This window comes from Aythya fuligula, chromosome 2 (assembly GCF_009819795.1).
Source record: "Aythya fuligula isolate bAytFul2 chromosome 2, bAytFul2.pri, whole genome shotgun sequence".
Taxonomy (NCBI): Eukaryota; Metazoa; Chordata; class Aves; order Anseriformes; family Anatidae; genus Aythya; species Aythya fuligula.
Window position 1 is genome coordinate 31,555,340 of NC_045560.1, and position 144,179 is coordinate 31,699,518.

Here is a 144,179-nt window from a genome sequence, read left to right on the forward strand (position 1 = left end):
AGTGTAAATTCTTGCAAGTAAGAATTTCTGAAGTGAAAGTTTTTTTATGGGGTGTTATTTAGTGACTTTCATGTCAATACTGAAACCTGATGGGCTGAACAGCAGCCTTCAATGGAAAGCAGTTGTGGAGTTCTTTTTTTTCTAGAGTTTTCTAAAAGATTTCACTTCAGAAAAGGACCCCAAACAAAATAAAATAAAATAAATTGTTGAGACAGCCATTAGCTTGATGTCTCCAGTGATGAAGGCCCAATCTTCAAAAAAAATTTCAAAACTGAGATAACACTTTGATGCATTCTCAGCATGCAGATTGACCTTCTTGCTCTAGTTAGCACTCTATTTGGCTTTCATAGGGACATAGCCTTCTATTTGTTACCTGTGGCCAGGCTCTGACCTACTGATGCATCACTGGTGATGCTCCCCAAAGAAAAATCTTCTCTGGACTCCTATCACTAGTGAGTACCTACAGAAGAAGCAGACTCTGGGAAATTTCATGTCCAGCCATTTCTACAGGAGCAATCAATGGCAACTATTTGACCTACTGTGGCTGGACTTTCTTGTCTAAACATGCATTGTTATTCAATACTGCTGATTTCTGTGACAAAATAAGATGTCGTCTTCCTGATGTATGTAGCCAATTAACATAATACAATTCAAGAGCAAAGGTAAATAATATTGTTTTAGTTCTTTCTAATTATGCTTTCCAAATGATGCCAAGAGAAGTTTATGTAGGGGCTTATGCTACTGCAAAGGAGATCCCATACAAAACTCTCCATGCTACTTGTGATGTAGGAAAGCCATTCATAACAGAATGCATCACTTTAAAGCTTTACCCAGGCCTTGGTAATAGAGATTTCACATGCCATTGGCTCAGTTATTTCATTCAGCATAAGCTGCATGTATTATATAAAACTATGTAGAAACTATATAGATTTCTTTTTTTTATGAATATTATTTTAATCCAAAGGCATCAAGTTGTCAGAATAGAAACTGGCTGTGATTCCTCAGTCCTGGAATGATGAAACTGTAGTGCTCCAAGAAGAGGACAAGAATCTAGCAAATGACATGTCAGAAATAAAGGAAGGATTAAAAAAAAAAAAAAGAAGAAGTTTAGAATGTGGAAATAATTTTGTTAATCTTGCAATTTCCAAATACTTAAATTTTAACATTTAAGTGATTTAAGTGCAAGTAATGTCTCAGTTTTTGTAAAGTCAATGATGCATAGTTTGAAATGAGACTAAGATAAACTAGAACTATCTACAAAAAAAAAAAAAAAAAAAAAAAAAAAAAAGAATAATTACTGGTTTAAAGCCCTTTTACTCAGAGAAGGAATAATTTAATCACAGGTAAACTATAAAGTTTAATTTGTTCATAGAACAAACAAGATTTCCTGTGCAAATTCTCAAGAATTATAGTTATCATGTTAGACTGCTATCTTTGTTCTATATTTGTTATTTCGTAGTGTGTAACATATTAAAACCTTGGTTTCCATGCTACTGCAGTGTGATTCATATCTTGTGGTTAAAAAAAATGGCTTTTGTTTCCAAAATTTCAGCTCTGAGAAAACATCTGCTGAAATGTAGATAGTTTGTGGTGTGTGGATTAAATATGTATATTATAGCCTCCTCTAGTATGAGTAGACACTTCACAAAGCATGTGACAACATTTTTCACAATTAGCACTTGAGTAAACACATCACCCACTAATGTAAGATCTATTTTTTTTTTTCTACTTAGAAAGAAAGCTTTCATGGGATATTTGCACGTGTATGATTTGCATCATTTCCAGGTTGTACATGTATGCGTTGCTTTTTTTGCAGGATGAACTATACCTGTCATTTAAAATGATATAATCACAACTATTATTCCATAAAATATAATTGTTTCTATTACACACACAAAAAAGGCTCTTTACTATAGCAAGAAGCACTTGTTCAGCTGGAAGTCCAGGTTCAAGTCCTAAGAGCAGAGGGTTTTTCTTATTGAAATGCAGTTTATTGGGCTGAAAAAGGAACTGCATAATGTTACAACAGGAGCACTCATTGGCAGAAGTTTCCAAATATCATTCACATAGCTAGGCCAGAAATCTACCTTTTTGTTTCCCTATGCTTCTCTACACCCTTTCTCAAATGAGGATGAATTCTATAAAGAGCAGAAGATTTCCATCTTTTCTGCTAGATGCTCTTTGATGTCCACAAAATATTCACCTTATCCTCCCCAATCCTTGATAGCTTGGAGAATTCAGTTAGATAAGAAATGGAACTTTTTTCTTACCTCACCTCATATTTCTAACTTCAAAGCAGCCCAGACCTGCACTGGTGTCCTGAGTGACAGGTACAGGACCACCAGCAAGCTGCCTAGAAATTCACCTGCACTATGTGGAGAGGAGATGGAAACAGCTGTTTCTCACTCCGTACACATGGAAAATTTGTTTTGTTCACTACTAGCAGAACACCAATATTCCTGGAGAAATGGTATTATTGTTTGCGCTACATAGTGGTGGATTCAGATGGGCTTCCTGGAATCAATCTGGGGCTAAGACAATGTTGTAAATTTGTTTTGTGACATGGAAGGAAACATCCACAAAGTTTTGGTGTGAGAATTTTCACATGACACAGGTAAACCTTTCACTTGTGATGATTTTGAAAATCAGACTGCCTTATTTGGATCGCTATATGCTCTTATCTTCCCAGCAACTTCAACATGTTTGTATTTAATGCAAAAAAAAAAAAAAATAAAAAAAAAAAAGGTTCTAAAGGTATTAATACAATGTTTTCTAGGATTTTTAGTATTCATAAAAGAAAAATATTTAAAGAAAGCTTTTTTTTGGCTTTGTTTTCTTTTCACGGTAGGCATCATCATCTCCCCAAATAGCTGCTGTTACTTGCTCAGTTAAGGGCTTTCCACGTTTTTGGATGAATAAGAAATACCGTCAAAATGTTTTTATATTCTTCTTCAGTCTTGATTTTGAGTTACCAGAACATTTTTGCCTGACAATTGCTATCACATAAGAAATTGGTTATATTTCAGTCCTGTTTCCAGTGCATAAACAGCATAGTACATCACTGACAGAACTAAGAGAAAACAATCCCTCCAAGGTCTTTTAGCTGTCATTTCAGCCAGCAAATGTAGAAGAACAGGGAAGAATGAGCTAAACTTTCACCTACCAAACTAGAAGCAGATCACCATGTAGGAGCTTGTATTGCTGCTTGCTGTGTAACACCTGTTTTGCAGAAAAAGAGAAGCCCCCAAGTTCACCATTGTAAAGACTCCAGTGTTGGCTCATTCTCCCACCTGTCAGAAAGCCTGTTTGCAGTCATGCTGAAGACAATTCTTAATCTGGGCAGAGAGAAAACTAGAAACCCCTTATAAAATACTTAATACCAAAGATTTCTTCTTCTATGTACGCATATAGTTTTTTGGGCATGTACATTGTTTCCTCCAAATTACTTGATACTTTATTTAAATGGCACAGATATAAACCAGTTGCCTGACTGTCACCTGAAAGGGTAGAAAGCATAATGAATTGCTTTAAGATTATCATTTGTTCCAGTGAAACCTGAGTGTTGTGGTTGCAATGATAAGTTTAACTGCTTTAGGGAAAGCATTGGGCACCCAGACTGATAATGAAGGGAGGGAGAGGTATGCTTCACTGCAGTGATTACAGCCAGCAAAAACCTGAAAATATTTTCTCGTATCATATACCTCTATTTGTTGTAGCTATTTAAACTGTATTAGCTAGTTCATTTACTTAATTAATCAAAACGCTTATAATGAATGGGAAATTTGCTTCTTGCATAGTGAAAGTGAAAAGAAATGGAGAGGAACAGTGAAAATTTGTATTTACAGACCATTATCTTCCTGCCACAAATTTTTCATTAGGAAATGAGCTGGGAGATGTTTACCATTTCCTAAGCATCTCTAAAGGTAACATCTCTGCACCTTGAAAAAAAAACAACAGCAAGATGAGCTATTTACTCAGAGACTGTGATAGTTCCAGTCAGTAATAGTAAGCACTGTAGGAATAAAGCCTTCTTCAATATCTATACATTTTCTAAGTCTAAACAACACAAAGGCAAATCTCCATAAAATACATCTTTTAAGTGGCTCCTTTCAAATTCTTCACATGCTCTATCCTGAGTGAATTCTCAGAAGAAAATAGTGTGTTAGCTCCTAGCACAGTTACAAATTTCACTGTTTATAAGCATTCCTCAGTAGTTATTATGGCTAGCATTCTGTTTTGTTAGGTATACCAAGCAATTGCACTGAAACTATCTAGGAGGGACAGATAATGCTGCAATGTTTGCAGCAGACTTCACTCTAGGTAACTGGGTATTCATCCTATCAATGTACACACATATGTAGCTGTCTCTGTTTCTGTTTCTTCAGCCTTACTCACTTAACACCAATGTCACAGCTCCTCCTCCTATCAAACAACAACAAAACAACAAACAAACAAAAACAGTCATATGCACATGCTGTCCTTGCTCTACGTACCATACAAAATACAGTTGAAAAGAAAATTTGCGCCCAAATCTTTTTTTTTTTTTTTTTTTTTTTCAATACAGGAAAAAGTTATACCTCTTTCACAAGAAAAGAGAAAGAAAAAATGTGGTTGAAAGTGGCACTTTATTCATATTTAAATAACATTTTTAAAATTAGTGTTATACGTATAGGTAACATATGGTATGACAGCTTGTCCACAGGAAATCTCAACTTTGTTTCTTAATTATAAAATTTAAATGCAAACTACATTCTAGATTTTAGAGAATATGAGACTGAGACATAATATATAAGCTCACATATCCTAGTGTTTTTGTTTTGTTTTGTTTTGCTTTTTTTTTTTTTTTTTTTTTTGTCTACTTCCTACTACTGAACTACTGAAAAGAGAAATGTGGATTCTGTTTGGTAAGCAGCTTGCTGGTCAGACTGATGTATTTAGCTATGATCCTAAGAGACTATTTCATCATAGGTTACAACTTTCCCCAGCATTGTGTCATGATTTTCTCTAGCTATTTTTCTTTGACTACTTCTTTATAGTTTGGAATGGAGTACACTTTCATGGAGTTTGTAGGACGTTTTCACGTCCTACACGTTTTCTTGGTATTAGCCAGCAGTACTAGAACACTTTTGAATTGAGATGCTCGAAGAAAGCAGCTGTGGAGTAAAATGGGTGTTTCCCCATTCTCGGATATTTCAGTAGGCTGAACCTACAATCATATATGCCTGTTACCTCAGTGGGACTGCTCTTGTATGGAAGTGATCAGATATTCTTAACAGGGAACCTCCCTTGGAAAGGGAACTGGTGGTCTGATCAGCATAACACATGCTGTCTTTAAATGCAAGTGTGACCTCATCTGAAGCCTTTTATGGAACTTACGCCATTGGTGGCATTTTTAGAAGTCATATTTCCTTGGTTGTTTCTCTTAATTTATATGCACATGACTGCTAACAGTCTTTGGTTATTCAATTTTAAAAGATTAAAAAAATAAATAAATCTTGGTAGACATGGGGGAAGTCGTGGAGGAAAATGATTCATTCAGTTGCTTTGTGTGGGTGTGTGAGCCTATGGATTTAAAAAGCCACAAGAGCACAGAAAGATATAGTGGGAGGAGAAATTGCACTAAAGATTTTGTCAGCTTCTGAAGCAATGGGTTTAGTTTCACATCTATATTTCTCTATTTGGCTGTATCAGTGAGAACTCAGTATTAGAACGCAAACACAATTTTTCAGTCGTGGTTGGATTTCCGTCATTTTATCTGATTAACAAATATAGTAACGTCTTGTCTATCAAGTGGTTGAACATCTCTGTGGTATAAATGTCAAGAAATGGAAGAATTTTCAGTTTTTACTTCAAAGCTGATATGCCTTAGTGTTTGCACTGCCAGAAACAGTACATTAGATGTTTAAGTTAGACAAATGAATGGATCAAGAGAGTAAGCCTTAAAACAGTACTAGGCTGCTTTGGTCTGAAATACATCCAGGCGAGTGCACACTGTGCAATGACAGTGATTTTTTTAAAAATGGAAGGGTGTGGAGGGAGTTATCAGCCACCTTTTTAGAGATAACCTTTCCTTTCTCAAAGAAAAGGCTTTTAAATCATCAGACATTTAAATCATCAGCACACAGCTGGAGAATGAGAGGCATGAACTGCCAGTCTAATAGCATCTTCCAACCTGGATAAGAAATAAAGGCTATTGGACTGTTATTCAGGGGACTCATCGAGCAGCAGTGAATAGTTAAACTAATTAGCTTGCTTTCTTATTGGTGGAAAGGTGTCAAGAAGGGCAAGGCTATTAACCTGGCACTGCAGGCATCTGAGCAGTATCCTTGTGCTTTTTTACTATCATTGGGCCCAGCTGGACACCCAGAAAAAAAACCAAACAGCTGGCATATAAAAGCCTAAGCTGACGGTTCCACTATCTTTAGTGAGAATGGTAATGGCTAGTTTGTAAAGCTGTAGCCTGCCAGGAGAGGATAGACACTCAAGAAAGGCTCTGCCTTTATCAGTGTCAGTAGATTTTGGTATTCTCAATGGGCTTATGAGGAAGCTGGCTCTTTATTAAGCCACAGGTGAGATTTTTATTTTATTTTGTTCTAAAGAGTCTCTAGAAAATGCCAAATTGAAATGCTAACACCAAAACAAATATGTTTTGCTGAAATATAGCAGACCTCCATGTTAGTGTGGTGGTGCTGACTATAAATCTTCCTTAAAAGACTAATTTCTTCAGCTCACTATACATCTACTGAAATATACATCTTAAATAAACAATAACTAGTCCAAGAACACTAGCAGAATGTTTGTGTGCGTGTGCTTTTTGTTTTTCTTTTTCCCTTTTTTCTTTAATATAGCTGTAAAGAAGGAAATATTATAAGCAAATGCTTCTCTTTCTAAGTCTGGCTATACTGCGAGCAATAGGAGTTATTCCTGATCCCTGATTCTGTCGAGAGATGAGCAAGGAATTCCCTCTATGTTGAAGGAGGGCTCTGGTTTACAAAACAAGGCCTGCATTTCTCCCTCATGAAGCACATCAAGTCCCCAGCAGAGGGAGCTTGCCTGAGTGTTCAGGAAGGTAAACCAGGCATGTGTGCTAGGAAGGTTTGGCTGCAAGAAACATCCTGCAAGTATTAGCTGAGGATAGTTTCTCTCTGTTAGGCACAAATAGCCTCTTAATACCAGCAACCATAGTGGTGCAAGCTAACCTTGACAATTATAAAATAATGAATGGCCTTGCTCCTGGCTCTTATACTCAGATATCCTAAAGTAAAAAAACAAACAAAAAAACCTATTTTTTAGCTATCAGTGAATTACAATTTTGATTCACTTACTATTTTAGGAGTAGCTTGAGGGCTTCAGATGTGGATTTGGAGATCAGCTGAAGAAGGCTGTCTCCACATACTTGCCTATTGTTTTGATTTTTTGGTCCTTGTGTATGGGAAGCTGCTGACTGCATATAGTCTGACAGGATAGAAATACTGCCCTCTCTTTTTGCTCAGCAGGGTTGACATCTGAGGAAAAATAGCCTTTTAACACCTATTCAATACAAACAATTAGGGGAATGTTCTGTGCCTGCTGATGGAGGTGGTAGATGTTTCCATGAAAAGCTCACCAGACAAAACATGATCCCTTATTTGTTTAAGAGGCAACTACATTAGAGGCTGAGCTGAGGAACAGACTGGAGTGCAAGAAGGTAGGGAACTTGCTCTTGCTAAAGGCCAAAGGAGCCTTGTAGGCTTATTTGTAGGGTTATAGTTCTGTGTATTTCCATGTACAGTGGAGGAAATAAATGAATAATAATTAAAAAAAAAAGAAAGTGGCCAGAGCTGTTGCAAAAGGAAATTGACATGGGGCACTAGAATAGGCCTGCAAAGATTCTATAACAGATTTAGGAGCACAAAATTATTAGTGGGTCAGGCTCTCTAAATTTTCAGTGCCTGCAATTAAGGAAAACATAAGGTCATGTTTTCAATTTACAATTTGTTCCTTGCTGTTTGGCATTGCTGATGATACTTAAGTAATGGTTCTTAGAATAATTTACTCATCATGTTCAGATTTGGCTCAAGACTTCTTTTATATTTGTATACATTTAGAGTCGCCCATGTCTAGAGTTTGTTAATTAGAGCTTTTGAATCTGTCTTCATCAGCATTGCAAAGATAGTTTTATTTAAAATAACAGTAGGAACATAATAAACAAAGAGGAAAATAATCAAACACAACTGTCTTTAAACCATTGCACATCATGTTATATTGGATACCCCATCACATACTTAGAAAAGAGTGATTCTTTTATGGCAGTGAAAACCAAATGCATTCAACTCCTTATTGGAAAGATTAATCAAATTGTATCATGTTGCTGCCTTAATCCCATTAGGATTTAAAGAACATTGGTTTATTCACAGCCTTCTTTCATCTAACGCAAAACAAAACGCTGTATTAAAGTGTTATTCAGAGTCTCTTTAATATTGTAGATCCCAACTCCATGTTTCTCACTCACGCTGAAAATAACTCTTTTTTAAAATATATTTCTAGAAAAATAAAAATAACTTTTTTCTACTTGTCATATAAATAATACTGCATTAACAATCTCAGTTTTTGTCTTCGCTAAGATGGATATATTTTCCGTTTATCTGCACACTAAGGTTTTGGAAAATGATACTTAATTTTGTTCAGTCATATTTCTAGCGATGCCTCTCTTGTGGTTCCCCCTTTTCCCAGGAGCCTCATATTTTAGCTTTTCCATATTGTTATCAACACAGAATCTTTCTCAGTCCCCAGAAGGCTTGGTTTTAAGCCACTTGTTTCCAGTGTGTTTCAAATCTTTGCCCACAATATCATTCCATGCCATACAGAGCAGCTATTCACCAGATGCCAGATGCATTAAGTGCTCTTCAGTTGGCTTCTTTCCTCAGGATTACTAATTTCTATGCCAAACTAATTTCTAATTTTTGGACACATAGCTGCTGATTGTGCTGTTTCCTCAGGGCAGTTGTTACTGGAAACAATCCCAGATGTCAGTGAGTACTATCACAAAACTTTTGAAAAAGTTTGTATCCTGTGATAATCCTGTGAAAAAGTGATGTATCCTTTCTCATCTATCCCGGAATTTTTAAGGGTGAACAACTAAACCTCAGTGCAAATAGGTAACAGTAGAACCCAGAAATTGATGCAGAACTGAAGTGTCATTTTCAGAATCTACTACAGCTATGTTTCAACAACTGGTTTTACATCCTAAATAATATTCATTTAGTATTGTTTTTCTAGACTTTAGGTATATATGACTACGTAGGCATATTCTGAGGATTGATCTTGCTTGTCTACTTTGATTAGGCTTCTTGGCATGCTTTCTCAGGAGGAGATGAAAACAGACCTAAAGCTGTATCACTGTTGTGAGGTTGCTCTGTAGCTGAAGTGTCCACAGCTGACAGAGTGAGGGCTATAGTACATTTTGGGAGGTATAGGAGTGCAATGTGTAGATAGGCCTGCTTAGTGTAAAATGCTATATGATATCTCATAAAGAGGAGCTGTCTCATGCAGGGAGAGATACCAGTAGCATTAGCCTCCATTGGTATGTATATACTACAATGCTGCATTTAATTACATGATCACATGCTGTCTTACTCCATAGCACTCTGTCTTCACTCCTAGCTCTTAATAATTACAGCAGGAGGACTTAAGGTTTCTCAGACTACTGTATGTCCCAGAATTGAGTTTCTTGTTTAAAGTAAGCTAAACTTTGTTTTTGCACATAGTGATAATGATAGATGACAAAATTATCTTTGGTAAATTACAAAAGTACATTCAAGTAGCATACTAATGCCAACAATGTATTTTCTAGGATTCTTCTTTCCTGTTCTTCTCTAGGCTGATCAAAAGCCTCTTACTAACTGCCTCATATCCTACAGCAGATGTTTTGCTGATCCTTTTCTCAGAGAAAACAGAACATAAAAGCAAGTCCTCCCCAGGAGCACGATCTGATCCCTTTAAAAGCTTACTATAAGCTTCCCTTCTGAAGGATTTCATGGGAAGCCACCTGAGAGGAGAGTGTACCTCTGATGTGCAGGGAGCTTTCTCTGGAGGAGTGCTGGTCACAGTGTGGTGCTGGGGAGTCTGCTGTCTCTCTTGCTGCTTCAGTCAGGAATCACATGGAAGCACGAGGTAAAGGCCAGAACGTCATATTTGACAATGTTCACATAGCAAAGAGAGCATACGAAAGCCCCACTGGTGATTTACATGCACACCTGTGTTGGGTAAATCATTGAATAATTCCTAATACAAGGATCAAAGTACAGGTTGCCAAATGCAAACATTGTTCACTTTCACTTCTGTCTGCATTTTAAGTCATATTGCAGGAGATATTCTTCCCATATTAAATATATTTTAGGCTATCTTACATATTATTTTTGTATCTTTCAAAACCTCTCTGGTAACTACACCGTACCTTAGCATAGTGCTGAATTCTCTAATATATAGTCAGTCCCTCCTGTTTCTATCTCTTAGTCTAAAGAAACTTATTTTAATTCTATATGCTGGTTATTCTGTTTTAAGGCCTGGCTTCCTGATGCAAATGGAAAGGTTACAGCTGTTGAGTCTTCTTGCTGCAAGGCCTGTAAGATTGACTGCTTCCAACCTTTCTGGACATGGAGGGGGAGGAAGAGAACTCAGCTTCCTCTTTCTTCTGTTTCTTATCAAAAGACAGAAGACTTGGGGGGTGGTTAAAGAAATGTCTGGTTTGCACTTTGTTGTCATGACAAGCTAAATGACTAAATAATCAAGACATTACATTTGCTGGTGAAATTCCTGAGAATTTGAGATCAATATCTGTTTAGTAAAATATATAAATAAAACCACATACATACTATTTTTCTATTTTTTTCCCAAAGGCAAGTGAGTGTATGATCAGTTGTCCTGGGTGGAGGTGCAGTCTGAATTAAGAAACTTAGAAGGGTCTCATGTGAGGGGAAAAAAGATTGTTTTAGATTTTCAAAACTACAATAAATATCATTAAATACAGATAGGCCTTAGCCATCTACTTTTGTTTTGCATGCCAGCTTCTTTTGAGCCAGTGTCTGGGTTACAGTCACTAGACTTGAAGGGTTTTTCACACCTGGTTTTCAATGTGTGCAGGTGCTGAGGGTGTTTGTATAGCAGTATTGGATCTCAGTCTTTCTTCTTTTTGGAAACTGCTATTTAGAAAAATCGGAAAAGAAGGCCTTTTCTGTGATCCAATTAACACTTAGACTTAAAAATCTTTTCAAAGTTAGGAAAAGACTGCCTATAATTTAGAAGTGTATCATTCACTTTGTCTCTAAACATCAGTTTTCTTAAATTTTAATTAGGCAGTTGTCTAATGTCATTTTGCACACCAGCCATAGCAATTTGTTGATTTTTCTTGTGAAATCAGCTGACTGGTATATCTTAATTATTGTTAACATTGCTCTTATAGTAAAGCAAAAAAAAAGAAGTAAACCTGAACTGAGCAGACTTGTCAGTGCTGCCAGTGTATTTCTGTGTGTATGCTATGTGAAAAAAGACAAGGAAATTCTGAGAATGAAGAAGTCTGACTAGGTCCAGGAAACCTCACTATTCTTCCTCTTTTTCTTTCTATTTGCTTGGTTTCCCTTGTTTCAGTGCAAATAATAAAATGAGCAAATGTATCAAGTTGAGTGAAGGAATGACTATTTATAATCACACCCCTATTTTTTTCCACTCCCCATTACAGAGTAAAGCAATTAACAGAACTGAAATCTTAAAACAATTAGCAGCATTTGGCATTAATTTGGCATTACAATCACTATAGATGAAATACAGTAGTTTTATGATAGATGCTGAAATGGGATAGGCTAAATTTTCATTTTGAAGAAGATGTAATTCCCCAGCATTTGCTGCTTTTACTTTAACCCTCAAGAGATACCTGTGGCATTATCCTTATACCCTCCCATCAGCCTTAAGACTATTGTTTCATGCCTTCATTCAATATTTTCCAAACTGTTTAATGCAAAAAAAAAAAAAAAAAAAAAAAAAAAAAAAAAAAAAGGTCCATATTTCTGCTTCTGTCTGGAATAACCATTAAGTCCAATACTTCCCCTGAATATTAGACTTTATGCCTGTTGCTAAAATGTCAGTGAAAAGAGAAACTGGTGTCCCATTTAGTGATGGGAAGTGGTTGAACTTGGTCTCACCACCCAGTCAACTCAAAAGGTCTGCATAGGTTTCTTCTTTTGTGAACTGTGAGGCTCCAGAAGTTTTCCCTGAAATAGGAAGCACTATGAGTCAGATGTATTTTTGCAAATGTCAGTTCATCAAGTCGTATAGCTGTGAAACCATACACATGGGTTTCACTTTCCCACCGAATTATTTGCGCACAAAAAAACCTACACAACTACATCATGACATGCTGAATTGCTTAGGTCTGTTGATAACTCTAGTTTTTTTTTTCTTTTTTTTTTTTTTTTTTATTATTAGGAAGCAGATTATGCAAAAACAAGTAAATACAGCAAACTCAGAAGGTGCATTGGAATAAGAAATATGCCTCATTTCCAATAACCTGAAGTACTGTAGATAGGCAGGAAATGTTTGACATTTGAAATTGTCATACTGGAACTGGTCTTTTATAATAGGAAAGGAAATGGGACTCACTTAAGTAAACTTAAGAGGACTTTCTCATGAAAAAAATCAGATTCAAAAGATGTGGAATTATTTTTAATACGTGTAATATTTCAATAGAAAAAAAAAGGGAGAGGGGTGAAGCGATAATTAACTGTTGGTATTAATGCAAATATTGATCCTTATGAGTCTACAAAGTTATAGCACACATTTATACATAGAAAATCTTTCCCTTTTAAACTAAAGGCATGCTGCATTTTCATTGGGGATTTGACAGTACACCCAGAAGTTGCCTTGGGTTTAAAAAAGGCAAACAGACCTGCTGACACAGTGACTTTCCCCTCCCTCTAGAAAGCATTATTACTTTTACTGGATTTTTTTTTGGCAGATAGGAAAAAATTAAGGAACTGGGGTTTTATTTTTTTTCATTATCAATGATTTTCAAATAAGAAATAACTTAGTTTAATTCAAATATTTTTGAAACTGCATCTGATTATTTAGGGTTTATAGAGGATAGTACATATGGACCTCCTATGCTGTAGATTCTTGCAAAAGGAAAAATTCATTCATGCTTTGTAAATATATTTTTAGTGCCTTGAAAGTTCTCTTGGACAAATATTTTTGTGTTACACAATTTGCTGACACTTGAAATCCACTTAAAGTAATTTATAGCTTTGTCTACTTTGGGGTATTTATACATTGTAGTTTATATGATCATGAGTTACACCTCACATGTGGAGGACCACATACAGTTGTTAGGTTTAGCACTGCTATATAAAGCATTAAGCTTATTACACCCAAAAGAATTACATTGTGCTGAGGCAGTTTGTGTTTTGTGATTAGATGTTACAAAGGAAGACAATTGTAGGAGCTAAAAGTGGGAAGTGAACATCGTTAACAGTAGTACATCATAATTAAAGAAAAATATTTGGTTAATTATTTTCATTACATCTTTTCCCTTTTGTTTGGTCCATTTGTTTTTCTCATGCTATGTTGTTTGACTTCTGGATGGTTCAAAGCATCTAAGTTGATTGATCTTCTCAGTCTTATTTCAGTGTTCATACTCGTGTTCCTGTGTTCACAATATGCATCAGAAATTCTGGGTTTTTCAATTTCTTCCAAAAGTTTAAATTATAGACATCTTAATTTAAACTTAATTGAAACCAGGTTTCATTCATGACTGTTTATATTTCACTAGCATTATTTTTATTTGAAGCAAATGGAAAACCTAATGGTTTTCTAAATGCTGAAGTGAGAAGACTACTGAAGCAGTGGGGGAACACATGGGACAAATCAATAAATTCCTGCAGAAACAGGTCAATCAAAACCGGCCCCTTGCCTTCAGATACAGAGGCAGTTGAGGTATCATGGGCAGACTTCACGGTACGGATATTTACAGCTTTCTGAAGACTAGCAAAATAAAATTTGATGAGCATTTTCATCTCAGCATAATTTAGCATATTTATTCCTCCAAAGGTTTTAATACCTCTTAAGAGGAATGATCCTATCAACATAAAGGGGTCATAAGGATTGCTGCATGATCAGATTAACCTCTCTTCTACTCCATTGCCTCCAAGCTTCAGGTCAGTTCTGTTTGATTTCGGAAATAGTTTGTGTTGTTTCCTGGCTACTCTTTCCTTTTTGTTGTCATGATACAATATATGTTTACTTATTACTATGATTTTATATTTTTAGTTATTGGCCTATTCCTACCGCATAGCCTGGTTCCATTAGGATTGTGTCAGTGCTATATTCTAGCTTTTTTTTTTGTAATTTTTACAACTACCTACTTTTTTAGTACCTATAACACGAGTTTATGCTATTAATAATAATCTTTCTTCACAAACTGAGACCAACCACCACCTGTTAACAATAAGGCTGTTTGCATTATTTATGCTAAAAATCTGAGCCTCCTGAACTACACCTGAAGCCTAGGGATGTATGGATTTACGAATCCCAGCTCACTCCTACAGAGCTTTTGAAATGTTTGCCAAAGTGGCTGATGGGAAGGATTTGGATTTCCTGCTGCCATCTGAAATTCCTTATGACAGCCCCTAAAATCCCATGCTTTCTCACTGCCTCTGGCCCTCCAAAGCCTTTAAACACTGGTTATTGGAGGCCTTATGGGGAGAACTGACAGAGGAGATTGACTTTGTTTCACTCAGAGGTGAAAATATGGAATAAAAGCAAATGGGTGTGACAGCATTTTGCTTAGTAAGGGTGTGTACAGTATCTTTATTGTTCAGGAACTATTTATTAGTTACTTAAATTAGTAGTATTATCTGTATGCTTGCTTGCAGCAAAACCACATAAAAGTAATAATTCCTTAAAAGCAACATTTCCATGGGAGCTCCTCTTATGCTTTGCATTGTAACCCACCTAGTAACAACAGCTCTTCAGGAGCAACTTAGCACCTGGACTTCAATATGTTGCTACTGGGGTTTGCTCTTTTGGTTATCTGTATTGTGTTAATTGTTTTATTTGTATTTGTAATGTGGTATTTTAGGAAACATAGTTTATTCTGTATTTGCTAGATTTCAAGCTGAATGTTCAATTTAATTCTGACTCTTCAAGATGACTTGTAATTCACATCTATTATTATACAGAATACAAACTGATGCCTATTTACTTCTGTTTCATAGCTTCACATGGAACAGGTAGTACATGGAAAGTGTCAGAGTGTGTATGTGAAATTTGAGCCTGTATTTTGTTGAATTCATTATGCAAGGTAATGTATAAACCCATAACAAATAGCAAATCTGCATCCATTTTGAACAGAGATGGATATATGTAGTTAATTTATGATGCAGATGAGCTTCATTTATTTCAGCAAATGTACTGAGCATTAATCCTGACCTTATTTCAAATGACATTAAGAAGCACTACAATGTGTTTTTTTAAAGTGTTTGCTTCAGAGGCTGGAAATATTAACCATGCCTAAATGAAGGATTTATTTTCTGGAAAAGAAATTTGGACATAGTGTTGATTTTTCTGGCAAGTCTGAATTTTTGCTGTTTCTGCTCAATCCAAATAAATTGCCCTACATGCAACTTAGGTACTTATTTTTTTCTCTAGAAATAGAAACACTTCAGCCTGAATTATAAGAACAGCTTTCAACTTGCATACTACACCTGTAATTTTCCACTACCTTTCCAATTCACTGTTACTGTTGTCTTCCAATTTCAGCCTCTGTTTTTTACTAATACAGTAAGAGTCACAATAAATGAAACTGCATGTGAGCACTGTCTTAAGAACTATCCACAAAATAATGTATTTTGTAATCATGTGTAATACTACTTTCCATGTTAACTTATACCTTAGATATCTTGAAGAATACAGTTTAATTTCAGTAAGAAAGCAATTAAAGAAGATACTTCTACTCAACTTTTTTTTTTTTTTTTGCTTCTTTTGCTCTTTTTCCTTGTTTTCCCTGTGCCTTCAAAACATCCACATTCATGTGGGGTTACATGAATGTGTTTTTGTGCGGTGTACAGCTGCAGAAGAAACAAAATACATTCTGATGGTGGGTGATGTAGGTACTTTCAATGACTAATGGGTTTAGCTTTGTGTTTTTGTTTGCCTGCTCAAAAGCTAAGAGTTAGATAAAAGAAAGCAGTAAAGGAAGAGGTGTTTGTTTTTTTTTTTTTTTTAAAAAAAAAAAAAAGGCAAAACAATGGTACAATCTCTTCATACCTCTTCAAAGGTCCAGAGAAAAATTCCTGTATGTTGGTTGTATTGGTGTAAGAATGTTTAGGAGGAATGCAACATATAGAAGTCAGTAAGCTTGGGATCAAAGGAAACAGCAAATCTCAAGAATCTGTCAAGTAGGAGGAAGTTTGAAAAGAAAGGAGAATCCATCAAAAGTGTGCCACTTTTATCTGCTTAAAACAAGGTGATTGTTTTCTTTTCAGTGGTGTGATTTGCCGATAAAGTTGAATTTTCAAAGAAATAGGTTGAACCCTTGTGTATAGATTTTTTTTTAACTTCTCCTAAATGTTTTTTGCCTTGCATGAAATAATATATATTTCTCTCCTTTCTAAAGCCCTCTGTCAGGGCAAACTTGCCATGACAAGTTCCCACAAGGAAAGTCCTGTAGGGTCCAAATATCACTTGAAATTCCTGACTGAGCATGATTGCTGTTTGAGACTGTTACCTGATTGCTGGTCTGAGTGACTGGCTTGCAGAATACTGACTTTAAAGGCATAAAAGCTTGAGCACCTGTACAGCTGGTAGTACAGGTGTCTGCTCATCAAAGCAGTGAGCACCACTGGCTTTTTTCTGAATCCTGTCACCAAGGATATAGAATAGTATGATGAAATTGCAGAAGTACATATAATTGGTTAGCTTCTGCTAACCTGATATTCAGCAATATCTCTTCCTTGATTGCATTTAGACTACAGCAATGGAGTAGTCTGCAATTAATCCTGCAGTTCAGCTATCTTGATGCACAGGGCACACTGACTTTCCTTCCTATTGATGTCTTGTTTCTTCAGTGGAAGCTAGAGTATAGGAAATGAAGGAAAAGAGAAAATGATATACAACTGCAGCTCATCCCATCGTAGAAGGAAGTCAGCATGTGTACCCACACTCAGATACAAACAGCACCCCTAGTTTGGGTGAACAATTAATTTCAACAGAAGCCCGTGCAATGCAGCATGCTACTCAGAGTCAATGAGGAGAGTCACTTCTCTTAAATAGGACTGATTTAGGGCAATAAGATAGGCAAGATGCCTATCATGATTTTTTTTTAGAAATTAGCATGCTTTTTCTCCCCATATCTCCTTCGCAATTGTTGCAGTTGCAAGAGAAGACAGGAATAGTGCCATCAGATTGTTGTTTAAGTAAATAATCAGGACAGCAAGCTTGAAAAGGAATGATTTGTTTCCATCTGTGTGCCTCTGTACATCTGCTAAGCTAAATAGATTGAAGGGATTGGGAAATAAGAGACTAAAATGAGACTAAACAGTGATCTCTATGCTTTTTATAGATGGAAATGACCTAGCTACTCAAAAACAATGTTTTATTTCATAAAGACAAAGATGTATTACAATAAGGAGTACTGTTCAAACCTTATTCTATAAGTTACATCATTTTTATCAAGTATTTCTGAAAATATGGAGTACCTCTGCTGTTTGGATGCATGCAAATATGCTGTTATTGTGGAAGAGTCAATTGAATGAGCACAATATATCAAATATTACCAATATTGGCAGTTCTTTTAGCATATGAATGTCAAGAAAAAGCATACTGTTAGTAATTTAACAGCAAGTATATTATATTCTTTCCTTCCCCGCCTCCTGAAGCATTGCAGCATATATCAGAAGTGCTTGTTCATTGTAGAAAATTCTATTCTAAGTCTGAATACAGTTTACTGTTTGAAATTTACTTTTTCTTCTGACTGAATGTTAGGCATATATAAATTTTTATAGGATAGTTAGATGCATGTATATCACTGAGTTTGCACTGCTTATGGAAAGCAGTTGTAATAAACTTGGAGAGGATTACAATAGGTTGTTCCAGCCACCACAAGCCTAAGAAATCAACAGTATCACCAAGCTTAATGCAATTAGTCATGTCTGTGTGAAATTATGTTATTGTAGCAAGTATTCAGCTGCTTAGGGGTAGATGCTGAAAATCTTAGATGCTGAAGGAACAAACTCAGCAACATCAGAGCATCGATATCCATAGCAAGAACAGAATGATGATGAAATTCTTGTGCTTAATGGCATTTTAATCTAATAAAAGCAGTTTTTCCAGTGACCCACAGCCATGATATTATGGCCTTATCAAGAACTGTAACATTTTAGGACAAAAGTCATATGCTGGAAATTTATTCTGCCCTGCCTATAATAGAAAAGTTTGAGATGAAGGGTAGAAAACAGCAAGCTATGTTTCTTCTCTTGGTGTAACTACAAAAGGAAGGAAAGCAAGGGGAAAACACACACAAGGTAACTACCAGGTTGTGCCCTAATGAAGATAACTGCCTCATTGTGTCCACTATAAATGTTGTCATGACGTTAGTTCAACCTTTGGTCTTAAACAATGGAGACCATGAAATACGTACTTGCTACATATTGAGAATGTTATGGGAATGACCGGAATATTTTATACAAGAGTAGCAATACATGTTGAACAAACATTACCTAGCCATAACATTCTGGAACATGAACTGCTGGAACAATTGTGGCTGGGGAGAGGTTCATACAGGAAGACAAATATCCCAAAGTCACTTTATTTCAGGTCTCCATTTTTAGAAAGGCTTTTTTTTTTTTTTTTTTTAGTTTACAGCAGGAGTCTGTGGCAGAGGGGGGGGCAGAGGTTTCCCTGTGTATGCCTTTCCCTGAAGCCTTCACTGAGAAGGAATTATTGTAAATAATAGAGTCAAGAGACCAACAGAATATTTTTTATGCAAACAAGCTGAACATTGCTCCTGTGTCTTTCCCTTTCCTTGTCCATTTTTCAGACTGAATCTAGAACATGGCTGTATAAAGGCTATGTCTACAGTCTGTAGAGGCTAGCAAATACCCAGATGCTGCAGCTCAGCCATACGTATGAAATTAAATTTCTAGGATTCATCGTATGGCTCTCTGCCACAGTAGCTACTGTCATGAACAACTCTGCGAAAGGTTTTATTAATGGAACAACATATGACCAATTGATCCTACAGTCACTTTCCTCAATGAATTATTAAAAATCAATAGGTTCCATGATTCTATGAGCTACTACTGTAACCCTGGCTTTTTTTACGACTTTTTTTTTTTTAATGTCTTCTTATTGGAAACGAGTTTCTCCTCAACCATTTACAATTTTCTCTTCAATAACTCCATCTTTTAACTGTTGGCTTTTTATTCTTTCTGGATTTCCTTGTCTACTCTGCTTATTCTCTTTCCTTTTCTCCAGTTTTATCTATCTGATCAGTTCTGTAGCAATGTACTCCTAGGAAAAGTACCATAGGAGTAATCTACTATACTTTTAGTAGGAATAGTAGAAATATTTACTAGAAAACAGAAGAAAAAAAAAAAAAGGAAAAAAAAAGTAAGAGTTGTTGCATTTAATTAGGTATCCTTCAGCTGTAACTCCTGAATTGTTAATGGTTTAGGCAGAAACAAGATCAGAAATGATTTCTTCCCACTTTGGAAAAAATAAAAATTAAAATTAAAAAATCCCACTAGTCTTGGGCCGCTATGTAGACCACAGGTCACCTTAAGCCAAGCTTGAAGGTCAGCTGAAAAGTTCAGACAGACCAGCTCACAGATGTTTGTTGTACTTAACATCAATGAGTCCACCATGTTCAATTCTTGTGTTTTTTTTTTTTTTTTTTTTAAATCCCAGTCTATTTGAAAGTACTATCCTATGTTCCTTGAAGTTCCTTGAAATATTTTTGAAGGCACATCCTTCACACTGCCCATTGCTATAGAAACATCACCCTTAATTTTATAACAGATCCAAATTTACCAAGTGTAGAGTCAGGGAATTCTTACAGGAGAAATCCTAGATCAAAAAATCATGTTTTCTGGAGTCTTGCCGCCTTTAGGATATCTCTTTCAGTAAGCCTCTCTTATGAAAGAAACTGTGAAGTGGCTCCAAATATATGCCCTCAGAGGAAAAAAAAAAAAAAAAAAAAAAAAAAAAAAAAAGCTATATTTTATACATCTAAAATGAACAACTTTTAATCTCTAGCAGATAGACTAGCTAGCAGCTCTGTTGACTAGGGGAAATGATAAACTGCTAAAGCTTTGTGGTATCTTGGTGATGCAATGTATTGTAGCTATAGGGACGTAGTAAGAATAATTGTGTGAAGCACATGGGAAACACTTTTAGTGAACACTATTGTGCTGATATCACTGGAATTGCTAATTGGCACTTGTGGTCATAAAAACTGGCAATGTGTAGGTTTTGAAGCTGTTTTTCCTAATGTTTTCTAGAAGATTAAATAATCACTAAAACTATGCACTTATTTTGGAAAGATCTTTTATACAACATATGCCTATGATAGGCTTTTCCACTTCAGTATTTTATTCATTAGGAATCTTACAAAATTATTTATATAGAATAAAATACAAATATATATATACAAATTATAATTAAGTAATAATTAAGTGTAGCTGTTCTTACAATACAGAGTTTTCCAATTCAGCATTTTCAATGATATTAGTGCAAATGGAAAAATATTCAAAGAACATTCTGAACCTTTCTGTCTGTGTACATAGTATGTTAACTTTTAAGAGACAACTTCTGCATAGCTAGGACTTAAAACCCAACATTTCAGATAGTACTTCAGGCTCTATGTTGAAGCTAATGCTACATAACTGGTAGTGAAAATTAACAGATGAGTCACTACAACCAAAGAGCTAAACACCTCTCTTGCATGCAGGGCACACTAATAAGAAGGTTTTCAGAACACTCATTGCTAGCAAGTGTTAAATACTATGAGGTACTCTGCGGGCCAGACTGAATTAAAAGAACCGGAGATAATGGGACTATAAAGATGATATGTAGCTAGCAACAGTTGTGGCTTGCTTAGGGATACATGTAAACACAGTCTGGTTGGGACACTTAACAGGATAAATGTGGAAAAAAAAGAGGAGATAAAGCAAACAATATATCAACTGGCTTGCGGGCAGTTTTCAATGCATGCATGTTCTTCTGTAGTGCTGAGCAGAAAAAACATGCCAGGACTACTCTCTGCAGAACAAAAGTCTTAAAGTGCTTCTCTAGGACAGATACCTGCCCCTGTTGCCTTCTCTGCAATGCTGTTTGCTCTGTGCAATGTGGTCACTCTCTGGTTTTGTGCCATTCTCCAGAGACAGTTGTTTCCCTGTGTTCCTGTCCTAACAGACTCACTGTCCCCTCTCCTCTTTCAACTTCCTTGGCTGCCTCAGTCACAGCTGAAATCAAAGAAAACCATGCTGAAATGAGGGGAAGTCGTAGTCACGCTGGATAGAAAAATGATGTTATGGGTCTAAATTACAAAACCTACATAAAATTGCAGTCACTTTCTGAGACAGTGTCTCAGTAAGCCCCAGACAGGTCACCTAGCACAGCTGTAGTTTCTCTGTGACAGAAAGCTTTAAGGGATGGGCTGGGCAATCAGCTGCCAGGACACAGGCTCAGCTCATTCTTAAGAACCAGGGACTCAATGAGTGAATGTATTTTCTATCGTGTTCATGAAAATACTTTCAAAAGAACAAACACATGCCACATTTTTTCTCAGGCAGGCTATTTCCTGAGTAGGTATTAAAAACACTGTGTTTTGGCTTTCTTCTTTGCTTGTTCTTTTTTGTTATTAATTATGCAGTGTGTTCATGGAAAGCTGTCTGTGTGAGAAATTTCCATGAATTACAAATTGGTTTTAGCCTTGACCTTTGGCATTTAGATATTGGCGTATGTTTGTTATTTTTTCATATTCTTCTCTATGTGTACATTCTATAATTGATAGGTAGTCCCAAGCAAAAGAGAGAATACGAAGCCATTAATGTGATACCTGTAGCTTGTCTTAGTCACAGAAAGGTTTTATAAGGCTAAATTAAAATTTATGACAGTTAGCTATATTTATTAAAATTAGCTCAGGTTTGTTGGTACAGAAGTTAGGCTCTGGCACAGTAACCGTATTGTCGCTTCTAATTTAGATCATTTGTTTTACTCATTAGTCTTACTTTGTGTATACCCTTTCTTCTTAATGAGAGCAGAAAGAGAATTTGCAGGCTACTGAGTTAGCCATCATCACTGTAAGCTTGTTTCAGACCCTCTCAAGCCACAGGTTTTGTTAATATTATAAGCCAATTTAGTGGGAAAGCCCTGTTAATAAATATAGTTCAACAGCATTTTAAAGCAGAAGTAAAAAAAGGTCAGCTCTTCATGTTCTGAGTATAACGGCACAGAACGTCTTGGTGCAGCAAGATCATACGCTGGTGCAGCTGGATCATGTGTTGCCCACATTTGCTGATTGTCATGGTGATTTACTGTTGTGACCCGAACTTTCCTGCCTCTGCATACAAAAAGTGTAAGCTATTTGTTTAACTGTATGGCCAAAACCATCAGAAATACACTCTAGAATTATACCTGTACTAGTGAACTTGCCAGCACCATGACAACATCCAAGACATTAAAAATCAATCATTGGTGGTTCAAAATTGTTAGAATGGTCCTTTACATGGCTTTAGTGTGTTCTCACATAATTCCCAGGAACAGTTTAGGGGTTAACACATGCCTGTGACCATCTGCAATTTTCATTTTGTATGCAGTCACCGTAGCAAGGAAACCAAGAAAATATAATAGCATGTGTCTGTTACACTCTGTGCCAGTGAGCTTCAGCGGCCAGAAAGGAACAGAAGGTATTCGTTGATCCCAATAATCTAACTGTCAGAAAGATGGACATTGTACGATGTATGTAGAAATGGCATTTTTCTTTAAATGGGTTTTGTAGTTACAGACAACTCCTTGTTTATGGAAATAACTAACATAAACGTACTCCACTGACAAGGAGGGAGGGGAGAAGGAAGAAGTGGAGGTCATGCTGGTATTTGGAATGACAACATAAAAATTATTCTACCCATATAATAAAATATATTCGTAATGCTTGTGGGAGAAGAGGGTTGGACAAAAATAAATGTAGTTACAGAATCACAGAATGGTTGAGGTTGGAAGGGACCTCTGAAGAGTCCTCTGAAGGGACCTCATCCAGTCCAACATCCCTGCTGAGCAGGATCACCTAGAGCACATTGTGCAGGATGGCATCCAGGCGGATTTGGAATGTCTCCAGAGAAAGAGACTCTACAACCTCTCTGAGTGACCTGTGCCAGTGCTCTGTCACCCTCACAGTAGAGAAGTGCCCTCATATTCAGCTGGAACTTCCTGCACTTCAGTTTATGCCCATTGCCTCCCACCCTGTCACTGGAAAAAAATGAAGAGAGACCAGTTCCATCCTCTTGACATCCTCCCCTCAGATATTTATACACATTGATGAGGTCTTCTCTTTTCCAGACTAAGCAGGCCCAGCTTTCTCAGCCTGTCCTCATATGACAGGTGCTCCAGTCCTCTCATCATCTTCATAGCCCTCCTCTGGACCCACTCCATTAGCTCCATGTCCCTCTTGTACTGGGGGGCCCAAAACTGAGCACAATACTCCAGGTGTGGTCTCACCAGGTCTGAGTAGAGGGGCAGGATCACCACCCTTTACCTGCTGGCAACACTTCTGAATGCATCCCAGGAAACCATTGGCCTTTTTGGCCATAAAGGCACATTGCTGGCTCCTGGTCACAGCCTGCTGTCCTGCAGGACTCCCAGATCCTCTCTGCAGAGCTGCTCTCCATCAGGTCAGCACCAGTTCTCTAACTGGAAGGCTGTTTCTTTATAAACTTGTTCCAGTCTGCTCATTTCTGTATATCAGAGAAAAACCTGAGAAGAGTAAGCAGTGTGCTGATTTTTACACTTACTATGTAATGATATTGTTCCTTTGTTCCTTTATTTTCTTGTACTTATGGGTGAAACATGGTTCTTGTTTTCCACATTATAGGATCTGAGAAGAATCATGATAGTCTCACAGATGATGCTTATTAATTTCTCAAGTTTTCTGGAAGTGGAATAGTCTTGAATGCTGTCTCTAATTGTGTTTCTATTCTACTCAGGATTTTTTGTGGCCTCTGTCATGACAATTGAGATTACAGATTTCATTGGATTAGTGTAATTCAATGAATTTAAAGTAATTAACATACCATTATTAACCAAAACCTTTCAGCATGAGCAATTTTATAAGGATCAGAGGCAACTTGCCCAAATATCAATTGTTTCAAATTTTTTGTGCTTTGTATGACTCTTCAGCTTCTAGAAATGCTCCTCAGGTTGTATATCTAATGGAAAACTGGGTGTAGTTTTAAACACTGACATATGAGAAGCTCCCACAGACACAGTGGAGATGGGGAGGAGGAGAAAAGGAATGCACAGGTTCTTTCCCGTATTGACACAAATACAAATAGCAGGAAAAAAGCTTCTTCTCAATCTAATTCTCATAAAAACTACCTACTGTTCAACTAGTACCTGAAAATAAGGCTTCTATAAAAAAACAGTCACCATAAAGTACGGTCAGTCACATTTCAGAGCTTTTATTTTTCTAGATAAAATTGTTTTCATTTAAGTTCCAAAAAGGCAAGGAAGAATTTTTTTCAATAAACCTGGTTCCTCACAATAAATCATTTGTGTGACTTTCTCAGTCACTAAAAAATCAATATACAGGTTATTCAGTTACAAGTGAACTTCCCTAAATGATTAGTTCCCTGAATTGAGTATGAAGAGAGTTATCTGAGTCACCACAGATATCCTTTCTCAGCAGAACAAAAGCGCAATGGCAAATAATTCCTAAACAAGTGACAGTTCTGCATATCCCCAAAACTTGAACTGCACAAATTACAATTTTAAACCACAGTTCTCTTTTCTCGTCTCCAGGGAGTCAGAAAAGAAATCACAAATAATCAAACCCGATTTCTTCCATGTTATTTGCACTGAAGACAACCAGAACAAGTCAACACACAGAGTTATCCGAGGGAAGTAAAGTTTTGGCCATGGACAGAAAGAGTAGGATAAAGGAGAGAAATGAGTCAGAGATGACCCTAAGATAGCAAGCAGTGTTTATAATTCTTATAAATTCCTCACAAGGGACAAGATTTTTGTTGGTCTTGTGGTGATCCTGTGAAACTCCATCCCACTCAGGAATTTCTGTCTGTTTAGTAAAAGTCCTCTTCTCCAAGCAGCTGCCCACCTCTTGAAATGAGTGAGGGGTCTGTGTAGGGCAGGAGAAGCAGAAATGGAGCAGAACTGATGTTTGGGTCAGAAGGTAATCGCTCATTTTGGAGCCAGGACAGCAGATGTGACTGCTGACCAGCAAGAGCTCTGGAAGCTTCAGTGGATCATAATTACGCAGATATGGAAGAGCCTGTGGCACCTCACCACATGCTAAGGATAGGAAAGGCATGATTCATGAGATACACAGGCACACTTCTCTTAAAAATCTCATTATCGGATAGAATTACAATTCATGACTTTAAAAGTGGAAATGCTGGATTTGAGTAATGAGGAGAAAACTGATTGTTGATGGTTCTAGACAAGTTATTAAGGGACATTGTGATCTTTAGTTTAGACCTAGTAAGCCAGCTGGGTAGCATCCTAGAGATAAAGTAAGAGGAGGTCAGTCAGTTGTACTACTATATACATGAAAATGATCAACATAGGTATTAAACCCTTTAATTGTCCACATAATATCGGCCACAGTTTTCATTTGTAAGACAAAACATGTTAAACCTGAGCAAGTATTACTGCTAAAAAAGAGTGATAATTAAAGAAAGAAACAAACAAAACAACCTTGTGCTGTAAAGGAGGCTGTAAGATAGCTGAATCATAGTTCTATCATTTTAGTCCATTTTACACTGAATATGAGGCAAGATCTCTACTGTACCCAAATAAACAATTGGAAAAGAAAATACTGAAATGATGTGTTGGGCAAAGAGACAGCAAGAGTGTCAGGAGAGGACAGATTTGAAAAATCATAGAATCATAGAGCGGTAGATAACCTGATATTAAGTTTTGTTTGTTTGTTTGTTTTTAGGTAACTGTGTGTAAAAGGCTTAAATGACACAAATAGAAATTCTCCATGCATCTTATGATAGTCTGTGTCCTGAACATCTGGCATGTCCTATCTGTTGTTAAAAAGGTATCTGACCCATAGGAACGGATTTCCAATTGCAGGCAGTGAAAAGGATTGCACTGTATGGATGGATGTACAGAAGATATAGTTTCTGCCTAGCAGCAAGTTTTCCTTACTCTCTGCTTCCAAATCTGGGAGTTGAAGTGCAACCACAGACCTCCACTGGTACCATGTAAATTCCCATGGCCCCAAAAAGGAACTCACTGGGAGATGACATCTATCAGAGGAGGCTAAAGCCTGCCTCCTTCTTCATGTGGCCTCCAGTACATTTGGACCTGATAGATGAGTCAGCATGAGTACTTGCACAGGTTGCCCAGAGATGTAGTGGGATCTCCCTTGTTGGAGATCCTTAAGAGCTGTCTGGACATGCTCCTGGGTGGTGCTGCTCGAGCAGGGGGGCTGGAGCAGATGGGCTCCAGAGGACCCTTCCAACCCCAACCATGCTGTGATTCTGCAAAGTATGGGCGTGTCTGACGGTATCTAAGCAGCACAAACGTTGTGATCTCGAGGATATCTCAGTGGAGAGAGACCTTGGTGGATTTTCATTAGAGAATAAGAAGTTGCTGGAGACTTTGTTCAGTTGCAGTGAGGAAACTCCGACTGGAAATGATCAAAAATTGGAAGAAGAGGAGCTTTAAACAATGTCATTAGGTTTACAACTCAAAGGTAATATAGTTAAAGAGAAGAATGAAAGCAGAGCAGCAATTTGTATTGTATATGGAGTGATCAGAGCATGCTTGTGTTGACAGAGGAAGAAACCAGAGAGCAGGAAGAGGTTAGGGGTGAAAAGAGTAGTGAAAGGGACTGGGAAGTTTAAGCGGGAAGAAATAGAGTGTTTGGCTAGATGGATGGATTTGGAGGGAATAAATGGCATTTTCAGTTTTAGTCCTAAAATCAAAAGAAAGAGTCTGGAGAAGAGAAGGAAGTAGGATATGGCACACATTACTGCCTACCAGTCAGGATGCTGGCAACATCTAGTGAAGAGAGAAGACAATAAAGAGGAAAGGGACTGCAGAGTGACAGATAATGGCAAATAGCTGACATCCTCTGCCAAGGTGTTTGGCCAGGAATGTGGCAGGAATGCAAAAGCAATGCACTGACCTTTTAACATGTACAGTTCATTTACTATATATATTTTTAATGGATTTCAGCAATTTTTCTTTGCTGAAGATATATTTTTCAAAACAGTATTTGATCAACTACTTGCACACTAGTATTTTTAAGATTTAGTTAAATTAATTTAATCTGAATATTGCGGCTTCAGCACACTCTGCATCTGGGAGAGCTTCCCAGGCAATTAAACTCGAGCAATTAAGCTGGTAAACAAGCGTGTGTTATGCTGTCTAATTCACGCTGTGAGCTTCTGAGGACGAGGCCCATGCCACTGTGGGATGCACAGGATGCTGGAACCAGAGCATGGCTGCAGCCGGGACTCCTCAGCAAAGCTGCTGCATTTCGGCACAGCACGGCTGCCCCTGAGCCAGGAGACTGGCTGCGCTGAGGTTTGCACAACCGCAGTGCTCTATTTTCCCAGCAGCTGCCATATGGTAATACCTGGGCCACAGCTAATAACCTCTGTCAGCATACCGGAGCAGGAGTACTTGCATAACCACAGTATTGGTTTCAACAGCCAGCGAGGGAATGCGCAAGTGCTCTTAGCTGCTGTTTTAATTCCTGCAGCCTGGCCAGCTTCTGCAGGCAGATGCAAGCCAGCACCAAGGACACTGCCTCAGCCTCCTCCCAGCCAGGCAGGGAGAATTGGGAGAAGGAAAAAGGCAAGGACCTGTGCTAAAGTCAACAGCCTGAGTTTTGAGCAGCAGAGGGGCCAAGGCTGTGGCTGCATCGCTTGGGCTGGACTCAGCCGCTTGCTTCGGGAAGTGGCTGGAGTTTTGTGGGCTTCAATGGGAGCAGAAGGGAGCTCTTCCTCATTCTCAGCATGGGTCAGCCAGGCTCTTGTCACAGTCACGGTTGTGTATAGCCTGTGTTTACACAGGGCGACTCCCCGTCTCCCAAGTTTAGTGCAGAGACAAAATTTATTGTCTTAATTCCGGGTGAAGAGCTCTGCTCTTGTGAGAGGAAACAGAGGAAGAATACAGGAAAGCAAAGCAGTGGCGGGTCACAAATGCATCAGGAGGCTTCTTAAACAGTTTTATTTGTCAGCAGTTTGGCAGCACCTTTTACTTTTTTTGTGACGCTGCTGTTTTCCTTTAAAGTAAGTGTTTAGTTTAAAATGTCAGCATAATAACTCACGGATTTACCCCCTAATGAGATATTAACCACATCCTGGGCTAATAACCCCCTTCGTTCCTTCTGGTGCTTAGGGAAGTTGCAGCGTTGCCCCAAGTGACTTCCCCCAAGCGTCCTCAAGTCCCTGTCTTCGGTGGAGCCCTGTGCATTTCCACTTGTCCACCCATGAGCACTCCTACCTGGGGCTCCCTCCCAGCCCCTCGTTTTGGTGGCAGCGCCTCGTTTTTGGCTTGTTTACTCGGTGACCTGCAGCCTGAGCGCTTTTTTTCAGCCTCGGGGAAGCGGGAAGGCGAGGAGGCTGCAGGCCTCGGGGCAGGCAGGTGACCGACACAAGCCTCATCTTGCAACCGAGGCGGGCTGGGCTTCCTTTCGCAACCGTGACTTTTATTTCATTTCTTATTTTATTATTTGATTTTCACGTCGCCGGTGCCCACAGCCCACCTTCCTCCCCTACCCCACCCGCCCCCGGCCGTCCTCCTCTCCCCTCGCCCGCCCTTCCCAACATGGCGGCGCGGCCGCCCCCTCCTCCCTCAGCGCGGCCGCCGCGAGGGGCCTCCCCCGGGGGGCGAGGGGGCGGCGGTGCTGTCAGCCGGGCGGGGCGGGACCGGGGCTCGGCAGCGCCGTGCGGGAGGAGCGGGCACGGGGCTGGGCCGGGCTGGGCTGGGCTGGGCTGGGCGGGGAGGCGCGGCCCGGCCCGGCGCCGCGCACACTGACAGGCGCTCGGCCAGAAGACGGCGGCCGCGCCGGGGCGCGGAGTCCGCGGGGCCGGCCGGGTGCTCGGTGTCGCCTCGGCAGCAGGGGCGGGGGGGCGCGGCGCTGGAAAGCCCCGGCCGCCCCCACACCTGTGCCCCGCGGGGGCGGCCAGTGGGTGTCGCCGCCGCCGCCGCCGCCGCCGATCACCTGGGATCCCCGCCCCGTGGCGCCTCCGCCTCCCGAGCTCGCCGCGCCGGGGAAGCCGAGCGAGCTGCGGGCTGGGCGGCAGGGCCGGGGCCCGCGGGCGAGGCCGGGGCCGGGGCTGCGGCGCCGCTGGGGCTCGCCCCCTCCCGGCAGCAGGAGCGAGGCGGGCAGGAGGGCGGGGGCCTTGGAGCGGCGGCAGGATGAACGCCAATGTCACCTACGCCAGTCGCAAGCGGCGGAAACCTGTGCAGAAAATGTAAGCGGCGCTCGGCGGGCTGGGAAGGAGGGCACGGGGGGGACGGGGAAGCGGCTTCCCTGCCTCCTCCCGGATGGGGCTGCCCGGGGGCGGCTGCCCGCCGACTGCGCGGCCCTGCCCGCGCCCGTCAGCACGGGGAAGGAGAGGGAAGGTGGCCGCCGAGCCGAGCCGAGCCGTGCCCGCCCCACGCCGTGTCCCGGGGCCGGTGATCTTGTTTCATTTCGCTTGGTTAAAAGCGGGTCGTCCCCCGCGACCGGGCGGGCGGGCGGAGGCAGCAGCCGGGTGCGCGGCCGCCCCGGCTCGGCAGGCACCTGAGGTGACAGCGCCGGGCGCTCGGCCCCTTCCCGGTGCTGGCCCGGCCTCGCTGCCGCACCGCAGCGGTCACAGCCCGCCGCCGGCACCCCTGCGGGTCCCATGTAAGGTCGAAAGTGGCCAGGAGAAAGAAGTCTGGCCGCGGTTTTTATTTTTAAACTTCAGGTGGCGGGGGGACGGCTCGCTACCTGGGCAGTGGCACGTTGTGCACCTGCCGCAGGACCGGGCGCTGCGCTGGCCGGCGATGTACAGGACACGGGAGATGTTGAACTTGCGCTTTCGACTGGAAGTCGAGTACCTATAGGTCGTAAAAAGTAGTAAAGCCGAACTGCTGGGCTGCAGGGAAAATAACCTAAGCGTGATACAAAGCTCAAAAAATGCCCTCTGTATTGTGGAGGAGTGCTCCTGTGGAAGGTAACTGCCGAAACTCCAAAAGCGTTAAAAAGAAGGACAAATATTTCATGAAACTCTCATGTAAATTGTATGGTTTTAGACTTAGAGCAGACAACCGTCTCAGGGGGAGGGGAATTAACTGGGGTGCTTGCGCCTTTACGGTTGGAGCTGTTAGAATGAATACATACGCATATCCAGATTCTCGGTCTACAAATTAGCACAAGAAGTCTAAACGTGGCTTTTTTTTAAAGCCCTTGCTGGAAGGTACAGTCATAATGTGAACAGCAGTGTTTGCTTTTCTTTCTTTTGATCACTCATTTCCAAACAGAGGTGCTGAATTAGACTTGCTCTACAGATCTGGATTTCGAGAGCGAAATTAGTGTTGCTTTTTCATGAAGAAGTAAAAAGGCACTGGTAGTGTTTGTCAACTATTAGTTGCTGAAGGCAAATAATTCTTGAGTTCTGATTGCGAAAGGATGAGGTGTTCTGCCTTTTTGGTAAGATCGGTTAATGTCTGGCTTACTATTAAATTCTTAGGCTGGATTAGAGGATGTGAAACTTTTTTTTTTTTTGGCGTTACTATAGTAGCTATGTAAATCATCTTTCTGCATAGATGTTCTCTTTATATAATTTGGCCGTGCTTGTCTTATTAGTTGAACTTGAAGGCTCTTTTATTACTAATGGGAATCATATCTCTGTTGAGGAATTTCTCCCTCTAAAGCCAAAGGGAGAAGTAAGTGTTTCCTCTTAAAATAAAGGTATTAATGTTAAAGTTGTATGCTCACCTGTCCGTAGAAGAGGAGGCATTACTATTAACCTATCTTGTTTGGGTTACCAGAAATTATCAGTATGCAAGATGAATTTATTTGGCATGCATCGCTTTTTCTTCTCCTAACAGCTGTACTTTTTGGTTCCTTGTGCTGTTAGACCAACCTTACGTATCACTGCTGGTGGGTCAGAGAGCTCTGATTTCTCATGTCTCCTACTACAGAATGTACCTTTGGGCCAAAAACCACAGGGAGAGGCTGTAAGCTCTTGTAACTGACTGGAGGGAAGGAGGGGAGAAAAGTCCCAATGCTGTTTCCTTGCGCTGTGGTTTGATGCTGCCGTGCTCCAAGTCTCTTTGAACTTGATATTTTGTGTCCCCAGCAGAATTCAGAGCTCTTCCAAAAGAGTTGCAAAATTAAAGAAGCGATGTATTGCTGGGAGTAGTACCTTTTATAATGATTGCTTCTGTAGATAGTTTTTAAAGACATTTAATTTGCCATATATATACCTTTGAAAGGATCCTGATGATTGTTAACCTGCAACAATAGGCAGCTAGCTTACAGAATTGGAAGAAGCTGTTCATACAATGCCTTACTGTGCTTAGGGAAAAACTGAAGGAGAAGAAATACGTCTTGCTCCTGGTGCAAATAACTCATTAAAGCCATGATGATAACTCAGAACCGATTTAGGAAGCTTCCCCTGCAACCACCCAGTCTTTATGTGCCTTGAGAAGACTGAACTTGGCAGGGAGCTGCCCGACAGTGCCAAGCGTTGAAAAGCGCCTTTTGGATTCAGCAGGGAGCTACAGTACTGCGGCTGGAAAAGAAAAGCAATAATGGCAACTGCTCCTGCACTTCATCTTGTTATCTTGTCATCTTAAGAAAGGGAAAAAAAAAAAAAAAAGGCGCCTAGTAAACAATCTGCATTCCAGTAAAATGTAATGAGCTGCAGAAACCACTCGCTGGGAGCCTCCCGTCGGAGCCGGGCGGGTCCCCCTGGTGGCCGCAGCCCGTGGCGGTGCTGCGTGCCCGGGGGCTTGGCGAGCAGGGCATGGCCCCCGCTTTTTCCTTCTTTCTTTCCGGTTTTTTTTTTTTTTTTTTTTTTTTTTTCTGAAGGTCTTGTATTCCTTTTCTCAAGTGATTGGTAGCTGAATCGCTGACTTTACGTGCTAGGAGGATAAAATGCAAAGTTTTATTGAGGTGGGGTTTACTGGAGATAGATCCTAACATTATCTGAAAGAAGTTATATTACTAATCGCTCCACCTTGTAGTTCTTCTATTTCTATATTTTTCTGCCTCTATCTAGCTGTGACTTGCTGTTTTTTTTTTTTATTTATTTTTTTTTTGTTCAGTATTTGGATAGGAGCTGTTTTTCATAACTGAATGAATGTAATAGACAAGGAATGGGGTGGGGGGATCTAAATGTTTCATACTGTGCAGACGCAGAAAGTGTAATAGCATGTTTCTTGAAAAAGCAGACTAAATAAGAAATGATACGCTTTTGTTCTGAGTTAGTTTAAAAGTATTCATGATACTAAATATTCCAGAGAAAAATGTTTGACTGGTTGGTTCTTAATTAAGACTACAAATTAAGACACAATAATGTCTGAAAGCAGTGCAGAGATACTTTTAATTTAAAAAAAAAAAAAAAAAAAAAACAAAAAAAAAACCCATGACTGTTTATGTTTTCTTTCAAGACAAACAAATGAGAAGTGCTAGAACAAGCCTTCAAAATGCAACTTCATCAGTAAAGAAAAACAATCATTAAAAGATTGCTTTGTTTAATGCAGTATCATATATACAACAGTTTACACCTTTCGTTTGAAAGGCAGACATTAAAGCTGTTTGCCATAAGTAGAATAAACTTAGAAATGATAACCCTGCCAGTCTTGGTTTACCTGTATGTTACATGTAGACTGCTACTTGAAAGTGACTCTTTCTAAGGTTTGGTTGGTGTGGGTTTTGTTCTTTGATTTTTTTTTGGTGGTGGTGGTTTCTTTGTTTGTATTTGTTGTCTTTTTTTTTTTTTTTTTTTTTGGCAATGCTTCTTGCAAAAGTATACTTTTTGGAAAGAAAATCTGCCATAAATGAATATAGTCAAATGTAGATACTGTGGCCAGCAGTGAAGAGCATGCTTTTTTTTTTTTTTTTTTTTTTTTTTTTTTTTTTTTTACCTTTCTGAATAGGCTTGGCTTGTGATCTGAAACACTATTGCAGTATGTTAGAACTGAGCAAGAAGCTTTCGCTCCTGGCTGGTGTTTGGCTGTCTCCATTGCTCTGTTGGGGTCATTCCGACACCAAGACAACCTGAGCAAACTGAGACTGTTTGGTCCTTCAGGACAAACAGTTGTACAGCATCCGATAAGCAGCGCACCACTGGTTGGAGTGTGGTGTTTCTTTTTTTTTTTTTTTTCTTTGTAAAAACAACCTTATCCCTTCAGCTGCCTAAACCTTTGCTGGCTTCATTGCCTGCTGAAGGAAGCATTGGAAAGTGTATCTTGCCCTTTCAGGATAGGTTAACAACAGCTTTTGGTCAAAGAGGTTGATATTTTGTCTTGTATCTGTTGCTTCCAAAGGAATCATCACCTGAACGTTCATTAATGGTAAATTTGGTTTGGGAAATGAGCATACATGCGTAGGAATCTTTTTCAGTTGTTAAAGTAAACAGAGAATTTGGGGGGAGGTCACCTATGTAGCACATGCTTAGTGGTAACTGGTGTGTTTCATATACCTGAGCTACAGTTAATTGAGTAATGTACAGAAGAAAAACATGTTATTTCATGAAATTTTAAAGATGAGATGAAAAATAAATACAGCTGAAAAGATTAAATCCATCGGTTAGGTGACATGCATATTCTCTTTCATGCTGTTTTTTTTCTAAGTGATAAAGCCATTCTGATGAACTTCTTAATTAGTTTTTAAACATAATTATCTGTTTCTTGAATGCTCTTCTTGCACATCATTTTATTTCCTGAGTTCATTTCACACTTTGGTCCTGTGAACCAGGCATCATGCTTTTCAGTGTTTCTCTTTTTTTTTTTTTTATAGAATTCTTTGTTGAACAAAATAAATCTGTCTTGTTTTCACTTTTTCAAAGGACTGCATCAATTTTCCTTTAAAAATACAACTTAGCATATAAATACTGAGATTTATTTTGGCCTCTTAATAAGAAGACTCAGATACTCGTGCACTTCTTAAGAACATAGTGTTATTAATGTCTGAGTACACACATGGTAAGCATTAGTAATTAAAACTTCTGTTTAAGTTGTTTGTAGTAAACCTCTGAAAATAGTAATCAACTAATGTTATGATGGCAAATCTCTTCTAATGTTAGAACTAGAATTAGCTGTCCTTGCTTGTTTTACAGCTGTTGGGTGATAAGGACTCAGTTCAGTTAAGAGATACTGAGTGCACAGAGACCTCTGGCCTTTGATTGATTAGAGAATTCAAATTTCCTGTAAGGTAAAAGATTAAGAACCAAAAAGTCAGCTTAAAATCTGTTCCCTTCTTCAGTCTTTTAGTCTTTTTTTTTTTTTCCTTTATAAATAAAATGTGTGTGAATTTAATCTTGACGTAGCATTCCATTTTCCTTGAAGATAACTTTCTGCAACGCAGCTCGGGCTGCCCGTAGCATCGAGGGTTTATATAAGTGAATGGAAAATGGTTCAAGTCACTACTTATTCCCCTTCATTTACACACTAATTTCTTTTGTCCCTGAAGATACTTGTTCTGTTTATATCATGGATTTTAGTTGTGTCATAAAGGATAAAATTAGGAAAAATCAGTATTTCCTTTGGAAGGAGAGGATAGATGGTAAGATTTATATTGCAAATACCGGATGTTCAGAAATGAATGCTATGGTTAGGAAATCTGTATGCTTTGGACTACTTAGAAGTATGAAAGAAAAATTACTTGAAAGTAAAGCAAAAACAATTAGATCCCACAGTTTGACAAGGTAACTGCACAGTTTCATATAATTTCAGCATAACTTGCCAAACTGCTCATAGAAGTTTTAAGCAAGGCAGGAGGACAGTAGTGAAAATAGGAAGGTAGCATTTAGTGCTTTTTTTTTTTGTTGTTTTTTTGGAAAAGATGGCATATGGTGAACAGTTTTCCTGGGGACCTTTGTTTTTTAGAAACATGTTTGATTTGATAGTGGTGAGCTCTTCACTGGCTGTTAATCAGCTGTTATCTGCTAAAGGTTTGGAATTCATTATTCTGTGCTTGTATTTATGGTTGTTTAATACATTAAAATATTTATGAAGCAATGTTGAATGTTGGTGGTGATGTTTGGTGTTCTTGGACTTTATTTTGTTAAGGTTATATTTAAGTTGTGTTATTCTTGTACAAGTGAATATCCTGCCAGAATAAGAGAATGTGAATAAAACTTTACTAAATTATTTTAAGATAGTATTTTATTTTATTTTAAGAAGTAGTAGTAGAAGAATTTTAATTTATCCTCTTGATCCATCTCTTTTCCTGCATTTCCAATGCTCGTAGTATAGAGCTGTGCTACAACTGTGTCCTAGGCAGTGCTTAGTCTGTCGCAAGGTTAACTTAAGGAGTAAGTAGTTGCTGCATTTTATCCGTTCACTATCATATTATGTTATGGCACCTTCAAGTTACCAGGTTACACATAAAAAAACATGCCCTTTAATGTACAGAAGGGCAGCTGCAGAGCCAGTGGCCAGGTAGCCAGGCGTAAGTGCAAGTTTTTGACAAGTGCTTGTAAAAAGAATGGTTTGAATTTAAACTAAGAAGTGTAATTGAAACATAAAAGGAGGGGAATAAAAAGAACCACAAGCTAAGAAAATGAATGTCCACTCTATCGCTATGTTTTTGACTGGAAGCACAAGATGAGATTATTTTTCAATATGGTTCACGTTCAGCAGCGGCAAAAATAACTGTTGGAGCTTTTGTAGTTTCTCATCTAAAAAAGGGTTTTAAAGACAAAACTTGGAAGCAGACTAAACAAAATACTGAAGAATTTAACTGCTGAAGTCTTTATGTTCAGTATTTTCCCGAATGATGCACCTTGCAGAGCCAACATCCCTATGAAAGCAGCCAAATTGTAAGAGATCAGTAATGGCTAGAGCTCTCAAATATAATTGTGATGTGGGAGAAGTGGGAATTTAATCACTCTTTAGTTAGGAAACAGTGTGATAAATGTTCTAAAATGTATTATGGCTCGCACAGATAAGTTAATTGGTTTTAGTGTTGGCTTGGTATGGCTAAATATAATTCAAGTGAGGAGGGGGCATAATTCTGTTTTTAGACTACTGCATGTATGAAAAGGTATGAATATTTGTATTCAGGTATCTGGAGTTGGAGCTCAGGGCAAATATGAATAGAAAACAGCAGGTTTACAAGAAGTTTATTATCTACTTCATAACAGAAAGCTTTTCACATTGTACTATGTGAGCTACAAAGGCATGCCTTTTTCATGCAATACTCAAGTGGAATGCCATCAGCTAGGAGTTGATTTACAGGACAAGTTCAATAGTGGGAGCGAGAGAGATTTTACTTGCTGACTGAGCTGTATCTCTTTTCTTGTGCAGTTTTGAATGCCTTGTTGTCTAGCAAGTTCCTAAGCCTTTTGTTGTGTTCACTTGACAATAACCTGTTCCAAACATTGATGAAGAATGAAGGACACCTGTGAAAAATTGCAATTCAAGTTAAAACTAGCCTGTCAAATGATTTGTGCACAAATATTAATAGATATTAACTGAATTATTTTTAATACAAATGTTTGGAAGAACTGAAGTGAAGTTTAAGTGAAACCATAGGAGGGTTTTAATAAATGCTAAATCTCTTAAGGTTTCAAATGGTCATTACGTGGTCAGATAGCTATCGCAGCTCTTACTGCTTCATTTAATAGTGGGTGTATTGGGGGGGAGTTAAATGATCTTAGATTAATTCTATTTTTTTTTTTCCGTGGGAAACAGAAGTCAGTTGGGAAAAACATTTTGCATGTTACAGTTTAAAAGGCTATTTGTAATGTTAGGTTTGGCAAATCCTTACCTTCATTTTGGGAAGGAACTTTTGTTTATATTTTGTTTGTTTCTTTGCCACAGAGTAAAGCCATCCCCAGCTGAAGGAGTCAAGTCCAATCCATCCAAGAGACACAGGGATCGTCTGAATGCAGAGTTGGATCGCTTGGCTAGCCTTCTGCCTTTCCCTCAAGATGTTATCGCCAAATTGGATAAGTTGTCTGTGCTTAGGCTTAGCGTCAGTTACCTGAGAGCCAAAAGTTTTTTTGACGGTAAGGATTGGGAATTTATGTTTTTGGACTGCTTGTAGAATTCTGTTCATACTGTAGGCTGATTTCAGCTGTTTAAGTACTTAAACTTGTTAAATTTATCTGTATTTTAAGGGAACATCCAGTTGCACGGATATGTACAATGTAACTGTATAAAGTAAGCTTTCCAGTTTCTTGAAAACCAAATGTAACCACTTAAAATCACAAGTCTTTCAAAGCTTTGCATTTGGAAATAGTATCACCCTTTATGAGTCTTCCAGTCCTTTTTCTTAGACTTTCAAAGAGAAGAGATGAGATTTATTTTTTCCTCCTCTGAAAATAGCCTTCCTAAAGCCATTACAGTTCAATACATGTCGTATGAATTCCCGTCAGCTGTATGCTTTGCTTAATGATGCATGAAAAATGCTTCATATAGGGTTTAAGACTTAAAATAGGTTAGGACTTCATATAGGTTAAAAGACTTACATAGGGTAACTGTTAGTACTCCTTCTTATAGTTTATCATGAAGGTGACTTCTAAAGAAATAGAGGCAACGTCCTTCCTGTCTTCAAGCCCTGATTAAAGCAGCATGTGAGGCATTAAGATGACAGCTGAGGTTCTCCAACTGTGTGGGCAGGTATTCGCTAACCCCAGCCTGGGAGAAGGTAACACAGCAGCGCTCAGAGTTGTAATTAGGCCAGCAGAACGTGTCCTCCTGTACTGTGTCAGGGTGGCAAAGGAGTTCAACCCCTCTCCTTCATTACCTCAGTTGTTCTGTGGGGTGAAATGTGGTGGTTGGCTGCATGCCAGTCTCTGCAAAAGCAGAAATAGTCTGGTCCTTTGCATTGCTGGAATAAAGCAAAGAGCTGGTATTTAAATAAAACTGTACTCTTTTTTTTTTTTTTTTTTTTTTATCAATCAGAAGTTTTATGACACTATACTGAAGATAGAATTACATTCCTCAGCATCTGCAGCTGAACAGTCTCTTTTTACTCACTCATTTATTTTTTTTGAGTTATTTGGACACGAAAATAACCTCTGTCCTTACCAGCTAAAAATTTAGTGGTATATGGACTGATCTCAATTTCTCATGCAGTGGAAGTGCTTGATTTTTGTTTTTATTTTGTTCAGACAACTTGTACTCAAAGGTTTTGGAATAAAGGGATTAGTGATATTATTTCTGTATAGGAAAAGAAATCATGGCTTTACCTTGTTTCGTGATGTAAAAGGATGGAAAAGCCTATAATCACTCTACACCAAAATTTACATCAGTTGCTTGTTTCAAATTTGAAAATGAAGGTAGCTTTCAGCCATTCAGCAGCAGGGAAGTTGTATATCCATCTCAAGATGCGATTTAAATACTGTTGAAGCATACCTAAGCTGTGTTGCAACTCAGTAACAATGTACTGTTCCAATGATATCCACAACATACAGACACATGCAGGTACTATGGCTATAATACTGGACCACAGTTGTGGAATACTGGTTATTGTGTAATAACGAATTAAGTGGCAGAGTTTTAATTTGCCTGATAGGAATTGTAAAGTATTTTTCAAACAATGAGTGAGTGTATATACTGGGTGTATTACAACAGAATATTTTTCCTGTAATTTCTATAAAATAAAATAGCCTGGTATATGTGAAACATTGTTCAAAAAATAAAAATAACATCAAATTATTTAAGATAAAGCAAGAGTAACGTTTACCTTCATAGAAGCTACATGGTCTTTTTTTTTTTTTTTTCTGGAAAGAGGCTTCTTGCTATTTCTTTAGAGGTAGGACGACTACAAATCAGGTTAGTAATCAATATCAATCTGAAGGTGTTTAAGAGCTAACATAGGTGGTTAAAGATACACGTAAACAAGATGATGCAATCTAAGACTATGATAGATCCAATATTGCACACAGGAAAATAATTTTTACTATTTTATGGTACTTAAATAGCATGAAATCTATTTCAGTTGAAACTGACCCACCAAAGGACAGATAAGTGCTTTGAAGTACCTAATTAGTGAATAAATACCAACAGCAGCAAAAATAAAGAACCCTACCACCCCAGGTTAGTTGGTTTTATGATCTGCCCATACAGTGCTTCTCACGGAACTGATTTTTGAAGGAATGTTTTCTGTAGTTAAATAATGAGGAAAGCCCTGTAGAACAAATCTGATAAACCCAAGAGTGATCATCGATTGTCACCTTGAGTGCCTGGCCTGAGCCAGCAGGTCCATGTTATTAACACAGCATGCTGAAGTAAAGGGAAACGCTAAATGAATAACAGGATGCAAATGGGGGGGTGTGTAAATTCCTGCGGAAAGTAAAATATAAACGCGTAATCATATGATCTTGCTTGAAAGGAAACCCAAGTTTTTGCTGTAACAATAGATATTTTTTCAAAGAAAACACTTGCATTTTTCCAAGTTTAAATAATCCAGAGTGGATGTCTGTTCTCTGAAGGCGGAAGTCTGGGAGGGGCGGGGAAGAACTGTTTTATGAAAGACATCTCAAGAAGTCGTGTCCATTTAACTAAATGTGCCTCACTTAGATGTCTAGTTGTTCCTTTAAAAGCTAAGTATTAAAAAAAAAAAAAGTCTTCCCTCCCAAATCATTAAGATGGTACTGAATTTTCCCTGGAGTTAAAGACAGATGAGTTTTTACATAGCATCAAGTTAGAAATGCAGTAGGCTTTAGCACACTTAACACACTCCAGATTCTAGGAAATTGTTGTATGTCTTTTTCTTTTCCATAACCTTTAAACATTTTCCTTTTCTCTGTTGGTAACTGATTATATTGTGTTGAGCACTTGCTTTTGATTGTTGTAGCTTGTTGTTGAAGTTCCCCAGTGGCTGCTGTTAAGCAATCCTGTATGGCTGTCCTTCAGCTACGCAAGTCCATGATGCCGTAGCTGTCTGTGTGGTCAGGTTACTCAAGTCAGCACGGTGGCAGAAAGTTTTCTGTGTCTGCATCAGGCACTCTGGCATGCTCTTGTATGCACTAAAATTGGAATGTGAAGTTCTGGAGTCAAGAAAGATGTTTCAGTAGTGGCTTAAAATAATGTCTCTTGAGTCTGCTTCAAGCCAGAGTTCTTGCGTGGTCAGTCAAAGCTAAGAAATTATTTGAGGTAGTGTTGCTTTTCAGCTGTGTGCTGATACCTGCATGTACTGACATAGATCAGCAGTCCTCAAAGTCAAGCAGGTGAGTTTAAATCACCGCTGGAGTATTTGGTTTTTGTATGTAAGATACTTTCTGAAAGTGGCTTAAGGCAAACTTGTTATTTTTAAGAGACTGGGATAAATCAGGCAGGTGTCTGCTGATGGTAAAGAATGACTTGGTATGTTCTCCTTGTGTTATTTCACTCTGTTTTGATGTGAAGTGCTAATACATATGTGCATTCAGCAGTGAAAAGCATATAGAAGTAGGGTATGGGACAACAGTTCTTTGTGTGGATGCAGGTTAGTGTGAGTTCAGCATCTGGAGCACAACTGGACGGTCATTTAAGCATAGCCTGTGTTCCCTGTGCATGCTAAAATGAAAGCCCTTTTGCCTCTAGCTCTGGTCCTATGTGACAAATTGACAACTATTTAAATACCACAGCAAGAAAGAACACTTATAAGTCTTCTCAGGGTTTTGGTGAAGCAGTTAGATTAAAGGGATAAATGGGAATAAAAACATAATTAATATGATAACTTTTTTAACGTGTACAGGCATGTTTTTTTTCTACGGTATACTGAGAATTAAGGAGAGGTTTGCAGAAACTGAAATGAAGTAGCTGTACTCTGTATGTGTACCCATAAGTTAGAAACAGAATTGAATGTGTTGCTTATTAATTATTCTTTTATCCATTTTGCTAAGAATTCCTGTGGTTTAAAGTATATATTTTTTTCTCTTGCTTATTGGACAGTTCTGCAATTACAGAAGAAAGTTTCTGTTCAAAATTAGTTCAGAATTGGTTTCTTATGTTGGATGCAAGTGATTCTGGCAAGCACAGCAATAACAGAATAATTAAGAATTTTTTCCAGTAAGTTTGCATTGCCTAATTTTACTTTGTAATATAATTAACACGCATTCTTTGGCATAACATAGCTTAAATTTGCAATGCATCCATTGTCATCACGTAAAATATATTCTTTGATATAATGTGTTTTTCTTGTGATGCCTGCTGTTCTATTGTACTGCATATTCAAGAGAACAGACTGCATGAGGTTTCTGCTCTGAGGAGTGCAGCTTAGGATAAGATGTACAGTACAGATAGTAAAGACAGGTAAAACGGGAGACTCTGTTTGTTCTGTCTCATTAAGAATGTTACAATATATCTACAAGCTAACAGATACAAATAATTTTTTTTTTTTTTTTTATCCAAGTTTTAAATTTTGCTGTGGAGGAGAAACCTCTAATTACAAAACAACTGATGAAAGCTCAGCCTCCTAAGGCCAGTATAATACAGCCTGACTCACTTTTATTTCAGGTGATTGCATTTACCTGGCTTGTTTGTTTAAAGCACCTTTCCTCATGTTTTTTCAAATGGGCAACTTCCTTTTCATGTTTGCCCTCTTTCTTTGCTCTTCCTCCTCTATGCTTAGACACTTGCCTCCCAAGCCAGGAGAAGCTAAAGCCCTCCAGGACAGCGGTACAGTCAGGCTGCGGTTAATGCTTGCAAGTGTTTATGTTGATGCCAGCAGCTTCTTGTGGGTTTGACTCCTCTTACTTAAATCATCATTGCATTAGGAGGCGTTTTTGTACTCACAAGGTGGAAAAATACCCCCATAGTTTGAGTGTGGTTTTGGTGGAGTGCCATTTGATCTTGACGTGATGAAGTTAAATGGAGAATCCACCACGTCTTGTTTCTAGCAGTTGCATCCTTCTGTTAAAATATTATTCAGATTTCAGTTTGCTTGTTTTTTGGCCTTAGAAGCTACACACTTCTCTGTCTAATCAGATGGCTTTTCTGCATTCTGTATTTCTACCATAGGTATCAATTCATGTTTAAATTTTTGAATGAGCTGTTTTACATTCTGTTGGAGGTTTGGAGGAAAAACGGGAAAACTTCATATATTTCCTCTCATACTGTTTTCTACTCCACCCCATCCAGAGTCATTACAGAATGTGTACCTTGGAATAGTATGGGTATTGAAGTATCAGCCTGTTGTACCATTCAAGTTATTTCCTAATCCGTGCTGCCATACTTGTCTTTTTTTATTCACCCCTCCCCTTTCCAGCCCAGAGTCAGACTAAGCATTTGTGGCTTGTCTGCTACAGGCTATTTTAGCCTGTATTTTACATAACAGAACATAAGTAGGGATTTAGGCTTTGAAGTCCTAAATTCTGATCCTCACAAATGCTGCTTGGAGCCACGTAGATGTGACATCACCTTAAATCTCCAATTGTGTATGTTTTCACTGTTACATGCTCGTTCTTATTCTTAACTTGACCAGAAACGTTTTATTTTTAGGAGCGCTGTGTCACTAGGCGAGTAATGCAGCTACATAGACCTATACTGCTACGGGCTGATACAACTTACGTTTAATATACCTCATACAGAACACCTAAAACTGTAAATTCTTTTCATATCAGAAAGTAAAAGTTTACTCTATCAATATTTTTGTAGGGTAAAAAGGAGAAATTGGATGCAAATATTGACAGTTAATGTCATCTTTATTTTTTTCTTTTCCAGGACTGTTGCAGTGTATTATTTCAGTGATTGATGTTAGTCATTGTTAGAGCTCCCATTGCAGGGAAGAAGAATAAAAGGTTCTCTCTTCATGTCTGTGCTATGTTTATTACTTGATCAAAAATATATGGAAAGTCTGTGTAGGAGCCTCTTATGTTCCACCAAGCTGTTGTAACAGTTCTTGGAAACCCAGTTCCAGTATGAATAGTATTTGACTTTACTCTGGAGCCTTTGTGAATAGGGAGATTAGTTTTATGTATACTGTTCTGTGCTATTGCAGTAAATATTCTGCCTTGTTTGCAAGATCAGAGCCTAAAGTCTGTTCAAATTGTATAAATGTTCTTGAGATTGATGTGATGGTTAGTCTGACATTCAAAACCAGAGTGGGTAGCAGGTGGATACCAAGTGTGTCAACCTCAGGAAGTACTGTGACTTCTGTGAATCTATATATTCCAAATCTTGTGATTTTTGCTAATATTTTTATCGCTGTACTATAGCACATAAAGATTAGGAGTTTTGTTGTACTACAAACTACGGTGAAAGTGTAATTAAGGAAGTATAATTAGAGGTAGCATCAGGCTTTCAACATCTGTGTTTCATAGGCTTCATGATTCACCCATCTGAATTCGTATGAGTACTATTTGCTTGACTGTGACCTTATGTCCTGGTAATTTAACACTTCAGTATGAATACTCTTTTTAAAAAAAGTGTACAAATAATCTATGAACTCCAAAACAGCTTTTAATGCTGTGTGCCTTTATGACTCAGCAGTTTTGCTCCTGTGTGCTTGTTGATAGGAGAAATGCCCTAGCTTTTCCTGTTTGACTTTATCTGTATTCTGATAAGGAAATAAGACTAGTTTGTATGATTGAGCTCTGTAGACTTGTACAGTTCTAGCCAGTTATAACCCTGTTTATTTTTCCTAAGTAAACAAAAAAACTTTAGCTATGTTAAAACAGGTTTGGCTCCATAAACGCTTTGATAAATTAATAATTAATGAATGATTGCTTTGTGAATTGTTTTTGAAATCTAACTACATAACTAGAAGTTCATTCTAGTTACCAGACCTTCTTGCAATGGATTAATTTATAACTTCTTTTTAAGAGGATATAAAAAAGGTAAGAGAGAGAGCCAATTTCAAGTGCTTTTAAGAGCTTCAGATGAAGTATTGACAAATGTTTCCTGGGGAAAACCTCATAGGAGTTCTTGTACCTCTGCAACGATGGACTGTCAAAGCTGTATGTTTTAACAATATATTATATTAATGACAAAACTGATTGCAGTTGTTCTAGGAACTTACGTGAAGTAAACCGTAAGAACCAGACTGCTTATCTGAAACTACTTTAAGAAAGTGCAGTTTTGCTGTTTGCCAGCTGTGAACATTAAAAGGTACACATAAATAGGAATAGGTCAACTTTGGTAATTCATGCTGAACTATGTTTTTAATTGAACAGAGAGATGCTCATTTTTTTCCACAGCATAATTTCTCTTGAAATTCAACCCACGTGCCATTTGAATTGCTCTGTATTGCAGACTTTATGCATGGCATCATATGACGTACAATAAGCTGAAAGTTGTGCGTGTATGGGCCCTTCAGACAAATTCTAGCTGATTCAATAAGGTAGTGAGTCTGTGGTCTGACTGGTCAAACATTTTTGACTTACCCCATCGGACTCCATTGTCATGTGTTCAGTGTTATGATTCTTGTGGGCAAGCACAAGGTACGAGCTTTTCATGCTGAAGTATTCAGTCTTTGAATTATTGTTTGCTTCTTGATGTCTGCATTTGAGTTGCCAGCTGAAGGATGATGCCTTTCCTTTATTGATTTAAAATGTGCCACATAAATATTTGTTTATATTTAGAGGAAGAGATAATGGTATCTCCCCATCTACTTCTTGGTATACCATCTGTTGTTCGATGTGCTTTATCGGACAAAGATAAGAAATGTATCTAGACCACTGATACGGGACTGATACTTTTTTTTGATAGTCTTTATTTATTGACCTATTAAGTGGGAAACTTTGTAGATAGGTAGAACCGATTATATGTTGTTTTTTTTTTGTATGTGTATGTCTGATTCTTGAAAAGGATAACAATGCAAACAGGAATTCTCATTCAGTATGTTAAACAGATGGCATAAATGTTAATGTGTTATACCTAGTAATGTGGAAGGAAAAAAAATACTGATCTTCATGCAACCCATCAGCGTTTGAAAGTAGGGTGCAATGATTATGCTCTTCTGCAAGAAGTCTGAGGCACATGGCTGTAAGAGTTTTTAGGAATGCATCAGCATCTGTACTTCTCAGGTGTCCCCCTTTCCTCTGCTAGCCCCATGCTGTCTCAAGCTTTGTTGGCTGGCTGTGGACCCTCTTCTGGAACACTTCCAGCTGCTTACCTCAGTGCTTAGGAGGGTCAGCTGCCCCGAGATCCTCAATGTTTCTTTCAGTGTGGATCTACATGTACTACTCTGAAATGGCTACTGGCTTAAGTAGTTCTTCCTCAGTTTTTATCATGTGAGAATGCTAGTCTCGTTAATCTGTACACTAAGGTCAAATCAAGTGTGGTGGACCTGACTACCTTTTAAGAGGAATACCTGATTCTGTGAGCAAGGAAGAGCAGTGGATAATGTTTACCTTGACTTTAGCAAGGTCTTCAGTATCATCTCTCATTCTTTTATATTGCCAAACCATTGAGTCCTGGTTTGGATAGATGGCCTCTAATGGCAGTGGAAACGTGCCTGGAACAGCAGGCTCAAAGGATTGTGAGTAGCAGTATAAAGCCCAGCTGGTGGCCTGTTACTTGCAGTGTTCTTCCGGGTTCAGCATTGCAGCCAGTGCTGTGAATGTCCTCCTTAACAGAACAGGTCCATGGGCCTTTACAGTGATATAAGCAGGGAATAAGTCCTATATCCCAAGTAGAAGACGATCTTGGTCTGGAAGGGAAGCACACTTCCAGAAGCTCACTTGACTTCCCTGCCATGCTTTAAACATTCCAGAAGGTCCTCTGTTAAGTTGCTGAATGGTTTTGAATTGGCACAAAAACATATATTCCACCAAAAGAGATGAAGCTATGTTTTTGCTTCAATTTAAATGAGGAATTTCTGTTAGAAATTGCTTAATCATTAACATCCATGTAAAGCAAGGGTTGGACTTGAATGGTCTTGTAAAAACAACCTCCCAAATTTACCTCCACACCTGTTTGACTATATTCGTGGCAAAACTCAACGTCATGTTTTGTTAGGAGAATAATCGAGTTGTCTGGTTATGTACTATGATATGAAATGTAATTGACCATTTCCTTTTGTTCAGTTGAAAGCTTACAGAAATTCCCCAGGCAAAAGTCTGTGAGGTTTCTATTGAGATATTAATTGTGTGAAGCCAAAGTTCAGAAAAAAAAAAAAAAAAAAAAAATGTGGACTTGAGTTAAACATTGAGTACCCGGTCCAAGTCTGAGTGAGATGAGTTTGTCTCTGAAATCAATAGACAGTAAACTAACTGTGAACTGTAAATGAAATTTGAAAATCACTCCAGATTCCTCAGCCTTATCATGAAAAATGATTATTAGTGTACAAACCTGAGAAAGCAGATACTTCAAAAAGACTTCCTTAGCCAAGGCTTCAAGCGTTTGTTTCAGAATTTATTAAAAATAAATCTGTGCTGCTACCAGTAATTTTCTACTTAGAAGTAAGAAATCAAAAATAATAACAAATAGATGATGATTTTTAAACACAATGTAATGGCTGATTGCTTTATGGTTATAAACGCTCTGCGTTGTTCCAAACTCTGTAAGAATTAATTGACAGGAAAAAGAAACTCTGTGTTAAGATTTAAGGGTGCAAAAAAAAACAAAAACAAACAAACAAAAAAACAAAAACAACCCAACCAACCCAAAATATGATAGATGGGTACCTCTGGGCATCTAGGCTAAACCTACATCTCATTCCATAAGGAAGTAAATCACTGCATTTTCTCTGATTCTTCATTGCTCACATCTAACAGTTTAGCCAGTCTTCTGACTAGGTTAAAGGTTGGACTAGATGACTTAGAAGTCTTTTCCAACCTGAATGATCCTATGATTCTTTTGTTTTCCTCTTTTTTGTCTAAACCAATGTCATATTAATAGGCCTGATGGTAAGTTACAATTTGTGGGCATATTGCAAGTCTAGCTGGCTTTTTTTCTGTACAGACGTGGAAGATGTACAGAGGAGATGTTGAATGGGAAATACCTCAGAAGAAATGTGTGTGTACCAGGATATGGTTTTGGTGATTCAGCAAGTGACTCTCTTCTTTGTGATAGTTATGGAACAAGAGTTCATTTCCTCCAAGTCTTGAAACCACAAGCAGCGTACGGTTTGGTATGTGGTTGTTAAGTTGCTTCAAAGCCCAAGTGAGAGTTGACAGATTTGTACATTGCAGGAAACATGCAGTTGTTCTATTCTGTTTTAAAGTAAATGATAAAAGCAAAAGTTGAAAGTTCTATTCCCAGTTGGTGTTTTTTAATAAACACCCAGTAAAGTCTGACATCAGGTGACCAAGTGCAATTGGCTAGCCATAAAAGCACTGGACACTAATCACTGTTCTGCTGCTTTATGGAAATATCTTTTGTAGACATGCTTGAAAGTTTTTTGTTGTTGTTTTATTTTGCTTTTCTTAGCTCCTTCACTTGCTCAGGTTCGAATATAAGTTGAGAATGACTGCTGATTCATTAGAGGCTTAGAAATTCCCAGACAACATGTAGGTACCAATGACCTTCTTGGACAAAGACTGTAATAACTTATCCCTAATCCTTCACTTCATGGTACTGTAACCAACCTACCTTCTTACTGCTCCTCAAAAAGGGCTGCTTGCCTTTCATCTATCATTTAAATCTCATTCTGTATCCCAGTTTGGGAGTGTGATGTAGGTATTCTGAGTGAGAAGCACACACATGCTTATAGGCTTGAAGGTGATGAGATTTTACTGTGTGGTAGTTGCAGCAGCTCCTGGCTTTTGTGCCCAGATCAGGATCCGTGGCTACTGATGCCTACCACACACGTAAAATAACTTGGAAGTGTCTTGCATACCGTGGTTTGGGAACGTCAACTTTAGATAGTGCAAGTGTTTTTGTGAACAAAGACTAAGTCTTCCAAAAGCAATTACTGAACTCGCATTTTTGGAGGTAGGCACGTGTTGACTTAGTGTGGTGTTTCTGGAGTGATTAATTAGCACACTATGAACTAAGTTCAGCATCACTCAGTTAGTCACTTAAGAAAAAAAAATATACAACTTCATTGTTGTTTTTTCCTTCTACTTAAGAAAACATAGCAGTGTGTTAAGCACCACTTTGTGGCAACTGAAAATACGTCCTCGCCTTGTAAGGGAGACTTCTGCATAAACACTTAGCATTCCACGTTGAATAATACGGTTGCTCGTTCTTAAAAAAGCAACATAGAAAAACAAGAACATTAAAAGAAAAAGTTCAGCAATCCCATGTAGGAGAGTTTGAGTTGGTTATAATCAATGTTGTGAGCAATTTGCTGCCATACAGTTTTATTTTGTTTCAGATCCTTGACAGAAGTTTTTTTTTTTTTTAATTATTATTATTTTTCCACTTTGTAGCAGTTTAAAGAGGAAAACCCCATCTTCATTAGTTCATGGCTTTCTTAACTCTATTTTGAGAATGTACAGAAGAAAGAATCCTATGAAAGTTGAGGAAAATTACATAGAGAATCAGGTTAAACTTCAAGTTCATCAGTTATGGGAGTGTTTTAAAACAGCTTTTAATATCTTTATGGTATATTTCTTAAGAAAATCTTGTAAAATGTAGTGTTACAATGCTGTAAAGTGCTTTTAAAATCAGTAAACGTGTTTCTTCAATGTTGAAACTTCAGCCATGTTTAAGAATGCAAAGCTACTGTTAATGCTTTTAAAAGAAACATTTACTCTATGTGGCTGTCACATTGTACGGAAAAGTAATGCAATTACTCTGCAAGTTACATTTTGCAACGCATTTTGCTCTATGGCCACAGCAGGCATCTTTGTATAAGCCAGCTGTGTTGATTAACATCACCTGCCATGTAAAAGGCAGATGGGAAGCTAGCTTGATTCACTGTCCCTCTATCAATGCCTCAAATAGAGGAACAGAATATTATGCAAGGTAGTAAAAACTGAATTAGTTCTACAAATATGGAGGGAAAAAAAAAAATCATTCCTTTTGGTTGTAATGCATCAATATGCTTTCCACTTGCATTTAGTCTGATTTGTTTAATTTGAAAATGTTTTAAAAGCAGCACTTAAATACTGAACTCGATTCAGATCTAAAGAACAAAACAGATACTCAAAGAACAGCAGAAAAAAGGTTACTAGGCAGTTTCAGTTTGTGATAAGCTGTGATGTTTCTGTCGTTGCTTTTAACATTTTGTATTAATGATACAGAAAGAAGCACTGATTTTTATTTATTTTAAAAGGAAAAAAAAAAGCTGTGGCTAATTGCTTGGCAGGTTGCTTGGACTTTTGAGTACTGTCGTGCAAGGTGGTTTCCTTCTCAGACAACTTCTGCTTGATTAGTTGAAAGTGCTCATGGTAGAACAGGCTTAAAAAAATAAAATAAAAAAAAAACCTCTTATTTTGCTGTACAGGTTAACTAATGGTTATTTTTTTCTAACTAATAAAAAGCCTTTTTTGTAAAGAAGGAAAAAAAAATTAGGGAGAAAGTGTGCACACATGAGCAAGTAGAACATCTTTCACCAAATGTGTCTGTGCTGCCTGTTCATAAAATGCGACTTAGTGTATGTTCAGAATGAAAAGTTGGAGCAAGGTTTCAAAAAGTGTTGAATGTGTGAAGCAGATCAGTTGTTTTATTTTTGACTTCTTTAGCAGATGATGCTTGTCTAGTAAAATATAGACTGGGAGAAAAAAAATAAAATAAACCACTAAAATAGAACCAAGACTGGATAAAAGCAAAGGACATTTCTGCAAAATCATTAGAGTTCTTGGTTAGAGAATTAAGTAGGACAGACACCTGGTGAGAGAGAGAAAGCTATAAAAATCTGCGTATACGAATGAGAATTTTAAAAGCATAGACTAGCAAAGAAGAGCATTTTATATTAAACAATACCCTGGGAAAAGATGGAATGGTGAAATAGTGTAGTGAGTATTATAAACTATGTAGGAAAAATGAATTAGAGCGAAGAGTTGGATTACAAATAATGTGCCAAATGTAGCAAGCATCACACCTAACTTCTCTAGCTTATGAGAAGAAAGCATTAGCAGATAATGACAGAAGTTCTTGAGCAGGCAAACTTGTAAAAATAGCCTTATCAGATTCTACCTGCCTTGTGTTCCAGAACATGTAAGGATTGTTATAAACTCCTGTCTTGCAGGAATTAAACCCATCTCAACACATCAAAACAGAATACTAAAAAACAAAACAAAACAAAAAACAAACAAACAAAAAAAAACAGGGAAGCGTACAGGGTAACATAGCTGTACTAGAGAGGAAGATTAACAGATTAACAAGAGTTTCTATTCCACACCTCCCAACTTCAAATTACTTTGCTGTCATTTCATTTTATGTCACCTGCAACATCCATTCCAGTCCCACATGCTAAGTGCAAAGGAGGTGGCATGTTTCTGGTGCTGCCATGTACTTAGATTTGCATTCATAGTAGTGCTGAGGAGTGGCTCACGTTGTGAAATGTATCGTGGCTCTGGAACAAGATGGCTCAGGTGAGGCTGCTATATCTATATATGCAGATATGGTTTTGGGAAGGCCATTACATGTTATCTGTAGCTTTATTCTGTGTTTTAATAGAGACCCTATCTGATGTACAAGAGTGGGGACAGATTATCTGATGTCTGCTGGATGCCAGTTTTGTTCCTTCCTCTGGCTGAGGTCATGTAGCTGGCAGTCACCAGCTAGCCTGGTGTTAAAAAGCTGAGACCCTCCCTCATATTTAGCCTTTTACCTTACCTTCCTAGTCTAAGCTCAGAGGGAATACAATCGTGTTGATTTTTACCTCTTCTCTCCTGGTGAACACATCTGTAAATTATCTCTCAGAGAGGGCTTGTCTGGTTAAGGGTCATAAATGGAAATGAACGGGAAGGGATGCCCTTCCTGTAGCAGGTGAAAGGGGGCAGATTCAAGTGATACACCAGTTGATAATTTCAAGAAAAATGTGATTAGGTTGAATCATTCAGAAATCATTTCTGCTTTACACCCATCTCAGAGAAAATGGCATTTGCAGATTCTTTCAGTGCTGTACAAAGTCATGTGCTGCTGGAGACTTTATGGCATGTCCTCTGCGTGAAAGCATTTGGGAAAAAGATCTGTCTCCCTCTAATTTGGTAACGACCCCCAAGCCTACAGTTGCTATATTTTGTAGAGTGGGTCACATTCCTTTCAGGATGAAAATAAAACATGGGAATTTACACTGTATATAAATATTTCCATACTTGAGGTATCTCTCAACTATTCAGAAGATGCTTTGGCAGCATTAGCCAATGCCATGCCCACAGTCATATTAAACCTCAAACTAGAGCCGTATTAAACTAAACAGAAGGTTCAAGAGACTTTTTGAGGAATTGCCTTAAATTCTTTTTTTTTTTTTTTTTTTTTTTCCCTTCCTCCTCCAAGATATTCCTGTTACTACTGTGCTTTATGACCTGCCTAACAGGCATCCTTCTAGGGCTTCATGATCTTCCCCTGGAGGGAATTCCTGCATGTATGGAGGTGTTTACTGACTTCGTATCTCATGACCAGAATTTCTCCTTGTTTACTTTCTTTGATGGAAGGACTTGGTAAATGCTATGAAGACATTTCCTAGCATTGACAATTTGAATGCCAGCTCTGAGAGACTTAAGATGTAGATTATACCACAGAGTGTTTGTGGGCATCCTTCAGACCTATTGATATGTGGAAGGTTCTTTGGGAAGATAAGCAGTCAAGATTATCGCTTTCAATGTTAACCACCATGAAATGACACAGGAGGATTACATCTCCCTTAATTAGAAACTTAATGCTTAACAGAGGGTGTAGCTCATTTGGCAGCATCTGCGAGATGTCTAGGGAATTGCTTGTTCTATATTTTAATGGCTTTATGATTTTGTTTGTGATTTCGTCATTGTGATCAGTAGTAACCAAAGCTCTAAAACTGTAATCACGCTTCACCAGATACTACTTTTTTTTATCAAAAATCAACAAAGAAAAATAAAATTTATTCTATAAGGGATATTTACTATGTTTAGATACATACTAAGGCCACAAACTGAACTCTTTTCCTCCAAGGACATTTATAACATCCATAACATATTTATACTGATATTTGCTTGTATTCCAGTAATTCAAAAACAAATCTCAAAGCCTGGTAAATTATCAGCCAGGGCAGTAACTTTGAAAACAGTACTGCTACACCATCACCTTGTACATATATTTCTCCAAAATTAAATGTGATTGTTTCCTTTCGAAAAATGTGATAATGGACTGTGTGCTATGGATTTAATTAAAAAATTGGATTTAAATGGCATCCCACTTAAACATTCTGTAGGGGCAAATTACATACATAAGTGTACCTAGCAGATACAAAAAAAATAATTTTAAAAATAATTTAAAAATCAGCTTTTATATGTTCTGAAATAATAATAATGCTACTCCAGTGTTATACCCAAGTTTTTTTTTTTTTTTTTTTAGTTTTATGAACAGGAACATCTGTTTATAGTAGAAACTTTTTACTGTGCTGCTTGCAGGGTAAGGTGCTTCCAGGATGTCAAGAATTTTGTCACTTGAATATATTCTGCAAAGCTGGCAGCTTTGTATTTATGTATTCATAGTTGGTGTACTACTCTTAAGCGTTTGGAATGTAATAATAGTTTTTTTGGCACTAGGATCTGAAGATGGAAGTATTATTTGGCACATAAAAACAAAGAAGTTGTAAACTACTGCAGTTCTAATTTGACTAAACACCCATAGTTCCTTTCCGATTCTTAAAGAAATACATCATTGAACTCTATCTAATTTGTTTATCATTCATCCTTAGATTAAGCCAAGTTAAATTGTTAAGTCAAGTAGTGTTATGTTTGAGGAGAAGCAAGTATTGGTAGTTTTCATAACCTTTCATCCATGAAGAGCAGGAAAACAAATCTGGTATTATAGATACTGCTTTTAATAACTTCTTTCATTGTTAAAGCTAGAAGTATGCAAATAAGTTCATAGTAATATAATAACCTTTCTCAATCTATCCTAGAAAACCAAGCTCTCCTGAAAAAGGAATGCCTGGAAATTTAGTGGTGTTGGTGTTTTATTTTTGTTTTGAGACTGAATGATATTTTTTCCATCTTAAACATTCTGGATATGCTTTGTGAAAAATAGACTATGGCTATTCCATCTGCTGTTTTCGGTTTGTAGAGGTCACTACCTTTCTCTGCTCACACATTTATATAGTCATCGTCAACAATATTCCTTTTTACTTCCCTTTTACACTTGAACTTTTGCACTTGAACAACTTACCTGGAAGGGAATTTGAAAGTCATGATTTCAGCAGGGCATTTTTTTCTCAACTGACTGGATAGTTGATACATGTATGTACCACAAAACTGGAGACAATCATTTTCACCTTTCCTAAATTGGTGAAGCCATATGAATCACTAATTTTTCTCACTGCTTTACAGAGCCTATTTTTAAAAAATTGAATGTTTGCACCATAGACGGTAAAAAAAAAAAAAAAAAAAAAAAAAAAAAAAAAAGAGCCGTGTTTGAAATACTAACATTTTGTAGGGAAAAAATAGTAGTTACCTGATTAGTAGTAGTTATTTTGATAAATGTTGAGTGCAGGGATATTTAATATTTGGCCATCAAATTTGCAACTATCATTTAACATACACAGAGGGGGGCTTGCAAAATTGGAGACTGCAGTTATATTGCTAAATATGTTCTGCTAAATTTTATTCAGGCTTCTGGCTTGCATTAGCAGTTGAGCTTTGCAAAAATGGCTGAAGCTTGGGTGGCTGTGAATGTCGAGTTGCAGAAGGCTACTGCTGACAATATTAAGGAAGTGCTATTGTTTTTGCTTTACATGAACACCATATGCTATGAACTATCATAGCTTAAAGGCAAATACATCTCTCACTAAAGCTACCCGGGCTACAGAGCTAGTCATATCCACTTCCAGGTGGGAAAGAAAGCTAAGGGTAGTGTTTGAGAGATTTCTTATCTTCACAAGTCAAACCCTTCAGTCCTTTGAGCCATTGCATTTATTTGCCCCTTATATATTGTGTCACTATAATCCGGGAATGAGATTCACTTAACTTCGTATGAATTTTGAATGCAGATAAACTGAACTGTAATCATTTCCAGCGTTTAATTAGGCTGTATTTCTAAGGCTTACTCTTGCTTTCTAATACCGTATTCTACATTAGCAGTAGAAGTGGAATTATAAAACATTCCATTTCTTTTACATACATTTTTTTCTTATTTTAGCAAAGACAACAACATGTGAACAGAATAAATTAATTCTAGCATATGAAAATGATTTGTAAAAATCTTAGAGTAAGCTTAGTAAAGGTAATAGAATACAAGATTTGTTTCCTTTAGTGTTATATATCAACATTGTCCTTAATAGCAGGCTGCTATACATAGGTACCATGTCACATGTGCAGATGAAAAAAAATCTTTTTTATTCTTAGAGCTCTTGAATGTACATGTGTATATATATGACACTGCTGCAGATTTATTAAACTAAATAAGAAATCTATTTGTATGTAAATGTTACCAAACTCTTCAAAAAACAATTTTGTCTCTTAGTGGAATAGAGACATTCTTCTGTTTCCTTCTATAAACTTAGATGATGTATTAACTGAAAAAGTAAAATTCATTCCTTGAATTTTGATTGTCATTGTTGTCTTTTTCTTTTTTTTTCTTTTTTTTTTTTTTTTTTCTTCCAAAATGATGATGTAAGAGGCAGTAAGGGAGAGGTGTATAGCTCTCCCTGAAAATTCTCACATGGCTGGTCCTTGCTTGTACTGTACTGTAAGGACAGGGTGATAACACAAAGCTGCAGCATTTGCTGTGCTCAGAATCAGCTAACTTCTACAAACTTCTACAAAACACCTCATAGCAGCGGCATGTTGGGGGGGAGGTAGTAGTATCAGAATATGATGCAGCTTAAAACGACTTATTAAAAAAAAAAAAAACAGTCTTGATGAGTTTGGAATCTTACAGAACAAAGGCCTGGAATGCGGGAAGGAAGTGGTGTTGCTATCATTAACGTTTGACCTCTGAGCCCCTGAGAGCTCAGCATCATCTTGTACTTCGTCATTTGAGCATTTTCCTCACTAACATGTTAAGGCTAATAATAGTTTGTCACACTGTTTTACCAAAACTAATCCTTAGTTAGATATATTAATTTTAGAACACAAAGGTCTTAAGTTTTACACTTAAAAAAGTAAAAACTGATTTCCTATTAGCAGACTAAACAAAGACAGTGAATACTTGTAACTTTCATACAAAATGTATTTTCTCATTAATGATAGATGTCAGAAAAATATATTTATAAATGTATTCAAAAGCCCTTATAAAGCAGATGAAACCATGAGGTTGTCAACAGAATATTTCAGTGTTTTTGCATGTTTTATTCTCTGTATTTTAAATTGTTAAAGCTAAATGCGTACATTTCGGGAATTGCATTGCTTTTTTTCCCCATCCAACATAGTAGACAGAAATAGCTAATCCAAATCTTTTTACCTAAGGAGCAATTCCTTAAAGATATTTTGATGCACATTTGGGGGAGAAAACTAACAGAATTGTTTCTGCTTTTCTTTCTGGCTAAATCCCAAACATTCCAAGCATATGGAACAATTTAGCAGAAAATACATAATTATCAAACAGATCTGTCTTTGCCACCTTGAACACTATTCCTTGTGGCAGAGTAAGCGAAACCTCATGTTTAGATTTTATTTCATTTGATCTTTCACTTTATTGGCAAAAGATTAAAAAAAAAAAAAAAAAAAAAAAAGACAGATGGCACCATTAAAATATGAGTTGATTTGTGCTTACTCTAATAAGAATCTGAATATTGTTGATAAAGGCATGGCACAAACTTCTAACTGAAAATTTGAAGTAAAGAAACCAAAATACATTTATCTTAGTAAGATCCCGAACAATCTATGTAACTGTAAAAACAAATTTAATATCATGCAGGTGTTCACAAACAAATGTATGCACAGTATTACATTTGTAATAAAATAAAGATGCCATGAAATTTTGGCTCTTAGCTTGTTTCTGTTTTTCTTTTCTTTGTGGAGGCCCAAATCAGTGAATGCTAATTCTCCATTACAGTCTCTGCTCTGTGCATATAAATCCGTACTGATGTCGTAACCTTATAAAGAACACTTTTTACAGTGTAAGAAATGTGCTGTCAAAATTAATTCACTGTGTTCCCTGTTAAATGACTTCTGATTTCTCTTAATTAGCTTACTTAATCTGAAGTCCTTTCAGAACTGGGTTTTCTCATTTAGCTTATGTGTTTCCCATAAAACAGACATTCCATAACATAGATGAATGGCTCTGTCAGTGGGGACTGGATCTGGGCCTGGTCTTGTCCTCTGTGGTTAGGCTGGGAACCCGCCTCCTGATTTTCAACTTTCAGGTTTGGGAATCATCTGTAGTAGAAAATGGTATGAAACTTGGGTATAGTGTATATTGATACTGTAAAAATGAGCTACATAACTTTCTCCACACATGTACATATATCAAAAAAAGGCTGCATGGTTACTCCACTAATCAAATTCAGTTTAAAACAACTCAGAATCTAGAAGATCTGAGAAAATGCTTGAAATCAATAGACAATGAAATTGGAAATTTATTGTTCATCATATATGAGCAAATGCTCATATATTCTATATGTCTATGGAATAAAGTTTTGCGGAAATGGACTGAAATGCTTCCTAAGTTGAGATACAGAGCTGTCAGCTCCAGCTCTGCAGTATGCTGCAACGGTACAGCGCAGGTACCTTATAAGCCCCATGGCGAGGTGCAATACTAGAAATGTCTGCTGTGCTGTCAGATTCTCACAGTAAATTGTATTGCTAAATAGTTTGTTGAAGACAAACTAAAACAAACCCCTCTGCAAGTCCACACAAGTTATATAGCTCTTAAAAAGAGTGAAACTAAGGCAAGAAACTGAAATCCTATTTTAGAAGTCTGAGGTACTCTCTCTCATCCTTGTTTTTTGTGTGGTTGCCCTTCAAGGCAATCTACTAAGGCAGAAGCTTTGCTTATATGACTCAGTGGGCAAAAATGTTTTAAAATATTTTAAAGGCAAAAAATGGTTCTTTCTGTTGGAACTGGATGAGTGTCTGGTAATTCACCAATCAAACTTTTGCTTTATCTTTACTGTGGCTGTATTTACACACTTCCTGCTCAATTAATTGGTTACTTCTCCAAAAGTAAATGAGTTGTACGGCACTAAGTGTGTGTTAATACTCGAAGTGTGATACTAAGGTATATTTCAATATTTAGTAAAATAACAAAAACAAAACACAACCATCTCTGGTGTTAGAGTTTATGAAGAAGCTTTGCAAAACTCTTAGCTGTGTTTTGGCTGTGGTTTTTCTTTTATCAGAACACTTCTGCCTGAGAATGGAGGTGTTCACCAATCCACTCTTGGACAACCCAAGGCAGGCCCCACACCCCTGTGGGGACGAGGTGACAGGAGGTGGAAGTTCCCATTTCCCTCAGCTCCTTCTTCTGTAGTTTGGCATGTTTGCTCTAGGTGTCCTTCCTCAAAGGGCTACTCACCTCTTTCTCCTTCCCTCTTCTGTGATGAATAGGATATAGTTTTCTGCTGCATCACAGTCTAACCCTTAACCAGCTCTATAGTGCTTGATCAAAAAATGCAGGCTTCTGTCCTGTGAAAGCTCTTAAACACCATCCTCAGTGAAGTGCAAGGGCTGAAATTTAGTCTAGCCTTTTCTTTTTTCCATTTTTCATCTCTGTATGTAGAAAGCTATTGAAGTCATTGCCATGTTTGTTAGATTTGGACTGTAAGCATTCTTAGATCTTTAATCCAATGACTTTACCGTTCAGTTTAACCAACCAGAGTTACCAGGCAAGATGATACTGAAATAATCATGAAACCACAAGCTTCAAACTATGTGTTAGCAAATACAATTTTCATATGAGCCACTAAAATCTCTCTCCAAGGTTCCCAGTTATAGAATCTGACCTTCTGGGTCTTTCCTGCATTAATCCTTGCAGTGCTGCTGCAGTTGGAGGTGATTCCTGTTTGATAGTTAAGGAAATGAAGCATACAGCGCCTTCCACCACATTGCACAGGAAGACTCTGTCAGAACCACAAAACCATCCATCCTCTCAAATTTTATATGCACTTTTGTTAACTTCTGCTTTGTCTTCAGCCTCTCTGTCTCACTCACACACACATCAGCCCCATGTATATGATGTGGTGCAGTTTATAATCCTATTATACAGAATTATAGCATAATACACATAGTATAACAGTGTGTGTTACAAGAGAAATATACCAAAGATTAAAACCTGTATAAAGCAATACATTTTTTCTACTGTTTATTGCCTTTTTCAGTCTTGATACATACTTAAGCTGTCTTGAAATCCTGTCATAAGGTTGGAAAAGACAGCTGTCAGTTTTGGAGACTGCATTTTTCTGTTGCAGTTTTTTAAAGGGTTGGTGTCTTCTGAAGTCTGTGGTGTTTCTCTAATGTAGCAGTGGAAATCCAGCATCTTGTCATCATCATTCTGGTTTGGGAAGCTGCGATATGTTTAGCTCATCTCAAATGCACTCATTAGGTAAGGTATGCTTCCTGCCCCAGCTACCTGCTGTTACCTGTTCAGCTTTCTGTAGGAGAGGAAGGTTAAAGTTCACTTCTAATAGGCTTTCTGCAGGTAAAAAAAGAACACCAGGGAGAACAGAAGCTTTTCAATAGAGGTTTGCCCGTATTTCAGGTGTTAGAAAGCAGGGGTTTATGGTTTTGTTCTTCGTGTTTAGTATTTACCTATGTAGTTATGCACTTGGCGGAACAATGCCTTCTCAGTGCAAACAACTATTAAAACAGATCTATTTTAAATGAGTTTTATGGTTGAAATTGTGGTTCATTAAACATGTAAGTTAACTTGCAGTAAAACAGCAAATAAGTTACTTACTTGTTGGTTCACCTTCTGCAATTCTGACCTTTTATTTAAAATTTTGTTAATCATTTGTATGAATTCTTTCTACAGATATGTAATTCAATAAAAAATAACACATTTAAATGAAAGTCTTCTTTACAGAAGATACATATTAGAGCGCATACTGTATTCAAGTACAACTTATCAAAACCAGACTAAAAAGGGGAAAATAATGTTATGACATAACATTATTCCAAGATAAGGTTTATCAGCAAAGGGTATACAGGTTTTTCAAACCCTTTGAAAAGTTCTTCTGCTTTTGTTTGTTGTTTGTGTTGGAAAATTTTATCAAGCATCAATATTAGATTTAGATATTATATATATATACATATATATATACTGTATATATATATGTATATATATATAAATACATATATATATAACTGTATATGTATATGTATATATATGTATACAGTAGTAAAACAGGAAACTCACTGTCTCATAAATAATGTTGTGATTCAGAACTGTAATTTGTGGGAAATCCATGGCCCCCTTTGAGTTTTGGACAGTGAAATTTGATTTAAATTTAGACAGGGAAAGAAAAAAAAAAAAAAGAAAAAGACAATCCTGCCAAGTTTTTGTCTGCCTTATGATTTATAGCTCTGAAAATTAGAAATGTATCTTTGTAATAGTCCTGGAAACCTAGTAGCACTGGTCTGAGCTCGCAGACTTGTCAGTTTAGAAAGGGCAAGCAACAGACTTCCTTATGTTGAAAATAGCTTCTGTGATAAATGATTTAAGATCATAAACGGAAAATAGTATTTTGCATTTTGGAGCTTTGCTTTTATAACATGGGGAACCTAAGGTCATTTTAAAAGTATATGGGTTTTGTTAGGTTAATCTGAACTATCACATGCTTGAAAACCATAATACTTGGTCTTGAGAAAAATGTTAGATGCTGTTTTTATTCTTCATTTATATTGGTTATGATAAAGAGACTATTTTAGACTCCTGCAGCAATTGATGTAATATGTACTGCTTTTTCTCTTTTCTATTGTTGAGCGTAAAATGTGCATGAAAATGTCTGAAGCCTAAGTACAGTGGACCTTTGGTTAGTTCTGTAGTTCTATCTTGAGTAATTTCAGTGCAATATTTGCAAAATATTTACTGTTTAATTTTTGTTTTGTGTGTCTGTTTTCATCTGTGTTATCCAAAGTCAGTTCTAAGTAAAACTGTAATACTGGAAGTTCTTTATCCTAAAGTACTAAAGTACAAATTATTCATTTTAGTGTAGTAAACAAATACAGCTTTATTTTAGTAGTTGTTTTGGTGGCAACTCCTAATATTGAAACCTTTTGTATTCTAACATTTGTAATCATCCACTTTCAGAGAGATATATTTTTTTTTCTGCCTTTCTAGCTTAAGCTTTTTGGGGTTAAACCTTGCATTTCTTCCTCCTTTAAAGAAAATTTCTTGTTGCCGCATATGTCCTCACAGATTACCACACTTGTGCTCTGTCTGCCATGTCTGATTGTACAACTGATGAATATGCATTCAGTTGGTTTGGATTTGGGTTAAACTAGAAAGCTCTTGATGACTGAAAATTCAGGAGTGCACGTGTAGAACTGGCATCATTTTAACTGCTGGCCTGTGGCACTGAGGAACCCCAGTTTGAGGCACCATCACAAAATCTGAATTGCAAGCTAGAAATTGCTGATTTCTAGAGATTTGTATGCATCAGTAGGAAGTCTGTACAGCAGTTAAATTGTAAACTCTCAAAGACACAGGAAATTCTCAGTCTGGCCACTTACTTTTGCCCTTGTTTTTTTTTCTCCTTTTTCTTTTTTATTTTATTAGTGGAAATACTTTTTCAGGCTTTTTTTTTTTTTCCCCATCTCTCTTGTTAAAACTTGTTCTTGTACAAGTGTTAGTGTCCCTCAGCCTCCTTTCTCTTCCTTCACCAGCTGTAGCCTAGTAATTCTTCTTTGAAAGTATTCATGGTGATATGGTTTATAGTCTTGTGACAGCTGCCTCGTGGTGTTTCCTCTTTCTTGAACCAGGAATAATTTCCTGGAGGCCAAGTGAAGAAACACCTGTCTTCTATGGCTCATAGGTTCTTTCAATTGCTTAGTCTAAAAGTGTAGACATCTTTATATGTCTTAACATCAGCTTAAAATAAGTTTAGGAATCAAAGCAACATCCTTTGAATCTGAGAGTTGTCTGTCAGCAATTTTTTAACCTTAATTTGGACTTTTTGGAAATAGCCAAAATTACAGATCCTGAATATGTTTTGTTGGTATGTTCCTATTTTAAGACATAGTCTTTAAAAAGTGAGCCCATTACTGTCATAATCTGACATGTTTAGTCATTCCCATGCTTAAGAAGAAAAATAAGTCCTTTGTCACCAGTTACTACCAAATGTGCAATTTCACCCTCATTTTAGTTATGTTTGCAAAATTTGGTCATTCGACTTTCATAGCTACTTTTATAAATTGTTTCCTGCATGTACTGGCCTTGCTTTCATCAGAATAATGATTTTATTTTATATATTTTTTTTACATTTTTATTAATGTATTCATGTATTGCTGTTTTGTTGCTAATGGGAAATAGATGTTGTTATACATCCATCCACAGTTTAATGTAATTTACAAGCTGAACTGTGTATTGTAATGCAACTTACAAGGAAGACTGCCCTTAAATTGTTTCCTCTTCAGGCATATAAGAAATGAAAATCACGATACACATCAAAACTTTCATTTTTAATAGATGAAAGAATAATTGGAAGCCAAGATATTGGAATTGGAAATGGAAGTCTGGATTTCTTCAATACTCAGTATTTGGATATATTCTAAACAAGGATGCTGTGTAAAAACCTGATTGTTTGGAAACTCATTTCACAGAGCAAGAGCTAGCTTACCAAATAAATGACATAGTTTTGCTAAATTAGTAGAATAACTATAAATTTAATTGACAGTTATCAGAATTTGTGTGAACAAAGTAAGAAATTTTCTACATATGTTGCCTTTTTTTCTTTTGTCAGTTCTATGAGGTAAATATCTGATCAGCTGTTAGCAGGATATAAATAAACACTATAAAGATAAATTGAAAATTATTCAGAATTTATAAATTAATGGATAGGAAGTACAAAATTTAAGTGTGCAATATACTGAAAACTTTTTTTTCTTCTAAAGTAACATGTATCTTCTGAAGTTTACTTGTGTCTGCAGCCTGAACAGAATTCAATTCTACATCTTTGCGTAACATAACTAAAACTTTGGGGATGCAAGTGTGATAATTCTGAATTGTGTTTTTCTCTTGGGTTTATAAGTACAGAACAATCGTTAGTGCATGCGTTTTAGTAATGAAACCTGCAGTTTATTCTCTGTAGAACAAGTGTACCTGTGTACAAAATACACACTCAGTGCACATTTTATATATCTTTCAAAAAATAATATCTTAAATATGTATATTTTTTCATTGGGTTGCTTAATAACCTGTAAACATTTTTCCCTTTAGAGTCTCAGAAGTAGTGGATACAAAATATTCCATGTAATCTTAAGTAATGGATATGGCTAAGGTTGCGTACAGATATAGATGGATACAGAATACTTTCTCCCACTTAAAATGGATCTTCTGCCAGTATAAGCAGTTTAGCATATGTTAATGATTTAGGCAGGAGTTTAATATTAAACTTGGTTTTCTCAGTAGTGCTCTCCTGGCCTTTAGAAATGTCTTGTTTTGGTTGGTGAACTTTGTGCTGGGGGTTAGTATTTGTGACTGAGACAAGTAAGACCACCCCCCTCATGAGAACTGTTGTTTGTTAAAGTAATCTAGAACAGACTAGTTGAATTTATAATTCTACTGAAGAGGTTATGAAACAGTCTAAATTGGCTCTGACTGTAAACTTTGACCTGTTTGGCCGAATTGTGGGAATGGTGCCAAAATTTGATATAAAACAGTTCTGGGAAGCTCTTTAAGATTAAATTCCAGGACTGCATAACTGATGTACTAATGATATACTTGTGATATTAGGCAAGTGTTCCTTCGATACAGTTTTAGGCTTTAACAGATCATTCACCTAAAAGTAAAATGATACCCACTCAGATTTAAGTGATTGCATCTCAATGTGGTTTCAGAAGGCCCAGTTAAAATTTTGTGTCTTGGTATCCCTTTCTTTGTACCTCACTGGCATGAGCTAGCCTGGCTTCTCAACTTTTTGCTCTGCCTTTTCTTTGTGAATGTAAAGGTAGCAGAGAAGGTCCTAACCACTGAGTAGCTTTCTGTGATTTCCATGAAGCTTTTCAGCCAGCAATCTCCGAATCATTTTTTTTTTTTTTCAGCACTCTTATAGCTGGTTCAGGCAAATTTTGAGTTGGAGCCTGTGTAATCATACATTTCTTCACTGATTTAATAATAAGATACATTGGGTATAGAAATACTCAGGTTTCAGTTGAGATAATCTCTGCAGGCTCCACAGCTGAGCACTGGTAAGGAGTGCTGGTAAGACTTTTATAATTTATATCACGAAAACCTTCCTATTCACTCAACACAGAAATAATTACCTTTAAAAAAAATAGTATTTTTTATTTTTCTTTCTGATGCTTTGCAAAAAAAAACCACATTTTTTAAGTTGAGTATTTTCAAGATTTGAGGAAAATAGTGAAATAGTTCATGGTCCGGATGAATTTAGTATTGCCAGTGCTACGATACACATTGCTGGAGATCCTCATCTCTCATTCCATGGCCAGACAACAGAGTATTCTGTCAGACTGCGTTGTTGGTACAGGTAATGCTGAATTAACTATTTGAATGTATTTGCACTTGCTCTGTGACAAACTGCAATCCTCTGCTGTTGTAACTTTGTGTAAACAGAGTAAAGAGTCACTATTTCTAGGATTCCTGCTGAAGTTGCTCATGTATGGGGATATCAGTTACAGACGACTGCATGGTCTTTGGTTTTTCTAAACTGAACTCAGTATACTACTGGAGATGGGACTTCAAAGCAGCTGGCTGTCAAGCGACGAAATAACAGCAGCGGTTCTCTCTGAGAACAGGAGTGGCAGCCTGGAAGAGGATACCAGTTGTGGGTTGCACTCTGGGGAAGTTTATCTGCTGCATAGAAACCCCAGAGATCAAGTGTTTAAAAGCAGAAAAAGCACTAGAAAATGATGAACAAAGCCTTTGTTGAAGAATCAACAGCATCAAGATGAATTGTGTGGTGGTAGATAAACTTTTTTTTTTTTTTTTTTAATCATCACTCATGTTCCTTACTATGCTCCTGTTGCTAGGAGTTAAAACCGTTGTATTGCATAAAATTCCCTGTTAATTTGTTGGTCACTGCTCACAGTTACTGGGGACTTGGAGTTATTGTTTCTGAATGGATCCATTGAGTAAACACAGTTGATGTTAAATGTGTCTTAGTTCAAGAGCCTGATTTGAAGAGATGAACACTGAGAGGTTTTTTTCCCAGTAAAGGTGAAAGTGAAAGGACTCACATTGAGGGAAATGTAATTTAAAAGACCAGTTAAGACCTAGATCTGTTGTTATTTCTAAAATTCCAGAAGCTTAAAAGCATGCTGGTTGTCTGCATGGTAACAAAGAGATTAATTTCTGAATCTCTCAACAGATCTGGAAATTCATCCTTCTGTCATAAATTACTGGTTGATTCAGCACACTCCTTATAACTCATGCATTGTAGGGTATGTCCCAAAGCAGTTTCTCTACTGGATGCTATTCTCTGGAAAGAAGGAAGACTGCTTAATATTTGCTCCTCTTAAATAATTAGGTGTTTTTAACACCTAATGATGGCTTTTGGCAGTAGTTAAAACTGAGTTGCTTGAATTCTGCTTCAGACCTGAAGAAGCAGTTGTGGCAGAGAATTTTCTTTTCCAGACATTGTCTGTCTAAGAAAGTACTCTGAATCTGTACAAGTTTCTCACCACTTGTATTCAACAGTTCGAACCAGAGATAAGAAGCTGGTAAATGCTGATGTTACCATTGTTATTTAATTTGTCTTTCTAGAGACAACTTAAGACTGATTTAGGATCTTGTGCATTTTCTGTTTTGAATGCTAAAGCATTTCACAACAGTTAAATGTAATAGACACTATAACATTGTTCTATGTCTAGAAATCCAATTAGGCCACTGTCTAGATTTATCTCTAGGATTTAGTTTTTACTTTAAATCAGAAAAGTTCAGGCAATGGAAATGATGCTTCTATATGGACACTGGATTAAGTGACAATGATTAACCTACATGAAAACCTTGTGCTTACAGTTTAGCCCTCTTGCTAAAAATGCATAGCAAAAAATAATTTGTTTTTACAGGTATAAACAGCTCTGCTTTATATTTTGTTGTTTTAAAGTTATTAATGTGAAATTCAAAGAAGTAACCCACTCTTTCATGTCTTTGAGAGTATATACAGAGATATTATAATCTACAGTATTTTCTATTTACTCTATGGGAGTATTCATGTTTATGTTTCCTGAGGCTGAAAATTAGAGGGGATAGGCTCAAGGATGTTGTACTTGATCTGGATTAAAATAACTGGTAGATTATGTTCACTGTAATGTTACCTTTGGATAAGTTACCTTACTTGTTTGTTATCCTAACTGCTCTGCTACTTTACAAATGCACTCATTGAGCTAGTGAATCTTGTTATATGTTTGTCGAATGAATTTTTAAATATTATGGCCTGGATTCCTGTGAGAACACAAGTTTTCTCTTAGTTTAAATGGAAGGGGTTTTGTTTGTTTGTTTGTTTTTCCATTATATGGCATGTTTTAATCATTCACATGATTACACATACAACTTCATTGTTTCAGCATCTCTCTCTTACCTGCCAGCATGCAGTATGGCTGCTTGAAATACTGAAGACTTGAAATATTTTTAGTTGTCCTTATTTAGTATTGTCTGTTACTAGATCTCTAGTTGATGTTTCTGAGGCCACAGCATTGTCTGCTGTGACCTTTGAGCCTTTTCAGAATTACTGCTTTGCAGGATAGCCCCCTCCATCCCCATACCGTAAGGCCAGGGCTGTGGCCTTAGACTTGCATGTTGTGGAGACCAGTTTGTTCTGAGCCACACATTGGAGGTTTGTATCCAGGTAGCCTGGGTTGCTCATTGTCAGGGAGTCCTCTTGTCTCTGTTCATTAGTCTCGTAGTATTTATGTCAGCTTGAAATATTGCTAGATTTTTGTGTGTTTGCATAAAGATTATTGATTAAAAAGTTTAATCACATATGGCTGGTAATTATCTTAAATATACAAGTATCATGTCCTTTACAGGATACATTTATGATGTCACTCAACAAAAACTAAAATAATTTTTGTTTACTTTGAAATGTGCACTTCCTGTGAATACTTTTTTTTGGGGATACTACTTTCTTTTAAATATTTGTTATTTGGAGTTCTGTATCATCCACTCTGTTGTCTCGTCTCCTCAGGAGGAAATTCAACAAGCTGTTTTTAAAATACTGACTAAAATTTATAAAGTCTTTTTGATCTAAAATACCCATATTCGGTCAACTCTGTGTAGCTCTGTTGGAATAAAAGGGCTTTTGTCATGAAAGTGAGCATCTCACTTGTTATTTTCAAAAATATTTAATAGAAATACTTAGTCATCTTTCCTGTTTTTTCTACATAATTTATATTTTTATAATTTCCACTGAAGAAGAAACCAGTTGTAGGGTTGCTGGGAATTTTTTTTCTCAGACTTCCTTCATTCTCTCTTGATGGACATGAGAGCTTTGGCTCTTTTTTTTTTTTTTTTTAAATAAATCCTAATTTGCATTAAATATTCCTAATTAGTTGATTATTACGGACTATTTCTATTAAAAAAATTAGCCATCAGTAAGTAATTCATTCAGAAGTATACATCTTACACTTACACATGGCTACAGGCTGTATAAAGAAGGAAGAATTTGGAAATGGTCTTGGGATAGAATGCAGCTTTTGCTGCGTTATTCTAGATAGAGGAGTTGTGATGAGTGTCATCTTGGGGATTTTGGCATTTCTAAATCCCTGCTAAGGGTAAAGTTCTATAGTCTGTCCTGCTCTGTTTGCCTTCATTCTTTTCTAATCTAGATATTTATTTATTTTTTTCAGGAATGTTTCTTTTTCAATTTCAGGATGTTAGGGGTTGTTTTTTTGTTGTTGTTTTGCAAAATAGTGAAATGAATGGATACTACCTTTCATTCAGATTTTTGTTTCTACTAGCTGGCTTTGCTTTTAATTTATTTTTTTTTCTAAAAGTGGCTTTTTTCTAGTACCAGCTAAACTTTTTTTTTCTTCCACTAAATGGCATTTAGTTTTTATACTGTACACATTAAAGTAATGAAAACAAGGGAAGAGTACTCCTACCTAAGCAACACTTGCACTTCAGTTTTTATGACCCTTTATTAATTTAGATCAGGATGATAAAAACTTTCCATACATGAGTTAACCTTCTTCAGGCTTGGTCTTTGAAAGCGTGGGTGTTTTAGAGCTGTAACTTAGTGATATATCTTCAAAGTCTCAAAATGTGAAGTTCCCTGTAATGCAATGTCTTCACCCTTCATCTGTCAAAGCAAGGTAAAGGGATGGGGTTTATCAGAAGATGTGCACTACTGATGATCTATACATTTTCCACTTTATTTTCTTTTTTCCATCCTGGATTGTCAGCAGTTTTCCATCCATCTTAAATTACAACAACTTGCTTTCATCCATCTTCTGATTTCTTCAAAAGCCTTAGGTTTTAGTTCAGCAAAGCATGTAAGTTCGTGTGTAGCTCTGTGCATTTTTTGCCAGTAGTGAGGAATACAGCCATACCATTGTGTAGGCTGTGTTGCATGTAGGCTCTATAGCTCTATGAATTGATGGATGAAGGACAGAATATCATTTAGTAGATAACCTTGTATAATTCCTCCCCCTCATTTACTATTTGCACAATATAAAATATATATACATATATATATATACATAATATATATATATATTATAATATATATATATTATATTATATTATATATATTATTATATATTTTTATATATATATTATAATATATATTATTTATATATATATAAATATATATACATAACTGTATGGTGTATGTATACATAACTGTATGTTGCAACTTCGAAAGCTGAATATGGATCTTCTCAATAAGTATACAATAGAAATTAAAAGGATATTAGGTTTTCTCCTCCTGTTTCCACATTACAGATCCAGTCAGAATAATTTCAGATTTGAAAAGTTTTTTGTTTTTTTTCTTTTTAGAAGTAGGTGGAAAGTAGATAATTGAATTATGGACAATCTTTTAGTATCTAATTTTACTTGATAATGTCCTGTTTATGAGAGCACACAGTACAGAAATAGGATAGGATATGTTTATCTTTGTAGCAGTGCGGTGTGATTCTTCATCCCTTATTCACTGAGTTTGTTTTTTTGTGACGTGGATAATGATTATTCGTGGTTACAGTAGTTTAGCTGAAACTGGAAAGTTAATTCTTTGAATAGTTAAATGGCCAAAAATAAATAAATAAAAATGTTTATTTGAAATGGCTTTCTTTTCTTCATGTTTTCTTTAATGTATGATACTCATTTAGAGTTCCTTTGTGTTTCCTTGCTCTCTCTGAAGGGAGCTTTAGTTCTAGAGCACTCTCTTATCTAAGGTACCTAGATGTCTGAATTTAGATGGGATAAAAATAAATGTAATTGTTATACCTTAAAGCAGGATTGTTGTAATATATGAGGTTGTGTGGAAGCAAAAATATCCTTTATTAAAGAAAAGTGTTGAGCTAAAAGTGTGCCTTATAGTAAAGACAAGGAACAAAACAGATTTGGGTAGTTTATAATAACACTGATTCTGTTTTGAAAGTGTCATAGAAACAAGATGGGTTATCTTTAAAGGTAAGGAAAAAAGACTGACATTGAAATGGAGATCTTCCATTAGACTGACTTCATAAACATTTTTTCTTACACAAAGCAAAATAATGTCATGAGAATTTCTAGTGAGCCTTTCGAAGATCACTCATCTTTGTTCTTTCTTTCTTTCTTTTTTGTAGTTGCATTAAAATCTTCAAACTCTACAAGACCAGAAAGAAATGGCATTCAGGAAAACTGTAGAACAGCAAAACTTGGAGAGGGGATGCAGATCCTCGAAGGGGAACTCTTACTGCAGGTATGTTTTGAAATGAATCTGTTAAGTGACCATTTAAATTCAAGTAATAAAAAGAGACTATATTTAACATACTAGTTATTCAGTGGTGAGTTTACAAAGGAAGTTTTCCTGTTGTCAAATTACTTAGTCATTTTCTTTAGGTTAATACTATGTCTTCCTTGCACTTTTTGCTGGAGGTACTAGTGACTTTGAAGAGTGGTTGTTAGACCGCAGGGACCTATGCTTTAAGTCAAATCTTAGTGTTGTATTTTTCCATCTCTTTGCATCTATTTTTTTGGTTTTTTAATATTGATATCTTTATTGACCTTTATTACAAAGATTGGTAGATAATTAGTCATGTACTGCAAGTCTGATGACTGTCTAGAAAAAAATTCTCTTCGAAAGACATTAAGCTTGCTGGGATATTTTGAATTCTCGGTGGTTTGAAAGAACCTAGAGTTTGTTGCATAGGTTCAGGAGAAATGTTAAAGTATTTCCATTAACTTAGCAATATGAACTACTGGAAAGAATTAATGAAAAATAGTGTTTCTAAAAATTATTTAGTTTATTTTAATATCCTAGAATGTCAAAACATATGAAATGTGATACAATATTAGGTCCAGATTAAATTCAAGAAATTACTAATATAAGCATTCCAATGTTCTAATTAGTTTCACAAAATATATTTCACTGTGACCTTCAACTCCATTTGAAATACGTTCATAATCTATTTTATATGCGCATTTTCCAAACTGACATACCATAAGTGTCAAATTATTAGGTCAGTGAGAGACAGTGCTTTGCTTAGAACAAAATAAATGTGACTGTTCAAAGGGCAGAAATGAAAACAGCTTCTAAGAATCCCACAAAACAATTACTGTAAATTAATGCTAGTGGAAAATTGTTTCCCAACCAACTGAAAAAACTAGGACACGAGTGTACTTTTCTAACCTCAATAAAGTATGACAGAACTGTAACAGGGTTGTTACAGATAAGCAGCTTTCTTTTAGATGGAAATTATTTAAAAAGGCACAGTATATGTTTGTATTGGAGACATCTAATTGTTTGATATGAAATTCAGTTACTTTACTTGACTACTAAGTTCTATCTATGATGAAACTGCTGTAGCAAATGCCTTTCCAATATGAAAACAAAATAGATTGCATATTTATTACTGTAAATTCTGGCCCCTTGAGAAGTGAGGAAAATTAATGGAATTTCTCAATTTTTAAAAAATTATTACAAAAAAAACCCCAACAACTAATTTATGAAAATATATAAACAGACTTTTCTCAGGGAATTAAAAAATTAAATGATGAAAATGGGAATTATCTAGAAAATATTAAACAACATTAAGATGTGAATGATAATACCCATCCTGCGTTGTGCCTAAACCCAGAAGTCTTTTAAGTTATCTGGGTTTCCATAAACTACAACTGATGATGAACATTTCCTTACTATAATCTACTTTTTGTAAGGATGGTATGAAAATATACCATATTGTTCATTTTTTTGTATTTACTCATCAGGTGTTTTTTTTCATTTTGGAACAAACAAAATTGGGCTGTCTTTAGTTTCAAACATAAAAACTATTTGTCTTAACAATTCAACGTATGGCAGAAGTAGAGATTGAGTGCATTGCTGTGCCTCCCTTAAAATTAAGATTTATCTCCCTTAAAATTACTTAAATTATTTCAGTCTTAATTTAGATGTATAGTCTGTAGTAGTATAAGCAAGTTTATGATAAAATATGCAAGTGGAATTTACATCCTCAAATTTTTAAAACATCTTTGTTCTTGCTAGTAACAATTTTATAATTGCCCTTGTGTTAGGAATATTAAGAGTACTTTTGTATAAACAAAAATATTATGTCCAATGATCTAGAATAGTAATCATTGTCAAATTTCATTATACCTTTAAAGATGATTAGTTTAGGATTAGATTTTGCCAAAACCTGCATTGTAACCAACATCCCATTTATTGACATATCCTGGATACCTGCATATTTTAAGGGACTTCTAGCAATGTTTTGTCTTAGATTTCTTGGCAAAAAACAATCTTGTCTTTTACAGAATTTTTGGCTTACAGAAGGTATCTGATTTCTGTAGCAACAGTTCCATTTCAAAATGAACTGCCTAGCAGAGCCACTGTAAAATGTGACTGAATTCCAGGTACAGGAGCTGTTTGCCTTTGTCACAGATTGGACAAAGAAGAATCTTTCCATGGCTTTGCATGAAACAGAACAGAATAACTAATTTTAACATGTGGTGCAGAATTACACAGTGTACAGTTCAAAGAAGTTTTATATCAAACACTTCATGTGAAATTCACTGCAAAGTAGGTCAGCAGAGGACACAAGCACCTGCCATTGCAGATTTCCCACCCTCTTGGGATTTGTATGAACTTTATCAAAACCAAGGATTTTATGTAACTGTTGGGACACTGCTCTGAACCTCAAGATCTCTTGGTTTGACTACACTGTTTCATATTTTTTTTAAGCACATACTGTTTTCAGATAAATTTCATTAAACTAATACATGGAGGTTCTAAGAGCTTGTGAATATAAATGAAAATAGAGTAAGAAATATCTACAAATGAAATAGGAGCAACTGACAGAATTTTAAAACCAGTGTAATCAGATAGTTGTCTTAATTAGACAATAATCATAAAAGAACAAGAAATAGTAAGACAATACCCTGGCTAAATATGGAAAAGCAGCTATGGTGGTTCCCATAGTTATGGGGGGTTAATGCTTTTGGAAGAATGATGCTGTTTCATAATAAAAATATATATTATTATTATATTACAGTAACAAATAGGATATCCTTCACTTACTTTATGTTTTCTCCTAGTTACGATAATTTTGCGTAACGAAGAGTTTTAAAAATGTTTTTTGATCATGCTGGCCAAATTCAACTTTGAATGTAGCTGAGGAAATTAAGTGGCACAACATACTTAATTCCGTCCCTTGAGACAGCCTTTTGTTAAATCTTGACTGAAATCCACAGAAGTAAATCAGCACCTTTCAGATGAGCTGCCAAGTCACAAATGTTCTGTTTGCTATCACAACAATCGCCATGAACCATATTGATTTGGAGTTCAGATAAATGCCCTTTGCGTGACTTTGAACAAGGAGCCACTTAGTCTGCTTCTTCATGGAGGGGGAAATCTCTTCGAAAACATTGTTTACTTGCAATAGTCGGCTTGTGCAGAGGTCTTCTATTTTAAGTAAGCTATAAAATGTTTGTTGGACCATTTGGGGCTCTTGATCGCTTGATTTCCTGTCCACTTAGGCCTGTCTGCACTATGAATAGAAGAGATTTTGGGAATCAGTTTGTGATGCTGCTCCCTTTAATACTGCAGACGTTTGAACATCCTGAAGGCTTGAGCTGAAGCATTGTGAACTGTGGTTGATGTTAGATAAATCCATAGGCCTTCATACTGCTGCCCCTCATCTCCTATGATAAAGAGTAAATAAGTCATCAAAAAGCTTTGGCTTCTCCCCTGACTATTCCATTGGAATTTTTCAAACATTTTTCTTCTTTAGATGGGATTTTCTTTATTGTATCATACATACTGTAGGGAGAGATGATGATGAATCCTTCTGTTTACGCTGTTAGATAAAGATATGGTTTTGCATTCTTCACAGTATGTGAGACTAGAGCCACAATAATTATCTGGAATTTTGTCTCTGAGGCTGACAGATTGGTGTGTTTCCTCCTCAGGCATTAAATGGTTTTGTGTTAGTTGTGACAGCAGACGCTCTGGTTTTTTACGTCTCTTCTACTATCCAAGACTACCTGGGGTTCCAACAAGTAAGTTTATTTTTTCCTTTTTTTTTTTTTTCACATAAGTTTTGGATAGTTTCTGAGGGCATCAGTACTCATATTAGGATCTGATTGTGTAATAAAATTCACAGTCAGATATTTTGAGTTGGATTACTTTGAAACTGTATTACTTTTCTAACAGCTTACGTAGCCAAAATGGGATCTCAAGCCAAGCACAACAGGAATATGATTTCCAAAGCTGAGTTAGGCAAGATAGGAAATTCTCACACTTAATTAGTCTTTACTGGAACAACTGTTTGAAATTTATACTGTGGTGTTACCCAGTTTATGATGCTGAATTAGACGTAATTCAATGGGAAGGTAATTATTTTAATGGAAACCTTTCATACAAAATTAAGTCCATATGCTTTGAGGTTTTTTAAGAATGTATTCAGAGATTTTTAGTAACTTTAGATTTTTTTAGTGTGTTCTCTCTCCTGCCCCCCTCATTTATTTATTATTTTAAAACAAGCATTTGTTATTTACAATTTATGGAGCAGATCACATATGGCTTTGCAAACCATGTATCAAAATAGCAAAAAGACAAAGATCCAGAGGACACATGTTCCCTAAGGAATGCAGCTCTCAGGATTAGTTGATGTTAAGATGATACAAACTGTGGTGGTTCTTACCTCTGCATGAGAGATAGGGCAAAGTTGCTTAAAGAGATTGAGTCAAGGATGGCCCAGTGATGCTAGCTTGGGCAACCTCTGACACTTTTTTCTTCCTGCATGCAGAAATTCTGCTAGCCAAGAGCCTCCTTCCCAGTACAACCCTTCTTTGGGTAGTACGGTGTAGAACTGATATGGAAGTAGCACTTGAATTACTGGGCATTGCATAGATGACAAAGGGAAATTTGATTTAATGATGAATACATAAACTGAATACTTTATGCTATGACATCAGTGTTGAATTACAAATGGGCTACATCTCCGCAAGATACATTTGTTTACTGCACTTCTGTGGCGAAATATCTGTACAGAAACATCTACAGTTGTCAATTTATAACTGTTTCTACATTTGTTGGGTACTGCATGATGATAGATTCAGATGCTGTCTAAAAATAGGGAGAAACTCTGCTAGGTCTGCAATTTTAGCTAACTGATAAGAATTAGTTGGGGAATGTTTATGGAAAAGAAAATATTCCAAACAAAACATTATTCCTTAGGTTTCAGAGTCTTTTGGTGTTGGGAAACGAAGAAAAAAGCATGGAAAAGAAATGTGCATAGAAATTCTAAAGCAATGCCAGTAAATCAAGTACATGATACAGAAGTGAAATCTTAAAGGTCCAAAAATTAGCATTTCTTGCATTTTTAATTCTGGAAAACACCGATTCTTTTATGAAGTTCATCAAAGCAAAGTCTGAGCTAGGCTTCTGCTTTTGGTAGCTCATCTTAATCTCTTTAGAATAGTTTTATTTAAAAACATTTTGTGTGTATATTTTTTTGATTGGGTTTTAGATTTATGTAGAAAGTAAACATTTTAATTCCTCTCAGTTGACTGATGCTTTTCTTGAATATTATGAGTGTTTTTTCCCCCTTAATTATGTGTGTTGTTGTGTTTTTTTTTTAATCCTGGGTGTTGTAACTTTGTCGTTCAGATCACATTCCTAACCACGCAAGTGGTGATATGAAAACTTTGCAATTACTGATTTTAATACATTCTTCAGGCTTTTAGGCAAACAAACACAATATTCAAAATCTATCTGGCTTAGTTTTGAAAGTTCTGTTGTTCAGGGACTTTGACTTCTTTTGTATTCCTGCAGCACCTGGAATGGGTCAGGTCAAAGTACTGGCTGGCAATTATTTTATTTACAAGTACGTAAAATGAAATGATTTAAACAAAACATGAGCATAATAGTTCCAGGCTTGCTTAGATAATAAGTGGTTTTAAAAATTAAAAATAAAAAAGGGAGGGAGTGGTTGGAAGGTAATATCTATATTTTCTATTACTATTTTTTGTGTTTGCAGTCATGGATGTGACTGATTCTTTCTCTGTGCTGCTAAAAATTGTTTCAGGAAGCTTTCCCATGTGCATGCAAATTATGTTTTTATTCTATATATGTTTTTTATTGCTATGGCAATAGCACTATTATCAACCAGACAATATCATAGTCTCAGAGAAGTTTCATATTCTTCTTTCCTTCCCTCTTTTTTCCTTTATGTATGTAGTCTGATATTATACACCAGAGTGTATTTGAACTGATTCACACAGAAGACCGACCTGAGTTTCAACGTCAGCTACACTGGGCATTAAATCCTGCTCAGTCTGCAGATTCTGGACCAAGTGTACAAGGTGAGAATGCCGCTAACTTTATATTTGCCTGTCCAATGTTTTTTTTTAATGGGTATACATAAACAAACAGCAAAAAAGGTGTGGATCCTTTAATATGAACAAAGAATGAATAATGTATTTTAAATTTATTTAAATGTTATGGATGTGTTTAGCCAACAATTGGAAGTGCTATTTGTGCACTGTAAATTGCACTGCTGTTCATAGGACAGCATCGTAAACATACTAATTTTCTCTGAAGTGGAAGACTTTGATTTGGGGCATAAAAAAATGAATGTTATGCGTGTTTGATATATGTACAGTGGTAAATAGAAACCTGCATGTTTTTGTGGCAAACAGGGCAGTAAGAAGAGTAAGAAGTGGACAGTTTCTTTTGTTGATACAATAAATGAGGAAGATGTGTTTTGTTTTGTTTTTCCCGTGTTCATCTTCAGTTATACCTCATCTTTAATTAATGTATGAATGGGAAAGTGCTTTCTTTCTAAAAAAAAAAAAAAAAAAAAAGGATTTAAAAAATCTGCTGTTCCTGATTACAGATCATGACAGCACATTTATTAGCTTAGGAAGACCATGAGACAATTGGGTATGAAGCTCTTCAGGCTGGTAGATATATTCCAGGAATATTAGTTAAAGTATTATGTTAATATGGAATAGTGCATTCCTGGCTGTGGAAGACTTTTACTCCTCCACATCTGCTACTATGCTAAGTAAGCTGCTGCACTGACCACTACTTCTCCTGGGAATAAAAGATGAAATAGATGAGCCTTTAAGACCAAGTATTATGCTGGCTAGAGTTTCAGGTTGTCACAAGTTACCATGACTGATGCTTATGTGAGCAGCTATATTGAGAAACTATCAAGGAGAAATATGTTACCTAAATATTGGAAGAGAGATGTCTTGTTATAGATGGCTACATGCAATAACGTAAGCATAAACCTGCCTGACAATAATGACAAAACTGTTGAGACAACTGTAATGCTTAATTTCACACAACAGCTGTTTAAATATGTAGGTAAAGGCCTATGTTACTATAAGTTACTTGATTGTAGGTTGTTTTTTAGTCCAGAAAAAAAAGTCCATATTCTTTTTTAATTTACCACTTATAAAGCAACTTGATTTAAAACTGTAACAATTTCCCATTTAATGTTTTATAGTAGTAAATCACAAACACTGTGATTTAACAGAAAAAAACTCTTAGAAACCAGCTAATATTACTTGTTTGGCTCACAGCTCAGTGCATTTCAGTTTCTCATTTAGCGGTCAACACTTAAGCTATCTGTAGGTCAATCTACACGAGCCAGGGGAAAACGTGCTACACAGTTAATACTGCAATTCAGCCTAACAAACAACTGCTGGCACTTAGGATTCCTGTTTTTATGTGGTGGCTTACTGTTTACCTCGGAGTGAAGTAGTGTTCTGTAGAGATTAAGCAAGTGTATGTGAATTTACAGAAGGTTGTGTTTGAAAAGCACAATACTAGGCCGACTAGGCCTCGTTTTTTATTGAGTGATGGGAGTACTCCAAATGCTGAGCAGCACTACAAACAAACGTTTGTTTTGTGTTACTAGCTTACTAAAAGCTGCTAAATTATTTTCATGCCTTCAGTAGTGTAAAATGTTAGGCTGTTGAAGATTTTTAAACTGAATTCAGATTTATAACTGAGGATAACGCTATGATCACAAGGAACTTCCCCTGTTCCCCCTACCCCCTGTTTTTGTTAATTTAATCCATTTCCTTTGTAATGTATCCAGCAAGCATTACGTAGTTATTTATAGATACATAATAATTGTCCTCAGGCTTAATCACAGATTTCAGTCTCAGTCTGGGAAAGTGGCTGTGCTTCAGTTAGCCCGGACTGGATGCTTCCCACTCAGTGCTCTGGTATGCCTCAAGACCACTGTTTTCCTCAGCTGTTCCTATGCCTCCCTGCATAGGAAGGCATAACTCAGTGAAGTCTGCAAGATTCTGATTTTTCAGTCCCAATATCCCCTTCAGGGCATTAAGTTTTGGATTAGCTTTTAAAGTTCAGTTGCCAAGCAATGATCTGTAAAACTCTTCACTTTCCTACAGCATGTCAGTTCTCCAGGGTTCTGGCACTAAGACCTCTCTGCCTCAGGTCTGCCTGGGAATGTGCAACAGTACTCTGTCCACAAATGTAGGAGGCTTGGGCTTAAGCCTCTAATTCCACAAGGATCAGAAACTCCTACTTTGAGTGCCTTCCCCCTCTTCTCCCAAGCTACAGATCGTTGCTTCTTCCACCAAAGTCTTGTTCCCTCTTGGGAACTGCCTGTTGTACTGAGGGAGTTGACAGACACTCAAGAGAACTAAGATAAGGTATTAGCATTCAAATGCTAGCCATGTATACTGCTACCAAATGAGTAGCACTGAGCTGCTTCAGTAGCAGAAATGCTGAAGGGCATGCCTATGCACTGCCGAGGTTTCCCACAGAAAGCCTTGCACAGCATTTTGGTTTCAAGGGCTCCTCTCAGTAAGCAATCCTCAGCCAGAAGATTTCTCTGAGCCGGAGGACTTACCAGAGCCCTTTGAGGAGCCTGCAGTTGATGATTTAAGTCTTTCCCTACATCCCCTTCAAGAAGTTGCCCTTAATCTCCATGAAAGAATCTGCTGAACAAACAGAAAGCCTTTAAGGCACCCTAAACTACTCAGGGTTCTCAACATGCCCTTGCCTGGCCACTAGATTTTCCAGGCAGCTCTTACATAGACAGTAACCAACTGTTAATACTAGTTTCTCACAGGGATTGTAGGCTTTTTGCCTCACTAGCTGGAGATTTCTCAGTTGTAGCTGGCCCTACAGGAGTAAAGTCCTGGCAATAGCAAAAGGACGTAAATATTGGGAATACTTGGAAGAAAAGGTATTTTAGGTGGTTCCTTGGTACTAATAGTTGTGGAAAGTAAATATTGGTATCTACAGTGTGTTAACTATTTCAAGGAGACCTCCACTAATGGGTTTGCGGGGATTCTCAGCAGTGTTGGAGTTTGCATTTTTGAAAAAGGAACTGGAATTTGCAAGCTGCTTCTTTGCTCTTTCTTTGTTATCCTTGCTTCTTCAGAAGGCTTCTAGCCCATTTCAGCACCTCTTGGAGAAGCCCAACCTCAAAGACAGAAGTATTGAAAATTCCCACCAGCAATTAAGCAAACCAATAAAAATAAAAACAAAACAACATCAACCAAAAAAAAAAAAACAAACAAACAAAAAAAACCACTGCAGCAGTAGGGAGTAAGGAAGTAAGTTTGCTTTTGTCTGTTGAGAACCATCCATATGATAAGGGAATATGTTGTTTTCTGATACCAAGGTTAGGTGGCAAACACCCTGAATGTGAATATCTGTAGGATCATCTCAATATGGTGGCCTTGGCTATCATGCAGTTCTGCAGATGGCTGTAATTTCAGCACATCCCTTTTCATATTCACTATTAGCTACAGTGCTTTTTTTTTTTTTTTTTTTCTTTTTCATCCGTAGCTGGAGGTCTGTTCATCAAAAATTGACCTTGTGTAGCAGAAAAAAAGGAATCTCCTGATTCCGTTGTCTGAAGAGCTGGGTGACTCAGCTTTCTTGTTGGATTTATATGTCCTCTTGATGAGCCATCAGTGATCTCATTTGACTCCAATTCAGTCCGTTGAATTAATAGTAGAGTAAACTGAACTGGCAGTTAGTCATGATTTGTTTTCCTTTGGGGTTGATCTGTCATTGTGCAAAACAGCTAGCCTATCCATAAGTTTTTCCAGCTGTCCAAAAGACAGAATTGTATTTCAGAGAACATAATGTGTCTGGTAAGCAAGTGGCATGCTACCTCCAACTCTACCTCCAAGTCAAGATTCTTTCTATGATGGTCTTTTTTACATACATGGTAATTAATTCTCTTACAGTATATAGAGTATTTTAAAATTTACAGAGTTTTAACACACTAAAACAATGTTATTACACTGTTGTTTTTTCTTAATTTCTGTGTGTTTGAATTAGGAAAGAGAATTTTGTGTTTTTTAATATGCATTGTAAACAAGATTACTTTGCCAAATTTGCTTTAAGTAGACATGCTCTAGTATCTCTGTATGTGTGGTCCCATGCAGAACATATGTATTCTATCAGCAGTTTATTGATCTACCTCCTGTTTTTACTTTATATTCTAAATGCTTAAGTCTATTTCCTAAATCCCACTTATTATTTTAGAATAAGCACATGCTTATTCTAAAGTGGTAGAAGACTGTCAGGTTGCTATCCTAGTACTCCAGGTTGTGGAGGCTTTGGAGAGCCTACATCATTTTCATGATCGACAACTCAGAAGAAATATTTTCACTATTTAGTAGTAAAATATTAGCGCTTTTTTGTTGTTATTTTTTGACATCTTCTGAAAAAGTTGCTCAGATTGATTTATTGCAGTAAATCTCTAAAGGTGCTTCTTTTTATTTATTGCTACTGATGGCTTTCACCTAGCTGTATGGACAACAATGGTTTCACATACCATCTTTGATACTATCTTACTGACCTTTTGAATACTCAAATTACTTATTATGGCTGAAAATGCCGACTTTTCACGTTTGAAGATTGTGCCATTGCAGCATTGGGACTGTACTCTCTGGTCATTCTGCTTTCTGCAACTGATTCAGAATCTAGATTATTGACTAAAATAATTATTATTTTTTTAAAGTTGCATACAGTTTTAAAATACTCTAACGTATAAAACATAATCTCATTAGAAGAACTGATGCTTAACCTAGCATTGTAACTGGTAGAAGTTCTGAGAACGTTTCCAGTTTACATTGTTCTTGCTCAGGTCACGACCTAAGGCTTTGTTTATGAGGCGGAAGATGATTTGTTATAGATAGCCTTCACTAGGTGTTCTTCTAAAAATAATCCTTATAAATAATCCTTTCCTGTAGGAGATAATGGCTTTTCACAGCCAGCAACCTATTATAACCCAGACCAACTTCCTCCAGAGAATTCTTCCTTTATGGAAAGGAATTTCATCTGCAGGTTACGATGCCTCCTGGATAATTCATCTGGGTTCCTGGTGAGTATGGAGTTATGTAAAAACTTTCACACATGCTGTAATCTACATTATGCTTACAATATGTACAGCAAGTTACTTTATTTAACTTTCTATTGATATCTGAGTGCTTGAACCAGCATATTCCAGTTAGTGATACTAAATGACAAGTAGGGACTGTATTCTTGGGTTCCCATTTGATGTGTTGTTAGAACTAGGGGCAAGTTCTCTCATTTCTCATGGCTCAGTTTTCTCTGTGAAATATGAATAAGCCCTTGTGACTGAGAAGAATTCATAAGAAGTTATGTTAATTGCGTATATGTATAATGATATGTTCATTGGAATATTAGAAGATCCAACTGGCATTTGCTTTTGCGTGTATTTATTTCATAAAGCAGCCTTCTCATTATTTCTTTTTTTAGAGAGTTTACTTGTTATTAGATCTCTAGGTTATATGTTCAAGGTTATAACAGCAGTACTCAGTACTTGTTAGCTAACTTTTGTGTATGGCATGATACAAAGCTTGAATCCAATAGGTTATAAAACAAAGGATATATTTTACATCATAACAAAAATATCTGACTCTTAAATACCTCCAACATGTAACAGTTACTAACAGTTATTTTTTTTGTCATCTTAAGGCAATGAATTTTCAAGGACGGTTAAAGTTTCTCCATGGACAAAACAAGAAAGGGAAGGATGGCACTACTTTGTCTCCTCAGCTAGCTTTGTTTGCAGTAGCTACTCCCCTGCAGCCACCATCTATCCTTGAGATACGAACCAAAAACTTCATCTTCAGAACAAAACACAAGCTGGATTTCACACCTACGGGCTGTGATGCAAAGTAAGTATAAATTATAGCACTCTACCCATATGCTGATGAGAAACATTTCAAAAGTGAATTTAAAATGTATAGCTAGTTACTGTTTCAGTAAATACTGATGATTGTTTAGGATCCATTATTGTTTTTCTCTTCAGCCCTACTAGTAAGTTCATAGAAATGGTTTCTAGTAACTGAAGCCAACCTGGGGGACTAGTATAAGTTTTATGATTTGTTAACTGTGTTTTTATTAGAAATGTCTCAACAAATGACTGATACTGCAAAAAAAAAATGTAGTTAGCATTTATGTCTGAGATGTTCAAGCCACAATTAACTTGCTTGGCATTCCTTCTGTGAGATGGTTCATCAGCAGTGTTGCAAATTTTTTTATTTTTTATTCTTTTTACCTTCCAGAGGAAAGATTGTCCTTGGATACACTGAAGCAGAGCTGTGTATGAGAGGAACGGGATACCAGTTTGTTCATGCAGCTGATATGCTTTATTGTGCTGAAAATCATGTCCGAAGTAAGCTCCATTCCCTAAGAAAGGCTGTTAAAAATCAATGCTTGGATTATATTTACACTGAAAAATATTATGAAAGACTCTTAAACTTATGCAGTTATTAACAAAAAGAATACTATTCATCTTATGTGATCTTTCCCTTCCTATAAGAATTTATACTGGACAAGGAAATGTTTAATATTCCTATCTAGAGCCTTTTAGGTTGTGTATTCCAGTTTCTGTCACATCTTGCTCTCGCACTTCCTTCTGTGCTCAGTCAGACTTCTGCTATTTCAACAACTTAATTTGGGCAAAGAGACTATTTCAAAGATAACTTTCCTTAGAAATGTAAGATTTTAAAGAGAAAAATATCCTGGTAGCTTGATATAGATAACAGTATGAGGAGAAAGTGGCTGATAAGTAACCATTTGGTAGACTTCTTTCTTCCCTTTTTTATTAGGTGTAACATGGTTCTCTTTCAAAGTTACAGAAACATCTTCAAGAGATTTTGATGCTTCTCTTCTACTGTCTTCTCTTGGAAAACTGTTTTATTTCTTTAGTCCCCATGTATACAATTAATTAAATCCCTTCAGGAGGTTAATTCTTAACCTATATTAAGCAGATTTTGTATTTCAGGGATAGCTCAGTCACTGTTGCCTTTCACTTGTTTTGTTTGTTTGTTTTAAGGAATAAAAAATTTCCAAAATAAGGTTGGTTGGAAACTTAGTTTGGAAACTTTGTCTTAGAAATGTTTTTTTTGTTTGTTTTTTTTTTCCTCAATATCTGATGCTAAGTTTAAAAATAAATACATAAAGAATAGTCTTTTATCAAAGTTTAGTTTTGGTTAGGATTTGTGAACTTTTCTACTATTTTTATTTGATTTTTCTGTCTACAAAGACAGTAGTTTCAGCAATGTATAACAAAAACAATAGTATGTTTATGAAGCATTGCTAGTAAAGTGAAAACAGGAGTGTAAAATGGATTTTGAAGTATTAACCAGTCAAAATGTGAAAGAATTTGATTCAGAGTTAACATATAACAGAGGCTAGCATAGCCCTAGTATAGGGCTAACTCAAAGTTTTCTAATTTATAAAACAGTAGTCACTTTTCAGCTGTAAAAGAGATTTACACTTTTGTCATCTACACTTTTAATAGTCTCTATTATTGCAGAAATAATAGATGAGGCTCTATACAGGATGTTGGCTGTCTGTAGTGGATATCTTACAATTACTTGTAATTTTGGCTTTTATTTTACCGGTAAAAGATACCTTGAAAAGTGATCAATCATCCCATTGCACTAGGAATACATTAGTGTTGTACAGAAATAGGTAAACAAGGACCTAAAATTGTAAATTGCTCTACAGATGGGATTATTCTCATAACAAGCCAGGTTTTCCTATTTTTCTTCACTTGACAGTAAATGGTATGTTTGCTCTTCAATTTTAGTGATGAAGACAGGTGAAAGTGGAATGACTGTCTTCAGGCTTCTAACCAAAGAAAATCGGTGGGCCTGGGTACAGGCAAATGCGCGACTTGTGTACAAAAATGGAAGACCAGATTACATCATTGCCACGCAAAGACCTCTTACGTGAGTCATCATGAAGCAGTATAAAGTATAAAGCAGTATTCTTCAGAAACTGAGCATTTTTGATCACTCTTGTTTACCTTCAAAAATCCAGCTGCAGTTTTGTAGGGGAAACAACAAAAAGCATAAAGAATTTATATATTTTGTAATTTATGGTGCTTAATCGAGTTTCATATAATATGGAATTTAGCATTATTATACAGGTTAAATGAATTTTCCCAAAGAGTTTGTAAAATGATTACTTGCCATGTCAAGAAAAACATAACATATGGAACAAAGCCCATTTATGTTTATTTCAGCCCCTAATGCACAGCAAATGGTGTATGCTATCTAGATTTAATTACAGATGTAGTATGTAAAGGTCATATTACAGTCATAAGCTCTTTATTTCATAATCTGCCTCTTGGTTTAAGTCAGCCAAGTTGAGCTGAAATAGCTAGGAATTTGAAAAATGCCTTCGATATTTATTTATTAATTCCAGGAGACAAAAAGATTACTGTAACTGTTGAGTACTGCAGTATTGTGCTATATATTGATTTACTTTCAGAGACGAAGAAGGGGCAGAACATCTACGGAAACGTAACATGAAACTGCCCTTCATGTTTGCCACGGGTGAGGCTGTTTTATATGAGGTAACTTTCCCAATGTCAAGCCTTATGGATGCTTCTCAGCCAAGGAATAAGGCCACAACGGGAAAAGGAGGTAAAGCTACGCTACACGGCGATTCTGTGGATCCCAACTCCATTCTAGGTGCCATGTTAAGGCAAGACGAGTCTGTGTATCTTTGCCCTCCAGCATCACACAAACTTTCCTTTGAGAGGAACTTCTTCACAGACAGCAGGGACGAACTGGGCAGTGTTGTAAGCAGTGACTGGACGGATAGTTTCCTGCCTGCTGGAAATCACAGCATCCTCAAACAGGAACTAACTGAGTGTTCCCAGGACAGTAGTGTGCCGCTTCCTGAAGACAGTGCGGCACTCTTTCAAGATAACAAAACCAGTGATTTGTACAGCATCATGAAAAATCTTGGTATTGACTTTGAAGATCTAAAGTACATTCAGCAGGATGAGGAATTTTTTAAAACTGAATTATCTGGTATGGATGATATTGGGGACATAGACATAACTGATGAAATCCTGACTTATGTTCAGGATTCCTTAAATAAGTCTGACTTCTTATATTCAGGCTGTAACCAGCAGCAACCTGTGGTCCAGAATGCCAATTGCTTGGTACAGCAAGAATTAGATCAGCATCAAATTCATGAGCATCGGAAGCAGCTCATGGAGCAGCAGCAACAGCAGCAGCAGCAACAGCAGCAGCAGCAGCTCTGTCAGAAGATGAAACATATGCAAGTCAACGGGATGCTAACAAATTGGAACTCTGGCACCAGCATGCCTCTTAGCTGCTCACAGCAGCAGCCCCAGCAATATGTATTCTCTGGCATGCATGCCACAACTCCTGAGTTTTCTTACAAATCAGAAGTAAACACTTCACCTTATGCATGTAGGCAAGAGTTTGTTCCTTATAAGCAACCCACAACAATGATGCCGCAGCTTTCTAATTTTTCCCAAATGAATTTTCCTGTAGCAAGTTTTGAGAGATCAACCTACTCTGCTTCTTCCAACTTCGAAGATTTTCTCGGTTGTTTGCAGCAGGTCCCTGAAAATCATGATTGTGGGATAAACTCTGAGTCGGTTATGCTAACTCCTCAAACGTGCTATGCAGGTGCTGTTTCTATGTACCAGTGCACGCAAGAAGCACAGCCCAGCTGCATGGATCAAATGCAATATGATCCTATGATGGCAAGTCAACAAACATTGTTGAACAAGGTATGGTAAGCAACATTGTTATATTGCTTGAATCACATTTTTATGGGGTTTGAATGGCTCCTGGGATGCAATGTTTGCCATACTTGAATCACTGAGTTTGAAACTGGTGTGTTAGCAGTGAGTGAATGTCTTTGCTGTAGTTGTTCATTAGACTGAACAAGGTTGCGTTTGGTCAAGTTTCTGTGTGCATATATCCACATCCTGGTAGTTCTTCTTGGCAGTATTAAAGCAGGAGTGAGTGAACTAGTCTATTGTACCTACCAGTAATTTTCCCAGTGGGAGCCAAAAAAACAAAACAAAACACAACAGATTAGGTCATAAGCTTAGAATTGGCTTATACATTTTTAAGGGAAAAGGATGATATCAGTAGAAAAATGGAGCTTTTCTTTAGCACAGATTTCAATTTTAAGCACAGTTCTTCATAGGTAAAATTAACTTAAAAATAAAAGATAAATCAGTTATTAACTGATTTTGAATAACCTTTGTTGAAGTCCTTTAAATTGTACCATTTATTTCTGTTACGATGCTCAAGTACAGAGCCACAATTCTTTTTTGGACTTCAGTGAGTTTGTGTTCTAAAGTACTGATCCTGCTGTAAATGCTTGTGCATGCGCATAAGCATTTACAGAATTAAAGTATTAATTGGCATTTTAACCTACACAAGCCAGAGGTGAGGAATGCGAGTAGAATATATCCAGTTTTTTTGGTATGCTCAGTACAAGTACAAAACATCCTTCTAAACTGTTTCACTAGTGGAAAAATGTAATTGCAGAATTACAGAAATTGAGCTAAAACAGTTCAGCAAGTGTCCGAGGGCTGAAATAGCATGACGTTACTTTGGTAAACTGCAGGCACAGGCTTGCACAGCACTTAGCTGTTTGTTGCATGGCTGTGGTCAGTGTTACTAATCCTGCATAGTGCTTGATAACAGGGACGCAAAGCATTTCCAAGATCATCAAAGTTTATTCCTGTAATAGGATAGAAATGTCCTTTCCCCAAAAGCTGTACTGGTGTGGCCCATTGGTTTCGAACAGCCAGCACCTCAGCAATTCAATTTCCTCCTTTCTAATGGTTGGTTTAAAATATATTTATTTGATTGATTATTTTGTTATGCTGCCTTAATCATTTTTGTTATGCCCCCTTTTTGTTCTTTTCTTGATTACTTTATCTTCTCTATCTGTAAAAAGTTTGACTAATGACTAAGAGATCTCTAAATGCAATAAATGAATTTCTTTTACATTGTATTTACGGGAATGTTGTGCTACCATAGTAACATTGCTTTTAGCTTGGTTGTCATAAAAACACGAACAAAGGGTACTTTGTGAAAACATAGCCTTACTTAAGTTGTTCAGAGGCAAATTAAGCCCCTTTTGCTATGGTATACCCATGCTGAATGGATCTGGATGGCATTGCATAAGCAGAAGCCTAATGCAGAACTGCTGTTACGCTGTAACATCATTTAGCTCCTTGTCAGTTCCTGTTTACATCTGAAGAGAAGTGCTGGACATTTGTCCAAATTAGCTTAAAAGAGCAACACACTACTTGATAAGGAAGGCTTATTGCCCCTTCCCTTTTTTGTAAAAGAGTGATCAGAGATAGGTGAAAGCCATTTCCAAGTCCTAGTGGGTCCACAACTTACTTATACCAATGAGTGTTGGTGGCTGTGAGGAAGAGACTGCTTGCTCCTAAACCAAGTAGCAGTGTCTTTTTGCAGCCTATACTAATACATACTGTTCACATTGAAACAAGAACAAAACACAACCAACCAACCAAAGGCCTCTTGTATCAGACTGTACTCACTTTTGATCTCTATTCACACCTGTCAATTAACATATTTATGGACTGAGGGCAAAGGAAGGCTCTATGTAAGTAAAGATGTTATGTTGAGAACTGTTTTAATATAAAAAAAAAAAAAAACTTATTCATTTTGCCTAGAAATGTAATTGCTGGAAGGAAAATAACCATGTTTATGATGTATACTTCTATTGCAGAGATATAAGAGGAGTTAAGAGAACTTTAAAATAAGTGAACTCATTGAAATTAGTAATTCGGAAGTATAGCTACACTTAGTATATATACACTTGTATAGCTACACTACACTTAAGTTGTAGTCTTTTAAAATATCTGTGCCAAAGCATTGATGGCAAATAAAATGTGTTTATTTATTGTAAGTAGAGAGAAGGTGTCGCTATTACGGTAATAAAATTATTAAGGTTTGACTTTATTGGCTGCTGGTAACTTCAGTAAGGCTGTAAGTACGCTGATACTGGGTGTTACTGTTGGAGCTGCAGTCACACAGCCAAACCAAAGCAGGGCATTCTGCGTGGCTGGATTTGGCCTGCTGACATCAGCCACAGGCTGGAGAGAGGACGGATGTCTGCTATGCCAGCAGGGATTGCTGTCCTTTCTGCAGCCTCCTACCTCCCATCAATTTCTACACAAAAAGACAGCAGGATTAGAAAGCCAGAAGGGTCTGTTGTGATCATCTGCCTTGACCTTCTGCCTAACTTGTAATTAATCTGTTCTACCAAAATTAACTCCTTCTTTGAACTCGTGCATTCATGGTAGGATAGTAACCACTGTAGTCTCCATCACTAAAAGCCTTTCACTCATCTTATAAAACATAATGATATCATCTTCTTCCAGAATTTATCCTAGGTTTGTTCGTGTATCCATCGTTGTTAGTATGGCATCTTTGATTTAAAGCCAAATCCACATGGTTGTAGAATAGTCATTAGGAATTTTAGAACAACAACTGCGTGGTTTGTCAATTTCAGTGTTTGCCTAGCAGGAAAAAAAGTGTCCACAAAATCAGCATATCTTGATAGATGAATGAGAGAATATATAATATGTTTTAAGGACAAACGTTGAATGAATGAATACTTCCAAAATAAGCTACTCCAAAGAGATGATGGAAATGTTTAAAATATTTTTGTTTTTTATTTTCTTTGCATGACTGAATGGAGTATTTTGTAGATAAAATTAGTTTTCCAGAGCATGACGGTAAGCATTACATCAGATGGTTAAATAATCCTATGAACAATTTATGTCAAGACTGATGAAAGCCATTCATTGCTCTTACTTGGTGTTGTCAATATGAAGACCATTTGTTAAAAAAGCCCACCCTAAGATAGCTCAGCTTGTGGATTGAATGCAGTACACTTACAAATAGGACTGAATATGCATTCCTGGAAGTGCCGTAAAGTCTGGATCCCATTGCAGACATGAAAATATGTAAATAGGTTGCTTCTAAAATGTGACAGCTGGATGTGGAACTTAAGATTACTTAGACTGTACTTTCTACAAATGGAAACTCTATTATGCTTTAGATAATGATGGTGTTTCTTTCCCTTGGCCTGAAGTGGGACTCTCAGTGACTTCAGCAAGGTTGGTTTCACTGGTGATTCAGACCCTACTTTGATACAAATTATGTTTTTGTCATTCATCAGCCCCCTCCTGCTCCCCCCCCAAAAAATTAAAATAATTGAAGATACTCATTACATTTTAATATGATCTTATGAAAACTGTGCATTTAGGCAGATTAAAAATAAATAAAATTGGTTCCCATATTAACCATTTATATTGTCTTTTTTCCTACCAGTTTCAAAACGGTTTCAATGGAGGAAATGTAAATGAAGCATATCCCTCTCAGTTAGATGTGATCAGTAATGCACAAACTGCCACACATCTTCAGCCTCTTCATCATCCAACAGAACCCAGATCCTTCTCAGATTTGGCATCTAGTGGATTTATGTAATTCAGAACTAGAGCTCCATCTGTGACTTTGTCTGGGCATCAGGCTGCTCCTGAGGAAAAGCTCGATAAGTCTATCTTTGACCATTGGACTTGAACAGCTAAATTACATTTTGAAAATTTGAGGTTGGTTGCACTATATGCTGGTGGCTATGTAATCCAAGGCCCTAACTTCTTAGGGTGACAGGTGGAATTAAAACTCTTGACTAAAAGTATGCATGTGCTGTTTTCCATCAGATTGACTGTGTTGTTCCAGTATGGATTACATATGTATTACAGACTATGTCATGCTATACAACATAAGATAAGGCAAATGGTTTTGTTGTTTAGAAAATAATTGGGCACTTTACAAATAGCATCAATGGCACAAGGAAGATGATTTCACACTTGGATTATTTCCAAACTTTATTTAAAAATATATATATATTAAAACGCTCTGAATTCATGAGAATCAAAAGCACTTAATTTAATGCATACTAAGCTCTTTAATCACTTATTTTATATTTAAAAACATTTTGTTTTAAGTCTCCATTTCTAGCACTTTAATAGAAGGCTTAATACAATGATATGATATGCAACTTCAGGTTTTCTATGAAACAGATCCCTTGCATTCCTCCTTTTCTCGTCAACCTTAAGTGCCTCACAATTTAGCTACCTTGTTTCTGACAGGAGCTTATTTTAGCAAAACTCACTATAAATGTCATCTGTATTATGTGAACTTTTATCTAACATCTACAGTGCTACTGGCTGTACCTTTTTTTTTTTCTTCCCTAAAGATAATTTGTTTAGAGTATGTCTTAATTCTTTATCTGTGGATTTGTTACACTATTATCTGGAACTATTAAATGTTCTGAACTTAGTTCAGCTAAAGAGTTTTGGTTTATTCTATACTGCTTTTCTGCTTTCTTCAGGTAATACAGGGTATATTAAAAAGCAGATTTTGCTGAGGGGGAGGAGCAGTTCCTCAGGATTAGTTTTAGATTATTAATGCTGAAAAACATGTGCCTTATCTTGTGTTTAAAACACTCATAATGTTCTTTAGAAATAATACAAGGCTGCTCTATGCAAATACTTACATTAAATGGATATTGAAAAGGTTTGCATTTTAAACAAGGGGGAAAGGAGTCTCAATAGCAAGTGGTATTGACACTTTGACTGCAGTTTCAATGTTCATAGTGGGAAGGGGTCAGTTTTGGTTTAAACTTTATCCCTAGCAAATTGCACTGCAAAGGACTGAGAGGTTACTCTTTTAATGTATGTGGATCCATTTTAAAAGCTTTGTGCAAAATATAAAATTGGAAAAAGAAACAAAAAGTCGTTGAAGAAATTCTGCTTGTAATAAGCTTTATTTTCAGGAGGAAAAAAAAAAAAACACAGGCAAAACATCATTCTGGTTTTTGTTTTCCTTTTTATCAGAGAGGATTGTTAGAACTTTAGACACCAATGTTTGGTGCAAAATAATAGTCTACATGAAAATACAGAAATGTGTGTATGTTCAAAATATTTCTGTATTCTTGCGTGTTGTATAGTTCATATATAATAAAATGTCTTTGTAACATATTTTAAACCAGTTAATTTTAAAGTGTTACATCATTACATGTTAAGAACAATTTTATTACCTTTGTTATATATAATTATAAAATGGCAATGTAGCCAGTTGTAAAGCAGGCAAAAGTAAATCAGCTCCCTCCAATTAGTTGTTAATATCATTTAATACAAGGACAATCACTTCAGGTTGGAATTCTTCATTCTTAGATGTAATGTGTTTACTTCAAGGAAGAACAAGTCTTCGATTCTGTGATATAATATCCTAGGCCAAATGTAGTTCAGTTACAACTTTTCAGATGACTGACTTCACTTTTTCTAAGTGAAATTACCATATTTGAAAGGGACATTAAGGAAGCAATTACTATTCGGGAAAAGCCCATAAAGAGATTGTGGGTTGTAATACGAGGTTGCTTTTTTATTATTTTATAAACGTTTCAGATTTTGTTTTCAACACAAGACATCACTAAGCTTTAGTTAATGTCTTTTGAATTAATTGGTCATCCTGTCACTTTTTTTTTAATGTAAGGTCTTGTTTTAAGCCAATATCTGAAACGTCTTCCATATGTAGTTAGTGTATGTTTGAGTTTGAACTTGAAAATTAGGAAAGAAAAGTAATGCTGTAAAACCAGAAGGTTCAAAGGGATAATGTATGTTTTACATCTTACAAACCAGTGTATGTTCTGTTTATGAATTTAGTTAAACCAAATACATGTCCTTTCACTAAGTGCCAAGGATGCAGTACTACAATTGTGCTGCCTTACTTACTGTAAACAAATTAGTTGTTTATATACATATCAGCCTTTTTTTTTTTTTGCATTATCTTATGTGTACAACATTGACTGCATTAGTGCACTCTTGATCTGCACCAAACTGTACCTACAGTGCACAGATGTTTCTAAATTGGATCTCTAGTAGCCCTTCAGGTCTGTTATAAGTAAGATATTAACCCCATGTTAGACAGTATTACTATCAACTTTTGTACAAGTTTTCTTAGCTTGTTTTACTTTCCAGTTCTTATCTTTCATTTGCTATGCCTGCACATACCATGCAGTACATCTTTTACTTTAAGGTATGGTTTTGTAGCGCTGTTGCTGACCTTCAATAAAGTTTGTAAGACATAATATATGGTAATAAAATAATCACTTGAATGTAGCTGAAATGCATGTTCTTTTACTGCAAAATGTTCGATTTCAGCAGTGTACAAAAAGATACGTTATCATACAGTTAGTAATATTTTTGAGAACTGGTCATCTGATAGTTTACAAAACTATTGTTATTTATGTCACTGTGGACTTTGCACATCTCTGAATATAAGATGCAAATACAATGTGTATAATTTAGAGTGCTGAACAAGTGTGTATTTGCCCATGGAATTAGTATTTTCATTTGATAATCGCATGAAAATGAGTTTGTTAATAAACATTGTAAACAGTGAGCCACAACTAGCAGTTGAAAGGCTTCTGTATTTGTTGCCTTGTGAACAGTAAATTTGTAATTCAGCTGTACTGAGACAGGAATAGATCTCTGCATAGATGCTGCTAAAAATAAGGTAAGCATTTTCTGTTTGAGATCTGTGGCTAGCTATTGGTGGCCTATTTGCTGTTCATTGCTATTTAGTTAATACTGATTTTAAGTTACATTCTATTCTAACAATTCTATATTTTTTTTCCTAATTATTTATATTACTCTTTACTGTAGGGTATATTGACTTTGTGTGATAATAGTCTTTTAAAATCAGTTACAGTACTAAAGCAGATGCTTCATAATTCATAATGAATCAGATGCTTCATAATTCCTCATGCAGTTTAGCAAATTTAAAGTAGTTCTTTGGTTTAGTGACATGATGGACTAGAAGTTAATTGGTTTCAAATATGCTATTATCTTATAATGTATATGTGCACTTGCTGCCTTATTCAGAATCAGTACTAGGCTATAAACTCTGCATGTAAGTCCTCTTGTTTGCTCTCCTTGAACAGCACAAACATACAAGCTAAAATACAAGAGTAATTCAACAAGGCTGCAAATCTATTAAGTAACATCTGGAAGTAATCAGGTAATAATATGAGCAACACAGGCCATCCTTTTTATAGTCTGTTGTGTTTGTTAAAGGGATATCTTCAAGCCACATGTCAACCTGTTCCCAGAAATGCTTTGTTCAGTTTTCTTTGCAAGAGGGAGTTTTCTTCCGTACTAAGCCATTTTCATTGATTTATGGAATTCCACTTCTATTTTTAATTCGAGGTGAAAGTTCTTGGTGGTTCATAACCTGAGTAGGTTACATCAAAGCCCATGCAGTTTGTTGATGAAAGTCATTGCCTTCGCTGCGGCTCTGTCACAGGGAGGTTTTCCCAGGTAGCTCTTTTGGAGATGGATTTTCCTAGTGAGGAACCTTGTTTCCCACTCACACATTTTAAACCAAAAGCTATTTTATTCATAGGCGTCTTTGTTCACCTATGAAAGGTCTCCTCGGCTGGCTTATTAAATTAGGTCAAAGTTACCTTCTAGAATAAAACACTGATTTGACTTTTAATGTTATTGTTCCTGTCAGCTGATTAAATTGACAACTTACATTCCTGCTGTCTTCCTGCTGTCCTGGGAGTCCTTCCCTGCAAACTAGTGCTAAATAGTAACACTAAAAAGTAACACTAGATCAAAACAGCTTTAGACATCCAGAATACAAGTTGGCTTTGAATTGTGAAATTCTATCCATTGTACAATCCTCTTTATCTGAACATTAAACAATTTCCAGCATGGGCCAGTGTTCACTTTTTCCCTTTCACTTCTGATGTTCCAGTGAGCACTGTTCACTTTGATTCACCAGGGAATCTGGGCCAGCTCTCCAGAAATAAAATAAAAATAATAAAAAAGTACCTATTCTTTCTCTCAAGCACATACTGCTACATTATTGATTTAGTGGTAAACCTACATTTAATAAATCCTTTTCTTTCTCAAAGTTGACCTTCATGATAAGTAGAGAAGGACTGCTACAGTGAGGCATCAAAAGATTCAACCTATGATGTGAAATTGAAGATTTGATCAGTCCATGGTATAATGAAATGAATCATCTTTTATAGCAACTTTCTAATCAAGGTCTGACAAGCATTAAGCAAAGCTATAAAAACTTAATTTCTAAGTAGCCAGTCTCTGAGGAAGACAGAAGTTCCTCAGCACTAAAGTCACTGTGGTGGTTATAACTTAGGCTGAAGCCAACAGGTTCTATTTCTCTTGAATCCAGCTGGGCTGCAAGTGGAAGTACAAGCAGTATTCAGAAATCACTAACTTAAACAGATTTTTTTACACCAATGTAAAGGTTCTGCATGCTCATGACTGTCTGGATGTCTAAGATCCATCCAACAAGTTCATGAGATGAGTTTTCACATAAAAATCAGAAGAGGAAGCCTGAGAGGATATTGGGAGCAATCCCTTTGTGCTGTGTAATAATAATATTTCATATAATAATTCTTCCTGTATTTATGAAAAGACAAAAGAGAAGAAAAACATTTTTGTTTGCATTTTCCCCTGTCCACTGGCTATGGACATTAAGTCTTCCATCTTGGTCTTGCACCTTGTAGGTGGCATCAGCCAGAGGAACTTGGCTCCTTGCTAGTAAAATTAAGAGCTGAATTAGAAGAAACTATTAAATTTACTTTGTGACACTAGTCGGTGAGGGTTAAAGAGAGAGGGAAATGCAGGAAGCAAAAGGATGGCCCCACCTGTACTGTAGTTGAAAGACATCTGAGGGTATTTATGTTCTTTTCTAGTTTCTGAATCATGTGGAGAGAGCCACATATTTCTTGAGAGCAAAATTTAAATCTCCAAAGTCTCTGCTCAGTTGCCAACTACCTCAGTTCTTCTATAACCATTGGCAGCACTGAACTCCTTGGCTATCAAGCCCTTGAGAAGTTGCACACCAGGTGTTTCCTGCATCTCTGTGGGGCCTAAAGCAGTAAGTGATTTCAGAACATACTGAATAAATTTATCCAAGAGAAGGCAGCCAGAAAGAAAGTCTTCTGTCAAAATTAACTAATTGGCAAGCAAAACACATAAGTCAGCTCCCTCCTCTAAGTTGTTTGGAGTTAGGATATGAATGAAATCAAGATCTCTAAAATGGTTCATAGGATATCCTGAAATAAAACAAACTCTCCAGTTAAAAATGTTCTACTTTAAACAAATAGTTCACAAATAGCCAAGAAAGAGAAAGAGGGCAAGAGATGTATCCTTCAGTTTAATGGTAGGACATTCGCTTGGATTCTTCAGCGGAAGGTGCTGAGTGCCCAGTGACAGTCTAGACCAGCAATTAAGGCACTCATTTTGCTCTTCACCAGGATCATCATCTTCTGTCTCTTGAGGGGAGAAGTGTCATCAATTCTTGATGGAGATTTAAATGTAAAATAATAATTAAAAAAAAGACCTGACCTTCATACTTAGTTTTACAGCTGCAGTAGCTGAAATATGCTAGAGCTGATCTTATCAGAGAGGTTATTCCCTTTGATTTTAGCTATCCATGCTTGTGTATATGTTTTTTAAAGCACGTTTTCAAAGTTCTCTTCAACAGTATAATCATCAGCGTCAGGCTTGTTTCTACAAAAGCTGTAAATTGCAGTCCATAGTGGGTGGAAGTAGCATTGCTGTGTAATATGTACACATGCACACACACAGCATGAAGGCACGTGATCTTGTGCCAGAGATTGTTTTAATTACACTGGCTTCTAATTAAACTTTGGAAAGCTAATTTGAGCCTGTGACACCTCATTCAATGCAAAAAAGTATCCACATTAGGCTTCAGACCTGGACTTACAATTAGCACATAAACTTTTATGTACATAGTTTTATGGCTCATGTCTACTTTCAGTCTCTCAATAGTTCTTAAAAAAAAATAATTAAAAAAAATCTCAAGCAAAGAAAATTTTTGCTAACGTAATACTTCAATTTTAGTATTGCTAGGTAAAGTAACAATGGCAAGGACTTCAGACCAAGAATATTACTGTTAAGCAGCAGAAATATGGAAATGATCAGTTAAAAGAATGTGGAAAAACCTCATTAACATGCTTCTAAAGTCATGCTTTTTTTGTTCATCAACTTGCTTCCATTCCCTCCCTGTTTTGGGAATATCTAAAACCAGCATTTAAAATGTTTCTTGCTAAAGCTGATAAAAATGCAGATTTTCTGATTCAGCTCTGACTTCAAATCTCTGGAAGTTTAAAGTGGTTTAAAGTCAATGTGCCAGTCACTCTTTAATAATAACATTTGGGCCAAATTGAAACATGTAGCAAAAGACCCAGATCTGAGTGGATGCACCCCAGGAATGTTTTTAAGGGCTTTGTTTATTTATTTATTTTTAGGACATAGAGTATTCCTGTATTAATAGTCACTCTTGTCTGCTGACTCTCAGGAGTCACGTAACCCTTGGATAGTAACTGGTCTATCAGATGCTAACAGAATAAGAACAGTTTAAGCTTATCATTTCAATGCCCTGAGTGTTGTTTGTAGCCTCTGCTACTTCCTAATTAAGACAGCTGAGTGACTTCTGCAGGAAGGGCCAAAGTATCGTAGGAGTGTGCTCAGATCGCCTGGGCAGGTTGCTCCCGCATGGCAGAGGCAGGTAAGGAGTTTCGATAGCCTGTGGGAGTCTGCACAGCAAGAGCTGCTTTGCGGCTGGAGCAGTTGCTCGTTTCCTCAGGGAACAAGGTAACCAGACTCCTGCCGAGATGCTGCACACCAACTGAAATGGGATGGACGGATAAGGCTCAGAAATGCTGCAAAGGCTTTTAACCCCTTAACAGGCACTGCAGGGAGATCCATATTGCAGAGTGCAACTCTCACAACAGAGCCCGGAGCTGGCTACAGGCTTTGAGACCAGGCTTGGCTGAGAGAACCAAGGAGAAACTGGTGACTCCCTTTTTCACAGCAGCCTCGTAGCTGTGGGACAGCCCTCCTTCCAGGGCCTGGCTGTCAGCAAGGACTGAGAGCAGATGCTGAGCAGCAGGCACACTGGTTGAGCTCCCACCCAGAGACGTGGGGTAATGAAATTTCTCGATGCTCAAAACGAGCTGACTTCCCTCCCTGCAAACAAAGATCAGTTAACAATTGTTTATTGGGGGGTAGGCAGGGAAAATTCCAGCAAGTTGGGTAAACAGGATGATTTATAACACCAAATGCCTAAAGCAAATACCAATCTATTTTAGAGTCTGTTTTCCTCTGATGAAGCAACTGTTGGGGCAGCTCTTGTCCACTTAGCAGTATCACTTCGGTAGCAGCCCCAATTCATCAAGCCGTTGGTAATGTGACCGATTTGCACAGCTGCTGTGTTTGTTACCCACTTTTTCCAGCTCTGCTACACTTCACTGCCACTGCCGTTCAGCACTTTGGTGAATGGTTGCTGCTACTGCAGCTCTGGTAGCACACAAGTAACAGGCATCTAATGGATGGATTGACATGGGGGAGCTTAAACAGCTTTTCCTACTTTGCAGCACACAGAAAATTTCATAATAGTTCTGTATTCACATCAGTGGATTGCTTTTTCTTTAGGCCTGGGCTGTCAGGCTTGTGGCTGAGCTGGCACATGGGGTGCTTCTCTTGGGTCTGTCCTCTGCCATCGCAGCTTCTCCTCTGTCTGCACTGTGTAGTGGGAACAGGGACTTCATCCTAGAGCCAGCCTCAAGGCAACAGCTCAGTGCTTCTTGGCAGCTGCTTTTGAGTCACATCTTCCCTTAGAGCAGCCTGTCTCAGCTGCAACCTTCATGCAGCCCTCAGTCAGTTCTTCTGCCTGGGAGGAGCCGAGCCCCAGCCAGCAATGACAGGTAGGCAGCGGTTCCCTGCTGAGACAAACATACCCAGCCGGGTACTGCAGCCCTCTCACGTTCCCTGCTGCCTCAGAGGAGTGGAGCTTCTACATACTGCTTCCACTCATCACCTCTCTGAAGCCTTTTATAACTTCCTAGTTGTAACACAAAATTTGAGAAACACTGCTCTAAAAATAGCATGCAACAAATGATGGAGGTCCTCCTTCCATCCCTCAAGAGCCAGTCTTTGACCTTTCCTTCACCATCCTGTATTTTTAGTAGTATAATTTCAGATACAATTACCTACACTCAGCTTCTGAAATCATGCATGAAATGCTTTTTCAGAGCCGCATTAACAACTAGCTGCTCAGCTTGCTGGAATTAGAAACCAGAGATGTTGTTTTATTTACAGTATAAAATCAGACTGTGGTTTTGGTGTAGATTGCTATAATAAAGAGGAAAGGTCCCTTTGGTGTTCTTTAATTTATGACACACTGTAAAATGTCCAGGCACATTTTACCTAGTAGCAGAAGGAGAAAAAATAGTAACTCTTGGCTGGAGATTAAAAAAGTCTCACACACCATGAGCATATTTTGAGATCCTGCACATTTGGGAGCAAATCAGCTACTTATCTGTTTCTGGGATCATGCTCATTTGTAACCACAGTGCAGGCTCTGTGGCTTTTAAGATTTTTTTTGTTAGTCTGCCTAAATAAAATCGTTCATATCAGATGAATGTCAGTACAGTGCCATTAAGATCACATTAAAGAGGTCTTAAGGCCAACATTTTGGGCCTTGCAGGATGAATTGCATCCTGTTCTGATTTTCCTGATTCTTAATGTCTCAAAGCCTGCTTTTTAGGCACATTAGAAGCTAAAAATACTCAAGCCTTGTGAATTGCAACTACAGCATGCTCATTACCCCAATCATGTAGCCATGTCACCATTCTGCTACAGTATTTCCTGGTGAGCTGCATAAACAAGCTATGACCTCTGGCTTTCTAATAGTTTGTGATAAGACTGCGTAAGCTCTCTTTATCAGTTGTGAACCTTCACAATTGCTATTTCACAGTAAAGCCTTGAGTATATCACCTGATTCAATTTAATCAACTGTATCAGTAAACAGAAATACTACCAGTGAGTCAGAGTGATGCAAAGACCTCTTACATCATCTCTCCCCTCTGCCTTGCTGACAGAACAGGATTCCTCACTCTTGTCCAAAAGCTTCATCTGTCTTACTATAGCAACTCAGCTAAATCCTCTTCACTGATGAGAGCAGACAGCCTATACAAGCTCTCCATGGAAAAAATTATTTCCTTCCATTCATCCTCTCTTCTGCTCTTCATTTTTTCCTATAAGTCTCTTTGCATTCAGACCTGATGGTATTGTCCCCCAGAGAGGCACATAACAAAATATTTATTGGCTATCACCCTCAGTCATTTTGTAGATGGACAATATGCATTCAGTGACTGCGTGACTGGTATTTCCATAGTACATGCAATAAAATGGTTAGTATAAAGAGACAAATTAAAAGAAATAGACCAATACAGCAGAAGGGGCAGGTAAACATCTTTGTTTTTTTTTTTTTTTTTCTTTTTTTTTCTTGAAAAGAAGAAAGCGCCTTCCTCAGGAAAGTCTTCAATCCTTTCCCTTGTAACACAATCCCATTTTTATTATTGTACATCCAAAGTACTTTAATTTTATCGAGGGTTTTTTTCCTTCCTTCCTTCCTTCCTTCCTTCCTTCCTTCCTTCCTTCCTTCCTTCCTTCCTTCCTTCCTTCCTTCCTTCCTTCCTTCCTTCCTTCCTTCCTTCCTTCCTTCCTTCCTTCCTTCCTTCCTTCCCTCCTTCCCTCCTTCCCTCCTTCCCTCCTTCCCTCCTTCCCTCCTTCCCTCCTTCCCTCCTTCCCTCCTTCCTTCCCTCCTTCCTTCCTTCCAACTGAATATAGTCCATTACATCACTGCTGGACAAAGAGACATTACTTGAATCAATTGTTCATCATATTAGAGACATACATACATGGGAAAATCTCATTTCTCTTCTTTTTATAAGGAAATTTCTTTTGCATGCCAGATTTGTGTTGGTTTGGTTGTGCTGAACATTATATTGCAAACTCATGTCAAATGTACTCTCCAGTGTCTCTCCCTCCATCACTGAGAATTGTTTTCTTCATATTTTGCAAGTATGAAAGCTCACTCAGAGAAACTTAGCTAAGTGATACCTAAAAGAGCTGACAGCCTGCATTTCCCAAACAATACCAAAAAAAAAAAAAAAAAAAAAAAAAAAAGCAGAGTTGTTCTGCATTCTGAAGAGAATGCAGCGGGGAGTTTTCAGATAAAATTGAGGAAGAAAGGTAAACCAAAATATTAAGGGATGTTGGGGGAATACTAGTTGATCCAGGGATGGTCCCTTGGGGATCACTTGGAGGTACCGTTATGTTGGGCAGTCAGACCTTGACTGAGCTAGCTTGTACTCTGGGAACAATCTATAGGACTTAATGGATTTCTCCCATCTTTAATTCATGACTGTTTAGTCCATGACTTGGGTCTTTCATTCTATGGGAAAAGCATGTGCATACAGCCTAGGGGTCGATACTTGCCTGTCTGCTTTTTAAAATGTCTCCTAGTTGCCTGCTGAATTGCTTTTTCTTTTTGGTTTTGTGCATTTATGAAAATCATACAAAACCTTTGGAAGCTACTCACCAACATGTTTCAAAATCAATCCAGAACTGTTGGAAAGGGGAGGTGTTCACCCTGTAGCTGACAGACCCTGTGCGTCATATCTCTAGCCTGCAGTAGTTGTTCACAGCTATCATCAAGATGCTCTCACAGCAGATGAACACACTTCTCCCTTTACTCATGATATTGTTTTACCTCATAGAACTTGACAAACTGCAGCATAAGTTTTCTAAGAATCTTTACAAAAATTGCGTGTAAATCCTATATTTGCTGCTCCAAAATATTTCTGGCAATGTTTTGTGGAATCCTTTATGTCTACAGGGAAAAATAAAACACAGCACACAGTAGAGAATTACCCACTGGCTCTGTCTTCCCCTCTATTCCTGCCAGTGTCCTTACCTTGAATGTTCCTCCTCAGCCGGAGGCCCAGTCACAGCGGATTTAGTTCAGTCTGCAAAGTAAGAAAATTAGCCTGTTTAAAGGTGACAGGTGAGTTTAAAAGTAACCTACCTTACTTAGGAACAATATGCCTCAGGAAAAAGATCAATTCTGCCTACCCATGTAGAAAAATGCAGACTATATTTGTAAAAATAACTGCAGTCTCCACATGCACCTAAAACAGCTCTGGCAGTACCTGGCTCTGAATTTTACCGCTGGGTCTCCTAATTTTGCTCCCATTCCAACAGTAATGGTTACTGCCTTTGAAACTGAAGACAGTTGTCATTCTTATAAAACAGAGAAAAGCTCTCATGCCTATTTTATACACGAATATGGAATAAGCTTAGTAAACATACTGATCTCTCCTCTCCTCTCCTCTCCTCTCCTCTCCTCTCCTCTCCTCTCCTCTCCTCTCCTCTCCTCTCCTCTCCTCTCCTCTCCTCTCCTCTCCTTAACCTTAATTTTCTGATCTACGCTACAACCTTTTTGTCACCAAAGCAGAGAAGATAGAAAATATTACATTAGAACAAAAATAAGGTTCTTTCCACATTTCAGTCCTGGCACCACTCATCTCATTACACGGATATTTCTCATCAATGATTATATACCACTTGAAGTGTCTGATGCAATAGAAAGAACAATGTACATCATTTTCTAAACACCTTTGGAAGATTGAAAGATTATCTTTCCTACAAAGGGAGAAATCAGCTTTTTTTTTTTTTTTTTTTTTTTTTTTTTTTTTTTTTTTCCCTCAGCTACTCATTATCTGTAAGGTTTCAGAAAACAAAATCCCTGCCCTTCACTGAGAAAATTAAAACTTTGCTGTATTAGCAGTCTACTGACACAGTCTTACTAGCATGCATCTTTTCCTTTCTTGCTCAGTGATAATGTCATCCATTTTATTCTTTACTCTGAGGAATGAAGAGTGACTGTTTCAAATCATTCATTGTTGCAAAGGGAAAGGATCTGTTACTATATGTAATGTTAGATGAAGCTTTCTTTGATATTTATAGAATATCAAAACCGCGACTAAGGTGTAAGATCAAGATCAGCCATTTCATTACTCAGGGTATACATAGCTAGTGGTTACACAAATAAATCTTGAAATTCTGAACTTGTAAATTCAATCTCCCTACCCACATTAATGAATGACACACTGGAAGATATTCAGAGACCTAAGCACAGGCATCTAGTGCCATTTCAGAAGCTTTAGGCTAGCCAAGACATCTACATGAGCATTTCACAGCCTTTTAGAGCAGCAGCTGGTAGGCCAGAGCATACAGATGCCTAAGCCAGGCAGATGAATCACTGCCACATTGTGGCATCCTCACATTGCTGAAGAACACTTAGGAGGAAAAAAGTAATAAAGAATTACGTGCCTTTTACATTCTGGCACGATCAACATGCTTAGCATGTTAATAGTCCAGCAGTTTGAATTACCTACCATCTCACAGACCTGGAAATTAGGAGGGCAAAACTGAATTTAGTAACTTTTTTTTTTTTTTTTTTCCAGTTCATCACCATGTCATAGTCCTTTATTTTTGCTCTATCATCTGGTGAATGTTGGACTTACATTTATAAAACTTTTTAAAGCTTTAGTGTAACGTTTTAGTGCAAAGTTTTAGTGTAAAGTTTTGTCACCAGAGCAGTTGGAAGCAACTTACCTGTACATTTTTATGTGCAAATGTTAAACTGCCAATCTCATTTTACTAAAGAGAGTTGTGATGCTTTTGTCCAAATGTGACCACATGACAGCACATCAGTTCTTACCTCCAGTGCTCAGCCTTCAATATAAAACCATTTTGATTAAGTGTCCAACACAGTTAGCTGGATATCGTGCTGCTTGTAAGTGTCCTGTGACCAGAAGACCTGTCTTGGGAATTTGTTCCCCTCTCTGTGATGGGTAATGAGAGCACCAGCCTGAAAGCTGTTGCTGTTACGTGAGCCAGACCATTTGTTAGTACCACTGTGTGTTGTAGCAGTTGTTCCAAGATGCCTTGGGCACACACAAAATCCAGATAGAGCAAGCCCAGCACTGCAGCTCTGCTGGAACTGCTGGCACCCAACGCAGTTTTCTGTGTTAATTCTTCTTCCTTTAGGTCTCCGACCTGGTCAGGGAGTAAGGCAATTTCTGAAGACATATTTTTGAAGCAAAGTGTTTTAAACCCGGCTGTGATCTCTCAAGCATATGCTCTGCATGTATCTGGGTAGCATCAGTGAGCTGGAACAGTGCTGGACGTTTTTCGTAAGATGTTGCATCCACATCTCCAATAGAAGCTCTGCCATAACTGCTCCCCTCTTATCTCCTATTTATCATTCTGAAGAGTCTTTCTGTTTGCAGCTGAGGTAATGGGCCAAAGACAAGCTTGCTGACCAGGCCAAAAATTCTGTGAACAATTATGCACCTTTTTACATTCTGGCTGATAAGTGACTCAAAAAACTCCGAGGACTCTGTGGAAAGGATCACCTGGGACATATGCAGAATGTAACCTCTCGTATAAGCTGTTGTAAGTGATTAAATCATGTAGGCTATCTATCCAAGAGAGCATTATACTCTAAATAAAATAAAAGTATGTTCAGGGAGGTTCCAGGAAGTGTACTGAGAATCTGCATCACCCCCGTTAGGGGAAAGAGCCCAAGAACACCTACGCCTCTCAGGTCTGGTCTCACAGGGGAATCAGGCACTTTTTTATGCATGTTTACAATACATACACATGCACACGCAGGAACTGAATTCCCGCTGAAATCAGGTTGCTGGAATAGATGCGGTCATAAAAATATATATATCTATACAGTGTTTTATAGAGTCCTGATTTTTAGAAAATATTCCTGTCACTTCTTCCAATAAGTCTTTTTCTTTCATAGATTTCCTTCTGGTCAAATGTTAGTACTGTCAATAAAAGAGGTATCTTACTTTTAAAATACATGCAATTTACCTGAAGCTTTAAATTAACTTTGAAAACTTGTGCTTCAAAGAAGTGCATAATAATTATCCCACACCCACCAATAATAACTTCACTTTCTCTCAAAGTAGTGGTACAGCATTTTTCCTTGGCTTTGTGCCAAATGCAGAGGCATTCATTACGGTTTTATCACTTACTTTATTTTTTATTTTTTAACATAGTCTGATTTATCCAAATACCAACATGATGTGTTCCTGGAAGATCATTTACTTACGTTTTTGTACAACACATTTCCTTGAGGTCCTACACACAGAATGACTGTTCTGTGAAGTCATGTAGCCACTGGTCACATGTGCCAGACTGTCAACACCACAAATCTATTCTAACATTTGGGTCCCAACAAATGCTAGCTAAGGTTGGGCATCCAGACTCCTTTGCACTTAGTGTAATGATTGCATAATATTTTGTTTTCATCCCCTCGACTCACTCTAATAGTCTTTCCCCATCCCTCGAATTACCATTGTAAAAGTCCCCTTTTCTATTTAAATCCATGTTTATCATGTTTTATCATATTTATTTGGATTCAGATATCAGCTGAGGACCACTGGCATGCCTTGAGGAAAAAAAGAGTATATACAGTGTCACATCAAGTAAAGTGTTAACATAGTTTCATTTAGTTCCATAGTCTTCTTTTAGGTACCAAAAAGGGAACTAAAATCATGTGGCCACTTCCTCCGCCTATTGCAATGGAAAGAAGTATGTCCACAAAATGGGAAAAATGAGGGATTAGGGCATAAAAGCCCCTGCATCAACCTCATTCAGTCCCAAGCTAATAGTAAAATGGGAAGCAGGACTAGATTGGGGTCCTATTTCCTGTATTTAATTTTTTACTAGACACTTCCTGTCTTTCCTCTCGTCACAAATATGTTAAAATAGATTCAGAGGAATGCAGACTATTTTGATGTGTTCTCAAAACTACGCTTGTCCTTTTTTTGCCAGAGCAGGACTCAGACAGAGAAGCTGCTGGGCAGCAATGACAGACAGTCATGGGCCAGCACGCATAGGACTAGAGCATGTGGGGCAGCAGCAGAACTTCCAAAATTGAGACATAAGTTTGAGTTCCCAAGCACCTGAGATGATGGTTATGGAGACATGCACTTCAGGACTGGAGAAGCAGTGCTGGGGTGCCAGAATAAGATTAGATCTTGAGCAGTTGTGTTAGAGAGGGCTATAAGAAAATGGGAGAAAAATCCCTATGTGAGCTCAGATGTGCAGGTGTCATCTCCTCATTCCTGCCTATTCCCATCACCTTTTTTCTCCTGCAAAGATGTCAGCACAGACCAGCTGTAGTGTATCATTTGTGGAGTCAAAACTGCTTGTTTATTTCTAAACTTTCTGTTTTCAAGACTGCCTTGGCAGATGTTGTTAATACTACCTCATGAAATCAGGCAGGATGAAGTGCCAGTACTACCAGCATGAAATGGCACAGGCATTGAGCCACCCCATACAACTTCTAGAGATTCCTGGTCTGAGCAGGGAAAACGAGTGGGCTTCCCATGGAAAAGGTTGCTTGTTTTTTTCTTCTATTGCCTTTACGCCAGCAAATTTCATTCCAAAGTGAGCAGTTCACCTCCCTCCATAATTATAATTCAGTTGATGAAAATGAGGAACCTGCAGTCCTGGTTGCTCTCCTGTGAAACACTGAGTCATGTAATGGGGCTGACCCAAAGCACTGGAGATTACCCCAGTGATAGCATGTAACTACCTCCAGCTCCCCACGTAAATATGAGGCCCTTTATTTTAATTAAGGTGGAGTCAAAAAATAAATTGTCTTCATATTCCCTGTGTGCAGAGCTCAGCATCTGAGACTATTTTACTGAGCATTTGAAACTTCTTTTGATTTACAGATTCATGGATGAATCAGAGTAAGCCGTGCCAGCTAGTCTGCATGGTCATAACTCAGTGCTGTCTTGACTCATACTATGCAAAAAGGGCAACATGAACAAGAGCAAAGTGAAAGGGTGGAGAGTCAGCACCAGACAAAGACACCTAATTTTAGAAATCTGCATGTGAGATTGGTGTCAGTAGCACAATTATTGTCATCAGGAAAGATCTCAGTCTGCAGTTAGTGAAGCCTGGAGAGTGATTCAGACTGGAGTCTGCTCTGGTGTGAACAGAACGGCTCTCTGGTTCCACCTGGGGAGGCTTTCTGAGTCACCGAGGGTAACCTTTCAGTGTTAAAGGAGTCTGGTCATAGCAAGTTATCAAGCATCATTGAATTTTTCTAGCTAGGAAGAATTTTCTGATTTCTGGCCTGACCCTGGTTGATCAATGATTATTTATCCTCCAAAACAGGAGAATTCAGACCATGCAGAGACAAAACAGCAAGACCTGTGTGATTTCCCCTCACATCATGCTTCTTTTGAGTTACTTATGTCCAGCTCAGTACTGTTTTGACTACTTCAGAAGTTTCAGGCTATGAGCTGACATTTTTTTATGGATGAGTTTCCTGCTGTAATACTGTTGCCTTGCACTGCATAGAGGAACCATGTATTCTTCATCTAAGCAGTGGAAAATTGTGGTGGTGACTGTATTTTCTTTCACTGCTTTACCTCATCCTTTGAACTTTCTTTGTGCTGGCTGGTGACCATAATAACCATGAATGTCACTGCAGACAGTAGATGATACAGCCCAGTGATATATGACTTGTGTAATATTATCCCCATCATCACGTCTATTCTGCCTTTCCTTAAAGTTCCAGGAAATTAGATTTGCTTCTGTGTCAAAATGTTAATTCTCTTGAAAAGGTATCTGCAAGTATTGTGCTTTGCTTTTTGTTTTGTTCAGGAAGTCCTGTTCCAGAAGCAACCTGATGTCCATTTTTTCTAAACACAGATGTTTTTAAAACTTAACAATACTTTCTGCCTTAATCTATTCTTGAAAATCTGAAATTTTGCTATATTCTTCTTTTGTGTTGTAAGTAGTAACTTTCTTGCAAAACAAAAAAACAAACAAAAACAAGTAATACAAACAAAGAACAACAAAACCACTAAAGGACATGTCCTGCAGCTTTCGGATTGCACAAGATCAACAGCTCTTCCTGATGTAATACAATATCCCTGAAATAGGAACAAAGTGAAAGTTTTGAACCAATTTCTTCAGTGACTCCTGCAGACAGCCAACTGTCAAGATGTAGGATAAAATAAATGGAAGATGACTGAGACAGTTCTGAAACATGTATTCAAAGTGCATTTTGCAGTTATTCTATTTCATTCTCTTTATGTTTTCATACCTTGAAATATTATACCAGTTGTTATATTCTTAAAGAAGTTATTTGAAGAATGGTTCACAGTCCATTTATTGTTATTCTGTACAGAGATGTGATGAAATCAATGTACTCTGCACTGCAGGCATAATGTAAAGCAGATGGATTTTCCTCAAGCAATGACTACATTAAAATCTGAACTATAATACAATGTATATAGTGCTTCTAGATTAAAGCTCTTGCATGCCAGACTTGTAGCTTTGATTCTCTCTGATTTTAGCGCTTAGCAGGATTTATTTCAGTGATTCTGCCTTTGGGCCAAAATGAATCAGCTTTTATCTAGGATGATCATATATTGGCTAAGCCCTGTAGCTTTTCTTTTAATAAACATGTAACTTTAACCTACCATTACATGTACATAAAACATTACAAATCAAGCTTGCACACACTACAGCCAAAACAGAATCCATTAAAGTTCAAAATGTGGTTCATTTGCAGAATGAACACTTCTGGTGTGTGTCCTTTTCATTTCCCTGATTGTCTTCTAGTCAGCTTTCTTACAGTTGAATTCATTCTGCTCCAAGCTTAAATTGATTTGCAGGCACCACAGAAAAGTGTTTGCTGGCTCCTATTTTCAGAGTGAAAACTCTTCAGACAATTGCAATTTCAAACTAGGAAGTGACACTTTCATCTGTGCAAAGTGACTCTGATTTTCTCAGCTTTCTTGGTAGCACATATATCAACTTTCAAAAATGTTTATGTATTTATATAGCTTAATTTCTTAAATATATTTGTTTTACAAAACTTTTTGAGTTCTGTTTGGATTCTAAAATACTAGATATTACAGGATGTCATTTTCACAACCAAAACATAAGCTCCTCAACAGGACTACCTCAAGCACTGTACAACACGGTAAAAGAGAAAATACAATCATTCATACAAATAAATCACTGGGGGTTTCCCTCCTGCCTATTTCTCCTACATGCAAAGCGGAGGCCTACTTATCATTTCCCGTAGGTCTTGCAGCTCTGAGGTTTATATTGACTCATCACAAAATCATTTATACTAATAAAGAAAGAAGGCAAAGCTTTCTCTCTAAACGTAATACTGCCTTCTTGCTGACTAGTTCAAATTCAGAAACACGCAGTGTAAGTTGCTCACTGAGTGCACCAGTTAAAAAAGAACAACCAACAGAAACAGAGCAGAAGGCAAAGACAAAGCAAAGAGCCTTCCTACACCCTCAGGTTTCATGTGAAGATCATGCAGCACGTGAGTGGCAGTGCATTTCCTGCAGTCGCTACAGATGATCAGCAGGTCTGTCACAGGTCTTCAGCAAAGGTCACATAAAAAGCTATATATACTTGAAACAATTTATACAAGGTAATTAAAAGGTATTACAAGGTAATTTAGCATGGGTGACTTCAATGTTGTCTGTCCTTGAGACATTCCCACAGCAAGCTTCTCCAGACCTGCTCTCCAGGGGAATATTTCTAGAGGCGTGAAGTACTCAGTTCCAAGTGCCAGATTCCTGGTCCACAAAGCCCCTGCTGACAGTAAGAGATTTACTGGTTTGTGGAACCAAAACCGCTGCTTCGTTGCACTTAGTCAGAAAACAGACTTCAGAAGATCTTTATCGAGTACAATAAAAATGTTTGGTTACCACTGACCTGGGTTGCTTTAAGCTAGCTATAGAAAGATGAAAGATGCTGTCTCACAATACTTACCTACTGAAATTTTCCAGTCTGGATTGAAATATGATCATTTTAAGCACTGTATTGTTAGAACTTGTTCACCCCACCACAATTAATGCAATGAGAATGCATCTGTACACCAAGTTGTTTGATCATCATTTCACTTTAAATGGGGGATATACAATTACTGCACTTCAGAAACTCCCTTTTTTATTGAAGAACTCATTGTTCTCTGTGAGATTAACTATGACTCTCCCATGTTTTTGCCAACATTTTCTTCTTCAGATGGAACAGTGTTTTATTGTGACTGACAGGAATTCTACTAACCTACATTGACTTTGTTTGAAAGGGGTAATAACAAATAGGCCAAGAGACTGACATCTCCCTGTGCTAATAAATCCCATGTCTAAAGCTATTTTAGCTAGAAATGTATTATCTTCCTAATATAGGAAATTCACTTCTTCACAGAAAGTGGATTTTGTAGAATCTTGGGTGGAATAAAATAATAGGATTATGTATTCAAATCTTCTCTGTCTTTTGTGCAACATACAGTTTGCTTCCAAGCAATTGAGAAATACAAGTTTTAGAAAGAAAAGAAAAATGTTATTATGAACCCATGCTAGAAAATGAAAGAAAATAAACGCTGTTTCTACTTCTGAAAATTTCAATCACTGTTTAAATTAGTTCAATCCTCCTTCTTACAAAGGAATCTTTTTTCTTTTTTTCTTTTTTCTTCTTTTTTTTTTTTTTTATAAGAAAAAATCACAACAGAGCTAAAAAAAAAGTACACATCCCAACATGAGAAGAAATAGAAAGTCACAGAAAACATAATCATTACGGAGCTTACTTTTGAGGACCTGATGGTATTACTGCCTGTAAGTGGTACAGCATGATCCTTCATTCACTTGTATTGAAATAAATGAAAGGTAACAGCCGTGTAATCAAGGATATCATAGAGAGAAATTAAGTGACATTAGCCCATATGTATGTATACATACATATGAATATATATATAATATATATAATATCCATTGTCATTTTGCAGAAAAATGTTCATGGAGGTAATTTTCATTTTACCCCACCCAGCAGAAAAAGTAATGATTCTGTGGGGCAGTAATAGTTTCATTTGGAAATATGCTGTGGTTTAGTGTTGAGTTCATTTACTTTTTGTTTAAAATTGCTTTTCATTGCTTTACTATGCAGTTAAACATGTATTTGTATTACAGTACAGCTTAGATATGGTGGCTTCTATATTTGGGGAATACATGGATAAAGAAAAATTAAAATAAAACAAAACCATATGCCAAGTATGAATGCTTTGAACCTTTGCAACAACAGAGGAAGTGAAATGTGAATTCTCTCCTGTGAAAACATTTGGGGAAAGTATGAAATTTGGGAACTGGCTGGATTCTACACTGCTTGTTTACCAGCGGAGACAGAAAATCACAAGAAGTTACACAATCCACCGTAAAGCATTACCTGTGATCCCTTCACAAAGAAAGACTTTGGGGCAGGAAACATATCATAGAAAAACCCACCCCAAAACCTGCAGTTCCCCTATAGAATCAGCCCTTTCCTCTGGGAACCAAGGCTTCTTCCACAACTCTAGTTAAAGACAGAAAATGTCACCAAGCCTGGGAGGTCATGGAAGGGTCCTGACTGAAGCCTTGGAGAAGATTAGGAAATATTTGGGTAATAATTTGATCAGCCACAGTTGTGGTGCATGGCATGAAACTGGGAGGAAAGGCCAGGTCTGGACAGGGGCCTCCTGGAGAGGACTGGGACCTGTGAGGGTGGGAACAGGTCAGAAGAGGAGGTAAGGGGCCAAAGGGATGGAGTTAACAAGAGGTAAAATAAAGGAATATAAGCTGACAGAGAGGAGAAGAGCCATTTTAGAGAGGGCAGGGTTGATTCTGTGGACTAGTTAATGTACTTTAAGTCACAGCAACCACACCCTGCATTCAAGCTAAGGGTCCCAAGCAGAATTTGGGTGGTGAATGCAAAATAAAGACACTGAATACCACCACAAAACTGCCACATAACTCCACCAGCACCCAGACATCAGAGATGCTTTCCTCCTTCTCTGTAGAATTTCCCCACCACCAGGCATCACATCTCAGCATGCTCCTGTGGCAGGCCTGTTTCTGACAAGGCTATGCAGCTGGGCTCTGGGCTCGCCCCTTGGCCACACGGGGTCCTGAGGCAAGGCATCTCTTGGCCTGCATCCCCTGTGGGACATGAGCTGGGAGGCATCTTAAAGCATACCTTGCCTGGCTGTGCCAGGGAGCAATGGAGCAGATATGGTTGTAGTAGCAGCTACAGCAGTGTCAGAAGAAGAGACCTTTATTAAGTGTCAGAGCACAGTTATCTTGGCAGGGACAGATGCTGGTAATGAAGGGAAAGGTGTGATTTTGTTCCTTGCAAAACAATTTCTATTGCTATTTATTTTTATAGAAAAATTACCAAATAAACACACAGACACTTTACAGAATGTTGATTTATAGCTTAACCTTCTAGGACTCATTTCCTTTTTTATCTCTTCTTTATTGATTTTAGCCCCCTTGGTGGCATACTGCAGATGACAACACCCTAACATTTATTATGCTCACATATCTTTATCGTATGTCAATGCATGGCTACAGCAACAGAAAGCAACAACAAGGAAGTAGTGTTATCACAACCACTGTGTGTAGTCACTGCAACAGCCAATTGATTACCTTATTACATATATACTTTTAGCCACATACAAAGTTCAGCCTGCAACCCCCATGTGTCGCAGTCTTGAAAAGCTGTGTCCTCGCTCAAAACTGTGACACCTCAAGCTCTGGACTTCTGATGGTGTTCCCATGGGGCTCGGACCAGGCTTTCTCCATGGTCAGCCTTCTATCCCTGCATGCCCACAGCCATGACCCCAGGCGCAACCTGAGCCCATACCACAAGGAGGCCGCCCCTGTGTGCCCAGGGAGGAGTGCTCTGCCGGGCACAGGCTGCCTGCTGGACACAGCCATGGCAAGAAAAGGCTGGCACCTGGGCACTGCTGGCCACTGCTCACTTCGATGACTATCTTGGAGATAGTATTTTTCCACTGGAAAAATAGTTTCCCTATTCCTTTCGACTTTCACGTGTTGAGAGTGCGTGGGATGGGAGCCCGTTCTCTCTGACAAGCACTTTAATAAGTTAGTCATTTATTTCCTTGTTGTACTTTCACCAGTCTTTCTGTCCTGAGATAAAAGTGAACAAAGAACTTTTTTATGCCTTTTAAAAGCTGCCAGTTGTTTCTTGCCCAGGCTACTGTTCCATCAGTAGCATTAAATGGGTGGGAGGAAAAAAAGGATGGCAAATGCACTGAGCTGGGCTTAAATGGGACCTCGCCATTTTATTTGTATAGGAAGGAAACAGAGAAATCTGTGAAACATTTCTCAGACTAAATTCATACATCCCAAGTTGGGGATTGCCACTAGGATGATGTGGGGAAAAGATGGGGTCAGGCTTGTGGACATCTGACAGCTTTCACACCTCCACAATATCCCTTGGAGTGCCCACAGCCATGACCCCAGGCACACCCCAAGTCCATACCACAGGGCAGTTGCCCTGGTGTGCCCAGGGAGGAGCACACTGCCAGGCACAGGATGCCTGCTGGTTGTGGCTGTGGCAGGAAAAGGCTATTATAGGCTAGAAAAAATAGGTTATGCTTTTTTTTTTTTTTTTTTTTTTTTTTTTTTTTTTTTTTTTTCCCAGTGATCCTTGGAATTTCACCACAACTGGATTCATTTTGAGCAAAAGAGACAAGGAGTCTCAGCACCAGCACCCAGCATGCTGAGTGTAAGACAGGCAGTGATTTAAGGACTCAAGAAGTAATTAGAACCGGATTGAAAGAGCTGAAAGTACCAGTGAAAAAAGTATATATGACCCACCTTCACCTCATTGGTACCTCAGCACTTTCCAGGTCTCCAGGTTGAGCAGGACTCTGGTACAACTGTGACGGCCCCAGCATCCATATGTGCAAAGCTACATATAAAGCTCTTTATATTTAATGTCCTATAAAAACAACCTGAGCCATTTGCCATGGGCATTGCAATCCTTCCTTATTATAAAACTAGGATTTGTTGTTGCTGTAACAACCCCAACAGAATCACCCCCACCATACAAAGTGCCTTTGATCTATTTACCCCTCTCTTCCTTCACTGCTTCTGCATGTGTCTTGGCATTAGACAGTATACACCAATTTGGAATAAATAAATAAATAAATAAATAATCGCTCTTTCATCCTCCTTCATTTATTCAACAAATCTCAGGAAGGGTTATCTTTTTATGGAAAGGAAACATATAAGGAAAGCTAAGAGGAATACAGATTTAATTATTAAGTAGGGAATCCCAAATTGCAATAATAATGCATAAAAAACAACAGATCATGGGATGGTATAATGCATTATTATTAATTTTATTATCATATAATGTATAACTTCCTTGATATCCTATGAATGAGACTAATTAAACCAGCTGAGAGTCTACCTACAATTTTTAAGGGGATTTAAAGTGTACATGAAAGTATAACAGAGATGCCTGTAATCCATTGTAAACAAGACAAAAATCCAGTGAAAGTGTATGCCTGCAAGAAACACTGTACATGCTCTGCAGACAGCTTCCAAACCACAATATCTTAGCAGCTTTCATTTTCCAAAACAAAGCCCAATAAACTATATAATACATTGCTACACTGCCAAAATAGTTTTAACCATTATGGTTAGATAAGCACAAACATATCCAAACTGAGTAAGTTTTTTTTGTTTTGCTTTGTTTTTAATGTATATGCATTAGAACAAACATATTCATTCTTGTCTTATCCACAGGGTACAAGAATTACTAACTCTACTGTACACCACAATGGGGTTTATAGCCAAAAATTTAGTCTATTGTATTGCAACTAAACTAGTTCTGTTTTGGCTATTAAATTTTGTTTTGTGCTTTTTCTTCATCTGAAGAAAAATAATACAGCTAGCCAGCTGCTCATTTTGCTCATTTGAGGCACCTCAATGATTTATTACTTGTGTTTAAAGTAAACGAAAAAAAAAAAAAAAAGCGAGAGTTATCAGTTCAATTTGAAACATAACCTGAAGTGAGTGTATGTATGTTAACCATTTCAGGTTTTGCAAAGCATGATCCATAACATGTCTAAAACATTAGTTCTGCCTATTCTTCCTTGCAGTCAGTAAGACAGAACACAACAGCATCATAAGATGCTACTGCTAGCCATCTGAGTCAAGAGAAAATATACCCTGATGTTTGGCACAGCAACCTGGCCTGAGATGACACCTATAAAATAACCAGTCAACTTGACTGTGGCATTTATTCCCAGTCCTATATTCACACCCTGGACATAATGACACTGATGTGTCTGAGAATTTCTTACCATCGCCTGTAACTGAGTGGAGATGGGTGCTCACTTGCCCTCATCTGGTGAACATTATATTAATCATCTCTTTGAGATCCAGATCCAAACTCCAAGTTAATGTTCTGCAATTGTTTATTATGGCTAAAAAAGTTCCCTTTTATGGGAAAATGTGTGTTGAATAATCCCATTACTTTACATGTGACATCCTAATAAACCTCACAAATAAAAATAATGCAATAAACAATGCAGTGCAAAACTCATACACATCAAAAAGATTGTTGAATGATACAGCAGTGGGAAAACTCATCTCATGCTCTCTTCTCCCATCAGTGGACTTGGACTCCACTACACTATGACTGTGGTGGCAGAAGCTGGCACGTGCACCCACTAACCATCACCTTGAGTTTGCATCTTCTCAGTTGTTCCTGTTCTGCTCATATTCATGACCTATTAAGACAGCATGATGTGAAACAAGGAGTCTTTCCCTGGCATGGGTTACAGATTTATGCCACCACAGCTGGCATTTTTGTTTATGGAATGTTGTTGCAGATCCCAGAAAGACAGTGCTACATATGGGTGATGTACGTCTAATTTTTCATGCCTACAATTTATTTATTTTTTCTGACCAAAACTTAACTAATAATTATTGTGATGTTTCTGGAATGACACAGCTCTGTAACAAAACATCTTTTAGTCATAATATAAATAAGTTTTATAAGTTTTAGGTGTCTACATTCCAAAACAAGCTGTGTATTTAATTTCCATAAGTTCTTCAAAAATCCCAGGCTTTGTTCATGTGATAATCAACATCATCTATGTCCTTCAAAAATTTCACAGCTAAGCCCCTTAATTCCGGAATTAGCTCTCACTAATGCTAAGACACTAGGGAGCTTGATCAAATTTGAATCTGGACCATGTGATAAACTCACAAGTGATCTTTAACTCTTTATGATTACTTTTAGTGTAATTTCTCAGACACTGAATCCAGTTATTAGCAGTAGCCATTAATTTCCCATGAAAATTATCCGAGTTTATAAGCCAAAATGTCGTTTTTTAAGAACAAGCTAAATCTGGTTCCAATAAATTTTTTGTTCTTTCAAATTGCTTGATCTCAGACTTGATATTAAAAGTCCTAAAACAACTAAACATTTTAAAACTCTTTCTTCAACTTTAAAGTATGGGAAAATTACAAGTCTATTAATTCTTTCTTATTTCTTTAATCCTTTCTTCTGATTTCTTAAAAACAACAATGACAACAAAAAATGCTAGTAGGCCCAAAGATTCAGTAAGCATTAGGCACCTATATTAATGTGCTCTAAATTAATGTGCTATGAATTCCTAGCACAGACAAGGAAGTGTAAATGTTGACATTTGCCAGCTGGACAAGCTGAGACCTGGCCTTCCATTACCTTACAATGGAACCAGCAAGCACACGCTCACAATGTAGCCAAACATTGCTTTTCAGTGTGCACTAATTGATGTATTCTGGCAATCCATCTCTCTTCGTCCAGGCAAATCTGTAAGTTCCTTGGGAAACCACCTGGCAAAGTGTCCAAAACTAGTTACCTACTGCATTTAGAATAGAGTTTCAAATGTTGCGGAAAAAAAAAAAAAAATCATAGTCCTGTGCTTGGTTGCAGTTTTGGTGGGCTCTGAGTATAAATGCCAACCTTCTTTCATACCATCTACACAGTGTCTATGTGACAAAGGCTTCACTGATGTGAAAAAGGTGCTCTTCTCTGGATGTGGCAGTTTCACATATCTTCAGCAGACTGGGCAGATTTTCTTATCCTGGAACTGCTGATGTAAGAGAAATGATATGAACAGAAAGGACAGAGAATTGCTGACATAAAAGGGTCAGGAAGTTAAGAAAATATCTATTGTTTGTATATGCTTCCATATGATAACACTTCAAAGACAAAGGAAAAAACAGTGATTGAGAAATAGTGACGCTATTGAACACTAGTGAATAGTGTTGCTTTTTCTGTTCAGGAAGATGTTGAAGGTGATCTGCTGAGGGGTTTTGTCTCCCTCAAAACAAACAAGCAAAAAGTAAATAATAACATTTCTGAAGCACAAATTAATGATACACCACAGATAACTATGACTTCCCAGATACTCCGATCTTTTTGGTAGAGGAAAATATACCATCTGCAAATGAAAACAGAGAGACATAAAGATCTTGAAAACAATGCAAACAAATATAGACAACATATTTCTATTGCTAGAATTATCCTCAGGCTCCAGGATAAAAGACAGTGTTCAAAGACAGTGAAACATTTGTTTCAGGAGGATTAAAATTGCTATGAATTTTGCCCAAGCATCAGCGTGTACCACATTTCTATTGAAAGCAGAACAAAGTCAGGGAGAGGTCACAGTCACTGCTTATTTATTTACTTATATATTTTTATAGGTTTGGGATTGTGGAAACAAAATTGCAAAGACTGATACACACAAAAGAAACATTCTAGCTTGACATTAAAAGCACTAGAGATTTGCTTTAGAGAAAGATTGCAAAGACACCATGGGTTAGGAGAATTTTTTCTGTTCCTGAAGTTTGTGGGATTTTCTATTGCTGCAATGAGTTTTCTATAACTATCTGGTAAGCAGTTTCATATCTGGTACAATTTCCAATTCCTGACTCAAAAGTGTCAATGCTTTTAGCCTTTCTGATGGGTCAGCACTGCATTTCTGCGGCACCATACCCAAATCAGTAGGACTTCAGAGAGCCTGCACACTCTCATGGAGTGCAACTGAGGTGAGGAGATAAACAGATGTGCAGCAGACAGCAAGGAAGTGTTTGCTGCACAGATCAAAGTACTCAGAAGTAGCATCACTAACACCAAACTATTTTGATCCTTTGGTATGAAAGAGGTAGGCATTAAGCAAGTATTTAAGGCACTGTTTTGCAAAGAATTTAAGTGTGTGTTTAACTTAGAGTGCTAACCCCCTCCCCCCCCCCCAGATCAATAGGATTTGAGCATATGCCTTGGTGTATGCATTCTGTGAAGTGCTTTGAATATTTTGCAACTGTTGGTTCTGCCTGTACAAAGGCTAGCATAGGAAAAAGTATACTTTAAATACAGAGAGCATGGATATTCTTGAAAGTTTCTCATGAGATTTACTTTCACAGTCATCAAAGATAATACAATAGAATCATAGAATGATTTGGGTTTGAAGGGACCTTAAACTTCATCTAGTAGAACCCCTCCCTTAATCAAATATAAACATAACAACAAATGATAAAATTCTGTGCAGACTGAAATGAAGCCTCATTTCTAACAGATAATATGCTTTTGGAACAAGTCTTTATACTGTGTGGGAAGTACCACATGCCAGTTTTACATATTCATACAAACTATTATTTCCTAGAAGCAGTTGTTGACTGAAAGTTACTAGAGAAGAGTTTTTTCCATGCTTTCAAGGAGATTAAATATGTGCCCTGTGGAAACTTCTGGGCAACGTAATACTTTCTGAAAAATCTCTTAATTATTTTTCACATGGCAGATATGTCATGAAGGCTCTGTGACCAGCTAATAATGACTGCTGCTGCTGAAGAGGAGCAACTAGAGGATGTACAGATGAACCAACCCCAGGTCAAGGAAACACATTGCAGATGGACATTCATGTGCAAGGGGAGCACAGGCCATCCATGCCAGATAGGCCTGAGACAGAGGGAGCATGCCTTAAGCGAAATTCAATAAGTATTTCCCTACTTCACAGCTAGAAAGTTTTAAGTTGTCTCTTCCCCATGTGACTGCTGCATCGCAGCCTACCCACTCCCCATCCCCACAGGTCCCTTCAAGCCCTTCAGACATACACCCGCTCAAACCTCACCCCTGCTTACACCCCTGTGGTATGGTTTTACACATCTGTGTCCTACCACAGCCTCCAAGCAGTTCTTGAGATACCACAATGCCAGAAGAGGCTCAGAAGCTGTTATAATGGACAAGCTATGGCACAGAAACTTACTGGGGGTGGGAGGTGGAGGAGGATGGGATGGACAGACGGACAGACTAAATAATGCTGGAGCACCCAAACACATGGTGCCTCTGCAGCCATTTAAACTGCTTGAGCTTTAGGCCAGCTTTGTGTCAGCATTGCATATTTCTTATAGAACAGATGCTTGTTTTATGTTGTTTCTTCCACATTTTCTCAGCATTGAGCATTTTGCAATTAACTCCATCCATGACAAATAAAACCTGACAGGATTCAGTGCATGGGAGGCAGATGTAAATGAGCAGCATTGCTTTGACCAGCTCTATCTGGCTGAACGTCAGCAGCAATGTGTCTGTCAAACTCTGCCATTAAAAAAAAAAAAAAAAAAAAAAAAATCTGCCTCACATCTTGTGACCCGGTGTGTGTGCTGCAGAAGCCTGTTAGAGGATAGCAATCCTCCTAACCAGGGAAGGAGGGAGCCTGCGATGGAGCAGCTGTGGCAACTCAGTGCAGCTTCATTTAGCTTTTCCCCATCCTGCAGCAAATGCTAAATCTACCCCACTAAAGAGGAGTTCAAACCGTGAAGATATTCCTTACAGAAGAGGATTATAAAGGCCTGTGATGAGCTGGAATGGAATTAAAAATAGCCTGTGAAATGAATGTGCTTTTCTTAGTCTGCTTTGAGAGGTTTCATAAGGCATTTGCTTCTTAAAGCAGTACTTGTAATCTCTCATGGATAGATCCCAAGTTGTCCGCTGTGTAACAAATGTAGATGGCTGTTCAGACGGAATGTGGTCGCCTTGTCTGGGGTCTTTTTTTGTGGTGCCGGGGTGAAGGGAGCATGTGTGCATGTGAATATGTGTGTAGGAAAAGGGGGGCTCAGCCAGTCGATCAGATTTCATTAGGTTTCTAACTGCCAGCTTTAGGCTAGTGGTTTTGGAATATTACTTGGGATCATTTCAAGTATTTTCAGCTTTGAAAAGCAAGTTGTTGTAGTTTCTAATTAAAAGGAAGTAAAAAAAGGCCCCTTTGTCAGTTAATAAATAATGGTCATTGACACTTCAGTTCAAAAAAACAGGAAACTCTGGAGCTTTCCTTTCTCCCATCTCAGCTAAGGGCTCCTGGCAAGAGACAGTGTCCCCAGCAGAGGACCACCTGCGGCTTGGGAGCAGCCAAGTTCTTAAGCTGAGATAGAGGAATTTTATACATGACCATGATGTCCACTTCCACTCCAGGCCATCTTGAGACCAGATGCATCTCAACTTTCAAGATACAGAAGTGGAGGGTGCCAGATTTACAGTATAAAACACCTTCTTTTAGCATTACTCAGTCCGTGGGATCCCTGGCTGCTTATTTTATCCCTCACAATATTAGAAAAGAATATGGATTCTGCCAAGTTTAGTAGTTTCATGTAAAACACTGACAAATAAGCTTAGATGCTAAATTCCCTGGGAGCTTTCTTATGCCTGCAAAGTACCATACACACTCCTGCTAGAGTATATATAATATATATCTTCATGGGTATGGTATGCTTAGAAGGTATGCTTAAACTTTCTTTAATTTCTTGCCTCATTCGTGTCACTTATTCCATCATGCTGTGAGTCATGCTATCCATCCATCAACGTCAACAAGCAGGATGGACTTTCATATATGTCTATGTGCAGACTTCCTTGCTTTATGGCAACATAGTTGGTATTGGTATGTTTTCAAGGGTGCCTACCACTATTTTATCCCCAAAAGTGTGGCAGTGTAGATCCAAAAAATATTAGACCTCTAAGGGCTGCTAAGTCAAGTGAGATAAATTGCCCTGTGGATGTATTTATTTCTCTCTAGTGCTTGTAGAAGCCTAGGCGACCCGCTTATACTCTGTGCCTATTACTTACATAGCTAAAATTATAAAATATTAATCCAGCCCAATTCCCTGTGTCACTTTGGAAATTTCTTACACTTCCCTAAGACCATCAAAAAAGACCTCATAGATATTTTAGTAATTCCAGAAATTTTGGAAAGCAATAATTTCTTCATATCTTCTCCAGACACATGGAGTTTGATTTCCTACATACTTGACACTGCTAAACTAAAATTACAGGTGAAATTCAACCTCAGTTTAATCAAGAGAATGGGAAAATAATAGGTCTTGTATCTGTTATGCTAGTGCTATACACTGTTGTAGAACTCATTATATATAAATGTCTGGAAATTTTATACGTAGATATCTGCCTAGACAATAGGTGAACTTAAAACCTAGCACTAAAATGAACCATGGGTAGAAAGCGCACCGCATTTTCTGATTTTTTGGATTCAGTGAGGGCAAACATAGCCAGGCACAGCTAATCCAAGCTTTGTACTTCAACATGAGAAAGGTGGGTTAGTAAAAATTTCTCTGGTCTTTCAGACACTTTTCTACTCTGTTCTATTTCTGTGATAATGATCCAAAAAAATTTGGACAAGTCCCTTCACAGAAGTTTTACATGACATCAGCTTTTCCTGTGACCAGCTCAAAAAACAACTGTAAGAGGTATATATGGAAACAATAAAGACCTACTGATTTTTATGGAAGTGCAATGCCATCCAAATAAAATCCACCATCTATGGAAACTTTCATTAAAAACATAACCCTGAAAGACTCTGTTCTTGCAATTCAACAAAAAGAACTCTTGTTTTCTAACGTAAGTAAGAGTCCTGTAATGTCAGGGTTATCACAGAAAAAAAAAAAAAAAAAAAAAAAAGCAATTCAAAAACACATCAGAGAGAACCCTGAATGTGAATATAATGAAGGACAGATGTTGTTATCTCATGGAAGATACTGAGATGAAGACTTTTTGCAAGGGGAGCTCAAGAATAACCGTTTTATACATCATATGCCATTGCAAAATTACTATATATTTTTTCATTATATTCAATAATATGCCTGTATGTTACATGGAACACAGAACTTCTTGAGCAAGAACATTCTATCCTTCAGCTGGTGTCAATGTAATAAACTCTTTTTTTCCACTGTCTGAACATCTTTCAGTTCCCTGTACCCTAAGCCCCAGCAGTCCTAGAGCACAGTAGGTGTTGCAAGAAGTAAGTTGGTGTCAAAGGGAGGGACTGGTTGGTGTCAAAGGGAGGGGGGCAAAAAGCTCTAAAGGGTTACACATATGAGTGGAAGAAGCCCTGGAAATTCCCAGGAGAGCTGAAAAGTAATTTTACAAAAGCCCCTGAACATGCACACCTAGTACCTGAACACTGTGGTTAAACTCCTCCTGTGAATCTTCCACATGCAGAAAATTAATCTCAGTTTATCAGAACTATCTCAGTGAATGTACAAAAATATGATTGCTGAATAAATGGCTGAAATAAATATTTGAGTTGCCTATAAATAATATAATGCCCTTTGAAAAATAAATTTATTAAGGTAATATTAATTCAATAAAAGGGCAACAGCATTAATAATAAAATTATATCATGGGTAAGGACTTGGCTATAAAGCAAGAAGAAATAGCTTTCAACATGGAAAGTGATTATTAATATCTATTTTTAATGAGCTAAAACAAAACAAACAAAACAACAAACAAACAAAAATACCAACAAAAACAAATCAAAACAAAACAAAACACACACACAAAAAGACACTAGTGTGAAAAATGAGATGTCCCAATGTAATTTAGATCAGAAAGAAATATGTAGTCCTGGAACTGTCAAAATGAGGATCAAAGATGGCTTGCAATCTTTTTAGATGACTAACTAGTTTATTTTTTCTGGTGTCTTCAGTTTTGTTACTGAAGGGAAAGTTTTAGTTTTAGCTGTTTTGAGTCCACAGAGCTTTATCAGAAGAATTAGTCTGGGTCTCATAAACCATTATCTTTGGTGCTTTTCAATGCCCAGACCTGTTAAGAACACAGTTGCTACATATCATCTGCTGACTTTTTCTTTTCTTTTCTTTTCTTTTCTTTTCTTTTCTTTTCTTTTCTTTTCTTTTCTTTTCTTTTCTTTTCTTTTCTTTTCTTTTCTTTTCTTTTCTTTTCTTTTCTTTTCTTTTCTTTTCTTTTCTCTTCTCTTCTCTTCTCTTCTCTTCTCTTCTCTTCTCTTCTCTTCTCTTCTCTTCTCTTCTCTTCTCTTCTCTTCTCTTCTCTTCTCTTCTCTTCTCTTCTCTTCTCTTCTCTTCTCTTCTCTTCTCTTCTCTTCTCTTCTCTTCTCTTCTCTTCTCTTCTCTTCTCTTCTCTTCTCTTCTCTTCTCTTCTCTTCTCTTCCCTTCTCTTCTCTTCCCTTCCCTTCCCTTCCCTTCCCTTCCCTTCCCTTCCCTTCCCTTCCCTTCCCTTCCCTTCCCTTCCCTTCCCTTCCCTTCCCTTCCCTTCCCTTCCCTTCCCTTCCCTTCCCTTCCCTTCCCTTCCCTTCCCTTCCCTTCCCTTCCCTTCCCTTCCCTTCCCTTCCCTTCCCTTCCCTTCCCTTCCCTTCCCTTCCCTTCCCTTCCCTTCCCTTCCCTTCCCTTCCCTTCCCTTCCCTTCCCTTCCCTTCCCTTCCCTTCCCTTCCCTTCCCTTCCCTTCCCTTCCCTTCCCTTCCCTTCCCTTCCCTTCCCTTCCCTTCCCTTCCCTTCCCTTCCCTTCCCTTCCCTTCCCTTCCCTTCCCTTCCCTTCCCTTCCCTTCCCTTCCCTTCCCTCCCCTCCCCCTCCCCTCCCCTCCCCTCCCCTCCCCTCCCCCTCCCCTCCCCTCCCCTCCCCTCCCCTCCCCTCCTCTTTCTCGATATTGGTGAGGAACCCTGTGAAAGAGTCTTTAAAACATTTAGCAGGGTTTTAGATAACTAAGTTACAGAACATGGTTATCATGTAAACACTCTCTGCTAAGTACACTGAGTTTGATAGGTAATATCTTTTACCTACTGTAATTGCTTGTTCTTGCAGATTGCAGAGTAATCCAGAAAGAATTCCATAGTCATTCTCCATTAACAGAAAACAGGAGAGGTTGCAATGTGTACATTCTCTCTCTGATAACACAGGCATAACAAAAAAAAAAAAAAAAAAAAAAAAGTAGGGGTGCCACAGACCTGTTTATTTCCCACAACAGAGGTTGGTAGTTTCAAAGCAAAGACATCAGACATACTAGTGTGAGTATGGAGTAGTGCAGCAAGTCTAGACAAGTACAGATAATAGCAAAACATATTAACTGCATTTCAGGTGCACTGGCTGAAAGTTTATTGTTGATATTATCCAGTCCCTTTCAAATCTATTTTGGTGTGAACAAAGTATTTCAGTTTTAATATATTTATTTTTTTTTAATGTGTTTTTTTTTAACATGTTCTTTTATCCATTCATTTGTTTAAATTGTGTGTTTTACTTTATCAAACAGTAATCTTTTTTGCATAAATATTTTTTCTTTTTTTGTGGTTATCTAATAAAAATTATTAAATTTGCTTATTTATGGAGAATGACTCTTAGATTCATTCATGGTGATGTATGCTTATCAACTTTGAAAGTTCTAAGTTGGATTCTGAGAAAGATTTGGTGCAACCCACAATTAATTCCTAATTTATTAATTATGAAATACTAGTTTAATGAATCACTTGACAATACCCTTACTGTGATATATGCACACATCATAAAACAAACATAGAACAGGAAGCAAAATAAAAAAGGCTGTGCAATATAAGCACATATGTAATCCAATAGGCAGATCAGTTGCAAAAATATAAGTCAACTAATTGCATGCAATTAATTTACTCTAACCTACAACATTTTAATCCTTTGAAGGATGACTGACAATTATATTCCAAGAAAGAAACTTTTTCACTCATATTTAGAGTTATGGAACCTTGCTGTGGCTGTGCTTGCAGCTGTGCCATGAACATTGTACATCATGCCTTTGTCAGCTTTTGTTTTGCTTGTGATTGCCATAAGGAGTGCAAGGCATGCTGCCATAAGTGATGGGTTAGTCAAGTATTTTGAGAACAGCTTAGCTGCATTTGTTTTGCAACAGTACCTCTGGCTTTCTACTGAACTATGGTGAGCAGATTCACAGAGGCAAGACACATCCCTCTCTGCCTTTTCAAGTAAAGGGAAATAGCAACAGCAAACATAATGGATGAACAGTTTGCCTGGGATGACCTCAAGTTTCTGCTTGGTAAATGGCCTAGGAGACCACACTTCTGTATGAGAATGTGAAGGGATGCGAACAAGAAAGGAAAACATGGATAACTATTTCAAGGATCCCAAACTGTTTTTGTTAGTATTTATCAAGTACAATATGTTCTGGAAGTCTAACTTCCCCTTGTTTCTTAAAATCAAGACTTTTAAAATGGAAATATTGCAAGTGTACCAATCTGATATTGGTTAGGCATAAGATTGCTAACAATCACCTAATACCTCAAACCTTGGCCAAGGGTTTCTAGCTGCAAGGAAAAAGACTGGCAGAACCCATAAGTTTTACCTCAGGCTAAGCCTCTCAGGTTCTTCTCCATGTTTTTCATCTTTCCAAAAGTATTTTTTTTTTTATAAGGCTCCCTAATTTGACTGTTTCCATATGTTTTTTATGTAGCTTTTGCACAACTGCCTGGTGTTCAGAGAATAGGTTCTGTTCCAGGTGCTGTCAGAGAATGGGGTGAGCTGTGTCGTACCTTGTGCCCTCTCACCATGGCTGTGGGGCTCACAAAACTTTTCCCCTCCCCAGGTGCTCTACCTGGCTGAGGAGTCTTGCTGTCCCTATAACCTTCAAAGAGCCACTAGACCCATCACCCTGCCCCCTGGCTGGCCTCAATATGTTTGGGGGAATGGATTCACAGATGTACAAATGGGCAATCCCCAACGGCAAAATTGGTGCCAGACAACTGACAGGGTGCGTTTAAACAACTGACGCCCAGGAGGCTTCAAAAAGACAGCCAGATGCAAGTGAGGCAGTTTAAGCTGGCTGAAAGAGAATTCCCAGGCAAGGGCAGGATTTAGCTTTTATCTAAAAGGTGGTTCATCACCTTTTTTGATTAGAGGGACAGAGGATTCCCTAAACATACACTTCATGGCCACGAATCATCTTCAGAAGTAGGACTAATACAAAAATGTCATTAAAACAAAACAAAACAAAACAAAAACCACCAATTGTCATCACAGCTGAAATAGCTAATCCTTATGTTCATGTCCTTACATCTGATTTGAAGCAAGCCTTTGATATAAAATTGTTTTCTTCCCAAGAGAGCTCCCTTACACCTAGATTGTAAAATAAGCTGAGCACAGTCTTAGTCTGTTTGTTGAAGCTGTTCCACTTTACACACATTAGTAGCTGTATGACCAGAGTCTGGATTCTAAATATAGTATTTTTTACACTCTGTCCCAACTCAATGAATATTTAAGTATTATTTACACAGTAGAAAAGACTAAGAGGATATCAGAGCTGAACCACCTCTAGCTTTGCTGTGGTTATGTGTTTAAATCCCATACAGAGATAAGGTAGAGGAAAGATCTGAATTTGGATGTTCCCATCCAAGCTACACCCTCTCAATATTGACTTCTCAATGATGAAGGACAGGGGAAGACATGGGATTTTTATCAGCATGTTTTGCTTGAAAATCATCTGATAGGCTCCAGAAAGCAGTTAAGAGGGAAGACATACTAACATTTCTGCAATGTTCCGGAGCCTAGTCATGAGGTACACACCTATTTTTTTGATGACATCAAGATTTTGACAGAAATGTGAACAAATTTAGATACCAAAGGTTGTAAGCACCAATGATAAGAAGGAACATGAACTGAATGGACAGAAAGGGAAGTTTAATCAATCCCTCCAGACTTTCCTAGCTTGATTTTTCCCTCTGATATACATATTAGCTGGGGGTTTAGAAGACAGAAAAAGGAGACCCACAAAATTTGGCTGCTTTCTGTCAGCTTCAATGTATGTCTGAGAAGTTCCCTTGTGCCAAACTAGTGACATTTTCCTCTCACCTCCAAACTGGCTACTTAAGAGCTGTGTCATCTATGATTGCCTAGAAAACAGACTTAACTGCCTGAAGAGAACAGTATCTGGGTATTACAGGGCCTTATTTACAAGCAAGGTCATAAACGCCCTTACAAAGAAGCATGTAGATGATGACTGGGTTTTTGCATGGGGACACCTATCAGCTAAGGAGTGGTATGGGATGTAGAATTGTAAGAAACATGGAGAAAGTGAATGAAGTTATATGCCTCTGTTTCAAGAAACAAAAGATCATTAAACAAAGTTAGCAGGTGGCAGGTTTGAGCAAATAGATGGGTGTGGCTCTGTACCTTCTTAGCAAAGCTGAGAATTTCCTTTTAAATGAGCTCAAAGGCAGCATTAAACAAAAAGCTATCACTTTAAACTACAAAAATCTTTGGGTTTCACCTTGTTAGAAAATGTGAGAAAATTCTGGAGAGATTCTCCAGATATTTCCACATTTGCTCTGCTAATGTGCAGAGTGATTAGTCTTTTTTGGAGGCAAAAGGCTTTTCAGCTTCTACCAACTTTGAAATACTAGCTAAAAGACAGATTTTTGATATGCCCCAGTGTTTCAATTTCTCACTTGAAAATATATACATTTATCTTCCATGGATGTAGCTCCTCAACTATATTTACTGCCAACCATAGTCAAGACAGAATATTATTTTTTCTTGATTTTTCCTATCATCCTGAGGACTGTAGTGCTTAAGTAGGATTGCATCTGTATGTCTCCCAGCTCAGTGAAAGCTGGGTGCATGCAGCAGGTTCTGGCTTTGTGCCTCCAAATATCAACTAGAATGTTCCTCTGACAGGACCTAGACTTCTTCAACTGAGCTGTTTCATCACCACCCAGCACAATTAACAAGTTAGCAGGTCTTGGAAACAATTAAATTAGCTAGTCAAAATCCCTATCCCTATAAACATGAGGGGGTTGTTAAGATTATCCTTTTGCGTGCTTCAGTTGACAGCCTTAATAACTTCACCACAGCTCTGTAATTTTATATATATATTTATATATATAATTATTTTTTTCAGGATCAGAATTTAAGATGTAACTGGTCTGGGATGGTGCCTTCTCTTAGCTATTTGAGAATCCCTTTGGGACAATTTTCCACTCCTGGGTCCATTGAAGGGAGTGGTTTACCGCATATTCTAATAATAATACTTTCACAGTTGACTCTTGTCTGCAGTGCTGCCAAAGTGATGGGGACAGATTCTGTGTACATGATCATTTCATAGCTGCCATTCATAGCACCTTCTCTCAGGTTCTGCAAAATTATGTTTCATTATCATACAAAATATTTGTCAAGAAGCTGTTGAGGATCCTAGCACAGATGAATTTTCTTGTCCTTTCATGCTGCTTCAGATCAGCCACACCTATTCCAGCTATTTGATCCTTGTGAAATATTTTTTGTGATCCTTGAACACATGATGAAAGCAAACTCTATGGCTTCTTTTGTTTCTGATATATCTTTTCATGTTTGCCCAAAATGCCAGATACATCCTACAAATTTTCTTCAGTACTTTTCTTGACAAATGATGAGTGGACTTCAAAAGGCAAAGGGATTTTGCATCTTTATCATCAATTCAAAGTAGAGAGCCTCTGAAGAGTTCATATTTTGTTTCTGAAAAATCTTTCTGGAGGTATTCGGGTTTAAAAAGCTTGAAAAGTGAGTAGTTAAATTCTATGGTGCATTTCATTTAAGAACAGAAGCCTGTTGCTTCTTTAGTGTTCTCTCAGAAAGGCATGACAAAAAGCATGAAAAAAGTTGTTTCGTCAGGGTAGTTGAGTTCAGAGTACAGCTGAAGATCCCTCTTCTGCCTGTGTATTTTGATATCTTCTCTGTTCTTGCTTTAATGGGCAAGCTAAGGAAAGGGCACAGTGAATATCGCTCTACAATTTACCTTAGCCTGTGGAGTCACAGTGTGGTTTGACACACGGATGGCAGCATGGCCTAACCAGAGACTGCTTCTCATGGTATTTCTGGCTGTCTTCTGCCCTGAACTCAAGAACCACAGAGTTGTGGAAGAGTTATGACCATGGAGCTGGTGGGTTTCATTGTTATTTTCTTTAGGTCAAGGATTTTGCATATTAATTTTTCCTGTGGAAAATCATGTGCTGGTGATTCACAGAACAGAGAGTAACTGAAAGGATGGATTAAGAGAAATATCATGTGAACAGTTTGTAATGCACCTGGGCACTCCTCTGTTTCTGTGCATCTCAACTGTGCCAGCTGTTTGAGATGCTGCGTGAGAAAATATTGATGCTCTTGCCATGAAGACATTGGTCAGACTCCCATGGCAGAAAGTCAGACTTCTGCTTTCACATGAGGAGAAAGTCAGGCACACTTAGAGGTCTGTTGCCTGGCCCAGATCTCAGCTCTGAGCTGGTAGGTTTATCAGTGGCTACCATTTCACAATAATTCCCTCTTCTGTGTCCTACAGCTTATCATCTAGATCCACCTAAAGTATTGACCATTTCAGCCAGCTAGTTTCCACTATGGACTGAAGCAGCTCTGTTTGTTGAGTTCTTCCCTCCATCCTCTCGCTGAACACCTTGGCACTTGGAAGAGGAGTTTGGCCACCCTTATGGTGACTCAATCGTCAGGGCTGAGGTGAAGCAAAAGATCTGCTGAGGGTCCAGGTTAACAAGGCTTAGTTAAGGGGGGATGATTCTCTGTGTTCACCATAAATCACTCATAAGTATTACAAATTATTGGCAATTATAGCTAAAGTCCAGTGTTTTGTTGCTTGATATTAAGATATAATGAAAAATGTAGCTGTTTCCTTGCAAATGTACAGGGAATGTAAAACTGAGACACATTTGGGGACTGAAATAATTGTGTGTCTTATAACAATTTGGGGAATCTGGTCTTAATCCATATTTTTCCCCATAGTAATTCAAATAATTTTGAAGTAACTTGAATGACCTTTTTGTGGCAACACTTGTGTTGCTATGGCAAGGTTTGTGTTAATATTAAAAGGTGCTGTCAGACCACATGCCTCTACTGAGACATACAAACACTTGAAGGTGGGAAATCTGCCAAGATATTCTATACAGTTAGGAAAAGGAATGTATGGTTAATCATTGTTTTGCTCAGAAGGAGGCCATGAGAGATAAAGTTGTACCCCAAGTATACACCTCATAATCCATTAGAACAGGAAAAGGTCCAAAACTTCAAATTGTTTGACAAATATTAGAAAAAATTTTTTTTGAAAATACAAGTAGTTTGACAGGAATTTTTCATAACTCCAGATGTCTAGGTTTATCCTCAAAAGAAGAAGTAAGACAAAGCCCAGAAAGATACCTTTTCAATCTCTGTTGTACCTAAGAAACCTCACTGACTTCATTGGTTTCGCGTATTTTAAAGCAGGAATAGAATTTGGAGATTTGTCAAAAGCCTATGAAAGCAGAAAACAGAAAATATTTCATTTTTATAGCTATTCTAGAAGGTTCATCACAATTGAAGTTTAAATAGTATTTTCTTATCTCTCTGATACCACATTTAGGAAGAAATACTTTTCAACATTATTGGTCTTTAATCTGAACACTTTCTAAGTCCTGCTTTCTCTTAGGTTTACATGAACACCAGCCAACATATCTGGTTGATCTACGGACACATTTCATATAAGTTCCATAAACAATAAAGGGTTAAACAAATACCAGATTCAGTTAATTGTTTTTGAGAGCCACAAAACCTGATTTTGAGTTTGGCCTGGAGGCACAACTCTGGGTATTGCCCAGACCAGTGATGTGATGGATAGCAAACACTTCTGTATTTACAGTGGCACAATGCCCAGCCTTTATACTGTCTGCTTCCTCCTCTTCACAGTCCATGAGTTCTTCATTTATTTTTCAAAATTACAGTCTTCAAATGATACCAGAATGCCAGACTATAGCTGAGACATATGTGGCTCCAGCATACCCTCTCATTTTATGGGAAATGTCAGTCTCTAGATAATAAGCCCCAATAAGCTCTAATTAGCAGAAAGTCTCATTATATCCCTAATAACAGAATGGTCAATTGTAAATCAGTAGATGAGGTCATTATTTTCAATCAGACTCTTCCATCAAACACCAAAACTTCATAACTAAGAATGCAGTGACTTCTTATAAACCTCTCATTCACTTTGTAAGTAGCTTAGCAGTGTTCACATGGACATATGAATCATTCTATTTATCGTCTTTCATCAATTTATTGTATAACTGTTCCAAAGAAAACTCTTTTATAACAGTGATTTATAATGTAATAAACTTCCCAGTATGTATTCATGCTATTATTGTTGCAAAATGGTGATTTTTTTTTTCTTAATGTTTTGAGGAAGTGAATATTTGGATTGTGAATAACTATTTTAGTCCCAATAACAATAAAAGTCTGAATATCTTTGGCTAATTCAGTGAAAAATGCAGCAACTTTATGAACAACTATTTTCTGCAGACATACTTTTGGATAAAGACATAGATGCAGGGAGAGAGAATGAACCCATTTTTTGCTTAGGTAACCAAATTTAACCCCTTTTAACACAGAACAGGGAAGGTTTTTCTTTACTCTTCAAATATTGGGTGAGAATGCATTTCCTTAAGAGTTCACACACATGGCATGTACCATCTAGAGTACAATGAGCACTGAAACACTTTTTAAATGCACAGAACAGATGCAGCAGAGCTACTGTGATTCAGCTGTGGTTTGCGGAGAACCAAATAGGTCTGTAATAATAACACTGTTCCTATGCTTACCCTGTCCTGAAGATTTCAAATGTTTCAAATGTTTCTCCTAGAGATTTCAAATATAAAGACAGACTAACATCATCTGCTGCAATGATTTCTGCTATGCCTCCCTTGGAACTGAGAAATCGTGAAAAATTAGATTTTAAAGTTAGGAAATGACAGTATCAATAAAAGAGAACAGAAGGTGAAGTCTACTGGAAGTTTTATGCCTACAGAGTGGATGTGTGCAAACAAAATAATCCTTGCTATAATATTAATATCAGAGTTCATGCTACTTATGAAATTTGCTGATAAACAATAACCTTTGGCTACCTGTAATACATATATCCTTATATATCCATATCCTTTGGCTACCTGAGGAATATATATCCTTCTCATACCTTCCGATGAGATTCAGTATGAAAGAAAGGTTTCTAGCATAGGAGTGTGTGTGTGTGGGGGGGGGGGGGGGGGGGGGGGGGGGACAGTTATGATTCAGGATTTTGCATTAATGGTTAATAACAAAACAATTGAATAAAATGTCATCAAATGACTTCTGGGCAGAAACCTCTACTATATTCAACTAGAATTCACTGTTCAGTTCTACTGCTGTAATGGTGGAGGAAGCAAACTTACAAATTATTTGTATTCAATAAGGACAGCAATAAAAGTAATGTGCAGCAGCTCTTTAAACTTTCACTTAAAACCTATTTTTAAATTATATGCAAAACATCTGTTACAGATACACAAATATGTGGGACTGTCTTCCAGATGTGAAATAATGTTTATCAAAGGACAGAACAAAAAGCAGTTATCACTGAAGTAGGTCAAGAGGGAGGTCCCTGAATTACATAGACATACCAGTGCTCCACAATAGGCAAGAGGTTACGAAACAAACATGTGATGATGGTCAATATAACTTTATTTGCCTTATGAGTAGGGTACTTAACAGGACCCATCACTAACAAGACAAGCTGGGATTTAGTGGAGTACACTGTAAATAACAAGTAGTTTTATCCATACAATTCATGTTGCGAGTACGATTACCTTGAAGAGCACCTGTCATGTTAACACCAAGATTAATTGTGCTATTCAGGCACAGCTACAGCTTGAGCCACACCTTTCCCAGAGAAATTTGGTGAGGTGAAAATACTTCCCAGAACTCCTGAGCTTGTGGTGTGAATGTGGCATATGTACCAACAAGAGGGCTTTGGCCCTCTCTGGGGGCAGTTCCCTTATCAGAAGACCGATCAACATTTTTGTGAGCACAAGCAAGTAGACCCCCCCAAGACTGAATTAATGCAGTCCCTACTTTATAGCCATGCTAACTACTGCCACCCTTTCTACAAAGGCTTTCTCTTAAAATTTGGACTTCCAGCCAGATCAGCCATTTATTTAAACTGCTCATGTATCATCTCCTTTGGAATTAACTGTTGCCCTTTGTTTTCTGTTTCACTGACGCATCTGTTTCTTCTGTGCTGCTTTTATGGACTTTCAAGTCATCCAGTATATGCAGTTTTCTCATACTGTGCACTCAGTCATTTATTTTACAGCCATTATTACAGAATTTATTTCTCCCAATAAATGGATGTCACAGTTTTAAAAGGGCCACTGCATGCATCAGAGGCATTTTAGGATTCTGAGATCATCCTAATTCCATCTTTTCCTGTATAGAATATAGTGCAGACCAGGATTGTGAACTGACCCAGTAAAGATCATAAACCTTTCACAATATATTGGTGGTCACAAAAGTCAAGAAAAACTGTAAATACTGCATGTTTTCAATGTAATCTTTTCTGATTTTGAAATCAAATGTGAAAGCTAAATGATAATATCATGACTGATAAGGTCCTTTCACCGAAGTAAAGGCAGTTTTTGTATGGAATTGTAAAAGGAGACCTGACCTTACACTGGTTAGCAGTGCACTGCAGTAGTGAACGATGGTAAAACGCTGCATTCCGATCAAAGCCACTTTGGTCTTGGCTTGCGAGCAGAGATTCCCTGTATCCAAATACATAACAATGAGGTTGCAGTAAAATTCCTGTAATGCTTCTCTAGAACATCCCAGTCTGCATTACAAGAATATATATTAAAGGGTCTGGAAGTGGTCACCATTTGGCAGCTTCATATCATTTCAGTACTTAAATGCCTCATCTTTTCAATATGCTATATTTTACAATGGAGAGCCTAACTGGTATCAACCAAATAGACATAAGAAAAATAGACTCTGCCCTTCTGATAAATCAATAGGTAATGTGAGCATTATTCCAGTTTGAAGTTCAAACTCTCCTGATTCCACCTGTGCTCTCACTTGATTCTTGATTACATTTTTTTTTATATTCAGCCCACTTATAAAGCAACGTGGTATCTTTAGATCTGCTTCCTACGGTGTTTCAGTAGATCCACTCTGAAATTTTCTGGAGCAGGAGATAAGGTATTACTGGTATATTGAAACAGCAAGCAGAGCTGGTTTTAATGTTCAAACAAATCTGCTTGGCAGAAGGCCAGAAAAAAGGGAAGGAAACAAGCTCATGACCTCCAGGCAATTGCTGGCAGCTCTTTGGGGAGACTGCTGGGTCATGATACTGAAAAAGTCATTACTATGGGTTGTAGAGTTCTCAGTGAAAAAATGCATATTCAATGCATTAATTTTTTGCATGTAATGAAAAGTCTGTTACACTTCCAACTAGAATTATAAAACAAGTCAAAGTCTTGATAAATATAGCAGATATCATCTATGTGCCAATGCCTACCATACAGTGATCCTCATATATGAATACAAGAAGCACAGGATGTTGCTTCAGAACAAAATATATGCTACTTTTTCTTATACAACTGTTGGCATTGCAAAGATGACTGCCAGACTGTGAAAATACAAATTTGCAAAACAGAATCAGTACACCTTTGCATATAGTTAGATAAGCAAAACTCTTATTTACCCAAGTAGAAAGAAAAACAATTCCCCAAAATCCCCTCCCTCCCCTGTTCAAATGAGTCATATGATTTCTAGCAACATCCTGGTTTTATTCAATGTTCCATCTGTGTTGACTAAGGCACCAAGAGGTCAAGTGACTTCAAGGGTGGCTTTCCCATAAAGGCAGAGCCAGCAGCTGTCTAATGGAGGAAAACATAAAAGCAGAATAATATTGGTTGACATTGGACCATTTAAGTAATTGTGGTCTGGGAGGAGATGACATTTTCCAGTTTCCCCAGAGCAACTAAATCTTTAGAGGAGTTGTTAGTGAGATGGCTGCAAGCACTGGGCTTTTCATTGAGGGGGAAGTAGAAGTCGTGCATTTCCTAGAATGAATAGCTGATCTCCAGGCAACGCAGGTTACGGCCATAAACATTTACCTGTTCTGCACCCACTCTTCTGATGCCGAAAGAATACTAAAATTTAAAGAAAAAGAAGAGGATTAAAAATTTAAAAAGAAGGCTCATCAATCCTCATAAAATCTTAAAATCACACGTAAAATGTGGGGGGGGAGAAAAAAAAAAAAGCTCAAGACAGACTCATGGCTTTTTAATTGGATTTCTTTTCTCTTTGATTCTTAAGAGCACTGCTAGACATGAAAAAGTCAATATTTGCCAACATTTACTCAATCACAGAAGCTAACAGTAATCCTTTCAGCCTGAACAGAGACATAATCTCCATGTGGGTGGTAGCATGGAGAAGGTGTGGGATCAGTCCCGTGTCTTGCCCTGGTTGTTGTTTTTTTGAGGGCACAGGATGCTGGTGAGTACAGGGACAGATGCTGGCAACACTGTTAACATGGAGAGCTTTCTGATGCTTTTTATGCACACGAAGCTAGTGGCTGAGTGACAGCTAGGAGCAACAAATATGTATCCTGATATGAATAGGCTTTTTTTTTTGTCATATACATCAGTTTTCAGCAACTGACATGGCAGTGTGCAGCAGGGGAGGGGGATGCAGGACTGTTTTAGGGCAGGGGAAATGGCGGTCCCCTGGCAGATGTAGTGCAGACCCAGTGCTCCTCTTCACGCCTCATGTGTTCCCCTTCCCTGAGCACAGTGACCAGGCTGTAGGGAAGGAGAAGGACCATAGGGGTCACATCCTGCTGTGCAGCCAGGAATCACCTACAAATCCAGCAAAAATCACCCTGTCACCTGGCTGAAGCAGTTGCCTTTCTGTCAACACTGCAAATGAAAAACTTCACACACAAAATTTCATCTCAATAGATTTCTACTTGGGTACTTTATTATTTATTTATTTTTTATTTTGGCCTTCATTGTACTCCACTGTCCGGCAACAATATCCAAGGCTGCAGCATGACACAAGCAAGAATTCAGATAACAGTGAAAGAAATTACCCCTTGTAAAATAGAGAGAGTGATAGCAATTTATCCAATGACAATAATACATAGAAAATCCCCATTAACTGGGGGAATTACAGACCATATCCATAGGCATTAGTCCAAAAATAATACTTCTGAACTGGACAGTTTCATTTTAAAGAGTCAGGAAGGAAAAAAAAAAAAAAGTATTAGTCAGGACAAAGTGGATCTTTGAAGCAGTGCATGAGAAAGGAACTATGTGATGTTCCATGGCGTTTCTAACACATGCTCTCTGTCTGCTCTGTTCTGAGCCCATTTATATAATTAAGACAAAGAGAAACATGCTGACAAAACTAATTAATGCAGCTGACTTGCCTACTGGAAGTGTGTCTTTATACAGCTGTTGCCTTAAGACCAGAGGTTTCTTAGGTCAATAAGAATTGAGCAAAGACAGAGAGGAGGGAGCTCAAAAACATCTTAGGGTACTTGCATGGTATTACAGAGGGATGATTGCAAAAAGAAAAAGACTTTAAAGCTTCAAAGAGGCATGGAGAGGCATGTCAGAACCTGTAGCCTAGATGGTGATCTAGAATCTTCCTGATATACCTACCTCTAAGTCTGCAAATACTTTATCCTAATATTCTCTAGACATTTAAAATCCAACTTTGCCCTATTCTGAAGAGTGTTTTGCCTAATTTCTCCCCATATATAGAGAGATTTCTTCATATAAAACTCCTGAGAAGAATAATTTGCAGACCTCCTTCTCTCGCAGGGACAGACTTCATAAACATGTAGTGGTGTCTTCTATCAGTTTAGAGCATTTTCCTATGAACTGGAAAGAAAGGCTAAATTTATTCATCTTGCTTAATGCCAAATCTTTACCATCTGTCTTTTACAGCACCTTCAAAAGTTTTCAGGCCAGTACATTACAGTAAGTGAAAGCGTGGTTGGTTTACACTCCAATGAGACTGGAAAGTGGCATTCCTAGTACATACAGTCAGACATTCCAGTGCAGGACAGTGGGAGGAAATGTCCCATTTTGAACCTATAATTTAGAGTGTTCAGTTCAAAGATTACCATTCCAGAAACATAACCCTGGGAAAAAAAAAAAAAAAAAAAAAAAAAAAAAAAAAAAGCTGTTTATGCACACTGAATGTGCCATCCTATAAACTGTATATGGTGGAAGGGATATGAAGTTAAGAAAAACTCAGCACCTTGGTGCTCTTGCTGTTCTCTCCCCATGAAACTGCAATCCTTTCCTGACATTATTAGAGCATAAAACAAAAGGCCTGGAAATTTCCTTCACCTAGAATACCTCAAAATCTGGTTGCAAAATTGCTCTCCTGACTTGTGTGTTGGAACACTTTCACCCAGACAGAAGCTCTAACTTCAGATCCTACTTTCTGTTTGTAAGTTCTACCTGCTGGTTCATTTAACAAGATGTCAAAGGTACCCATTTATCCTTTCAAAGAAACATCATACAAACCTTAGTAGTACAGATGGTTGGCAATTACCTTTGGAAGAAGGCCCTAAGACCCAGATGAGGGAAGCATCTGTGCCTGAGCAGGAAGCTGACTTTCAGACGTCCTTCTTCTTTTCAGATGTCCTTCTTCTCTGGATGTTCCTTTCTTACCCCCAAACCAGAAAGCCTGGTCAAGTCTGCTCAAAATTAATCACATGCAGTGCCATATTTTTTGGTGTCTGCATCCTTTCTAAGACTGAGCACAGAACCTTTAACATGAAAGTCTAAGAGTTCTGGTTAAAATGGATCTACTAGCCTGAACCAGACAGATGTTTACAAGGTGAAGTATTCCGAGCAAGAACTCTGTAAAAGCTGTGATTTTAATTATTTTTTTTTCCTAAATAATCCATTTTATATATGCTAAATTAAAAAATCTGGTAAGCAATATTGGAACATATAAATTAATGTATAAGAGAGTCTAAGTTAGATATTGGAATAAAACATTGAAAATGTTTAGAGACACAATATATTGTATCACATATATACAAGCAGACAGTTTGGGCACTGAGAATTAGAAGCCGTAGTGATTCCCTCTCAGACTGTGTTCTTTTTTATAACTGCTCATGGGCACTGCAAAATTTACAGTATAACGTATGTGAGATTGATCAACAGTAACCATAGTACTAAGTGTTATGTAAATGGGTAAATCTGGGGAGCTGGGTTGGGATTGTCTCTTCAGACTTTGCTGGAAGATATTATTTATTTGTTCATTTATTTATTTATTACTTAAAAAAAAAAAAAGATTAAGAGGCATTCAGTGAATAAAGTAGCATAATTCCATTGTCATTCTTATTCTGAATATACATGCCTTTTTTTTTTTTTTTTAAGGGATGAAATCAGAACCTCTTTAATTCTTAGAGATTTGGGAAATAGTAGTTTCTTCCAAGTATTGATAAGCTTGAATATTGCTGAATAGACCTGGTGTTAACTGCTGTTGTTGCAAGACATGCAGTGCCTAGTCATTAGGGAAAGGCTTAAATGACATTCAAAATCAAAACTGTATTGGTTTCTGGTCTGATTAAGTCACTGAACATGCCTACATTTAACAGCACCACGAGACACTGAGATCTGAGCATCAGCTGGTGTCTGCACTTCACCTTCCATATGATGCAAATACACCCCAGAAAACAATTTAGAGCATACTGCATATGGAGAGCCAGAAGTGACATGGGGATCCAATTATAGTAAATTGAACCATATGTCTAATTAAATATATATGTTTTCTATTGATCTCCTCACTAATTGCTGAAAACAGATGCACATGTTTCATCTAAACAGCAATTAGCTATGGGTAGCTATAATCTGCAACTCACCCCCATACATCTTTTTCTCACCTGCTGCTCATCTTACCCATCATGGAAATACTCTTTTTTTTTTTTTTTCTTTCTTCCCCTAAGCTGTAGATTTCTTTAAATCGGAACATGCATGAGTTCTCATGTTTCTTCATATGTTGCTTAGAATTAGCTGTCCCTGATAGAAAAATATAAGCAACCATTTAAAAAAAGTAGTGATATGACATTTCTCCAGTTTTAGGGGAGACATCTTAAGGATTTCCTGAGGGTGGTGCTAAGCACATTATGAAAATCACCCCTGCAAGATCTGCCAAATTAGAAATCCACAGAAATGCTGCACATGTTTGAATGGGATTCATTTTCTTTTATTTATTTATTTTTTCTTGAAGAAGATTTCGCTACAATTATGTTCACAAAACTATGCAAAAGTAGGAGCAACAAAAGTTTTCAAAGCATTTCCAGTTTTAGCAAAACATACCTAAAATGTTCATCTTAATAAACTTTTTTTTCTTTTTTTTTTTTTTTTTTAAGCAAAAATAAAATTACAGCAGCAATTCTTTCCATGATAGTAATCTAAGAAAAGTTCTATCTTATTTGTAGACACAGTCTAGGAAAAAAGACTTTCAGAAAGAAATTCTTGAAATAAGGATAGGAGTTAGAAATATTTTTGGAGTTGAAAAAATAAAGTCTGAAATCATGCTGCCCAGATGCATTCTTAAATGCATTAAGTTTTGCACACAGGAATTTAGTGGCTATGTGAATTACATTCTGAACAGTGTAATACATTTACCTGCAGTTATCCAGCTAAAAGCAAAGATAACTTGCCAGAGTTTTTCTTCCTTCAAGCATGACTGTACCTTAATCATTTGGAATATGGAGTTCTTTCCCATATATATATATATTTAATTTTATAATAATTATGCTGTTGAACATCCTCATTTACCAAAAATATTTGGAAAAATAAACAGCATAAATAAAGTAAATTCTTTTAAAAGATTTTCTACAAATTTTCAGTGAGGTCTTTTTATAAGAAAAAAATTAAAAACTGCCTGAAAACATTCCTCCAGAAAATGTTTTTTTTCTTTCAGTGGACCATGACATATGTGTGTAAATTCTTAGTAGTCTATTTTCCCAAAGGGACTGCTCTCTATTTTCTCTACAGTACATGTAATTACACAGCAATGGGTATTTTCACCATCTGCATTTTTTTCATTCTGGGCATGGTGCTTAGGGGTTGATCTTTCAAAGGCAGTCAAAGGCAGAAAGGCAGAGGGGGAAGAAGAGAAGAAGAGAAGTGGTACCAATGTTAGATGTTTGAAATGGTTTGAAGAGTACAGCGTTGGTGTTCTATGTGTTCAACCACATTCCCTGTATTTGTAAGTATTCCCAAATGTGCAACTTAAACAAGGTGAAACATGGACTGAAAGTCATTTTGTGTTTATTATGAGAGTACTGTGATCAGCAAAAAGCAGTTTCTGAAAGCCTTCACTTGGGGACTAACCTAAATAAACAGGGTTTGGGGCAGTTATAAGGTTTTGTTGTATCTCGAAGTCCACAAATTGGTTTATCCAGCAAAGGCAAAGGTGAGCCATAATGTTTTAATCCTGATTTTAACAAAGTTTTTCATTCAGTTCACATTCATGACATTCAGTTCACATTCATGACATTCACTTCCTGATCATTTCTTTTAGGGAATTACATTCATAGAACATCTATTAGTGTTGTTTAGGAGAATGAAAGCCACACATTGTCTCTCACACCTCACATGCCCATTCCCCATTGATAATCATCGTTACGCAGATTTCTGAACAAGGAACAAATTCTCAACATATTTAGCTGGACATATCAGCACAGATATTTCATCAAGTGTATTCATATATTAAGGCATTTGAAACATGAGTTAGGATGGCAAAAGTGGGTCATAGTCACTAGTCTGGCAAGCTGATTTCTTCATTACCCTTAAATAGTATTACAATTTTATTTGGCAATGCATATTCATTTCAACAGCAGAAGCTTTGACTATGGCTCTCAAAGATAGAATCTGGAGAGATGTTGTTACATTTTACAATTCAAGGAAGATTCTTAAGGCAAATACAGAGGTTGATTGACTGCTTGTGATTCATAGTTATCCTAGAAAATGAGTTTCATGCTTCACATTTTGTAATGTTTTAAGAGATATGTATAAGAAGCATTTTTATATATTTTTGCCTAACATTTAGCATGAAATTTCCAAACTGAAAATGTATCAGACTACTTTGTTATTGTACTCTGATGAAGACTTCCTTTTCTAAAACAATTAACTCCCTTTTGTTCTGTTTACACTCATGGGTCATATTGAGTAATGCCATCTGCTGACAGAAATATGGACGAGTGAGTCATACAATACAAAAGCTAGGGCAGAAGATAAGAAATGTTCATGTTAAAGACAGACTAAAGGCCAAAGATCCTGCCTCTGTCAAAGGTCTGAAGCTGATATTGAGGGAAAGAATGCATGAGAACTACAATATATGTCTCACAAATCTGCAGACAATCTGTGTCTGAGGCACTTAATGTGCCAGAGCAGGCTTAGCAGTCCTGGATAGATTCTTCTTTCAAAATTCTGCTGATAAATAACTATTTTTGATTCAGGTAAATCTAATAACTGTTTAGGTACCAAGTGCATCTTGTGTTAGTGAGCACCACAATGTAATTATGAGTGTGTGAAAAATACTGCCTTTGGCTGGTTTTGCATATATTCTCTTTTCTTTGAATGCTCCCACTCCATCCTTCATTATAAGAAACATTTATTGCCCAATCATTCATGAATTTCTATAATACATATAAAACTTTTCATTGCCTATAAATTATATCTGTACTCTCCCTCATCCTTCTTAGAATGAGAACTGTTAAGACTATGGATTCAATAATAATCAAAATTGCTCTTTTGCCTTAGGCAACATAAAAATCCTACTTACTTCCCTGCATACAGGCAAGCAGTGCATAGTCAGAAAATAATGGTGTGAGAAGGAGGACAAGAGCAAGTTCAATAAAACTGAAAATATTATCTTCAGTCCTGTATGAAAATTCAGCCCCACATGCAAAAAATCTTTTTCAGCAGCAGTTTCCTTATCTCCAACTGGCTGTGCAGTCTTGCATAAGCAAAACAGAGGATTTTTTGTTGATAAAATCTGACCTTAAAAGAATGGTTGTTTTTTTATTGATTTTTCTGCCTAGACCACATTTACAGTTGAGATGATTAATTAATGAATTTCTAGTTCCAGAAAGAGATTATTGTACTTAAACTGATTAGCACAGAAGTATTTTATGGCTTTCCAGCAATTAATCTTTATAGCTAAATTGAAGTAAGAGTATCTTTTTCACTCTAGCATTTCTAGTTTATGTAGAAACTGTAGGTGATTGTTACTGATGTGAAAAAAATAAATAAATTATACAGTTGTAAGAGAAATATTATGTACAGAATGCCATGGGAAATTTTTATCATGTTACTGATAGGGAAATATATTTAGGGTTACATAGAGTAACTCTGTTTTTATGGACTGCTTTGTCAAATATGATATAGATACATATTTGTGCACACTGCTGTGCTGATAGTATGACGATTTTCTGCCACTATTTATTCATTTAGTGGAAAAGTACTTAACTGAGCCACATTACACAATCTACTCATCACTGAGAAAATTTCATGAAATGTTGGTAGTAATAAGACCAGAAAAAGAATACTTAAAAGAAAAAGAAACTCTTCAGGTTCCCCAAAAGTAAGAGAAAAATGGGAAGGATGTTGAAATATCACGAGATTTAATTTGAATAATCATGACTTGCTGCAGTGTTGTGTTATACACATATATTAATTTGCATTATACAGCATAGTTTGTAGGACATAGTTGTGCTGTACTGGATAACATCTCTGCATTTAAGAAAGAACAGAGAATTTCAAAAGGCTCTGCCCTTGGGAAACTGACTTGCAGTGACCTAATTACTTCATTAAGCTTGGATTGAATAGTTGATCCTAAAGTAGATAAAGCTGGAAGCAGGAAAACAGAAAATTCACCCACTCTCCCTCTGTCTTTCTTTCAGTCTGGGAAGAAATGTCATTAGGATGATGCTTTGTATCTTAAAAAGCAATCTTGTGTGTCTCTGTTCAGGAAATTGGGGTAGGTAACAAATACATGAAAATACATGACACTGTGCAGAGCTGCAACCATTCATGAAAAGAGAATTAGCCATAATGTTTGCTTTGAAGAAGGTGAACGCAAACATGAAGGTGTTTTTTTGTTTGTTTGTTTGTTTTTTTGTTTTTTGTTTTTTTTTTCTCAAGTAAGAAGGTAAACACAGAGAAAGAGAGAGAACTGAAGGAGGAGAAAAAGAGAAGATGGGAGGAAGTGTATGGGCTGTCAATGTGAAGTGGGAGGGAGGGAAGGGGAAAACTAGGAGTCTTCAAGAAAAACAAACAGACAAACAAAATTTTGTATAACATCATAAATACCATAGGAAGCCAGTGAACAATTTTGATGAGAAAAAAATGTATTTTCTTCCTTTAGGGAGAAAAATTGGAGAACAAATCACTGGAAGAACATTTTATTTCTGTTGTTGCTAACTATATTGTAAGCTAGTTCTGAATGAAGAAAAATTCCTTCTGTGACCACTCTAGTATCCTCTGAAATCTGAAATCCCTCATCAATTTTGGGATTATCTAGTCAGGATAGCAAAGTCTCTCAGCTTTCCCTTAGCATGTCTCCAATATATCTGAAGGGTATAGAATCTCTTTCAAGAAGATTTCCATTTTATTTTTATTTTTTGAAAGATTACTACAGTTGCAACAAAAGCTAAATGTTGCTAGTGAATAACCAGTCTTAGCCACAAAGCTCTTCACGTTGTCACTGAATTACTTATCACTGAAGCTTCCCCTTCCAGCCATAGGAACTTGTTAACATTTCATCAGCTATATCAGAGATCCCCATACTCTAAAACCTGATTTTCACAAATATGCATAACTAAGTTAACCTTTGCTTCAAACTAAATCTATAGATTAGGATCATTATGTTCCTCACAAGAAACACTTTTCTGAACTCTGTCTATAAGATATATAAAAATATAGGTTATATATATATATAGGATATATAAAAATAAAGGTTATAGCACTGCTGTCTTAACCTCCCTGACACTACAACAAGTTGATTGTTCTTTGCCTACCTGTCCATATTTGCCCTTACCTAAAATGTTGAAGTGGGAGCTGACATATAGCTGCCTGTCCGTCATGACTCCCTACAACCTCTCGTCAAAATTTGGAATTTTTATCTCACGGGAAACTTGGACATTTTCAGATTTTTGTGTTCAAAAATTAAAACTTCATGAGAAAGAAGAATAACAAAAAATAGTTTTAAGAGTTGTGTCAGAATAAAAATTGTTTGCAGAATCCCCAAACTTCATCTCAGCTGTTATTTTTATTTCTATATTGTGATTAATATTTTCACTTTAATTCATAACACACTGTGTATCTTACATTCACTGCTTACCAATCCTAATATTGATATTTTAAAAGATGACAGTACGTAATAGCTGAAACAGTCTATTCTATCTTTAAGGCCATTAAAACAGCTGCTTTTCAGTGCTGACCAAAAACCTTATCTACTTTTACAAAACAAATCGCTTACTGAGACATTGAGATGGCATGGATTTGGGATATTTTAAATAGATGTTCTTCAGATGACCCATATGGATCTCAGATTTAAGTTCCACTACGAAGTAAATCACATGATCCTGACTTTTTCAGCTTTTTGAATGACTGTAAAATTCCTTGAAGAAACATAGGATCTTCCAGGGAATTGTGCAGTATTTTAATGTGAGAGCATCCTGATATCACTGATTATCACAGAATTTCTAGGTTGGAAGAGACCTCAAGATCATCGAGTCCAACCTCTGACCTAACGCTAGCAGTCCCCACTAAACCATATCCCTAAGCTCTACATCTAAACGTCTTTTAAAGACTTCCAGGGATGGTGACTCCACCACTTCCCTGGGCAGCCTGTTCCAATGCCTCACAACCCTTTCAGTAAAGAAGTTCTTCCTAACATCTAACCTAAAACTCCCCTGGCTCAACTTAAGCCCATTCCCCCTCGTCCTGTCACCAGGCACGTGGGAGAACAGACCAACCCCCACCTCGCTACAGCCTCCCTTGAGGTACCTATAGAGAGCAATAAGGTCGCCCCTGAGCCTCCTCTTCTCCAGGCTGAACAAGCCCAGCTCCCTCAGCCGCTCCTCGTAGGACTTGTTCTCCAGGCCCCTCACCAGCTTCGTCACCCTTCTCTGCACCCGCTCAAGCACCTCAATGTCCTTCTTGTAGCGAGGGGCCCAAAACTGAACACAGTACTCGAGGTGCGGCCTCACCAGAGCCGAGTACAGGGGGACGATCACCTCCCTAGCCCTGCTGGTCACACTGTTCCTGATACAAGCCAGGATGCCGTTGGCCTTCTTGGCCACCTGAGCACACTGCTGGCTCATATTCAGCCGACTATCCACCATCACTCCCAGGTCCTTCTCTGCCTGGCAGCTCTCCAACCATTCCTCTCCCAGCCTGTAGCTCTGCTTGGGGTTATTGCGCCCCAGGTGCAGGACCCAGCACTTGGCCTTGTTGAACTTAAATGTTAATGGTGGATGAAGAGCCCAGAAATGACAGCTTGTACATAGCCTTGCAGAAAGCTCTCAAGTGTGGGGAGAAAAAAAAAAAAAAAAAAAAAAAAAAAAAAAAAAAAAAAAAAGTAAGATAAAAAGAAGTTGGATTGGTAACTGAACTTTCATGTAGAGTCTTTGCAACCATAGTCATCAGGTTAGACTAGAGCTTCCATGATCTCTTAAGAGGGTAGAGTTTTTTCAAGGA

At 37.4% G+C, this 144,179-nt stretch overlaps 1 protein-coding gene across 1 annotated transcript; it reads left to right on the forward strand.

Annotated features, from left to right (window-relative positions):
* The first annotated feature begins 29,558 nt into the window (after positions 1 to 29,558).
* AHR (aryl hydrocarbon receptor) lies at positions 29,559 to 89,798 on the forward strand. Its single transcript, XM_032181445.1, has 11 exons — positions 29,559 to 29,696; positions 37,243 to 37,430; positions 69,228 to 69,343; positions 73,048 to 73,137; positions 75,321 to 75,444; positions 80,341 to 80,471; positions 81,089 to 81,291; positions 81,682 to 81,791; positions 83,214 to 83,355; positions 83,900 to 85,181; positions 88,783 to 89,798. Exons 1-11 carry the CDS (start codon positions 29,641 to 29,643, stop codon positions 88,936 to 88,938), a joined length of 2,598 nt encoding a protein of 865 aa, XP_032037336.1. The 5' UTR covers positions 29,559 to 29,640; the 3' UTR covers positions 88,939 to 89,798.
* Positions 89,799 to 144,179: the final 54,381 nt, after the last annotated feature.

Bases quoted from the DNA above. Each gene is read 5' to 3' on its own strand.
- AHR (XM_032181445.1), top strand. From the start codon at position 29,641: ATGAACGCCAATGTCACCTACGCCAGTCGCAAGCGGCGGAAACCTGTG. The intron at 29,697-37,242 runs GTAAGCGGCGCT...TCTTTGCCACAG, and splicing joins CGGAAACCTGTGCAGAAAAT to AGTAAAGCCATCCCCAGCTG. The intron at 73,138-75,320 runs GTAAGTTTATTT...TTATGTATGTAG, and splicing joins ACTACCTGGGGTTCCAACAA to TCTGATATTATACACCAGAG.